General features: G+C 43.3%; 1 protein-coding gene across 1 annotated transcript; it reads left to right on the top strand.

The window, feature by feature from the left end:
- Positions 1-55,371: 55,371 nt before the first annotated feature.
- LOC126278928 (uncharacterized) lies at positions 55,372-123,176 on the top strand. The gene is made up of 2 exons (XM_049979205.1): positions 55,372-55,477; positions 122,782-123,176. Exons 1-2 carry the CDS (start codon positions 55,372-55,374, stop codon positions 123,174-123,176), a joined length of 501 nt encoding a protein of 166 aa, XP_049835162.1.
- The last annotated feature ends 21,003 nt before the right edge of the window (positions 123,177-144,179 follow it).

Below are 144,179 nucleotides of genomic sequence, written 5' to 3'. Positions count from 1 at the left end.
GACCATTATGATGGTGTAAACAGAACCTGGATTCATCAGAAAAAATGATGTTTTACCATTCGTGTACCCAGGTTTTTCGTTGAGTACACCAGCGCAGGCGCTCCTGTCTGTAATGCAGCGTCAAGGGTAACCGCAGCCATGGTCTCCGAGCTGATAGTCCATGCTGCTGCAAAAGTCTGGCGTAGCTGCCAGAATATAAGGGCGGGCCGGACCAAGGAATGGATTATGTGGACTCCGTACTCAGAGCCGTAATTTGCCTAACAATAGTAGGGGCAGAGGCTTTCTGATTTTCCCTCATATTTAATACAGTACGAAATCCACAATTCAATAAAATACCACTCTCTCACGCATCAACGCTGCCAATATAGACCTTCACTTTATACAACTTGTAACGGCTTCACCGTATTTGAAAATACCCCAGCATATACCAACCGAACTTCATCACGCACACTACCTGCAGCACGGTAATTAACTCTGGCAGCACCTGTCAGTTGCCCACTAATAAATGTGGGTCATTAAAGCAAAGCTTTTGGTACTGCGCACAGTACTGTGGAATGTAAACTCTCCACTATCCCTCGTCACTGGCTGTAGGCTACTGTTTTCTTCTGGACACTAGGAGAAGTTATGTCTGTTCCCCAAGTAGATGATTTCCCCACACAGCTTGATCACTCCCCATGCCGGCCACTGTGACTCTTCCAGCCACCCTTCTTCGTTAGCTTGCCCTCGCCGAACTGCCACTCGCACAGCTGTGGTGACCGGCCCACTCGTGAGTCGCTATCCTGGATGCCCGCACCACCCAAGTGCCCTCTCACGGAGTGCGCAACGACAACCGCAAAAGTCACGGCACTGACAGAGGGAACTACAAATGTGCCGCATCGCTTGGTACACTGCAGAATGTTACCTAGCATCATGTTTCGTGTAAACAGTAAAATACTGCGTATATGATGGTGGTGTGTGAGTGTTCCCGTGCTAAGGGTGTGGTCTCCTTTTAACAATTAACAACGTGCAATATTCTTGACGATATGAACAAATTTTACAGTACTGTGTAATTGAGGGCTGTAGAGTAACAGTTGGGAGATGATGGTTGTACCAGCATGACAATGCACCCTGCCATTAAGCAGCATCTGTGAGGAAATTGTTTTTGTACAGTAACAGACCTGAAATGGCCGGGGCTGACCAGAGTACTTTCTGAACCCAATGGAACACCAATTGGATGAGTTAGAACATCGACTTCGCTCCAAACCTAGCGGGCAGCACCACTATCTATTCTCTTTTCGGCTCTTGACAGAGAATGGACTGCCATTCATCGACATTCACACACATCATAAAATGCTCCACCAGAACTCAAGCCATTATAAAGGCGTAGGGTGGACATACCCCATATTAATGTCTACTAATAGGTGTCCTAATGCTTTTTAACAGGTATAGTAGCTGATCTCATGTGCGAATCACAACGGAGAGTAAGCTTTACTTTCATTCAACGCTGCCTAAAACCAAATGCTTAAATGGTAGCCATTTTAGTAAGAGTAGTTTTACAAACAATCAACCATTGTTTCTCTGTATAGCTAACGTCTTTTCGACAACGAGGTCATTAGAGGGGGAGCGGATGCTGTGAGGAAGAACATCGGCTGTGCTATTCAAAGGGGACATTCGAGCATTCAGTTCCAGGGAGTTATGAAAACACGGAATACCTGAATCTGAATGACCAGATGGAGATATCATGATATCAGCCACTACATCCAAATTCGAGTCCAGTGTCTTAACGCTACACAATATCGCTACGTAAATGATGGATATGCTTACCAGGCAAGAAATTAGTCAGCCCTAGAGTAAGAAAAATAAATAAAATAAAAATAAAAAATCTTCGGAGTTCCGTTTGTCAGCCCACCTGATGATGGCGATATGTCTGATCGCCGAAATGTTGTGCTCAGATAAGAAATAAGTGATTGCACCACTGTTTTACAGAGAGAATCAACCAAATATGTTACATTCCGAGGAAAAAGTTACAACAAGAGAAGTACTTTATAATTTTTGTAATGTAACAGGTAGCTAATTTGTGTGTACAGTGCAGAGTACCTAGTTCCACAGGCGGACGGCAACAAAGAAAGATAGTTTGCGTGTGTTTTATGGATCGACAAAGCTGAAGTATTTTCTGAGACATAAAAAAGACGCTCCGCACCCCACACCATCGCTTTTGTCTGTACGGCCAGATGGTGGGCGATAATCAGTGTGGTACCACATCGCCGTCCGGGGAGTTTTCAGACACGTCCTCGTTGCTCATCGGGGCTTCATTCGAAACGGGACTCATTGCTGAAGGTAATTCTACTGCAGTCAGTGAGATTCCAGGCAAAGAATTTCCTGAAGATCCTAGGGTAGCGGTGAAATACAACCTGTCTGCCGCCTTCCATACAGCCCAACAACCAGGAACGATGGTCTCGGGTGCCACTCCATTTCAATCCGTGTCATCCATTGTCATCCGTGATACCCTTATTGTACAGCGGAACGTCGCCGATATTATAGGCCCATGGTCTTTGCTCTTCATGGAAAGCCATCCTGGGCTTACGCTTCAGGAGGTAATGAACGCCCGCACAGGGCGCGAATTTCTTCTCCTCGACTTCGTGCCTGCCAAACTCTACCTTGTCCAGAAAAGTCACCGGATCTCACACCAACCGAGAGCATTTGGAGGATCGTGGCCAGGGTCATCGAACCTGCTGGTGATTCTGCTGATGTAATGTGCCTATTGAGGAGACTATGGCATGATATCCCTCCGGAGGATTTTGGGCATCTCCGTCAGTCAGTGACAAGCCGAATAATGGCTCAATTTGTGAATCTCTTTCTTTTGAATTAATAAACCAGTTTTTCTGAAATGGTAGTCGCTTGTTTGTGTGTGAATGCACAATACATCTATCCACTTGCGTCCCATATGAATATTTCCTTCGTTATTCCTTTTATTTTGAAAGCAGACATAATGTCTGATAGGGTAGCCGCATTCAGTGCTTTTAGAATGTAACTTTTATTCGTATGACCAGTTTCGGCTCCTTTAGAGCCATCTGTAGATCCGATATTTCGGTTACAGGAATAACGTGGCGCAGCATGTGAAAGTTACTTTAATTGGACGGGTTGGTTACTCTTGTAACCGAAATATCAGATCTGAAGATGGTTCTAAAGGAATCGAACCCGGTCATATGAATAAACATTTTGCAATCAAGGTGGATTAAAGTTACATTGCATTTTCTTTTATTTTTTCCCCTTACAAGTTTGACATATAAGATATTTTGTCTAGATTAAATTGTTATTGCAGCTACCATATCTACGATGCGAGTTACCAGAGTTCTTGTATAGTGATGAACTGATGAAAAATAGCTTTCACGTTACTTGTCCTGCCTCATCTACCCGGACTGGACTAAGAAGCGCTGACGTGTCGAGAGGGCGCAGGGATACTGCAGGCGCACAACGACAATCACTCTTGTTTAGTTCTAAAAAACCACCTCTTTTGTATTCTTCATGACATGGGTTAACCGGTGGTATTTAACGTTTCTCAAAAAGAGGGACTACTTTAGTGTTTCTTTCACATCCCGTCGAAAGATGCTACGAAACCTCAGGAAGACTTACATGTAAGCGGAAGTTTTCCTGAACGTGGCACCAATATTTTCTGCCCAGCTGGATAATTATTCACTGTTTCCTAGTATATGGTAGAAATATCGTGAAGAAGAAAACATGGGAATTATTGGAGGATAACATCAATGATCCACATATAATGATATACTAATGTTAATTCTGCATTCTTCAAATTTAGTTTAAATCCCAGGTATTGCACCTATCAAGAAACAGTCTAGACAGTCATGTATATTAACAATCTTCTCGTCAGGCATCCACGTATATCAGGAACTATGGAGTTCGGAAGCATGGAAAAGATATTTTCGTGAGCAAAGAAAAGACGATGTGCCGCAAAAGATAGAAAATAGAGTTAAAACTCAAGTGAGTTGTAGGCTTGGAAATTCTCGTTACCAGAGAGGCGGACGTGACCGTACGTAGCTTGTGTGTAGTGTTGACTCTGCTAACAAGAGTGGACTATGCCGCGTCACGAGGCTCGAGAGGCGCGCAAGAAGCAACGCTTGGACAGCGGCGAACGGCCTGATCGTCACGCAGGCCTCACGTGCTACGGCGTGGCACACAAGCAATCCTCAAGAGTACTCGAAACTTCTAGAACAAGTGGTGCCGGGTGCACTACCGCTATAAAAAGGCTAGCCGCCATATTGTTGGGACTGTGATGGGAGTGATGGCAGTGATGGAGCAGCACGTCAGTCGGTCATATATGGCTTACCTGGAGTTCTGATGCCGTGAGATCGCAGTGCGGTGCTGCGTAACTACGAGGAGACTTAGACGTTTTTCCATGTTGTCAACAGTAAGTCCGGCGCCTCCGCCTCTGCTATATTGGGACGTAAACTCTGGAAACTATGAGAAGTTACACCACGAAGAGGGCAGTTACTAGTACATAGAATTGTGTATAAAACGGATGTGTCAGATGTACTCCCAGTGTATATATCCTCATGGATTGATTTATGATTGCATCCAGTGTACCCTCAGATCCCAGTATTCTGACTCACCCTACAGCCCTCTTTTCAGTGCAGCAGGTGCACAGAAGGCATCCCGCGACTACGAGACCTCCTGTCAAAAAAGTTCTTTGACGCGCGTTCTTGAAGTCCTTCTACTCCCTCTCAGGACTCGTCAGTGGGACACGACAGATGTATCACTTGCTAAATCAACAGTAGGACCCAGACAGACACCTACGGCACTCCCGAGAGAAGAGGACGATTACTAATGGTTTCTGAGATCGCATAGTAATCTGTTTCTAGAGTGATTTTCTAACCAGCTTATTACATGAAGAATTTAGCTGTTGAATTTTTGTGAACAGTGTGATGATGATGATGATGATGATGTTTGGTTTGTGTCGATGAGCAGTGTGCAATAACTGTCGGTGTTTACCGAAGCATAGTAATGCCAATGGTGTGAACTCTATTGTCTCTTGCACTTTTAAGCCATCTGTTACTGTAAATATTGTATTGTTCCTGCAATGGTATTTCCGGGAAACGAACCGATATTTCTCTCAACAGCAGAATGGAAATAATCGTACCACTTGATTACAAAGAATACTCCCAGGACTTCGGATACAAAGGGAAAATGATATCTCGCTGGTAAATACATGGTGATTATGTGCCTTACCTATAAGAATTTTAAGAGAGATATTGGATTATACTGTTTCCTTTGAGTGGGATGTATCCTATTTATGTGGGACGTATTAAATGTGTCCGTCAGTACTAACACTGAGAAACTTAAAACATTATGGCCATGGTGTCATAGCCTATAGCCTCTGAATCGATTACTGTATTGATTTTTCATATTGTGTTTGCTATAGTAAATTTTAGTTGGAATGTGTCTGTGTTAGACTTGCGAGCTGACGACTCTAGAGGAGGAAGAATCTTTAGAAATTCAGTTACGTTTATTCATTGAATGATTATGTTGACTGACTGTAGGAGCCGCCAGCTTCTCTTGTGACTATTGTAGTGGGCCTTGAAACTGTAAGCTAACCGCCTTGGTGCCGTCAGTTAAAGAGACGAGTCGGAAGGCGATGGGTTTAGTGCACGATAGAGCGTACAGAACAAGCAAAGTGCTACAAAAGATGGACGAGAGTAGTTCGGCTATTGGGCAGAAGGATCATATGACAATGGAGCCTTACTCACGGCGAACAACTCCACACACGTTGGTTTCCTGATGACAACTTCCTTTAAGCGAAGAATAATAGCAACCTACTGATTTAGCCCATGCTTTGAATGAATACCACCACTAGGCGCTCTAAACTATTTCTTTTTTAATATTTATTTGTCCATTGACTAAAGTTCTTCATCTTCGTATTTTTGCTATTCTCACGCAGTTCATTTTTTGAACCAGGTCCCACCATTCGGTGGGATCGTTGCGCTGTTAAAATTGTTTGAATTATAAATATTCGCCCGTTTACGCACATAAATGAAAGATCGTGGTGTTATTTTGTTAATTACACGTTGTCTACTATCCGAAGATGCGCTTTCATTGTAAAGCGATCAATTGTATAACAACATGAAACAGCAGCACTTAGATGCATTTTGTTTTAAAGGTGTTGAAACTCTCAACGTAAGGCTTATACTTACAAGTTAGGAGACTTAGCAACTCTTCCCAACATGTTAGTGAACTTGATTTAGCAATCAGTTGTCGAAAGACACTTTACGTATCTACGGACACTGTAATTATCATAGTTTACATTACAGCTGAAGGGCATTAACAATCTTAAAGAAATGGGATGAATATACTGCTGCGAACGAATGCAATAAGGATCGGAGTTTACGTATACAATTACAGCTCCATACTTACATCTTTACGTCTTCGGAAGTTACACAGCTGGTAAGTAACAAAATAACACTGCAATATTTTATTTATGTACATACAAAAATAAAACGAAAAAGTAATTAGTGTTGGTTTTTGTGTGTGTGTGTGTGTGTGTGTGTGTGTGTGTGTGTATGTGTGATTTTAATACTAGTACTTAAACTACGAGTACTGCTGAACCTATGTTAGCACAATCAGGATGACTGTCGGAGAATTGCTCCTCATCAGTACTGGTTGTAAGTTTATTTCTTATATATTTTGATTGAACGGTCTTTTTCCAGCATGAAACATTTGCGACTAAATATAGAGAGACTACAACCGAGGCATTTCAGGGACGGAACAGCTGCATTTCGTGATCATGTTGGTATCTGACCTCTTTTCTCAAACATAATAACTTTCCAGCGTAAGTTTTCCGGTATTCTAACGTTTTATGAGGGAACATTTTTATATTGCAAATCGCTTTTGGTGTGCGCAGAGGGTATTTTGTTTTGATTACCACTCTCACTTTCTCCCTTTTCCGCTCCAGTCGCGAAAGGTTCGCTTAACAAGGATTGTTGGTAATCCTCCGTGTGAGAACTAATGTCTTTATTTTCCCTTCAGTGTCTTAGTGTCTTTTCGCGAGACGAGGCATATACACTCCTGGAAATGGAAAAAAGAACACATTGACACCGGTGTGTCAGACCCACCATACTTGCTCCGGACACTGCGAGAGGGCTGTACAAGCAATGATCACACGCACGGCACAGCGGACACACCAGGAACCGCGGTGTTGGCCGTCGAATGGCGCTAGCTGCGCAGCATTTGTGCACCGTCGCCGTCAGTGTCAGCCAGTTTGCGCGTGGCATACGGAGCTCCATCGCAGTCTTTAACACTGGTAGCATGCCGCGACAGCGTGGACGTGAACCGTATGTGCAGTTGACGGACTTTGAGCGAGGGCGTATAGTGGGCATGCGGGAGGCCGGGTGGACGTACCGCCGAATTGCTCAACACGTGGGGCGTGAGGTCTGAACAGTACATCGATGTTGTCGCCAGTGGTCGGCGGAAGGTGCACGTGCCCGTCGACCTGAGACCGGACCGCAGCGACGCACGGATGCACCCCAATACCGTAGGATCCTACGCAGTGCCGTAGGGGACCGATCCGCCACTTCTAAGCAAATTAGGGACACTGTTGCTCTTGGGGTATCGGCGAGGACCATTCGCAACCGTCTCCATGAAGCTGGGCTACGGTCCCGCACACCGTTAGGCCGTCTTCCGCTCACGCCCTGACGTCGTGCAGCCCGCCTCCAGTGGTGTAGCGACAGGCGTGAATGGAGGGACGAATGGAGACGTGTCGTCTTCAGCGATGAGAGTCGCTTCTGCCTTTGTGCCAATGATGGTCGTATGCGTGTTTGGCGCCGTGCAGGTGAGCGCCACAATCAGGACTGCATACGACCGAGGCACACAGGGCCAACATCCGGCATCATGGTGTGGGGAGCGATCTCCTACATTGGCCGTACAACTCTGGTGATCGTCGAGGGGACACTGAATAGTGCACGGTACATCGTAACCGTCATCGAACCCATCGTTCTACCATTCCTAGACCGGCAAGGGAACTTGCTTTTCGAACAGGACAATGTACGTCCGCATGTATCCCGTGCCACTCAAAGTGCTCTAGAAGGTGTAAGTCAACTACCCTGGCCAGCAAGATCTCCGGATCTGTCCCCCATTGAGCATGATTGGGACTGGATGAAGCGTCGTCTCACGCGGTCTGCACGTCCAGCACGAACGCTGATCCAACTGAGGCGCCAGGTGCAAATGGCATGGCAAGGCGTTCCACAGGACTACATCCAGCATCTCTACGATCGTCTCCATGGGAGAATAGCAGCCTGCATTGCTGCGAAAGGTGGATATAAACTGTACTAGTGCCGACATTGCGCATGCTCTGTTGCCTGTGTCTATGTGCCTGTGGTTCTGTCAGTGTGATCATGTGATGTATCTGACCCCAGGAATGTGTCAATAAAGTTTCCTCTTCCTGGGACAATGAATTCACGGTGTTCTTATTTCAATTTCCAGGAGTGTATTTGTTGTCTCCTCTGTAAGAGGCAGTCAAAAGGAATCCGAACATCCGCCACAACGGAGCAGCGGAATGGTAGCATTCAAGAGTAATCACGACTCATCTTAAGACGTTTATCGTACTTGTCGACGAGACGATCAATTTCTGCTCCGTTGAACGCAGTCGGCCACTGATTGATCCACACATGCACCCGCTGTTACACTTTCTCGTCGGACGTGAACCAATGTCCATTTATATCTTTCTTTTAGCTCGCTAAAGATGTGAAAATCACAATTTGAAAGATCCGGACTGTCCGGAGGATGTTGCATTCTTTCGAAACCAAATCATTCAACCGTAGTCTTCGTCCGATTATGAGTGTGGGTGCGGGCGTTATTGTGCTAAGGATTTCCGTGATTATCTTCTTCTCGAATGTGAGTTGTGATATGTAATAGAGACAAGAGGCAGTAGTACAGAAGGGATCAAAATGAGACAAAAAGTCCATTGACAGAGAAAGGGTGAGATATGGCACGGTAAGTGTAGCAGGTGAGATGAGAAAGAGGAAACTGGAAACTAGGGGATAGGAGAAAAATATGTAATTTAGTATGTGACCGAGGTACTGCCTCCCTGTTGCACAGAAAGAAAACAACTGTTTTATGCTAAGAATAAAGCTAATGACAAAAGAGAAAGATTTAATCCGCTCTTAAATGAAGAGTCGTTTGGGATAGGACACAGTTTGCACGATAATTTGTTCCACACTCTGGTGGGTGGACAGGAGAAAAAAATTTGTGTTATGTAAACGTACAGCTAAAATTCTGGAAATATCAGATATGGTATAGCTGTTACGTAACGATTATAGATATTTGATGCATTAGGAGAGGTACTGAGAAAGCAGTGACAATATGATCAACCCAGAAGACAAGAGAGAGTAATCTTCCGCCCCTCAGCGCTTTCGCTTAACACTGATAAGACGAGGTAAAATAAGTAACAGAGTCGCACACTAACCCAAATCCCATAGTTTCTTTTAAACTGAGACCTCAGGCTACTCGTGTGAGATATATTATACTCTTGCGAACTAACTGACAGGTTACTGGGATCAGTGCATTAATGTAGGGCCAAATTACAACTTATCTCTAAGTTTGCCTCTGAGTCAGTGATAAGGTGGCTTGGTCTTGTAACAAAAATTTTTTTTGTTCTTCGACCTTTCGGTATTTTGAACAATGGTCAGTGTTTCACATTTTGCTTTAACATCTTTCATTCTTCTTCAAGTCTGCCATTGGTTAATTTACGTAGTAAATTGATAGTAAAATGCTCCCACTACAGTAAAGTGGGGCTACTTTGGGACGTGCTTTAGTATTTTCCTGAATTTCTGGAAAGCTTTAGCTTATTATATGACTACATGTAAGCTAGTTTGATATATTGAACCTTCCTATTTTGAATATGAAACGCATTTTGTTCTGAAACCATTACTTGTCAAGTGAGAGCCCTCAGGCTTTTCCCAGTTACCCCAAGGATTAGGATAACATTATGACAAGTCATTTTTCAGGATGAAACCAATAAAGAGAAAGAAGTTCCCAAATTTTAGACTACTAACCCTTTATTGGGACCGGTATTGGCCCCACCACAATGACATTAAAGTAACAGTAACATAGATATTCCGAAAAAACGACTAAAAACATTAAAGAATTTGAGAAATAAAAGAGTAACTGGGAGGAATACATAATCATGATAAATGCGAATCGACAAAAACTGAAGAAAGCATTTTCTAAAATTCAGTCCAGCGTATACAGTTCCAACTCCTCTACATAAAAAATACCTCGACAACCAACTTCATCCGACAGGCTGACGATTTGGAAGTATTCTGTAGCGGAGTCCAATTAACCCTTCGTTGTTCTTGTTGTGACTTGTCCTGGATACCGTTTACCTTTATATGCGACAAGTACATGCATCCAGTTACACACATTCTGTATTTGATTCCCATGGGACATAACCAAGCGTGTTGGTGAAGATTCATCAATGTCTTCGGGTCCATCTTCTCCGTCCTCAGCATTCAGTGCTACACGTTAATCAGACTGTGCATAAAATACAGAAAACGAATTCTCCTCAGTGCCGCTGTCTGTGTCGTCGTTGTTTAACTTCGTCTTTGCCAGATAAGAAGCTCTCTGTTCAGTTTTAGCTCTTTGAATTGAAGTGACAGCTCGTTAATCCTGCCACCAAGAACGTTTTCTGCAGAAATGCTTTTTCCTGGAGCAACATTCACCCTTTTACGCGTCCGCAGCTCTTGGTCGTGCGATAGCGTTCTCGCTTCCCACGCCCGGGTTCCCGGGTTCGATTCCCGGCGGGGTCAGGGATTTTCTCTGCCTCGTGATGACTGGGTGTTGTGTGATGTTCTTAGGTTAGTTAGGTTTAAGTAGTTCTAAGTTCTAGGGGACTGATGACCATAGATGTTAAGTCCCATAGTGCTCAGAGCCATTTGAACCATTTGAAGCCCTTTTACGCCTCACATTTTGAAGCTTCTTAGTTGCTTAATTTCTTTTCTGAACCAGTGGATCCATGTAGGTGTCACATATAATTGCATTGAGGTTTGTTTCCTGGGCCATCTTGAATGACGGAAGTATTTCCAGCACAATTTAGCGATCAAAGGGGTAGATGCCAGTCTTCCGGACGCCTGCTTTCAAGTTTTGTACCCTTGAGCTCACTCATTCCCACAGTTTCTTGTGCAAAAGGGGAAGTTGCTTCTTGGACAAATAGCTGCAGCTGTTGCCCACTACCATTTTGTTTTCAGTCCACAAGGATTTCCCGCCACTGTACTTCGAAAAATTCGAAGTACGCAACATCAAGCGGATGCAGAGGATGGGTAGCATTTGATGACAGTGTAATGGATATTCTTCACACAGCCGGAGCAGTTAAAGATTGATGTGCACGCTCAGGTTATTGTCTGTAATAACCTTAACACCGTCTTGTCGTCATAAGACAGGCGTGAGTAACTGGATACGTCAGGCTTCAAAGCTGGTATTGTCACACCACTCCCTCTTGTTTCTGTTATACCAAGTTCCCGTTGGCCCGTTTTCCGTCCGTGGGTCCCACAATATACCGGCTTTGTAGCTTAAGAAAAGGGAGCAAGTGTTCCCACTGCATTACCACACACCATTTAGGAGGATCATCCTTTTGACGAGTTTCGTGTTTTTTCAAGATACTGTATTCCCCTTTTAGTAATTATTTTCCACCCGCTCGGATCATCACCTGAATTGTTTTCATAGTAATTCCACACATTCTCATGTGGAAAACCTTGCATTTCGAAATTGTCATGATTTCTCCGCTGTTTGCTGCATGCGTGATGTTTTTAGCCGCCCTGTGTGTCAGAACAGCGCTGTGCCTTGCATAAATTGTCTTGCTCAGTCTATCCCAGTGAAGTTGTTTTTAAATCTGGCTTCCTTCCTGCCACATCTGTCAAGGTACGCCTTTATCATACATCAGAGGTCGAATGTTAGCATTGGGGGTCCGAAACTTGATAAAGCCAATGCACGCGATACAAGCCATTCCTTTTCCGACTCTTGTAAGTACACAATGCCTGGCAATTGTTCCCCATGCCTTTGTTTAGCTTTTAGTAGAAATGTCTTCATTGGGATTCCATACATCTGAGGCGATTCCGGTACACCAAGGTTTTCATTTTAATTGCATTAATAGCCTGCTTGAGATTTGTCTTGGTATTATTCCTGTAGTCCCCCGACCCCAGGGCCCATTTATATTTCCATAAAACACTTTGACGGTTTCTAAAACAAAAGAGATAATCAAAATTAGTTATAAAGTATCTGTGGGGTAATTTTTGGATATCCCAAACTTTCCCCATGAAAATCTCATTACTGACAAAAGTAGTCAAACTAGTTGCTAATTTTAGGATATTTTACTCCATATTCACAGATATGTTAGCTAAGGCATTTATGATTTGTTATAATTAGCTCTCTATCCTGGTCCAAATGTAATTCTCGTCCGTAAGTGAAAGTTTGCAGCACTGCCACGAATTAGAAAACTGGCTGCACAGGTGGTGAGCGGAAATTTAGCAGATGACCAGTAGATGGCAGTAACATCAGAGCTTGTAAACACCTCAGAATCAATATGGTATCTGACAAATTGCAGCCGTGGGAGATTTAAAATAGCACCGAAGTGTAGCTGTCGTAATGCTACCCCACTAGTCCGAAAGTAGCCCCACTTTACGATACTAATTTGTTAATTTCGCCAAGGATGACCATTTGTGTGTGTGTGTGTGTGTGTGTGTGTGTGTGTGTGTGTAGCAGGTATAATCAGGCAGGGCGGACGTTACGCAGCGCTCATGAATCAGGAATTAGTCCCGGGCGCTCTCTGGCCTAATGCGCCCCCTACGGCACGATATGTGGGCCACCGCTCCACACCGCACAGTGGGCCGCTCGCCGGGTTGCCGGCCATTAGGGGCTGTGTGTCGGCACCTGCGGCCTCTCCGCGCCGCTTACGAGTGGTGGCCAGGCATGCTATAGGCTGCTCCGGTTCTTCCCATCACCGCCCCTTCTCCCTCTCCCTTCCCTCTCACCACTCCGCTACCTGGGGGGAACCTCAGGCAGACGCGCTAATGGACAGCAGGGACGGCGGCGTCTCCAGGGGAGACCAGTGGACGGGATTTGTCTGCCGCTAAACACTGTTCGAAAGCGGCTATTACAAGTCATTTATACTTTATCCAATCCACTGCTACTAATGTGGAAACTGAGATGGGATTCTAGTGTTCACTTCAACACGACTGAAGTAGGTCATTCAACTGTGGTCGAGGAATTAAGTGGTTCTTCACGGTACCAACAATCAAAATCTAACCGAAAATGTAACAGAGACTTACTAACTGCTCCCTGCGGATAAGAGATGACAGCAACCACGAAAATTAGTTTCTTAAACATGTTACTAGCAATACTGACAAAAACCCCATTTCGTCAGCATACACTGCACAAGACGGCATCACAGATGAAATTATAAAGGTAATTACTGATTTACTTCTGTCCACAAAAGCAGATATCGTAAACCGCTCATCGAGCATAAGATTTATTCCCTGAAGCCTGGAAACTGGGACTTACAAGATATTATTTGAAAAAGATGTCGCTGCAGCATCCTGCACTGTCCATGGCCTTACAATATGTAATCCATCACCAGCTAACCAACTGCTTGTTTATAAACCAACAGGCTTGAGGAATACGAATCAGGCTCTTGCGCGTCAGATTGTCGCATTTAAGCCACAATACGACCCACTTTTATGCCTACTTTACATTATAGGCTGCGCTGTGTCTAGCGAGGCTGCGTAAGTAGCCGGTAGGAGACTCCACACCACGCGACACCAGGTGATCACCTAGTGTGGGAACACGGAACGTTCGGGAGGCTTCCTACGCAGGAGGTGTGGGGAATAACCATTCGGATAGGGAGCCAAGTCGCATATCGCTCACAATTTGCCTTTTCACATTACTATTAAATCTTAATTTCCACAGGGTGTTGTGTGATGTCCTTAGGTTAGTTAGGTTTAAGTAGTTCTACGTTCTAGGGGACTGATGACAATAGATGTTAAGTCACATAGTGCTCAGAGCCATTTGAACCATTTTTTCTTGATTTACAACCATAAAGGTGGTCTTAGTTGTAACGAGAACAGTCATTTAATAATTTTAAAGACTTTTATTATTTTTATGAGGAAATGTTTTAATTAATGTGAACTTTTATTTCATATTAAGATGGACCAATCAGAAGCGAGCAGGAGGAGACAGGCGTGGAACGGTGGTTAAGCGTCTGTAAGAGTAGCGATCGGGACTGAAAAGTGTAAAGAAATGCGTTGTAAGTGACAGGACGTTGACTGACAATAAAATGTTTCGTGTGATATTAACAGAAGAAATAAAAAATAAATGTTAAAGCATACTGCGTACAGTTACACTGTTATTCACGGTGCTCAGGAAATATTTCATATTCCAAAATTTAGGTTTGCTGGCTCTGTGCGTCTGCAGGTTGTTCACGGCAAAGTTTGATTAAATCTGGAGAGGCGTTTGTGGCATCCTAAGTCAGTATCCGCAGTCCGGAATTTTATTTTGCACCTCTGTTCGTTCTTGCACCTATCAGTATTGGAGCAACGAACTCGCGACCTGCTGAGAAGAAGAATCCATAGGGGACATCAGTATCTAGAAACCGCATCCGCGACATATCTATAGAAGACGCCTGTTGAGCTAAAATGCCTCCACGTAATCGGTGGAGATACAGGAAGAAAATGCAACACACTGTTAGAAACTTTAATTTCATAGAGTCCATGTTACCATCGTGTAACCCAAACTGTGAAGTCCTGTGCCACCTGCTTTGATAATAGGCAATGGGAAATTGCCTTGAAGACCATACTCAAGTGCTTAGTAATATACAGTGCCCATCACTGAACACTGTTTATTTTCACTCCACTATTTTTAATCGTATTTGTGTTATAATATTATATAATTAAAGAAGTAATCGGCAGACAACACCCTCCAGTCATATACTTCTCAGGTTTTAGGAAGGCATTTGGTACTGTTGACTTCGATATTTTACTTGCCAACATAGTGTTCAAAGTTCCTCTACAAGTGCAGTGGAAAGGTTTCGCTCTTATCTGACACCTGATAATGCGTGGTGTCCGGCAGTGATAAGCAGCAATGGAGACAGGTGGTATGTGGCGTCCCCCAGGGTTTAGTATTAAGTTCTATACTCTTCTCACAGTACGTCAATGACGTCTGCTCGGTTCTGTCGTGCGAATATCAGATAGTGATAATGAGCTCCAGCAAACCAACGTGAAAAAAGACACCGAAAAATTCAATGCAGACATGTGACATTATCAAAATGGGCACGGAATATAGGGATAAAGATGAAACCATACAAAACTTTCGCGGTACTACCTGATCATTGTACGCTCATTAGCCCGAAATGTCTGAAATCTCTAGAACATTTGATCATACTTGGGACAAATATATCTTTCCCACAGCAAAGAGGCTAAGGGTAATAACAAATGAAAACTTAAACTAGGCAGAGATCATGGCTGCAGTAGGCAAGAAAGTAACAGCATCTACCCCGGACTCACAAAAATATAAAAACTCCTTTCTTTTGACCTGCAATATAAACATGTGCAAACGTTTGCACTTCCAATATTGTTGATCATCGACACGTTGCCATGGAATGTCGTTTTCAGGAAAACTGTTAGAGCTTTGAACCGGCAATGACTATATGTTTGCGACGTATCGGTGACGTTCACATTTTTGACCTATTTTGCCACCTTATACAGCTGTCTCCTTTACCATCTTATTAATGTATACAGTCTCTCACGTTGTTGTCGACCTTAAATTTCTGAACAGTACAGCATGAAAACACCATCACTCAACCCCTCTCTCAATGTCTTTTTCAATACCAGGAACCCAACTCTATAATGAATTATGTTATTTTATCATGAAAAAATTTAAAGCTTCAAAAGGCAGTTCGTGATGTACCCACTAAAACTGCTTGAAATATGTGCCCTTCTTTCAATCCCGACATTTATCCTTTTTTGAAGTCTGTAGCTATCGATGTGTACCTAAATTTTTCTCCATCGGAAATTGTTATTTCAGGAAACATTACTTTTGCACAAATATAAATACGTTTTCTATCTGCTACTATCATTGCCATTATTGTCATTGTTAAGTGCAGCAGAAGTAGTCGTTGTCTGCTAATATTAACGTTATTAATTCCTAGTCAGTACTAGCTAGTTTAATTTTAGTTCTGTTAATAAAGTTCTGTAACATCTTATGATATTAGAATCATTTTCTTAAGTAACTGTAACGTAGAAAGTACTGCACATCTAAGATCCTCGTTTCGTGAAAGTGGGGGCCTGAAGACGGTAACGTAATCAGGTTGTATAGAAACATAAAATAAATAAATGCAAGTCTGTTTGCAGACAGGTTTCGTATTGTGCAAGTAACAAGAAGCATTTAGACCTGAACTCACGGTCATTAATCGCTGTTCTACAACCGCTGCTTAATTTATTTTTCTTTATTAATAGTAAACCTCAGGACTACTACTACGGAAACACATGGTCCATCCGCAGCAACGAGAGAGGTAATTCCTTTCAGCTTCACTTTATTCGTCCTAACAGCAGATCCTATACGAAAGCAACTTTATCAACAGCTTTCTAAAGAGTAGCGTGGGAGCGCCGGCTCCTCCAGTAGCGAAACATTATTGCACACATAAGAATATACACGTATGCATCCATGCTGATCGTGCTCTTTTTCTTATGTCATAAGCACATATTATATTCCGTCGTATTCTCGGTCTTCCCTGTCTTTCGAGGTCATGCAAAGAATTCTTTCATTAAGCACCTACATTTCTGTACCATTACAGTTATAAGTCCTCTCCCATTTCAGTCTCTTCACTATTCCATTTCTTTGTTTCTATACTCTTAGAACAATCTAAATGTGAAAAGTATGATACAATCGAGTAGAAAAGCAACCGTGTAACGTAGAATACAGTTTTAGTTGTGTGCCACTTGACACGCAGGTTTGCTAAGTATCTAGGCGTAAGGCTGCAAAACGATATCAGTCGGAATGAGCATATACGGTCGAGCATAGAGAAGGCGAACTGTCGACTTCGGTTAATTTGGAGACCGTCTAGGAAAGTGTAGTTCATCTGTAAAGGAGACCATATGTAGAACTCTAGTGCGACCCGTACAGGAGTACTGTTTGTGTCTTTTGGATCTCCATTAGGTTGGTTTACAGAAGAATAGAATTAATTCATAGGTGTACTATTAGATATGTTACCGGTGAGTTCGAGCAACAAGCGAATATTATGAGGATGTTTCGTGATACCAAACTGAAAACTTTGGAAGGAAGATCATATTGTTTTGGCAAAACAATCTTTATACTAACTAAATTTAGTGGAAGGGGTTCAAGGCTTTTCTATTTTTAGTTAGCTGGTAAAATGAAGTCGAAAAAGCAGTTACGTTTACCATTGGAAATTTTATTTTACTCACAAAACGTTGTTTATAAATTGCACTATTGATAAAAGGAAGTGTTTTAATACACAATGGTAAAAACCAACTGCGTTCAACAAAAATGTAAATGAATATTCCCTGAATGGGTATCCAAGTACTACAATGGATAGAAGGATGACCTATGCCATATCACATCTATAATCTAAGTTTAAATTAAGTTTCACAAAAGGGAAAACTATCAAAATGGTCTACACTGACCCTCAATTATCTTTAATTACTTATCTAACTTGTCGTAAATTACTGTGGCTGATGTGGCTTCTCAATAACTATATAACAGAAAAATCCTCGCGTTTCAGATTTGTACTTCAAGTGGCAAATGTGAACACCATGAACTTTAATTGACGATCGACGCTATTATTACGCAAAAAGGGGGTGTAGCAGATGAGACTTCTGCAGTTCTGAGTGAAGCTTTATGCGCTGTTATGCGGCATCGCGTGCGTTCATTACCATGTTGGTGTCCGTCAGGGGGCGACGGCCGGCGCTGCAGCCATCCAGTTCGCCGTCTCGGAACTAACTAACCTCTCCTAACTTCTCCTTACTACCATTTACTGAAGTTGGTTTTAAAAAAAACTATCTGGCTGTGTTTTCATCTAACCAGTCCGGGTCACAAGGTTAACCATAAGCTATGCCTGCAAAAATTCTGTCTATCCAGTGAGAAACGTTATACTTTTCGTGGTGGGGCAATGTTTTTAAAGTTTGCAACGTAACAGAGAAGCGAAAAAGGCTCACGCTAAAACGTGTGGGTTGTGTGGCCCTAATGGTTAGCTGGCGACGTGGGTGTCCAGTCCGTCCCTTATCGTAGGGCCTTCTAGCTTAACACGGTTCTGCTCTCGGCTTCTGTTCCCCTGGGAACTGCGTCTGTCTCATGGTGGGAAGGTATGACATGCATTTAGGCATTCTTGTGTTAGTCTGTGGCATTCCATTTGCTCACTCGTTACTCGTATTACTTTGGTTAATTTAATGTCACGATTTATTCGGAGCTGTGTGACATACTACTGGATTTGCTTATCATGTCAGGGTTTTCATGGAAGGTGTTGGATTTGCCTGACACCTTACACCTTGTATGGATTTCTTTTCAAATTTGACAGAAGCCTAGCACAGAAACCAATGTTTAGTTTACCAAGCCACTCAAGATCAGATGCTTTCTATTGATTACCTTCAGGTAGTCGTCTTCAGCTGCCCTAAATAAAATCCTGTAAACAGATCATAAACTAGAACAGTAAATATTACTCGGTGTTTTTTTGTACCTTTCTTAGCGGTAGTGAGTTGATTTTGCTGCTGCTTATATCTTTCTACCTTCATTTCTTCTCTAGTACTCAAATTTATTTGCACCCAAGGTAGAAACCGCAGCATAATCTCAACTAACATGGTAAAGGTAAGTTGCATTGACGATGGAAACACTGTTCACTCTCCCAGTTTCAGAGTTCAGATGGCACGCTATAGGGTTGTTCAAATAGTTAAGGCTTTCATTAATATGGAATCGATATCGATCTACTTCTGTTTACGATTTGCTGTCTGACACATCTGACACCGTCTTTATGGTGTCTAATGAGAGCTGCAGCATTGATACATTTATCCTTCACTGTACTAACATGAGATAAATCAGTGCCTTTTTTTTTCCTTTCAAGAACTGGCAGTATGGATTTAGCTGAAAGCGGGTCAAGTACTTTATTAAAATTTTTCACGCCAGATAATATGGCAGTTAACACTCATTGCTACGTTATGCAATATAAGGAGCGATCACAAAGTTTCGGTTGAAGGTCGTTGCTGCAGCGTGTATGGAACTCTGTCCGATTCCGATGTGGGTTGATGAGAACCGACATATAGGCGAGGGATTAGTGTGGTGTTCAAACGGGAATTTTTGATCGCGCCTTGAATCTTTCATATCTTCAAATTGCTTGTTGTACTGTTTCTGTTTCTACAATCAGTTTCATCTTTTATGTGACTAATATATAATGTTTTCTGTGTGCTTTGTGCTAACTTTAGTGAATGTATTTTACATCATAGTACAGAGGCTTTTTGATCCATAGTTTCTCGTGGCTCGTCTGCCTTCTTACCTGTGAAGTATAATAATTTATGCATTTTTCCTATTTTGGAGAGGTGTTTCCAGCTGCACTGTTTTGCACGTTCTTACTGTAAAACTTTTCCTCTAGCTTTATCCATCACTAAATTATGATGCAACAGCATAATATCGCAAAGCTTTTCGTTTCTTGATGTCTCATGTTGAACGTTTGGTTTGGCATTGCTTCAGCAATAATATTATTTCATTTATTGAATACCCATTCTTCTGATTCCTGTGTTGTCAGCCTGCTATACAAAACATTAAGGAAATCTTGAGACATTTGTACAATTTCGTTTCCCCTCCTAGATACCTTTCAATGTGCAATCTTAGCTGGTTAAGTGTCACGTCTGTCAAACGTGAGTTTCTATTTTTCTTTTTTTTATCCCTTTATGAAAGCTTGACAGAGAGTCAATCTGCGAAAACTTAAGTTTTAGCGAGGCACATATTACAGTCCACCATCTTCTTTGTTCCATGATTATACAGAGTTCCCATCGGTTCCAGGAAACATTCGGAAGATTTACAGAAGAATTTCAGGTGACGATAAATGTCCTTGTTTCACTTGTCACTTCTGTAGTGTGTTCTTTGTACTTTCTCACAATATATCGAAGACATTTATGAATAGTTTAGTGATAAATGAAGTCCTCATTTTTTAAAGATCAATTAAATAATTGTAACTGAGCTTGAACGTTGTTTGAGAGCACAGAAAAAGCTAAGAGAAGCAGCGATTTTCATTCTATTACTAGAATTATCTACTTTCCAATATATTAGTTTTTCTACTATACCATTTTCATTGAATGAGGGTTAAATATTTGTAAAATTCGATTTACTTTTCGAGAGATACTAAAAACATCGTAGCTATCGATTTCAAATAAGTCAAAGAAATGAGCTTCTGAGAGAGTGCGTAATGGTAATCACTGTCCACCAATTACGTCACAGAGTCGACATATACGTACACTATGTTGGCGTGTACATGGTTGTAAATGTGCACATCAACCAAGTGTACCCAAAGGTAGAGTTTATTTCTTATTTGACAGTAATAACTTATACGTTGCAATCCTTAAACAGAAATTTTGTTTCGTGTGTTGCATGTCGTAAATGGTGAATACAGGATGGGCAGTCAATGGCGTGAACTGACAAAACTACACCAAGACTATTGCTATCCTCTGCACCTAGCGCACTGCAGATGTGGCTAACCAGCGTGCTTTGTCGTATTCAAGTTAAACAGGTGCACATGAAGTGAATAAATTCGTATATAGATCCACTTACTTAACAAATTACATGGCAATCGTTTGAGAACATCCAACGTGAGAAGTCGTCGCTCATCTGCTACACGTATGTGACTCCGAACTGCCACTTCTAACTTCTTTCAGGTTCTGCTTGTTTTTACTCAGGGCTGGTTCTCTCTATATAACACAACGTCAGACGAAAATATTTTTAGAAACTCACGAATGAAATGACAACTGACACCTCTTAGGAGGGACATTTGGCATACAGGGGGTTTAACAATGATGTGTTCTATGTTATTACAGTGGAAAAAATGCTGAGAATGTATATAATTGGATGAGACTGTACTGATGTAAACTAGAAAAATGCCCTCTCAAAGTATGCCTGGAAACAAAAACTAATTGACATATGGCACATTCTGTCCATAGATAGGTATTTTTCTGCCTACTTTACAAGATAAGCTTAATGTGGCTACTACTCTTCATAATATTCCGCCATCCTTCCTTTACAAAAAATTAGGAGCTCGTGTCTTCTTATTTCGTGACTTACATAGGACACGCGCTCTTGCAACGTCTGTACGTTGTTGATGGGTGTAGAACACAGTTCCCAGCAAGATAGTTAATGGTACATTGTTGGGTGAGTAAGGAGGCCTTATTAAAGGACGTGTTCGACAAAGGCACAGCTCATTAACTGAGGTAGGTATTATCTTACGAGTCGTGGAAAATAAGGTGGTATTCCACTACAAATAAACCACGTCCGTTGTTCTATTCGGCGGCTAATTTGACGGACAAAACTCCATGATTAACAGCATCTGTTAGTCCGTTAGATGTATTTTCGGTCTACTAGTCCGTCTCCGATAATCCCTACAACCACGTTCATACTGAAGAGAACTTTTTACCTCGCTTCCATGATCGATCGAGAATATGCATCAGTCCACACATAGTTATTATGGGAATTTATTATCCCTATGTGTGAAATCCTCTTCATCCATTAACTAAAACTAAGTAGCGAACTATTGATCTTCAGTTCTCCTTCATAAAAACTGTTGAGTGGACTGTAGTCTGGCATCGATATCATCGGAGCTGGAAGTTTTCACAAGCTGTAAATTACTAGGGCTGTTCGGAAAGTAAGGTCCGAGCTTTCACGAAATGGAAATCGCAGTGGAAATCAAAAATTTCTTATTCGTAACAGTTAGCCACACCTTCCAGCTATCTCTCTGAATAGTCGCCGCTCCAACTTAAACATTTGTCGTGGCGTTGTACCAACTTTCCAGTACTCTCGTCACAGAAAGCAGCCGCCTGTGCTTTCCGCCGATTCTCAACGCTGGTCTGTCTTTCGTTGTTTATGCCAAAATGTTGTCTTCGTAGCCAGCGGCATATGTGAGCAGAGATAAATAAAGGAGGGGACCATTTGTGGGCTGTATTGTGGCTGATCAAACACTTCTCATCGAAAACGCTGCAGGAGCGTCTTCATTGCTTTGCAGAATGCGGCAGAGAATTGTCTTTAAGAAAGAAACGCATGACATTTATGTTATGTGGGCTGCATATCTTCAGGCGAAATCTCTCACCAGATCCACATACTTGGCGGGAACCACTGTTGTTTTAGGCATTTCTAGCTCACCGACAGGCACACTAAAGACACTACGCAACACATATGTGCAAAGTTCCATGATAGTTTCACAGTGGTGTCCATTTAGCGCCAGATAGGACCTTACTTTCCGAATATGCCTAGTATACGGATTTAGAGACTTCTCATTGAAATTTTGCCTTGGAGGAGTGTTGTTTACTTTTGTAGCGGCTCATATTCTTTGGACCATTCTTCTGTATGCGACTTGCGCAATATGCAAGGCTATTGTTCTCTCTCGTACATGTTGCAAATGGTCCCGTGTCTCTACATTGTCTGAACAACCTGCTGAATTTTCCCCTTGAATGGAATGTGGTGTTCAGAATGCCGTTCGGCGTATCTATTCGAAGTACCTGTCGAGTCACATTGTTCGCTCAGTCTTCGCAAAAACCACACCTGTCATTTCTCGCGTGCTACAATATCTTGTCACCGTTTGTATTGTTCACACTCTGTGGAATCACTAACCTTACTCTTGCACGAGCTAATGAAGAAACGTACATAATAGTAGGTTTTGAAAGTAGTTAAAAGTGCAATTCTGGATAAAGCATCACATTCAGGTGAAAAAGAATACAGAAAACTGAAAGGATAATAACTGCGCAGTGGTTGTCAATGGGTGAGCAACCCACGCTACTTGCCAGCCTATTCAGCTCATATCTGGCAGGTCGCTTCGTAACAACATAACATGAAAGTCTTTAAGGTACTTCGAATGAACCACTCCGTCCCCCCACCCTTTATTTCATGGCGCACTATCGACTCGAAATTAAAGGGATCGATACGTAATTGAAAAGGGAGCGTTTTTAGCTATCTTACATAGGCTCCACAAACGCATATTTTCCTAGACATCGAAGAAAGGAGATGTTACGACTGGCGCTTATGTACCCGTAATGTACACGTTGACCAACGAATACACCGCTGTCGTAACGACCAAGGCATTATTTGGTGAGAGCAAAACCAAGGTTCGATTACTAATAGTATTTTGCATTTTTCTTTACTCTTTTTCCATATCGAAATTGGTAAGAGTACGGAGGTTTAAGCAAAGTAAATCACTAAGGGATAAAAACAGCGTAGACAAATAAAATCCTCTAGCGGCTTCAAACTAAAATTTTAAGCGTTATTGTTTGAAGATAATTTCGAGCAGTAATACTCTGAATTCGTCAAAATGGACTGCAGACAACTGATCGCTCGATGATCATTTACAGACAGGTGGGGGATTTAACGTTATTTCGAGGCTTCAAAATCGAAACATGCTTCTGGAAACACGGCGGGAATTGTCCAGTCAAGAGGATATTGTAGCGTTTCATAGCATAGTTCGTTATCAAGTGTCAGCACTGATTATCGTATTCGTGGTACGCAATAAATTTAATTTACGATAAAGAAATGTTTTGAATGCAAACCAAGTCTTTCGCCGCCGAGATGTCAGGAGAAAGAATGCAGTTGCGTGAAGCTTTTATTTGTTAAATGTTACTTATGCCGTGGGTGTATTTGGTCTGAGTGTATGTGACAAGTACCACCCATGTATCTGTTCGAAGGAGGGTGACTGAAATAGCCATTGTAAGGCGACCATGAATAAAAATTTTAATTCTTTTGTAGTTTGTTGGTGGCTCTTGTGAAATGGTGATGGAGTACTTTAACTGAATATTTAATTATTTTAATTTGGTACTGAAAACCTCACGTAAAAAATCATTCCCCACCAAGACAAGGATAAAGGAATTCATGTGAATACGAAACAAAATAAAAATCTCGGTTAACTCAGAATATTACCCATAATAAAAAAAATCGGAAAAGGATCTGGAATGTGATTCAAATGCAGGCGTGAATATGGATAAAACATTTACATTCGCAGAAATCGTGTCGTTATTCAGATATGGTTCAAATGGCTCTGAGCACTATGTGACTTAACATCTGAGGTCATCAGTTCCCTAGAACGTAGAACTACTGAAACCTAACTAACCTAAGGACATCACACACATCCATGACCGAGGCAGGACTCGAACCTGCGACCGTAGCGGTCGCTCGGTTTCAGACTGAGGCGCCTAGAACAGCTAGAATAAGCATTTACGGATTCCATACATGATAACAAAAAATGCTGAATTTCAATTAAGTATGGATCTTGTCAATTTGGAGTCGACCGTTCTCCTAAACTTTAGGGGTGGTTTACCCAGAAGGGGTCGGAGGTCCAGTCGAAGTATCGTAAAGTCTCTCAGTCTGCCAAATATGTGCCGAATCAGTCGACCGTGTATGAGGCCTTCCCTTGTGAGTACTGAATGTTCTCGAGACAAGTAAAATGGGTCATTTATCCATAAGCATTTGTGTCCGGTCATAAGCTTAGAGGACATTCCTTTGTAGTTCATACCAGCACTGCCTGCTTTAATAGAGAGGAACACTTTAACACTACGGCTATCGCCAGTAAACTCTGTGCATTAACCGCTACCCGGATGTTGTCTCCTGCAGTAGCGAATTCTATAACATTACACACTGTAATAGATCCAGGAACGCAGAAACTGTTGAATGAATCACATCGTGACACATTGCCCGGACGAAGCGAAATGAAATATAACAATCTCCCACTATTTATGTTCTTAAACGAGCCCGGAATTTTACTAACTCACAATACTGTACGAGCTTACCTGTGCCATAGCAATCTCCTGTCTGACGTTCCACCTCTTGGGTGGTAGGAAGACGGAGAGATGTTATTGAATACACAAGCGTTAGATCGCAGCGCTCAGTGGTCAGCGGCAATGGTAAACGACGCCCCTCGCGGACAGTGATGGATGCCAGGCGGCGCCGGCACTCAATCAGCTGCCGCTGCGACGTTGATGATGCTCCGTGGACCAGGGAAGGCGTTCACGCTGCCGTGGCGACGCTGCTCTGGCTGGTTATGAATGCGACGCCCGGCGTCACAGACAGGGCCACGCATTACGCGGTATGCTCTGTCACCCTCTCCGCTTTCTTGTTTCCATGCAAATGTCTGTGAAGCGAAGAGAGAAGCGGAGACAGAGGACAGAAGGAATATGTGGAGGCTAAGAAGTCATACATCAATCTACGAGACAGTATGTGCTGAGTATTACTAGCCACGTGTCAGGTGAGATAGCTTACGCATCTCTTACTAAAAGTATTCTTCTGAGAAGGACCTAATTTTACTGGCGTCCCCCAGGGTTCAATTTTGGGGCCCTTTCTGTTCTTACTACATGTATAAACAGGCAGCGTTATTACCCTGATACAGCAGAAATAGAAATGTTTGCTGATGATGCAAGCATGGTAGTGAAGCACGACAGAGCTGAAATAATAGAATTGGCAACAAATGAAATTTTCGAGAATGTTATTAATAGTTGTTCTATTTATGATCTGGAAGAAATACAGTTCGTTCAACTACTTACATGGCATGATACACTGTCATCAGTACCAGTATAGCACAGCAGAAAGGAAAAATGTGAGGCTGTATGTTCAAAATTCCTGGGTATGCATGCTGACGACAACTGGAAATACAAATCAGATATAGCAGACTTCACCATCACATTTTCTCTGCGTCTAATTGCTTCTTTTGTTTATAGAAGCATTAAAAAATTTGCGTATGTTATATTTTCCCATTTACTGATGTCAAAGGCATCAATTGTCTTGCATAATATCGTCCTTAGACGCAAATATATCACTGCATGGGAACATGTCGTTCAAATAATATTTATTTTTTATTTATATATTTATTTATTGTTCCGTGGGACTACATTAAGGAGAAGTCTCCATGGTCATGGAACGAGTCAACACATCAAATTATAACACGATTGTAGAAACAGATAAAATGAAATATAAGAAACACTTTCAGTTGTAGATTGTACAAACAGATAAAATGAAAGATAAGAAACATATTCAGGCGACAAGTCGTTAGTTTAAATAAAGAAAACCAAGAATGTAACACTGGAATTTGCTTAATTTTTTAGCACTTCCAGGAGCTCCTCGACAGAATAAAAGGAGTGAGCCAAGAGGAAACTCTTTAGTTTGGACTTAAAAGTGTTCGGGCTACTGCTAAGATTTTTGAGTTCTTGTGGTAGCATATTGAAAATGGATGCAGCAGAATACTGCACTCCTTTCTGCACAAGAGTCAAGGAAGTGCATTCCACATGCAGATTTGATTTCTGCCTAGTATTAACTGAGTGAAAGCTGCTAGCTCTTGGGAATAAGATAATATTGCTAACAACAAACGACATTAAAGAAAATATATACTGTGAGGGCAATGTCAAAATTTCCAGACTATTGAATAGGGGTCGACATGAGGTTTTCGAACTTACACCACATATAGCTCGAACAGCCCGTTTTTGAGCCAAAAATACCCTTTTTGAATCAGAAGAATTACCCCAAAAAATGATACCATATGACATAAGCGTATGCAAATATGCGAAGTAGGCTACTTTTCGTATTGAAATGTCACTTATTTCAGATATTGTTCTAATGGTAAATAAAGCGGCATTTAGTTTCTGAACGAGATCCTGAACATGGGCTTTCCACAACAGCTTACTATCTATCCGAACGCCTAGGAACTTGAACTGTTCTGTCTCGTTTATAATATGCCCATTCTGTCTGATTAAAATATCAGTTCTTGTTGAATTGTGAGTTAGAAACTGTAAAAACTGAGTCTTACTGTGATTTAGCATCAAATTAGTTTCCACAAGCCACGAACTTATTTCATGAACTACATTATTTGATAATGTTTCAATATTACACACAAGATCCTTCACTACCAAGCTGGTGTCATCAGCAAACAGAAATATTTTTGAATCACCTGTAATACTGGAAGGCATATCATTTATATAAATAAGAGACAGCAGTGGCCCCAGCACCGACCCTTGGGGAACGAACGACTTAACAGTGCCCGATTGGGACTGAACATCATTACCACTCTAAATATTGCGGAGATTTACCTCCTGCTTTCTGTTCTTAAAGTAAGAGGCGAACCAATTGTAAGCTACTCCCCTTACTCCATAATGGTCCAACTTCTGCAGTAATATTTTGTGGTCAACACAGTCAAAAGCCTTCGTTAGATCAAAGAAAACACCTAACGTTCGCAACCTTTTATATAATCCGTCCAAAATCTCACAGAGAATAGAGAATATAGCATTTTCAGTTGTTAAGCCATTTCTAAAACCAAACTGTACATTTGACAGCAAATTATGTGAATTTAAATGTTCCAGTAGCCTTGCATATACAACCTTCTCGATAACTTTAGCAAACACCGATGGCATAGAAATAGGTCTATAATTGTCAATATTATGACTGTCTCCCTTTTCATAAAGTGGCTTCTCTACCAAGTACTTTAATCGGTCAGGAAACCGACCACTCCTGAAGGAAAAGTTACAGATATGGCTATGTACTGGGCTAACATACATGGAACAATACTTCAGTATTCTGCTAGATACCCCGTCATATCCATGAGAGTTCTTGGTCTTTAGTAATTTAACTATTAACTCAATCTCCCTCTTGTCAGTATCCTGGAGGAGCATTTCAGGTAACAGCCTCGGAACACTTTTTTTCTACGAGCGCTCTATGATTCCCTGTTGGGACTAGGTTTCTATTTAGTTCACCTGCTATATTCAGAAAGTGATTATTAAATACTGTACATAAATGCGATTTATTAGTAACACGGACATTCCCACTACGCACTGATTCTATATCCTCTACCTGTCTCTGCAGACCAGCCACTTCCTTTACGACTGACCATATGGTTTTAATTTTATCCTGAGACTTAGCTATTCTATCTGCATACCACATACTTTTTGCCTTCCTAATAACTTTTTTAAGCACCTTACAATACTGTTTGTAATGGGCTGTTGCATATAGACTGTGACTGTTTCTAACGTTTTGATATAATTGCCACTTTGTTCTACAAGGTATTCTTATCCCTCTAGTCAGCCACCCAGGCTGTCTGTTTGTGCTAGTACCCTGTTTCGAACGTTCTAACGGAAAGCAACTTTCAAAGAGCATGAGAAAAAAACTTGAGAAAAGCATTATATCTGATGTACATCGCCAAATTTTCCATAAGAACCTGTTCACAGAGCCATACATACTAACAGCAGTAACGTTATTCGAGAAGCTCACTTGTGAATTACAGATGCTCGCAGATAAAGATAATTCTAAAAACAAGTTGAAATCATTTCTGATTGACACCTCTTTCTCTTCTGTAGATGATATTTCCCAGCAGGTAGTATGTATGTAGTTGGGCTACATTTATCAAACGTTTGTTGTAAACAAAGGTAAAAAAAATTACTCAAGTTACCCAAACTGGCAGGATGTTGCACTGTTTTCTTGGAGAAAATATTTCTTATTTGTAAACTTACTGTGACATTTCCAATTACGCGCGACTTCTTGCTATTATGATCCCTCTAAACCACATAGAAACTAAATTAAGCTAAGTAAAATGAGCACGTGCAAGAATATACAATACCCAGCGTTTGTTTCACTTAAAGAAAAAAATGAACATCAAAAAGTGTCTCAAGCAGCTGATGCTCCGCCCTAGATATCCAGGGCCGTGATGATGGTAGCTTTCTTCAGGATGTTCGACTATTGTAGGTATAAACGAAGGGGGCGAGTAGTGGACAGCGAAACAAGCAAATAATCCTAGTGAACACAGGTCAAGAAACAAATGATTTCACGTGTAAGAAAAATTCACAGGTGTAGTCATGACAATGTTAAACATCGTGCATGTTTAAGGTTACGGTTATTTCGAAACGCAGCAAGTGAGGTGTAAATTACGAAATAATAAACTGCCCTAATTTCATTTCATCATCATTCTGGATAAATAAGTACTGACACATGGTTTATCGACAGTAAGTGTATGGGCTGTGGCTCACCAATGCTATGGACCGTTACGTCCCGAGACTTGAATCCCATGGACTTTTTGTGTGAAAATACGTAAAAGCTTTCTTGTATTCAAGTCCTGTTGATCGTGTCGAGGGGCTCTGGGCATGGATTCTGGATGGCTGTCGATTTATTCAGAACACACCTGGGATTTTCGACCACGTACGACTGTCGACGAGGAGACATTCTGAAGCCTGACTTCACTTAAACTGTGACCGTCTGGAACAAATGTTGTCATGTCCCTCTACTCAAGTGTAAATTTGCTATCTGGATCCTCCTGCACTCTGTTATGTGGTGTTGCTGTTCTCAAGCGTAAAGCCTCGTTCAGGGGAAACTCTTGCTTTCCGGACATAGGTCATTTGGGCTTTTTGTTTACTTCTGTTCGCTCCTGTTGTTTCTAACCATAGTAGTTAAACACATTGTATTTACTATGATGGCACATATCAATAGTAATTGCTGAAAATAAAGTATTTAGCATACACTCTCGCTTTCATATTACGAGTAAGTGGCGACTAGTTTCAAATTACTAGGATCCAGTATCAGTTTTCCTGGAGTTAGCTCAAATATTAAGGTTACCGACATCACAGTTTTAATTCTACAAGCAAACTATTTGTATGACCGAGCTGGTAAATAATGGTTGTAAACGCAAATGAAACCACTATTTCGCCACAGATATTTTACGAAAAGGTTATAGATCTTTTACGGAAAATCTACACCAGAGTTCACCAAATCCATTTCACAGCGTGCCGGATAACTGGAAAAATTACGAGTGCGAGGCGCATCAGAATTCTGTTGCAACATTACAAGCCAAAACGAAAGCTCTGGGGTAAACGACGAAAAACGAAGTTCAGCATTCCCTGTTAATCATGAGTGAGAGGCATGCAATACACAAAAAACAAGGGCAAGCCACATATTTCTTCAGGAAAAAACACTATCCAAGTATCCAACGTTGGCAAAAGCATAGTTACATCACACCTAATGTGTACATATCTGAGTCTCACAAATTAAGCAATAAAAAATGTCAGATTTCTGAAACTGGCTTGTGAGTTTCAAGAGATCATCAACGTTTCCTTTAGTGTTGCCGGAGCCCATAAAGAAGAAAACCATATCAAATATTAATCTGTTAGTCTCATTTTATGTACTCGCCTCATATACTTCATTTTTGAAAATGTTTGGTCACAGATACAAGCTGTTCCAAAACAGTAATGCTATACCAGAACAAATATTTTCAGTTTCGGAAACTCGGTATCAGATAAACAGCCGTAAAATTCAAAGTTATACATTTGTCCGCTCTTTTCTGAACAATCCATTTACTTTAGAATCAATGAGCTCCAGCTCTAGTTCAGGTTGAGCATCATCAATGTCTATGCAACTTCCTTCATACACTCTTTGGTGAACTTGCCTTCTATAAAAGATTTTCCTCTATCTGTCATAATGTACACTTTTTTCTAACTTGTACGAATTACAAATTCATTTACAGTAAACTTTTACGTCAAGAGATTTCTTTGAATGTATTAATTACTCTTCATGGACTCATATATCTCAGAGTGTAACTTCCCACATACCTATTAATATGTGATAAGATGTTTTACTTCGTAGTGACGCAGATTAAGTTGTTCTCCGGTCCTTTGTTTCCACGAAGAAGTACTTCACTCCCAGTTTTTCACTGAGAACTATACACCTGGAGTCCATTGTCCTTTTCTTAGTAGCCATAATAAAGGAAGAAGTAAACAGGGTACGAAAATGAAAAAAGACATTAAATCATAAACCTAAATAAAATCTTGAGATGACACGAAACAAGTAAACAAACAATAAACAACATAAATGAGTTGAATAATTTAAAATTGAACATAGTAAATTTGGGGCACATTGCAGACAGGATTGCTGCATAACTTTAAAGAACTCTATGTATTCTGAACATAATATTTAAATTTAAATTACATCACAGGGTCTAGTGCGCAAAATGATTTATCAGGAAAACTGAAGTACCGTCAGAAAGCCTGATGATGCGGCACCGCGGGAAGGATCCAGCTAACGGACGTAGTTAGTGGACTCCTGGACTATACTATAGATTTTAATAAAAAAATACGACGGTCACTCCAAAAGAAATGCACACTATTTTTTTAAATGCATCTTTCATTCTACATGTTTGAAAGTTTTGCAGTGTGTACATACATCCTTTACGAACAATATTTTCATTTCTCCACATAATTTCCATCCCTCTCAACTGCCTTAAGCCATCTTAGAGCCAGCGCCTGTATACCCACACGGTAAAATTCTGGACCAACTTGTTGTAGACACTGTTTGGCAGCGTGCACAAGGGAATCATCATATTCAAACCTTGTTCCACGAAGAGAGTCTTTCAGTTTCCCAAAGAGATGATAGTCACACGGAGCCAGGTCAGGACTGTAAGGCGGGTGTTTCAGTGTTGTCCATCCGAGTTTTGTGATCACTTCCATGGTATTTTGACTGACATGTGGCGGTGCATTGTCGTGTAACAGCAAAACATCCTGCTTTTGACGATGAGGTCGAACACGACTCTGTCGAGCTTGAAGTTTCTTCAGTGTCGTCACATATGCATAAGAATTTATGGTGGTTCCACTTGGCATGATGTCCACAAGCAACAGTCCTTCGGAATCGAAAAACACCATAGCCGTAACTTTTCCAGCTGAAAGTGTGGTTTTGAATTTTTATTTCTTTGTGATTTTGCATGAAGCCACTCCATTGGTCTCCTCTTCATCTCTGGTGGAAGATGATGGAGCCATGTTTCATCACCTGTCACAATTCTTCCAAGAAATTCATCTCCAGCATTCTCGTACTGTTCCAAAAGTTAACTGCATAGCGTTTTTCTTGTTTCTTTGTGAGCCACTGTCAACATCCTTGAAACCCACTTGGTACAAACCTTTCGTTATTCTGCAAACACTTCCTTCCACTATCCCAACGTAGCGTGACAATTCGTTCACTGCGATGCGTCTGTCAGCAGTCAATAATTAGTTAACTCTCTGCAAATTGTCTGTAATGTGTGCAGTACGAGGCCTGCCCCTGCGAGCACAATCCTCAATATTGCCGTGCCCGCTTTCATCACGTAAGGTGCTTGCCCACCGACTAAGTGTACTGCGATCGACAGCAGGATCTCCATACACCTTTTTCAACCTCTTCTGGATGTTTCCCAGTGTCTCGTTTTCACAGCACATGAATTCTATGACAGCAAGTAGCTTCTGACGAACGTAAAGTGTAGCAGCCACCTTGAAGACATGCTGTGATGGGAACAGGTTGACCTAAGTTTGAAAACAAGCGGGAAGGATGTATGTACACACTGTAAAACTTTCACACATGGAGAATGAAAACTGTATTTTTACAAAAATAGTGTTCATTTTTTTTTGGAGTGACCCTCGTAAAATTACATTTTTCTTCTCTTGAATAAATTTTGTGTTGTTATATGTTCTTCAAGTTTAAGCTATGAACTGCAAATAAAACCTCTGTGAACCTTTTGTATACACTCTGTGATAAAGTGGTGGTTTGATTATTATTTGCAAGGACATCTTCAGCTTAATTATGTGAGTAGAGGTTATAAAGAACAGACTTTTTGTCCTTTAGCTCGAAACTTGATAGTCCATTCTTGCCGTACGAAACTTGTCACCAATAAATTCTATTGTGCAAGTGAGACTGTTCACCACATATTTCGGTACCTCTAAAAGAACGCACAAACGCTTTTCCAGCACACGACGCACGTAAGTGCTACTATGTTCAGAATCTCTAACTTAAACAAGATATGAACTTAAACAAGATATGAGAGAGACAACAGAAGACAGAACCTCCTCATTTAATGGAAGTATGGGTAAATCAAAGTACGATTCCATAACACCTCACAGAAGTGTGAGAATAAACAAGACGTCATGAGTGAAGGTGAATAATCGAAAATAACAACCAAGTGGCAAATACAAATACAATATACAGTACAGTAAACAATAAATTCAATGAGACAAACAGGTTAATTTATTGTAGCGAAGTGAGATGCGGCTTTGTCATCGGTTACTCGGAGTCTCTTCACGGAGGTGACAAAAGTAATTTTTTTTTTTTGCCCGGCCTGGTGCAAAAGATCGACATGCCTTGGACTTCAAAAGTCTTTGAACGCCCATGCAGATATACTGAGCCGTGTTACCTCTATAGCCATCCATAAATGCAAAATTGTTGCCGGTGCAGGATTTTGTGCACAAACTAATCTCACGGTTTCACCAGCTGCGACATAGTCGCGTATATGAAAAGTGATCCAATACTTTCAAATGCTTTTTATTCCAGTCTTTGATCACAATATCAATTCTTTTGACGATGACCGGTTTCTGTCAGTAATGACCATCCTCACATCTTTTCTACACCATTTCCTAAAGGTACAAGTCCATAATGGCATCGTCAAAACATATAAATATACTCAAAACAGCATTGTCACAGAGATCTAAAATAAGGGGTAGAATAGGCCACATCGTCCACACAGTCCTTTTTGCAACTGACTACTCACCAGTAGCTGGTGAGCTAAATGTAGTCAGAGCGCTTAAAAAACGTCGGCGGCGATAACGCATGCATGTACAGCAGAGCGCGATCTGTGGGTAAACCGGTTCGAATCCTGGTGATTGGAAAATTTTCACTCCCAGTATTTGGCCGGCAAGGCGGAGAGAGGTGGTGCCGTAATGTTTCTGAACATCAGACTTCACGCCATTTTCTAGTTTAAATACCAAAGTTCTTCGCAGTGTCGCATGAAGTGAGGGCATGTGACGCCGTTGATGTTGATCCATCGGACTGGGACTTTTAAGCTTGGCTACCCCCTTGGTGGAATTCGCGGAGGAATAGACTATGTGCCGGCATGGGGTTTACCCAATCACTTCTCTCATCAAGAAATACACACACACACACACACACACACACACACACACACACACACACACACACACACACACACACACACAATGTTTATACAATTTCCTTATAGGTTAAGTAGATCTAATGAATGTAGGAGGTTCGATCTGTATGCCATAAATCTTGTTAAGTACGACAGAGATCCGAATTAAATATTTGTACATCTGAATTCTTCTATGACTCTTGTCGAACTATATCAGCTTACGCAACAACTGTATCAACATCCACCCAAAAACTGTATCATTTTGTCCTACAAAGATAACAACTTGTCCTGCTACTATTTTAGAATCATTAAATAGACAGAGGAATTAGAACTAAGCAGTGTTGAATTAAATATAGGAATTTGATTCAGTAGCAAAGCAAAGATGACTTAGTTATAATTAGTCTTTATTAAGGTTGTTGCTGTTTGATTATTAGACTTGAGTTTGACTAACTGTGTTAAATGTTTCAGCTATTATCTTACGTATTTTCTCTCGACGAAAGGTGGATTCCGTCCCAAACTGTAACAATATCTCATAGTCAAGGTCACTTCCTTAGCTAACTACAAGTACTCTTGGAAGCTCTTTACGAGTTTATGTACGGAAAGAAGTTCACATGTTGTGCACCAGTGGCACTCTCAGTGGGTAGTAGATCTCAAAACATGGCTCTGAGCACTATGGGACTTAACTTCTGACGTCATCAGGCCCCTAGAACATCGAACTACTTAAACGTAACTAACCTAAGGACATCACACACATCCATGCCCGAGGCATGATTCGAACCTGCGACCTTAGCTGTCGTGCGGTTCTGGACTGTAGCGCCCAGAACCGCTCGGCCACTCCGGCAGGCAGTAGATCTCAGCTGTCGTACTATTGTTGTTGCAAAAATTCAATGCTAAGGTATTTAAATGTTGTTGTGTGGTCTTCAGTCCAGAGAATGGTTTGATGCAGCTCTCCATGCTACTCTATCCTGTGCAAGCTCCTTCGTCCCCCAGTACCTACTTCAACCTACATCATTCTGAAACTGCTTAATGTATTCATCTCTTGGTCTCCCTCTACGATTTTTACCCTCCACGCTGCCCTATAAAACTAAATTGGTGATCCTTTGATGCCTCAGTACATGTCCTACCAACCGATCCCTTTTTCTAGTCAAGATGGGCCACAAATTTCTCTTCTTCCCAATTCTATTCTTCCTCATTAGTTACGTGATCTACCTATCTAATCTTCAGCATTCTGCTGTAGCACCACATTTCGAAAGCTTCTATTCTCTTCTTGTCTAAATGTTTATTGTCCGTGTTTCACTTGCATACATGGCTACGCTCCATACAAATACGTTCCGAAAAGACTTCCTGACACTTAAATCTATACTCGTTGTTAACAAATTTCTCTTATTCAGAAATGCTTTCCTTGCAATTGCCAGTCTACGTTTTATATCCTTGCTACTTCGACCATCATCAATTATTTTGCTCCCCAGATAGCAAAATTCATTTACTGTGTTAACTGTCTCATCGCCTAATCTAATTCCCTCAGCATTACCCGATTTAATTCGACTACATTCCATTATCCTCATTTTGCTTTTGTTGATGTTCATCTGATATCATCCTTTCAAGACACCGTCCATTTCGTTCAACTGCTCTTCCAAGTCCTTTCCTGTCTCTGACAGGATTACAATGTCATCGGTAAAGCTCAAAGTTTTCATTTCTTCTCTATGCATTTAACTGTTACTCCTAATTTTTCTTTTGTTTCCTTTACTGCTTGCTCAAAATGTCGTTCTATATGGTAAAGTTAATCTGAAAATATCCCCAAACAGGACTATTCCAAAGTGCAGGTTCATTCCTCGTGTCCATTTTCCACTAATGACAATACAAGTGAATACAGAATCATGACTATTGAAGAGTAATATGCCGAAATTGTTTTTAACATATATGAGATTTATTCTCACTATACCTACTATTGATTTTAACATTAATACTCAATCCTGTCGACACTTCGGACAACAGGTTCACTGTTACAAAATGTCTCTAATGGTGTCCCTTAATAGTACAAAAATATCTGATCGGACCTCTCTCGAAGCAGAATCTCTAAGCAGCATCCTTAATTTCCATTAACGTTTCATAAGCAAAGCCTCCACGCAATCAGCACAACATCTGTCAAATAGTTTCTCGCTGCCAGCAGCCATTAAATAATACCTCACGAATGCAGACTGCGTGCACTAATAAATTATTCAATCCGAACATTGTGTTAACAAGCTGTCGTACACTGTTTTTCCTATAAACTGTAACCGTATACTGCAGTACTGGCCGTTTGTTCCACTCAAGTACATTTGTAGTGTTTGTAAGCCAAGTTGTTACACATTCAGTGGCAGCTGGTTACAGTTGTGGGAGCATTTGTTACAATTTCAGGGCAGGTTCTGACAGTAGTGGCGTAAGTTTTTAGAGTTTCTGGGGTCATGTCATAACAATTGTTGAGCAAGTCATTACACAATCAGGGGTCAAGGTGATACAGTTTCAGGGTCAGCTAACACAATTTTAGAGATCAAATTGGTACAGTCATGGGAAAGTTGTCACAGTTTCAGAGGTCAAGCTGTTACATATGTGAATAAGTTCTTTATGTTGTGGGGCAATGTGTTATAGTTATAGAGTATATCTGTACTGATATAAGGCAAGTCGTTATAGGTAATCTTTTGGGATGCAAGTTGATACATTTGTGGGGCTAGTTGTTAGAGCTGCAATTTGTTATAGCTGCAGGGCAAAATTGTACAATTTTGGGACATGGTGTAATATCATTATAAGGCTTTAATGTGGCTACAGCAGCATAGTAAGCGATACAGTTTTCCGCATTATCCGAGCACTGACTTGATAATTATTCCCTTTTGCTTGTCAGCAATGGTTATGAACATATTTAGTTGATGTTATAATTATACTTGCTGATGTCTGTGCATGTGTATTGGTGCAATCTCCAAACATGTCATAATTTACTAATATAGAGCAATAATTACCAGTAAAATGATGACCTACGGACCATTTTATATAGCTTGTTGTTTGTGGCATACGAACATAGTTTGCCCTGTGAAGGCAACAGGAGAAATTTAAAAACCAAGCCAGTGGCCCAACTCCAGAAGAAACATACAGCGAAGTGCTAAAATAGGTAACACCTGGTTATTAACTGAGGAAGACCGTTAGTAAATACGTAATAAATTTAACGAGACTATATCCATTCTGTCGAAAAGCGAAAACTGATTCCACTGGTAATAATATTTAAAATTACCTGTAATTATACTGTTTTACTAGTTGAAACTAATTTATATAAAGTTATTGGAAGAATATTTTAAGTCAGATTAGTTCTAAAATTTATTGCTTTGTAACAAAAGGCACAGAGTGAATTAAGTGCGTAAAACAAATTTAAATACAACGTTTACACAGTCTCTTAAACTCCTCCCGAACAGGTCATGAAGGCCCAACGGTACCGACCTGCCGCCGTGTCATCCTCACCCACAAGCGTCACTGGATGCGGATATGGAGGGGCATGTGGTCAGCACACCGCACTCCGAGCCGTAAGTCAGTTTCCGAGACTGGAGCTAATTCTCAGTCAAGTAGCTCATGAGTTTGCCGCACAAGGGCTGGGTGCACCGCGCTTGCCAACAGCTCTCGGCAGACAGGGTGGTCACCAATCCAAGTGCTAGCCCAGTCCGACAGCGCTTAACTTCGGTGATCTGACGGGGACCGGTGTTACCACTGCGGCAGAGCCGTTGGCCTGTACAGTCTCTTCCCATCACTTAATATAGACGTAATTTTATTGCCAATTTCAGATCCTAATCCAACCGAGGCTTTTCTTGGATGAAAAAATCTGGCCACATTTCGTCAAAACTTGGACAAAATATCTGCAATAAACTGCCGTTGTTCCAAAAAAAGGCAAATTCTTTGAAAAAGTATTTAAACTTCCTTAGAGATGTATATATTTTAGTGGTGTCATCCGACGGAAAACACACTGCACGTGATAACGTGGCCGGTGCAAACATTTACATGACATAGAGAGTGCCGGAAGAAGGGGAAGTGATGGGCTGGAATTCATGTCATCCAGCAGTACAGGACATTGGATCAAAGCAATGGTGAAAGGCGGAAATGTGTGCCAGGCCAGGACTCGAACCTGGATTTACCGTTTCTGACGAGCAGTTGTCTTAATCACTTTAGCCATCCGGTCTTGCTCCCGGACCAAAGAAAAAATTTTCAACTTATGACACATTGCAGTTCAGCGTCGCTCATCTATTAATCCCCTACTGGCAAGTTATTGGTTTCCGCAGGAGTTCGTACGAAACCAGTGCATCTGCGATGAATGAAACGTCAAGGCGGTCTACATAAATATATATCTGAGTGATCAGCACGTCCGAGAGAACAGCTCCCACTCTTGCAGATGCGGCTGCTGTGTACATTTGTAGGGAATGGGGAAAGAAAGGGAAGGGGTGTGTGGGATTTCATGGCTTCCAGCAGCACAGGACATTGTAGTGATGCAATGGCGAAAACTGAAAATTTGTGCCACAACGGGAATCAAACTCGAATTTACCGCTTCTCATGAGTGGTTGCCTTAATCGATTCGGCCATCTGGATGTCGTCCCTCACCAACTCGAGTTTCCAATTTATCACATGTTGCAGTGCAGCATCCTTCAACCACTAACCTCCAAGCGCAAATTATTGATCGAACGTTGAGATGTTGCGCTCTTACGGAGCTGGCTCATTGACGTTTCTTTCAGTTCGGATGCATTAATATTGTCGGAACCCTACGGGAATCAATAATCTGCCATGAGGGGGAAGGACACTGCATTGCAGAATGCGATAAGATGGAGGGGAGAGTCGATCATCTGCCGTGTTGGGATGGCCACAGCAGTTCAGGCACCGCAATAATGACCGTGCAACTTACCTTAGAAGATAGTGTAATGGAAGGGAAACCTACATTCAAACATTTGTAGACTTAAAAGAATGCTTCTGTCAACGGTGACTGTAATACTATCTTCGAGGGTGGCAGGGTTAAAATACGTGGACCCAAAGGTACACACTGAGTTGACAACAGTCATGGGGTAGCGGTAGTAGAAGGTATAAAAGGGGCAGTACTTTGGTGGAGCTTCATCTGTACTCAGATGGTACACGTGAGAAGGTGTTGAGGCGTCGCAGCTAGGGCGCTATCGCCAATTTGTCTATTAAGGCTTTCTTGTATGAATGTACGTGGGCTCCAGTGTAAGCAGTCAGAATTGTATACGATCTGCAATGGGCGAACTGTATCCTGCAGACGTCCGTCGTGGCCATATGGCTTGACTGCAGCGTGTGAAAGTAGCGGAGAGGAGCTTACAGAGTAGTTACATTCTCTGGAATTATAAAAATTAATAACGTATCTAGAAATAGCCTAAAGAACTTCATATTAGGTACATAACCTTCTGCTGTGTAAAGGCACAATCTGTCTTTATCTGAAGTCAATGACTGTCATAATTTGGAAGTTACAAAAAAAAAAGTCAGTAAAAAACTTAATTATCCGACACTGAAAAAACTAAATCAATATATATATATATATATTAATAGTTCACCAACTGTGACTATTAGAAAAGATATGATAAGACCTGCAGTGATTAGATTCATATTTGGAAAGTTCTAATTTTAGAAAACCTTTAGTAATTTTGCTGTAGTAATAAATTTAAGAATTTCAATTAGATATTTTGTGTTAGGGTGAGTGTGAAAGAGAGCACTTGTGTGAGTGTATGTGGGACATTGGCCAATATTAAATTTTCTGTTTGTAATTTCTATAGGAACTTACCAGTGTTCCAGCTTTGCGTCGTGGGAACGAGTCCACCAATGGTTCGCCTACTAGTGGATGACGGATGTCCAAGCATGTTTGAATATGTAAGAGACAGCCAGAACGTTCGCGACTGTAGAGTTCAATTCCAGACGTAAAGTACAGCTTAAAGTTTATTTAATTTTATTTGTTTAACAACAGAGTTTTGAATTGCTTATTTTAATGACGTAAATAAGCTGAGAGCAGTGGTTGGTTCTTGCTGGATTTTGGTGCGAGCCGCGCCCTGAACGTCAGTTCTGATTGGCCGTAATTCTGTACAGCCAATAAGAAGTGAGACGGTTTGCCACCTAACGCATGAGGTAGAGGTACTTGTAGAGCCTGAGAGAAGAAGTAGTGGACTAGCTTTCGAAGGAGCCGGTCATGCTGAAAAGTGTCCGAACAGATTATGTGTAAAATGAAATGATTTTGTGACTTCCGCGTTTCGGTACAGTGATAAAGGTAGCCGGTGTTTACCATTAACTATTTGTGAAATTTTGAGAGAAGAGAGATATTTTGTTCTGGAGAAAATCACGTGTGTAAACTTTGAACTAAAAGCGTTGCGGTACTATGTAATTTTTTTACTGAGTATTTATGGCGAGCATAATCTTTATTTAAAAACAATCACTGAATACCGAGTGCAAAAGTAAATAGCAGTTTATTGCCTGTGTTACTCTTGTAAATGATTTCGGAGTTGCATAGGAAAAGTTCTGGCTGTTTGAGTGTGACGAGCACTGTGAACAGGAACTTTAATGATTTGAACACATGTGGGCTGATGATCTTGCTTAATAAAACAAAATCCTAATGCAAGCTTAAAAGGACCTTTGAACATTGAAATTTGAACAGCAACCCATTTCTGATTTATTCTTTAGAGTTCACAAGACTATTTTCAGCTTTTTGTACTTATAGCGGCCTCCGTCGTGTAGTTATGAAATCTCAGTTTCTTTAACACTGCTTTACCGAAATCTCTTAAGTAGCTGCAGTCAGGAGTTACGTGTGCAGACCTGCAGCAGTATCGAGGTAGGTGGACAATTTATGTTGCAGAACTGCCGTCGATGTGCGAAAGAGCGCGTTACGTCACTTTGTCCGACGTGATTACTGTCCCACGACAGGAATTAACAGACATTCAACGCGAAATGATAGTAGGAGCCAGACGCATGGATCATTCCATTTAGGAAATCATTGGGAACTCAATATACCGAGATCCTTGGAGACAAGAGTGTGCCGAGCACACCAGATTTCGGTCGCTAACTCTCACTACAAGCAAATTATGTCCTGCTCCAAATCGTAATTACAGAGAATCTCTTCCTAGGCCAGTAGAATCGTGTGACGGGAAAACATCGTAGGTCACTCCCGTTAACAAAAAGTATAAAAGAACGAGTACGTAGAACTGCAGACTAATATCGTTGACCGTCTCTTGTTGTAATATCATATTCCAAGAACAAACACTGTGGCGCTCATGGAGGAAAGCAAACTTCTCTGAAACATCCAGCACGAATTCAGAAAAAGCGATTCGTGTAAAATGCAGATTTCTTTATTATTACACCATCCCTTTCAAACAGTAAAAGCAGGTTACCAGGAAGATTACGCCTTTTTAGAATAGCGAAAGCCGTTCGACACGGTACCTTTGGTCTACTGCTAACCATGATGTGATCATACAAACATATTTAGGCAGAACGAAGCGTAAAAAGGTATCCAACATACACAGTAGACACAAAAGATATATAAGACAGAATCAGCAACACTTTCAGACTTTTCAGTAAAGGAACATTGATCTACAGACAAGCATCTTTGTTCGACGATCAGAAACAGGCGAGGAAACACTTGGACGAGGTAGACTGGAAACAGCAAGAACAACCTTTCTGAAAAAGAGAAATTAGTTGACGTCAAACTAAATAGAAATTTACATCGGAATCCACATCATGCTCTGCAGGCCACAGTATGGTGAGTGGCAGAGGATACCCTACCACTACCAGTTATCTTCTTTTCAGTTCCACCCGCTAATAGGTGCGCCTAATCTCTCTAATATAACCTCCGTGGTCTTAACGACAAATGTGCGGTGGCGACAGTAGAATCGTTCTGCAGCCAGCTGCAGATGGCGGTTTTCTAAACTTTTTCAGTAGTGCTCGCAGAAAACAACGTCTCCTTCCCTACAATGATTCCCATTTGATTTCCCGAAAATCTCCGTAACACTTCAAACACGAATAGTTGGTGGTGACTTCAGTATACCCTCGATATTCTGGGAAAATTATACGTTTAAAGCCGGTGGCAGGCACAAAACGTCATCTGAAGTTGTACTGAATGCTTTCTCAGAAAGTTATTATGAAAAACTGTTTATTAAAGCTGACAAAAATGCTCTTTACGCCTTTTTAAGAGACAGTCTCCTCTAATCCGATCTGATCATGTACTTGTAGAAAAGATGTAGAATGATTTCAAAGAGATAGTATCGACAGCAATTGAGAGATACATACCACATTAATTAATAAGTGAATGGTACTGACCTCTCATGGTACGCAAAACGGCTCAGATCACTGTTGGTGAAGCAACGAAAAAAGCATGCCAAATATTACAACAACAAAAAACGCAAAATCCCCAAGACTGGAAATGTTTGGCAGAAGTTCGAAATATAGAGCATGCTTCAATGAGAGATGCTTTTAATAATTTCCACAATGAAATTCTGTCTCTGAATCTGGCAGAAAACCCTAAGAGATTTTGGTCATACATAAAGCACATCAGTGGCAAGACGTAATCAATATCTTCACTGCGCGATAACAACGATGAACTCACTGATGACAGTGCTACTAAAGCAGAGTTATTAAACATGATTTACCGGAACTCCTTCACCAAAGGAACTCCTTCACCACTGGATTCCAGTCAAGAACAACTGCCAAGATGAGAAAATGGTTCAAATGGTTCTGAGCACTGTGGGACTTAGCATTTGAGGTCACCAGTCCCCTAGACTTAGAACTACTTAAACCTATCTAACCTAAGGACATCACATACATCCATGCCCGATGCAGGATTCGAACCTGCTACCGTAGAAGCAGCGTGGTTCCGGACTAACGTGCCTTGAACCGCTCGGCCACAGCGGCCGGCCCTAGGATAGGAAACATAGAAGTAGATAACCTCGGTTTAGCAAAGCAGCTTAAAACACTTAATAAATACAAGGCATCCCGTCTTGATTGTATACCACTCAGGTTCTTTTCAGAGTATACAGATAAAATAGCTCCATATTCAGCATTTATATACAACCGGTCGCTCATATAAAGATCCGTAATTAAAGACGGGAGAATTGGTCAAGTCGCACCAATACCTAAGAAGGGAAATAGGAGTAATCCGCTGAATTACAGGCCCATATCAATAACACCGATTTGAGGTACTGTGTTGGAATATAGACTCTGTTCGAACTCTATGAATTACCTCGGAGGAAATGATTTATTGACACATAGTCAGCTCGGATTCAGAAAACGTCGTTCTTGTGAAACAAAACTAGCTCTTTATACTCATGAAGTAATGAGTGCTATCGACAGGGGATGTCAAATTAACTCCATGGTTTTAGATATTCAGAAGGTTTTCGACAATGTTTCTCGCAGGCGTCTTTTAACCAGACTGCGTGCCTATGGAATATTGCTTCAGTTGTGCGACTGAATTCGTGATCTCCCGTGATTAAGGTCACAGTTAGTAGTAATAGACGGAATGTCATCGAGTAAAACAGAAGTAATACCCGGTGGTTCGCAAGCAAGTAGTATAGCCCCTCTACTGTCCCTGATCTATATTAACGACATAAGAGATGATCTGAGTAGCCGTCTTAGATTGTTTGCAGATGATGATATCTTCTAACCTTCTGTAAAGTCATCAGATAACCAAAAGGAACTGCCAAATCATTTAGGCAAAATATCTGTATGGTGCGAAATGTGGCAGTTGACCCTGAATAAAGCAGTAGCCGGTCGTGACACAAGCAGCAACAGGGAAGTAACCGCCTTTGTCAGTTTTATGAGTTCCTAATCAGGAGCGAATTTTATAATACCAGCTGTGTGCTTTAATAATTTAGTCACTTGTGTTTCTGCGAATATTTAATAGACACAGTTCCTACTTTTTCATTTGCGTTGGAAAGTAAATCTATTTTTAGATATACTACAAGTTCCTTACCAGGGGCGAATTATTTATTTTCACGTGAGTGCTTAGGTGGTTAGGTTTTTTAATCTCTGCATGTTAATCTAATTTATTAGACACAGTTGCTGCATTTTCTTCATGGTTTACACTAGAGTTGCGCAGCACGTGCCGATAGTCCGTTTTTTGCGTAGATTAGTTTTCGACGGTCTTTAGTACGGACAGGGTCTGCGATTTTTGTGTGCTGATGTGAGCCGAATTGGTGACACATCGCTCTCAGCTTTAGGCTGTGATGGCTTCGGTTACACAGGTTGAGGCTGCAGTGGATGGGCACTACTCTTGTGGGCCGGCTGTGGGGAACCAGCGGACGTCCTGCAAGTCAGAGTCCTGCGATCGGTCCTCACCGGTGGCCTGCCCAGTTACTGCTCGCACTGAGGTTGACCCTTCACCTGTGGTCGAGTGGGAGGTCACCCCGGGGCGAAGCAGGCGGCGAAAGGCTCCCCAGGCGGCCGCACGTAAGGCCTCCCCCGTTTGCCTGACAATCAGGTCCCAGGCGCTGTCTGTGATTCACGCTGTCGCTGAGCCAGATGCCATAGCCTGTCCAGTTTTAGAGGAGACCTCTCAGCCCGCAAGATCCGGACCATCACAGAGGGTGGGATTTTTGATAGTTGGGATCTCCAACGTTAGGAGCGCTATGGGACACGTTAGGGACCTGGCTGCCGAGAAGGGAAAGAAAACCAATAGGCTAAACACGATTGAGGTGGCGTGTTTGTTGGTGTTAGAAGTAGGTATTTCCTGTGAGTTAGAATTGGCCATTGTTTGCCACCGGAATAAAATAATAATTGGATCCTTTTACCTAGATCCCAGTTCATATGATACAGCCGGCCGCGGTGGTCTAGCGGTTCAGGCGCTCAGTCCGGAACCGCGGGACTGCTACGGTCGCAGGTTCGAATCCTGCCTCGGGCATGGATGTGTGTGATGTCATTATGTTAGTTAGGTTTAAGTAGTTCTAAGTTCTAGGGGACTGATGAACCACAGATGTTAAGTCCCATAGTGCTCAGAGCCATTTGAACCATCATATGATACAGTTGCTGAAAGGTTCATAGAAAATCGACTTTGATTTCAAACACGAACCCGACTCATACCTTAGATATGTTGGCGAAAATGTATGTTTATTTTCGAACATAACCATAAATCATCATTCGAAATTGTGCTAAGCGCATTCTCTGAAAATTATTTCGACCAGTTAGTTCATGAGCCCACGCGAATAGTAAACGGTTATGAAAACACACTTCATCTCTTAGCGACAAATAATGCTGAGTTAATAACGAGCATCAAAACGGATACAGGGATTAGCGAACGCAGCGTTGTCGTAGCGAGACTGAATACTGTATTCCTCAAATCCTCCAAAAATAAAAGAAAAATATACCTATTCAAAACAAAAAACAGATAAAAATCCACTGGACGCTTTCCTGAAAGACAATCTCCACTCTTTCCAAATTAATAAGTGTAGACCAGATGTGGCTTGAATTCAAAGAAATAGTATCGGCAGCAGCTGAGAGATTTATACCAAATGAATTAACAAATGATGGAGCTGATCCTCCTTGGTACACAAAAATTGTGAGAACTGGGTTCCAGAAAGAACGAAACAAACATACCAAATTTAAACAGACGCAAAATCCCCAAGACTGACGATCTTTTACAGAAGTTCGAAATTTAGCGCGGACTTCAATGCGAGACACTTATAACAGTATCCAGAACGAAGCTCTGTCTCGAAACCATGCAGAAAACCGGCGAGCTGCTTTGGCCGTGCGGTTCTAGGTTCTTCAGTCTGGTCGCAGGTTCTAACGCTGCCTCAGGCATTGATGTGTGTGATAAGCTTAGGTTACTTAGGTTTAAGTAGTTCTAAGTTCTAGGGGACTGATGACCTCAGATATTTAGTCCCATAGTGCTAGAGCCATTTAAATCATTTGGCAGAAAATCAAAAGGGATTCTGTTCGTATGTGAAGTATGTTAACGGCAAGAAACAATCAATGCGTCCTCTGCGCGATAGCAATGGAGATACTATCGAAGAAAGAGCTGAAAAGCAATGTTACTAAACACAGCATTCCGAAATCCCTTCACAAAAGAGGACGAAGTAAATATTTCAGAACTCGAATCAAGAACAGCTGCCAACATGAGTAACGTAGAAGTAAATACCATCGAAGTAGTGAAGCAACTTCAATCACTTAATAAAAGCAAGTCTTCTGCTCCAGACTATATACCAGTTAGGTTCCTTTCGTAGTATTCTGATGCATTAGGCACATACTTAACAATAATATACAACCGTTTGGTCGACGAAACATTTGTACCCAAAGACTGGGAAGTTGCAAATGTCACACCAAGATTCAAGAAAGATAGCAGGATTAGTCCACTAAATTACTGACCCATATCATTAAAGTCAATATGAAGCAAGATTCTGGAACATATATTATGTTCGAACATTACAAATTACCTCGAAGGAAACGGTGTATTGACACACAGTCAACATGGGTTTAGAAAACTTCGTTCTTGTGAAACACAACTAGCATGAAGTATTCAGTTGTATTGATAAGGGATTTCAGATCGATTTCGTATTTCTGGATTTCCAGAAGGCTTTTGACACTGTACCACACAAGTGGCTTATAGCGAAATTGGGTGCTTGTGGAATACGTCTCAGTTATGTGACTGGATTTGTCACTTCCTTTCAGAGAGGCTACAGTTCGTAGTAGTCTTCGAGTTAAACAGAAGTGATTTCTGGCGTTCCCCAAGGTAGTTTTACAGGCCCTTTGCTGTTTCCTATCTATATAAACGGTTTGGGAGACAATCTGAGCAACCGCCTTAGATTGTTTCCAGATGACGCTGTCGTTTACCGACTAATAAAGCCATTTGCATATCGACGGATATTGCAAAACGATTTAGCAAACATATCTGAATGGTGCGAAAACTGCCGGCAGTTGACCCTAAGTAACGAAAAGTGTGAGATCATCCATATGAGTGCTAAAAGGAATTCGTTAAACTTCCGTTACACGATATATCAGTCAAATATAAAGGCCACAAATTCAACTAAATACCTAGGAAGTACATTTACGAACAACTTAAGTAGGAAGGAACACATAGAAAATATTTTGTGGAAGGCTAACCAAAATCTGCGTTTTATTGGCAGGACACATAGAAAATGTAACAGATCTACTAAGGAGACTGCCTCCGCTACGCTTGTCCGTCTTGTTTTAGAATACTGCTGCTGGGTGTGGGATTTTTACCAGATAGGACTGACGGAGAAAATCGAAAAAGTTTAAAGAAGGGGAACATGTTTTGTATTATCGCGAAATATGGGAGAGAGTTTCACTTAAATGTTACAGGATTTGCGCTGGACATCATTAAAAGAAAGGCGATTTTCATTGCGGCGGAACCTTCTCACGAAATTCCAACCACCAACTTTCTCCTCCGAATGCAAAAAATATTTTGTTGACACAGACCTACATAGGGAGAAACTATCACCACGGTAAAATAAGGGAAATCAGTGCTCGTGCGGAAAGATATACGTGTTCGTTCCTTCCGCGTGCTATACGAGATTGGAAAAATAAAGAATTGTGAAGGTGGTTCGATGAACCCTCTGCCAGGCACTTAAATGCAATTTTCAGGGTATCCATGTAGATGTAAAGAAAAGTGTGAAGTTATTCACATGAGTACTAAAAGAAATCCGCTACATTTCGGTTACGCGATAATTCACACAAATATGAAGGTCGTAAATTCAATTAAATACTTGGGTTTACAATTACAAATAACCTAAATTGGAATGATCACATAGAAATGTTGTGGGTAGAGCAAATCAAAGACTGTGATTCATTGGCAGGACACTTAGAAGGTGCAACAGCTCTACTAAAGAGACTGCTTACACCACGCTTGTTCGCCCTATCCTGGAGTACTGCAGTTCGGAGAGAGAAGGGCAGCTCGTTTTGTATTATCGCGAAATGGGGGAGGTAGCACCAGAGACACGATGCGTCAATTGGAGTGGCAATCATTAAAACTAAATTGTCTCTTGTTGTGACGAGAACTTCTCATGAAATTTCAATCACCAGTTTTCCCCTCCCATTGCGAAGACATTCTTTTGTCATCCACTTACATAGGGAGAAATGATCACTGCGATAAAATAAGAGAAATTAAGACTCGCACAGAAAGATTTAAGCTCTCGTTTTTCCCGCGCACATTTCGAAACTGGAACGGTAGAGAGACAGTCTGAAGGTGGTTCATTAATCCTTCTGCCAGGCACTTTATTGTGAATAGAAGAATAATCATGTAGATGTAGATGAACATACCGGTATCAAATCTAGGAGTCAGTCTCTGTATTGCCTCGATGTCTTCCTTTAATCCGACCTGGAGCGGATCCCTAACATTCGAACAGTACTTAACATTCCGTTGCACTAATGTCATATATGTGGTCTCCTTTACAGACGAACCAGAATTTCATAAAATTCTCCCAAAACCCGTAGTCAGCAGTCGCCTTCCCTACTACAGTCCTTACATATTCACTGCACCTCATACCGCTTAGATATTTAATCGATGTGACCCTGTCAAGCAGCACACAATTATTGCTGTATTTGAACATTTGTTTCTCCTACTCATCTGCAACGATAAGAAGTTCTTTCTGAAGAAAATGAAACATGAGATAACTATCAGTGTACAAGAGAGTACAGAGGTTTTTGAAACATACACGGTGTTACAAAAATGTACGGCCAAACTTTCAGAAAACATTCCTCACGAACAAATAAAGAAAAGATATTGCGCGGACATGTGTTCGGAACCGCTTAATTTCCATGTTAGAGCTCATTTTAGTTTCGTCAGTATGTACTGTACTTCCTCGATTCACCGCCAGTTGACCCAATTCAAGGAAGGTAATAATGACTTCGGTGTTTGTGTTGACATGCGACTCATTGCTCTACAGTACTAGCATCAAGCACATCAGTACGTAGCATCAACAGGTTAGTGTTCATCACGTTTGGTTTTGCAGTCAGTGCAATGTTTACAAATGTGGAGTTGGCAGATGCCCATTTGATGTATGGATTAGCACGGGGAAATAGCCGTGGCGCAGTACGTTTGAATCGAGACAGATTTCCAGAATGAAGGTGTCCCGACAGGAAGACGTTCGAAACAAATGATCGGCGTCTTAGGGAGCACGGAACATTCTAGCCTATGAGTCGCGACTGGGGAAGACCTACAACGACGAGGACACCTGCAATGGACGAGGCAATTCTTCGTGCAGTTGACGATAACCCAAATGTCAGCGTCAGAGAAGTTGCTGCTGTACAAGGTAACGTTGACCACGTCGCTGTATGGAGAGTGCTACGGGAGAACCAGTTGTTTCCGTAGCATGTACAGCGTGTGCAGGCACTATCAGCAGCTGATTGGCCTCCACGGATACACTTCTGCGAATGGTTCATCCAAAAATGTGTTAATCCACATTTCAGTGCAAATGTTCTCTTTACGGATGAGGCTTCATTCCAACGTGATCAAATTGTAAATTTTCACAATCAACATGTGTGGGCTGACGAGAATCCGCACGCAATTGTGCAATCACGTCATCAACACAGATTTTCTGTGAACGTTTGGGCGGGCACTGTTGGTGATGTCTTGATTGGGCCCCTTGTTCTTCCACCTAGGCTCAATGGAGCACGTTATCATCATTTCATACGGGATACTCTACCTGTGCTGCAAGAACATTTGCCTTTACAAGTACGACACAACGTGTGGTTCATGCACGATGGAGCTCCTGCACATTTCAGTCGAAGTGTTTCTACGCTTCTTAACAACAGATTCGGTGACCGATGTATTGGTAGAGGCGGACCAATTCTATGGCCTCCACGCTCTCCTGACCTCAACCCTCTTGACTTTCATTTATGGGGGCATTTGAAAGCTCTTGTCTACGCAACCCCGGTACCAAATGTAAAGACTTTTCGTGCTCGTATTGTGCACGGCTGTGACACAATACGCCATTCTCCAGAGCTGCATCAGCGCATCAGGGATTCCATGCCACGGAGGGTGTGGATGCATGTACCCTCGCTAACGGAGGACATTTTGAACATTTCCCGTAACAAAGTGTTTGAAGTCACGCTGGTACGTTCTGTTGCTGTGTGTTTCCATTCCATGATTAATGTGATTTGAGGAGAAGGAATAAAATGAGCTCTAACATGGAAAGTAAGCGTTTCCGGACACATGTCCACATAAGATATTTTCTTTCTTTGTGTCTGAGGAATGTTTCCTGAAAGTTTGGCCGTACCTTTTTGTAACTCACTGTATTGCTGCAGAAGGACGATGAAGACTAGATGAACTAATGGGAGACATAGTGAGGCAATACTGAAGCGAAGAGGATGAGAAAATTCACATTTGATACAACTTCACTAGAAGAATGGTTCGGTTGATGGGACACATCCTCACGATTGAAGAAATCGTAAATTCAGTAATGGAGGTAAGTGTAAGGTGCAAAAATTGTAGAGTGACACCAAGGCTTGACTATGGTATTAATTTATTTAACCTGACATGATGAGGGTCGCCAGGCAATCTGTTTCATCGGACCAGGGTTTCACACGTACAGAAGCATCTTAACTTCATACTTACCTAAGAAACAGTATTAATGTGATTTGACTATGTAAAGTGACAATGAGAGAAAATAATACTGGCAATGAATTGACGAGGTTAATGCCTGCAGTACTTCTCCTACTGCTGCTGCTGCCACTACTATTGATAATAATAATAATAATCATAATAATAACGACAGTGAAAGCAACAACAATGGTGTCGGATATAGAAATAATTTGTAGGTGTACATGGTTTCTCAAATGGTAAGTTCTGGGAAAAGGAAATTTAAGGGGACTGCATCGGCTAAGAATACTGGGAAACGAGGAATATTAGATTGGAAAGAAGCACATGCAATGGTGACGAATGCGTGCCGGTGCAATGGTAATCCTTATTGTTGCTTTAGTAGATAGATCATTAACTATTTTCTGAAACTGGAGAAATTTGCCCTACCACTTAGAAGGACTTGAGAAACTGGCTGGACGATGTAGTGCCACAGTGAAGATTTAGCTCTGATCGGAAGGGGTGTTTCAGCCATTTTGTTCGGACAACAGTATTATGATCGAGCAGAGAGATGACGGACACCAAAGAAGACAGAGGGCTTGGAAATCTCTACCCTTGTCTGCACGCGGCCAGGATAGCTAAGCATATGAAGATGAAAATTGTCAGCGTCGAATATTAAGGATAAAACGAACGCCGACATTCATAACCACTTACAGACGCAGTCAGTTTTCCTGAGAAAGACACTGCGCGATAACATCGCTCTAATCAATAACTGGAAGTTTAGGTAGTGCTACGAATTTTTTTCTGATCATGAGCGAAGAGATTTTATATTTTTTTGGAATGGACAGATGCTCAACTCAGTTTAGATTTTCATTCATTGTTACACCTAGACTCTTTGCCAGGGTGAGAGAAGTCGATGTTTGGCCCTTTTTAGGGTTAAAGATTGTAGGGGTTCCCGACATTTTCGTGTAATGAGTGTAGAATGCTCAGCCAGTACCTCTTGGTTTCTGGACGAGCTGAGCTTTTACCACATAAGAGGGCTATTCGGAAAGTAAGGATCGATAGTTCGCGAAATGGAAACCAAGGTGAAAATCAAAACTGTTTTATTTGCAACAGTTAGCTACAACTTCCAGCCACTTATCTCCATAGTCCCCGATCCGACTAACATGTTTGTCGTAGCGTTGTACCGCCTTTCCAGTACCCTCGTTATAGAAAGCAGCCGCCAGAGCTTTCCACTCATTCTCTATTCTGGCCTATAGATCGTTGTGTGTGCCAAAATTTTATCTTCATAGCCAGCGGTTCATGTGAGCAGAGATAAAACTCAGAGGCTGTATTGTGGGTAGTCAAACATTTCCAACTGAAAACGGTGCAGGGCATAATCACTGCCCCTGCAGAATGCGGCTAAGAAAACGTACGACAGTTATGTAATATTGGCTGCATAGCTTCAGGCGAAATTTCTCACCAGGCCCACCGCACTTGGCGGGAGGCACTACTTTTCAAGGTGTCTTTATGTGCTCCTTGTGTGCTCAGAACGCAAAATAACGACGTAATGCGATCGACGGGCATACTAGAGACACTGCCCAACACACCTGTGCAAAACATCACCGGATTTTCACAGTCGTTTCCTTTTCGTAACCGATCGTTCCTTACTTTCCGAATAACCCACGTATCTGCGCCCATTTTGATAGTACACAGAGGTCGGTGCTTACATCCGTGATGGCTATCTTCCGTTTTATTTATTTTGCACTTACAATGGAGATCACCAGCGTACTTGTAGTATTGGCGGTAGGACGAAACTGATGACACATAACTGAGTGAGATGTGTATAGGACCTAATACTGATCTATGCCTGCTCATTGAAATGGCTGCAGATTGCAATAGCTATGCAGAGAATGCAGGGAGGTGCAATAAACAAGGCCAATGACTGAAGGATATAAGCTCCTCGTCGTTTTTTAATAGATCCCCCCCTCTTGTCTTCAGTTTGCTTCTGAATCAACGGCCTTTGAAAGGCTTCGGAGTGATGTTTGGGCCGTTCCAGCGGCTGGTTTCAGTTAATTACGTTTCATTAAAATTCATTATGTCACCAAATGGAAATCAAGACTACTAGCTAAATCTCACCCACTGCGTAGGCACGATGGGATCACTCGACACCCCACGCCGCTAATTGACGCTGCCTTTTCATTACACCTCCCCGTCAAGCGTGCTTCCCATCCTCCCCCCCCCCCCCCCCCCGCCCCCTCTTTTTGCGTCGAGAAGGATTTGGCCACAGGCACTCGCTGCTTCGCTCTCCACGTGACGGCCGGTACTGGAGCTGTGTGCGTGTCTGTGTGTGCGCGCGCGCGGCCCGCGCTGGAACACTCGCCGCGGCCGGCTGGAGAGCCTGGAGCTAATTGCGCGCCCCTATCGATTGCCCGACGTATTGATATAATTTCCTCGAGTCCTCTTGACGCGCTGCGAATTAAAAAAGCCCCGCCAGCGGGCGCCTCCGTCAATATGTGCTGCACGAAATTGAAATTGATGACTGGCTTAATTCTGTAACCACCTTCCTCATTTTGGGTCGATTTATCTCCATCAGTTGGCTCGCAACGAAACTCCTGAGAGGGGAATTTCCTTCGTACACAGCAGCCGAACCTAATCAAAAGTTCAGTGACGCTTTTAATTTTGCAGGATAGAGTAGTAATTCGATGCGTAAATGAAGCGTATCAGAGGGAACGTCAGTTATTGAGGAGAGTTGGGAGCCCTTCAAATTACTATCAGCCAAGAGAGAACCTCGCGTAAAGAGTTAAACAAGAATAATATTCGCGATTCTGTGTTGTTTTGTTGAAAATATGGCAACGTTCATCACTTCTGTAGGTGTACTGAATAAAAAAAACGCATTTTACTGCACAGCAGCATTTCTGGCTTGAACACTTTGCATAAATTATTTCTTGTATTGTTAGTGAGAAAATCAGAAATGTCAGACATTAAAACTAGGAAAACAACTACAAATTATTTCAGTTAACACCACACGCCCTTCGATTTTCATTCTAATCGATTTTTTACGCTAACCGTACGTTAGGAAACGATTTGCCTCATATGATCCCCGATTTCTTCGTGTGATCGGACGCGACATTACCGAGTGCTGCATTTGGCTTAAAAGTGCTAGTTACAGGGTGTTCCCTAACCATAACTAATTCCTAGCAGAAATTCTTCCTTCATCTTTACGTGCCTCGCCTTACTGAACATGGTTCAAACGGCTCTGAACACTATGGGACTTAACATCTGAGGTCATGAGTCCCCTAGACTTAGAACTACTTAAACCTAACTAACCTAAGGACACGACACACTTCCATGCGCGAGGCAGGATTCGAACCTGCGACCGTAGCAGTCGCGCGGTTCTGGACTGAAGCGCCTAGAACCGCTTGGCCACAGTGATCGGCAGAAAGATTGGTGCAGGAACCGAATATCTTGACACGCTGCGTGAAGAAGTTCTACGAGGGTTGGAACTTTAATAGGGGCAACTAGTTATTTACAGCTCGTACAAAATAAATACGTATTTCAAAGTTTTACTAAAGCTTCAAAGTAGTCACCAGAATTGTGTATAATCCGTTGCCAGCGATGTGGATGTCATACGATACTCTTAGCAGTGCCCCCTTCCTGCTGTTTCTGCTTCTCTGTTCACAACATAATACACTCTGTCCCCTTTTATACTGACAGGTCCACTTCTCATAGTATCTAGCGTTCAATTCTGTATTACATAAAGGTGTCCAGATGTGCTTGCTTGGATAATGTTTGCACAAAACGATTGAGAACGTTTGCTAAAGGCGGTATTATGTGATGAAAAGATTGGTTCAAATGGTTCAAATGGCTCTGAGCACTATGGGACTTAAGATCTGAGGTCATCAGTCCCCTAGAACTTAGAACTACTTAAACTAACCTAAGGACATCACACACATCCATGCCTGATGCAGGATCGAACCTGCGACCGTACCAGCAGCGCGGTTCCGGACTGAAGCGCCTAGAATCGCTCGGCCACTGTGGCAGTCCTCGGCATACTACAACTTGCGGTCCGAGGCGCTGCAGCCATGGACTGTGCGGCTGGTCCCGGCGGAGGTTCGAGTCCTTCCTCGGACATGAGTGTGTGTTTGTGTGTGTGTGTGTGTGTGTCTTTGTCCTTGGTATAATTTAGGTAAAGTTGTGTGTAAGCTTAGGGTCTGATGAACTTAGCAGTTAAGTCCCATAAGATATCACACACATTTGAACTACAACCTGCATCAGCTTGCAGTTTTTCCGTGTGGTGTCAGAGTGTTCTTGACGTCCTTGAATTGCCAACATACAATCACCTCCGCAGAATTGTTTCAGATGTTGCCGAATACCAGAGTAACGTCAGCAGATTCCCAGTTTCTCTTACACCTCTTGCCAGGCCTGGGATCTTCGACCACAGTCCAGCCAGTCAGTCTATTCTTAATCTTAGTGCCGCTAACTTCATTTCACAACTACTGTAAAGACGCGATTCCGAAACGTTTGTAGATGGCAGGCTACAACAACCGGTAGCAGACGGCACCCCTGGTTCCCAGTGTTTGCAAAGTGAGGCGTCACCTGCCGTCGTATACCTGCTTACCGTTGCGTTCACAGCCGTGTACGCCTTGTGCCACGTCGCCATGCGACTGTGATTGCGCCAGATGCAAGTAGGGCTATGAGAGTAGGCGCATGTCATCTGTTCAACATGTGCTGGCGAGTGATTCCATTCGCGAATATGTTCACACTGGGCGCCTCTAGTTCCGAGTTGGGCAAGCCACAGCAGCACGGCGACCAGCAGCAAACAGCACCGAGGGACCAACTGCAGCTTAGCTCAGGAACCAGTAGTGCCGCTGCCGCCTAAGTGCACACCAACCGGAGACTGTTTTTACTGGACGGACATACAGAATTAATCAGTGGATGTGAGTTTTTCAGGCTCCCACGAAGTAACGTGAATAAACAGCGTTGTAAGATATTCTGTAGACGTGTAGAATACAGAAATGTTTTAATGAAAGATAACGTCTAGCGACCACATAAGTTAAACAAAATAAATTTGAAAGCTGTTGTTTATTACCGAACTCTTCCGTATGTACATCGTTTATGACAATTATTACACGAGTATGTTAATAAAGCAAAAGTACACGGGGTCCCGAAAATCCCATTACATGCTTCTAGGACTTATAGACGATACAGAGTAGATTATATTTTGAGTAGGGACCCATATTTGGAAACGTCACCCGATGGGGCTACAGAGCGTCGAAGTCATTGGCAGCGGTCCATGTAAATGTACGTATATGCAGGGTGAGTCCGTGATAATGTTACAAATTTTCAACGATGATGGAGAAGTGAGGGTTCCTGGTTCGGAAACGAACGAGTCGGAATTTACAAGCGAAAATAACTCTGATACTTATAAGAGTGGACTACTGTTGTTACTAAGATTGTAGATTCGCTACTATCAGAGGTGATGGTATGGACAAAAGCAAGGGAAATGTCTAGCAATCGTAGGTTCTAAAATGTATACCTGGGGTGCTATGAGCACTTGTTCACCTTCGCTGGTGTGAAACACATCTCGTTTGTTGGACAAGTGCTCATAGCTCTTAAGGTATGCACTTTAGAGACCATGTTTATTACACACTTCCTGTTGTTTTGCCCCATACTACCACCTCTGAAGGTTATCTACCCTACAACGTTAGCAACAACAGTACCGGTGAATGTATTCCACTTTCAGACGTATCAGAAGAGACTGGCTTATACCTTTCGACCCATTCGTTTCCGGTACAGGGACGCTTCCCTCAGATTGACACCTTATAACGGAGTCACTCTGTATATACATACATTTACATGGACCGCCTCCTATAGCTTTGACGCTCTGTAGCGTCGTTGGATGACGTTTCCGGATATGGGATACTGTTCAAAATATTATATACATACCATCCTCTACAGATCGTAGAAGTGTGTAACAGTAATTTCCGAACAACAATTACATGCCTCGTCTTACACAAACCATTGTTTACAATCAGTTGGTAACGCATGCCTCTTGTCACGCCGCAGAACCATATTCAATGTAGAAGAAATCTTAAAAATTTCCCGTCATTTCAAATCCATTTCAGCTTAGAAATCCTTCAAAACGAGAAGAGCTAAGCATGTTCATACTTCCTTAATACTTATAAAATGGAGTACTTTTCTCTTCAAGGTAATCATCGTGTTACAGATTCTAAATCAACAGGCAGACAATTTCAGGTTATCAGCCACGTCAGCTGCCTGAGCAATACGACTAAAAAAGGCTTAACATATCCCTTTATATACTAAAGGAGTTTACTGTCACTCGAAGACTACGGCGTAAGTACACTCCTGGAAATGGAAAAAAGGAACACATTGACACCGGTGTGTCAGACCCACCATACTTGCTCCGGACACTGCGAGAGGGCTTTACAAGCAATGATCACACGCACGGCACAGCGGACACACCAGGAACCGCGGTGTTGGCCGTCGAATGGCGCTAGCTGCGCAGCATTTGTCCACCGCCGCCGTCAGTGTCAGCCAGTTTGCCGTAGCATAGGGAGCTCCATCGCAGTCTTTAACACTGGTAGCATCCCGCGACAGCGTGGACGTGAACCGTATGTGCAGTTGACGGACTTTGAGCGAGGGCGTATAGTGGGCATGCGGGAGGCCGGGTGGACGTACCGCCGAATAGCTCAACACGTGGGGCGTGAGGTCTCCACAGTACATCGATGTTGTCGCCAGAGGTCGGCGGAAGGTGCACGTGCCCGTCGACCTGGGACCGGACCGCAGCGACGCACGGATGCACGCCAAGACCGTAGGATCCTACGCAGTGCCGTAGGGGACCGCACCGCCACTTCCCAGCAAATTAGGGACACTGGGGTATCGGCGAGGACCATTCGCAACCGTCTCCATGAAGCTGGGCTACGGTCCCGCACACCGTTAGGCCGTATTCCGCTCACGCCCCAACATCGTGCAGCCCGCCTCCTGTGGTGTCGCGACTGGCGTGAATGGAGGGACGAATGGAGACGTGTCGTCTTCAGCGATGAGAGTCGCTTCTGCCTTGGTGCCAATGATGGTCGTATGCGTGTTTGGCGGCGTGCAGATGAGCGCCACAATCAGGACTGCATACGAACGAGGCACACAGGGCCAACACCCGGTATCATGGTGTGGGAAGCGATCTCCTACACTGGCCGTACACCTCTGGTGATCGTCGAGGGGATACTGAATAGTGCACGGTACATCCAAACCGTCATCGAACCCATCGTTCTACCATTCGTAGACCGGCAAGGGAACTTGCGGTTCCAACAGTACAATGCACGTCCGCATGTATCCCGTGCCACCCAACGTGCTCTAGAAGGTGTAAGTCAACTACCCTGGCCAGCAAGATCTCCGGATCTGTCCCCCATTGAGCATGTTTGGGACTGGATGAAGCGTCGTCTCACGCGGTCTGCACGTCTAGCACGAACGCTGGTCCAACTGAGGCGCCAGGTGGAAATGGCATGGCAAGGCGTTCCACAGGACTACATCCAGCATCTCTACGATCGTCTCCATGGGAGAATTGCAGCCTGCATTGCTGCGAAAGGTGGATATACACTGTACTAGTGCCGACATTGTGCATGCTCTGTGCCTGTGTCTATGTGCCTGTGGTTCTGTCAGTGTGATCGTCTGATGTATCTGACCCCAGGAATGTGTCAATAAAGTTTCCCCTTCCTGGGACAATGAATTCACGGTGTTCTTATTTCAATTTGCAGGAGTGTATAATAATAAATTTGTCTATCTAGTTCACCTCGAATCAGCTTTCGTCGTACAGTCACTGAAAGCAAATAGTTCGTCTCCAATCAGGAAATGGGGTAACATTATACAGTGAAGACTCAAAGAAACTGGTACACGTACCTAATATAGTGTACGGCCCCGCGAGAAAGCAGAAGTGATGCAACACGACGTGGCATGGCCTCCACAAATTTCTGAAATAGCGCTGGAGGAAACTGACACCATGAATCCTGCAGTGCTGTACATAAATCGGTAAGACTGCAATGGGGTAGAAGTCTCTTCTGAACATCACGTTGCATGGCATCCCACATCTGCTCAATAATATTCATGTCTGGGAGTTTGGTGGCCATATGCTCAATAATGTTCATGTCTGGGAGTTTGGTGGCCATCGAAAGTGTCTAAACTCAGAAGAGTGTTCCTAGAGCCGGTCGGTAGCAGTTATGGACGTGTGGGGTGTCGTATTGTCTTGCTGGATTTGCTCAAGCACAATGGACATGACTGGATGCCGGTTATCAGACAGGATGCTTACGTGCGTGTCACCTGTTCCAGTCGCATTTAAAGGCATCAGGGTCCCATATCTCTCCTTCTGCACATGCCTCACACCATTAGAGAGCCTCCACCACAGTGAACAGTCCCCTGCTGACACGTAAGGTCGATGAATTCATGAGGTTGTCTCCATACGCGTACACGTCCTTCCGCTCGATACAATTTGAAACGATATTCTTTCGAGCAGGCAACATGTATCCGGTCATCAACAGTCAGATGTCGGTAAGACGGCCCCAGGCAAGATGTAAAGCTTTATGTCGTCAGTTATCAAGGGTACACAAATGGTCCTTCGGGTCCGAAAGCCAATATCGATGATATTTCGTTGACTGGTTCGAACGCAGAAATTTGTTGATGAACGGGCATTGAATTGTTCAGCAGTTTGCGGAGAGTTGCACTTCTGTCACGTCGACCGATTCTCTTCAGTCGTCATTTGTTCCGTTCTTGCAGGAACTTTTTCCAGCCGGAGCGATGCAGGAGATATAGATGTTTACCGCATTCCTGATACTCACGGTAAGCTCGTAAAATGGTCGTACTGGAAAATCCCCACTTCATCGCTACCTCGGAGATGGTGTGTTCCGGAGCTCGTGCGCCGACTGTAACACCACGTTCACAATCATTTGGTAACCTGCCGTTGTGGCAGCAGTAACCGATCAAACAACTGCGCCTCACTCTTGTTATGTTATATAGGCGTTGCCGACCGCAGCGCCGTATTCTGCCTGGTTACATATCCCTGTATTTTAGTATGCATACCTATACCAGTTTCATTAGCGCTTCAGTGTAATTGTTTAGGGAAATACTTTTGTGGAGGGATATTTAACCTGTGTACTGCTATTTTCTCGACAAAAGCCTATTTTTTTTAAATATCTCGTTATAAGATTATTTTCAGTAAGGGCCGACATCAGTGACAATGAATTTACAATATGCATCCACAATATCCAACAAAACAATTAAAAGGACAGCTCTTTAATAAAAAAATAGCGACCCACTCTACTCTGGTGCTCTAATTTGAACATGTTTCCCGTATTTGCAGATAACCAATTAGATATATCCGATTAATGTCGAAATTCTTCTTCAGAACTTGTGAAATCTGACTAACTGAAATGTAGCGTTAATATAGGCAGCCGTCTTGTTCCTACAATCATGAGTACATGTTTCACAATTCTTGATATCTAGATTGGTGATATACGATTTGTAAATGATAAAGACCTATAGCTTTCGTCCGTAGCCAAGAATCGAAAACAAGTAAGTAATGTAGTTTCTATTTCCAGATGATGACTGTAAGAGCAAATGCCAGGATTTAATAGACGATTGTCAAAATTAGAGGGAAAATACCTGAGTTAACACACGATGATCGTCGTGTACTAGTACAGGAAAGAAAATGCAATAAATCTGGAGGTAATGTTGATACGATATGGATAATGTAGAAAGAGACAAACGAAAGAAACAAGGAAAAAGCAAGGAAAAAGTACTTATGGGGAACAATGATGATGATACTGATCTATGTTTCCATCATATGAACGAAGTCGTAAGGAGTTGGCTCCAGTCTATAGGCCACGTAAGCGTACTGTCATACCGCTGGATTAGTTGTGGAATTTCTTTACGGGAAGCCGCGTCTGCCAAGTCGAGCGATGGACATGTAACTGCTATGTTGTGTTGTGGGTAGCTTTGCATGTGAGAGGCATTGTTATTATGGAAGTTAAAGAATTGCTGCAAGTGCTATTGCAGTAAAGTGATGAAATACGGAAGTGATTCAGAGGGAAGGTGCGTAATGATGTAATTAAAAATGAGCAGATCTGCCAATAACGTATTTGAGTATCCTCTCGTTGCGAGTCGCACCGCACATCAGTCATCCGAGCTCTGTTCGGTCTCTCAGAATGAACTAATGTGAATCGGTAAAAATTAGTTACCATAAAAGAGTGCAATCAAGTGTCAGTGTCTCTTAGCGAGCGTGAGAACGTGCGTTCGATCATCGCGTTTCCGCATTATCAACAATCAGCCGCGTCGCGGCGGTTACGCGCACGCTCCTACAAGAGGGGCCTGAGAACTGAAAAATTAACTTTATCAACACTGTTACATAACTACTAGTGTCAACAAGGGCTGGTACCAAAAAAAAAAAAAATCTGTGCATGCGTGAGGAGCGTAAGAACTTTCGTTCTATTATTCGGCTTTCCCATCATCAAAAACCATCCGCGCCGTGTTAGGTTACGTGTACGCTCGTCAGAGTGAAATTGTGGACAGATAATCATCTAGAAGTTGCCATCAAAACTTGACTTAGAATGTAAGCAGTGCAACCTGTGATTTCTTATCGTCTCAGAATATAGATGTTTGTACCAGACGTAGGATAGTGTTGTGCTTAACGTTGAGTGGCTCCCCTAAACCCGCTTCCACATTTCGATACATAATTTCACGCAGGCCAGCACCACTGTGGAGCAGAACAGTACGAGCGCCGCGGGATCATCAGATACGTGGTGTGGACAGGGCGTACGGTCCGAAGTGAGAAACCATTTGCACTCCCGGGCGTGTTACAGCCAAAGCAAGGAAAAAAATTAGGAATTTTTTTTTGCGACAAGTAGATTATATCTACACAGTGCAAAAAAACAGCAGTCATAAATAAAGTGATATTAGCAGTGCTTCAACCTCCGCACCTCTGGCGCCAATTCGTGGAAGTGTAGCGTAACGCAATAGTGTATGAAATTTTGTACAGTTATGTGACTCCGTGTCAAAAATAAATTTCGTTCTTCACTTACTGCATTTTTAGACACTGTGGTTTTATTTCATCTTTAGTAAAACAGCGCACCAAATTAAAGTCTTTTATTCAAACGACAATAGCTCCTGAATAATTTTTCATCACCTAAGAAACGTTTTTAATCAACACCGTGTAACTTCCTTCTGCTAATCCACTTTTACATAAACGCATTGCCGGCTTTCGTCTCTTCTGTTGGGTAACAATGAAACATCGTCTTCCTCTTCTCGCAACAGCGCCATAGTAGCGCAAGACCACGCAATCGCTGCCTTCCACAACACACCGAGGCCAAGCGACTGCGCTGCTGCCCGCCGTCTGCAGTTGTGGTCGGACGCTGTTAGCAGCGTTCGGAATGGAATCGCACTTTGTCTCTGCTTTTGCTACCCTCAGATAAGTTTTTATATTTAAAGTCAACCATCCCTTTTCGACAATCGTGCAGTGATAAGCGCAACAACTAAGGGGTCATAGCTTAGTCACTTATGTTTTGGTTTGATTGGCATTCATCTCTTGTCACGTTATTTGTAGGTGTTCGTTCCATCTTTTTCCGTTTTTTTTTCAGTTTCAATTGTGTACTGGCTACGTGAAATTACGGTGCTCTGACATTTTCTTTTCCCTGTGAACCCACTTCTAGTGACCATGAACTGAATTAAAGGATAGTAACTTCATCGGTTTTTCATTACCTTTTTTTTAGTCAGCCATCAAGGGCAAGTAACCTGCCAGTTCTGGAACATAAAACTACCGAAAGTAAACACTATTTGTGATGTACGAGGTCAAATGGCTAGATCCCTTTATATTTTATCACATTATTATCACAACTGGAAAGAGCAAAATTTTATAAAGTATTAATTCATCGCCAATGCGATAGTACTGGTGAGTGACTTCGATACTGATGATATATATAAGATGTAAAACATCTACTGTTTAGATAAAGCAGATTTATTAGATATTACAACGAGTAAGTCTTACTTCAAAACTACTTTTTGGAAGAGGACAATATGAGAGATCTACCATTATTGACTGACGCATAGTTATTTCTTACTGAAAGTATGTTTACTCTTACACACATTTAATTATTTTTTCGTTTATAGAGTTGCTTAATTACATCGGACTTACACAGATAAGCCAACTCGTCATGACCTGTGCCCACCGCGACCTTGGATGCTGCCTGGTGGCGTTGCGAGCAGATGACGTGGTAGAAAAAGTTTGTAAGCAGAGCAGGATCATCCCAGCGAAAATATGGGCTGCAAACGGGCAAATCCCGTGAGAGAAGAGACTTTGACTAAGACACAGAGCCTGTCAGCGGGATCTCAATACAGGTGAAATTCATTGAATATCCGCGTGCTACTGTCGTGAAACTACCTCTATGCGCTAAATGGTTGAACATCGACGACTCTTCACAGAACGTGGGGTTCGGAGGATTGTCTGCTCTGTACAGTAGGATAGATGGTGATCTGTGGAATTTCTGCCGAAAGAGCACAATACTCGTAGGTGTTACGGAACACGCTGTTCATTGCACATTTTTCAACATGGAGCTCCGCAACAGATCTTCCCTACGTATTCACGTGTCGACCCCGCGGGATCGTCAATTAAGATGCCAAAGGGAGAGGGATTTGACCGTCGATCAATGGAAAGGTGTCGGATCTTCGAGTGAATTACAGTTTTACTACACTATATCGATGGTCCTCTCTAAAATCTCCGTCATCTCGAAACGTGCACCGCAGCACGGACGCAGAGCGGTGGAAGCAGCGTTATGCTGTGCGAGGCATTCTACTGTTGTGAAACATGCAAGTATTGCAGTAGCGCAGTAAAAAAATGTCGACTTTAGTTTCACACTCAGTCTACTTCCATTTCCAGCAATTGTGTGGCCAGCTTTGATAATTTAAGGGGCGTTCAAATGAAAACATATGTAAGAAAGGAGTTAAAGTGTTCATTATTTCCAAAGTAATTGCCGTAAGTGGCGCAGAATTAAATCTCACTTAAGGACCCCACTACTGGAAAGAAAATTTTTGAATCTGTGAAAATGGTAAACGATTGTTTTGTAATGGACTGGAGGTTATAACACTAGCCGTACTTCATTATATGTCACTAACTTCCCTGTAGTGACAAAAAACTAGTGTTACCCTCTGGGAGAAATTTTAGTTTTGACCGTGTGTTTGTCAAATGGATAGAAAAGGTATCGGACAGTAATTTTTTATATATTGCGATTAATAGAAAACTACACAGGATTTACTTTGGGATTAATGAAAGTATAAAAGTTAAAGCAAATGGAACAATAAACGGTCGCCAGCCAAATTAGCTATATTAATTTGATACACTATGTTTAAGAAAATTGAATCTGAGTTGTTGAAGTGACTTTAATTAAGATTCCCTTTGAATAGCACATTGGGTACACACGACTACAGGGCGATCTAAGTTGTGGGTAGCAGTACTTACCATTAACCCACCAAACAGTAATCGTAGAAAGCAAGACAGTGCCCCACTGTTATAATAACAGTTGCAGTCACTGTCATCACATTATTCAGTACTCAGATGTTACTGAAGGAGGCACTGAACTTAAGTTGGGCATGAAAAGATTTCTGACTTAAGTGACATACAAATAACACGAATAAAATTAAATTATACTGCATATACACGATTTATACTCCCGTATATAGAAAAGTGTCAGATTTCTTTAGTACGGATTGTATTCTAATATCCTTCTAATATGAAAAGAATATGGTGGGGTCCCATAAACTTATGCTGTTTCAATACGCAACTCTATGATTGTTTCAAAAGAAAAGTTCAACCAAAATTAATGCTTAGCCCCACTTGAAATAATTTATGTTTTCATTCTTTAAGGAAATTTACTCACTGAGCTCAGTTTAACCTCAAAAATGTAATCGTTCATGATAGCAAGGCTAAATTACATATCAAACAATGTTCAAATGTGTGTGAAATCTTATGAGACTTAACTGCTAAGGTCATCAGCCCCTAAGCTTACACACTGCTTAACTTAAATTATCCTAAGAACAAACACACACCCATGCCCGAGAGAGGACTCTAACCTCCGACGGAATCAGCCTTACAATCCATGCCTGCGGCTATAGACCACTCGGCTAATCCCGCGCGGCTAAATCATATATCAAATTGGTTTATGAGCCCTTTTCATCACCTGTGAAGCAGGTATTTTAGACATTAACATTAAAAATTTTTCCCGAGGGCATGCAGCTTAACTGCATGAAGCTTTACTGTATGTAAATGACGATTGGTGACGTCTTGGGTAAAATATTCCGGAGGTAAAATAGTCCCCCATTCGGATCTCTGGGCGGTAACTACTCAAGACGACGTCGGTATCAGGAGAAAGAATACTGGCGTTCTACGGATCGGAGCGTAGGATGTCAGATCCCTTAATCGAGCTGGTAGTTTAGAAAATTTAAAAGGGGAAATGGATCGGTTAAAGTTGGATATGGTGGGAATTAGCGAAATTCGGTGGCAGGAGGAGCAAGACTTTTGGTCAGGTGAATACAGGGTTACAAATACAAAATCAAATAGGGGCAATGCAGGAGTAGGTTTAATGATGAATAAAAAAATAGGAGTGCGGTTAAGCTACCACAAACAGCATAGTGAACGCTTTATTGTGGCCAAGATAGACACGACGCCGACGCCTACTACAGTAGCAGAAGTTTATATGCCAACTATCTCTGTAGATGAAGAAATTGAATAAAGGTATGATGAAATAAAAGACATTATTCATATAGTGGAGGGAGACGAAAATTTAATGGTCTTGTGTGACTGGAATTCGACACTAGGAAAAGGAAGAGAAGGAAACGTAGTAGGTGAATATGGATTGGGGGTAAGAAATGAAAGATGAAGCCACCTGGTAGAATTTTGCTAAGAGCATAACTTCATCATAGCTAACACTTGGTTCAAGAATCATTAATAATAATATTGTGTACATGGAAGAAGCCTGGAGATACTGACAGGTTTCAGATAGATTATATAATGGTAAGACAGAGATTCAGGAACCAGGTTTTAAACTGTAAGACATTTCCAGGGGCAGATGTGCACTCTGACCACAACCTATTGGTTATGAACTGTAGATTAAAACTGAAGAAGATTCAAAAAGGTGGGAATTTAAGGAGATGAGACCTGGATAAACTGACTACACCAGAGGCTGTACAGAGTTTCAGGGAGAGCATAAGGGAACGATTGACAGGAATGGGGGAAAGAAATACAGTAGAAAAAGAATGAGTAGCTTTGAGGGATGAAATAGTGAAGGCAGCCGAGGTTCAAGTAGGTAAAAAGACGATGGCTAGTAGAAATCCTTGGGTAACAAAGATATATTGAAATTACTTGATGAAAGAAGAAAATACAAAAATGCAGTAAATAAATCAGGTAAAAAGGAATACAAACGTCTCAAAAATGAGATGGACAGGAAGTGCAAAATGGCTAAGCAGGGATGCTAGAGGACAAATGTAAGGATGGTAGAGGCTTATTTCACTAGTGCTAAGATAGATACTGCCTACAGGAAAATTAAAGAGACCTCTGGAGAAAAGAGAACGACTTGTATGAATATCAAGAGCTCAGATGGAAACCCAGTTCTAAGCAAAGAAGGGAAACCAGAAAGTCGGAATGGCGATGACCTTGAGGGCAGTAGCCTATTATGGAAATGGAAGAGCATGTAGATGAAGATGAAATGGGAGATATGATACTGAGTGAAAAGTATGACAGACCACTGAAAGACCTTAGTTGAAACATGGCACAGGGAGTAGACAACATTCCATTAGAACTACTGACAGCCTTGGGAGAGCCTGGTGAGCAAGATGTATGAGACATGCGAGATACCCTCAGACCTCAAGAAAAATATTATGGTTCCAATCCCAAAGAAAGCAGGTGTTGACAGATGTGAAAATTACCGAAATATTAGTTTAATAAGTCACGGCTGCAAAATACTAACGTGAATTATTTACAGACGAATGGAAAAACTGGTAGAAGCCGACCTCGTGAAAGATCAGTTTGGATTCCGTAGAAATATTGGAACACGTGAGGCAATACTGATCCTACGGCTGGTCTTAGAAGCACGATGAAGAAAAGGCAAACCTACGTTTCTAGCATTTGTAGGCTCAGAGAAAGCTTTTGACAACAATGACTGGAATACACTCTTTCAGATTCTGAAGGTGGCAGGGGTAAAACACTGGGAGCGAAAGGCTTTTGACAATTTGTACAGAAACCAGATGGAAGTTATAAGAGTCGAGGGACATGAAAGGGAAACAGTGGTTGGGAAAGGAGTGAGGCAGGGTTGTAGCCTCTCCCCGATTTTATTTAATCTGTATAGTGAGCAAGCAGTAAAGGAAACAAAAGAAAAATTCGGAGTAGGGATTAAAATCCATGGAGTAGAAATAAAAACTTTAAAATTCGCCTATGGCATTGTAATTCTATCAGAGACAGCAAAGGACGTGGAAGAACAGTTCACTGTCTTGAAAGGAGGATATAAGATGAACATCAACAAAATCGAAACAAGGATAATGGCATGTAGTCGAGTTACCTCGGGTGATGCTGATGGAATTAAATTAGGAAATGAGACATTTAAAGTAGTAAAGGAGTTTTGCTATTTGGGAAGCAAAATAACTGATGATGGTCGAAGTAGAGAGGATATAAAATGTAGACTGGCACTGCCAAGGAAAGAGTTTCTGAAGAAGAGAAATTTGTTAACATCGAGTGTAGATTTAAGTGTCAGGAAGCCGTTTCTGAAAGTATTTGTATGGAGTGTAGCCATGAATGGAAGTGAAACATGGACGATAACTAGTTCGGACAAGAAGAGAATAGAAGCTTTCGAAATGTGGTACTACAGAAGAATGCTGAAGATTTGAGGGGTAGATCACGTAAGTATTGAGGAGGCATTGAATAAAATTGGGCAGAAGAGTAATTTGTGGCGCAACTTCACTAGAATAAGGGATCGGTTAGTAGGAGGTGTTCTGAGCCATCAAGGGATCAACAATTTATTATTGGACTGCAGCGTGAAGGGTAAAAGTCTTAGAGGGAAACCAAGAGATGAATACACTAAACAGATTTAGATGGATGTAGGCTGCAGTACGTACTGGGAGATGAAGCAGGTTGCACAGGATAGTGTAGCACGGAGAGCTGCATCAAACCAGTCTCATGACTGAAGACCACACAACAACATTTAAATACCTTAGCATTGAATTTTTGTACATTTAATACACAGAAACAAATCACTAGTTTCTTAGAAACAGGACACTCAGTTTCGTGCACCCTTAGGAGGGGATCAACCAATATTTCAGCAGCAGGGTTCTAAACACAGGTTTATAGCAATCAGGTTATATGGAACAGTGGCGAAATAGTTGTGGGAAGCGATGTGGCCACTAACGGTATTCACGACTATTGATGCAGAATGCTCTTTACAACTTCTTCTCGGCAGCAGATGTTTATCACATTACAGCTGTTCCTTATTGCCAAGAGCTCACTGCAACAGCTGAATCCACATCCGAGGCAAATTTCCACACAAAACGGCTTACAAATGCCTTCCTTGGCACCATAGATGTGTACTTTGCAATGGCTAGCCACTGACTGTGTGCCGTTCCCTCCAAGGAGCCGGCCAGATCGAAAACCAAAACCACCTTTTAACTTGTGCCAAGCCTTCCGTTGCCGAGGTGCTGCCCTACACCTTTTTCATTTCACAACACAAGTTTCCTAAGCATGAACCAGCTTACAACATAATTTTTTATGAATATGCACATATGATAAAACTTCATTATTTTAAACGTCATTTACATTTTACCATACATTCATTGCAAACTTTAAATTTCTTGTCACAAGTGATTGTCCTTAATTAACAAACACTTCATAATCACAGACACATAGTTACATTGTATAAACCTAGTCCTAATCGATATTGGTGTTACAAGGTGTCTGGTCAGTAGATCAACAGACATCGGACCGACAATACGAGGAAGAGCAGAGTGGTGTTACTGGCTTGATGAGAATCTGAAATCTTTAGCTATCTCATGGATAGCTGCACTTCATTGATACATCATAAAACTCTATGTGCTAAGTCAGTTAAAGTATATGATATAGGTTGTTGATCATTCATTGAACTATGTTCCTTGATATGAACCGACACTTCGTAGGTATGAGAAATTTTTGGCTCATATCCAAGCTGAATAGATCATTGTTCCACATCTTAAAGACGTTCCTCAGTTTGCAAGATTTCGCAACATTGCTAGAGACGAGTGGAAAAGAGTTGAAGCCCTTCAGTGAACCACGTTGGATGGCTGACCCCAATTTTATGGTCGAAATCACCAATTTTAATGCATTCCTTCAACGCAAGCGAGTCGTCATTTAGTAATGGATAAGGAGGACAGGACTGATGCTTTCATTGAAAAATTAAGCCAATGAATAATCAGACTCAGGTTTGTGAAATGGAGAGTCTCCCAGAGCTCAAGGCAGTCAATTGTGGACCAGACAGTAACTGAGATTCGTCATCATCTCAAACAGATCACAAGACGTAGCACAACTGGAGACTCATTTGTCATATAGTTATCGCTTTTTTTCTCTTTGAAAAAAGATGCTACTTGCAAGGTCATTTTGCCTATAAAAGTTTTTAAACAACTACCTTGCAGATGTTTGTGGAGCAGGCAGACGTGCGTACAAAATGGCGTAGTAGAAAGGCAGTCCACTTAATAGTCTCGTAAATTTTTGCGACTAGGCGGATTATGTGGAAGAACAAAAGAGAAGTGCGTCGTCTGGGGTATTTGTGAAGGAGCTCTTATAAATGGCACTGCAGACTCAATCTCTATCAGTCGTTCACAGCCTTACGTTTTCTCAGCCCGTAACGACCTTACAGACGGCGGCAGTGTCGGTAGCAGCCTCGGCCACACACCGAGGTGATGGGCAGCACGGAGCACGGCCGGGCCCGAACGGCGCGCAACAGATGCCCGTAATATCGGCCGGTGGGTCGCGTCGCACCGTTAGAATAAATCGCAATAAGCGCCCCCCGCTGGCGGTACCGATTTAATCAATATTCAGCGCTGGCGGGCGCCCTCACTGTGCTATGCTGCGCTATGCTATGCTCCGCTATGCTGCAGGGCGGGCCACGGCACGTCCCCACCCACCCCACGTGGTCGCCACGCTCTCCGGCCCACCGCCGCACTGCTGTACCTGAGTGGCCGACCGCTTTAATCGTCGTTTGCGGTAATCTGCGGTTTTATCGCCGCCGCTGGGAGGGGCGCCACCCGCTGAAAAGGTCGGTTCGCCTCCAGTGTTAACCAAATTTGGTTTTGTTCAAAAGCATCACCATCGCCACAGGACGTCGGCAGTACATTGGGTGTTAGGGTTCAGGTGTATCGTAGGGATTTGGTAAAAATGCACCCTCTGACCTGGCAGTGTAGCCTCTGACTTATCTTCTGTCCTTGTAGAGCTACCGTAGGCTACCGTAGACAGTGGTACGTAAGCACAGACTACGGTAGTTTTTCTAGTAGCTATGGTCGGTACCCGTATAACAGATTGTTATGCGTGCTGCGAACTTATTGGGCGTTACCTCATAACAATCGCTTTCCTTGCATATGCGATCAGTGTCTTACTGATTCCTCTAGAAACCGAAAGAGGTCAACTGTCTAGAAACTCAGGGAGGGCATATAAATGGCTGGATAGCCTACGAAACATTTTTGTTTAACATAGTTATTCTCCTGCCTGTTACTTAAAAGTGAACAACATTTATAGAAAAATTGAAACAGTCAATATTTAGTTCTGGTTTTATTCGAAAACAGATGGATGTTTCAGGATAAATAAAGAAAACAATACAGCTTCCCAATATATCGCTACAAATCGCAAATTCCTCAACTAAAAGCTAAAATAAAAAAGCCATAAACCAAAAATATATCAAATATCGCTTCAATATATGTCTCTGTTCTTCATAAATAAATTTCGTACTTATCTGTAACAACACGAAACTATTGCGATTTGATCATGATGAGGAACGTTCTATTGAGTATAAAATAATGTAAATAATGATACGTATCTTTTGTTTGTGCATGTAAACTGTACTTGATCAAAAGTAATTGCTTTGGTTACATAAAAGCGCAGAAGTTACGCAATCAATAAATTTTTTTAAAATACTATTTATGTTTTGTAAGGTCATAAAATACACAGCGGACTGACACCGAACGATGTTGAGCTCTAGTTATGTGCCAGGCAAATAACCAAGAAAAAAAGGGAGCAAGAGAGAGAGAGAGATAGAATGGGTGTATGTATGTATGTGTGTGTGTGTGTGTGTGTGTGTGTGTGTATGAGAGAGAGAGACAGAGAAAAATGAAATGTCGTCTGACGAGGGCCTCCCGTCGGGTAGACCGTTCGCCTGGTGCAAGTCTTTCGATTTTACGCCACTTCGGCGACTTGCTCGTTGATGGGGAAGAAATGATGATGATTAGGACAACACAACACCCAGTCCCTGCGCGAAGAAAATCTCCGTTCCAGCCGGGAATCGAACCCGGGCCCTTTGGAGTGATAGACTGTCGCGCTGACCACTCAGCTACCAGGGGCGGGCAGAGAGAGAGAGAGAGAGAGAGAGAGAGAGAGAGAGAGAGAGAGAGAGAGAGAAAAAAAATTCTTCGGTTCCCAGTTTCTCACTTACACAGTCAGTTCACTTCCTTCCTTTACTAATAGCACGAGTAATACTACCTTTTACTACCGAACCGTAGTTTTGTAGATCTCAACTGAAATTAAGCTACATGTGTAGCAAAGTGCCGAACAGTGATTTCGGTGGAGCGCAACTGTACGCGAGCCCCATTCTAAAAAGGGAAGTGGAATGAAAAATTCTTGTCAGGACTGTAGGACACTCAGGCATTAGAATTTTTTCCTATTGGCAGGGTGAAATTATGCCCAATCTATCTGCTACTTCACATTTAACACTATTAGAAATGCATACTAAAAAAATACATACTACAATACAGAACAGAATGGGTGCTTTATAAACACAACTCACAGAATACTTGTACTTAGCTTACGCTGATATAAAGCAAACCTGATATAGTGTGATATTGAAATGTACTGAAGCCTCCATAGCTGAGATCGCTAAAGTACATCTGCGCGGAGGCACTCACCTTAGAAGTGTGCAGATTCGAATCATGATGGTGCTAAACATTCACTGCAAGTATTTATCTGGCAACGGGAGAAGAGGGTTTGACGTAGAGCTTCTGATCACTAGTCTTTGTGCCAATGTCCTGGATTAAATTCCAGATACCTCTGTAGTGACTCATAAAGTCGAAACATAGTGATCGTCCCCTGATTGGGTACGTTAAGCTCCCCGGCTGCCTTGATGCTAGTCGAGAAGAGGAAAGTATGTGTCGGAAGCTGGTTTCACCCGCCTCATTCCCATCATCTAAGTACAAACCCAACATTACACCGTACAAGCGCACATTACAGTAATCCACATGACACAAGTACACTATTACTACTTCTTAACATATCGGCGGAAGGCAACGGCGATACTCCACCATTAGGACCTTGCCTAGAACGAGGACGGAGGATTGTAGCACCCTACCATCATTGCATCTACGTCTACCTGATTACTCCGCTATTCACAAGTAAGTGCCTGGCAGAGGGTTCAATGAGCCACCTTCAAGCTATATCTCTACCGTTCCACTCTCGAACAGCGCGCGGGAAAAACGAGCACTTAAATTTTTCTGTGCGAACCCTGATTTCTCTTATTTTATCGTGATGATCATTTCTCCCTACGTAGGTAGGTGCCAACAGAATGTTTTCGCTATCGGAGGAGATGATTGAGATTTCATGAGAAGATCCCGCCGCAACGAGAAATGCCATTGTTTTAACGATTGCCACTCCAATTCACGTATCATGTATGTGTCACTATCTCCCCTATTTCGAGATAATACAAAATGAGCCGTCCTTCTTTGAACTTTTTCGATGTCTTTCGTCAGTTCCACCTGATACGGATCCCACACCGCACAGCAATACTCCAAAATATGGCGGACAAGTGTAGTGTAAGCAGTCTCTTTAGCAAATTTGTTTCATTTTCTAAGTGTTAGTTACGTGTTCCATTGATCAATAGCACGGAACAACCGTTATGATGGGGAACGTGTCGAATGTACAAGAAATGCGCACACGAAACAAGATTTTTTCTTTTTTTGTTTACATTATAGTGTTATGTCTAAATATTTCTATTATCTATCCCATTTCCTTAAATGGCACAAAATGCAGATGTTCCATCTCCAGACTTATTTACCCAAATTCAAGAATTCATCTATGTTATAGAAGGAGTTGCCAAGGATGTATGATTTCAATATAGATCAGGAACAATAGAAGGCCTATAACACTTCTTTGGGGAACGCTGGTAATTACTTCTTCTTTACTCGATGACTTTCCGTCTGTTACTACGAACTGTGACCTTTCTGACCGGAAATCACGAATCCAGTCACGCAACTGAGGCGATATTCCATTTGCACTCAGTATGGTTAGAAGACGCTTGAGAGGAATGGTGTCGAAAGCCTTCTGAAAAACTAAAAATATGGAGTTAATTTGACATACGCTGTCGATAGCACGCATTACTTCATGAGTATAAAGAGCTAGTTGTATTTCACAAGAACGAAATTTTCTGAATCACTGCTGATTGTGTCAGTAAATCGTTTTCTTCGAGGTACTAGATAAAGTTCGAATATAGTATATGTTCCAAAACCCTACTACAAATCGACGTTATTGTTATGGGGCTGTCATTCAGCGGATTACTCCTATTTCCCTTTTTGGGTATTGGTGTGACTTGCAATCTTTAGGTACGGAACATTCTGTGAGCGAGGGGTTGTATATAATTGTTAAATATGGCGCTATTGCATCTGCATACTCTGAAAGGAACTTGACAGGTATACCAACTGGACCGGAAGCCTTGCCTTTATTAAGTGGTTTAAGCTGCTTTGCTACACCGAGGATATCTACTTCCATGTATCTCATCTTCGCACGTGTTTTAGATTGGAATCGGGAATATTTAGTTTGCGTTCTTTGGTGAAGGAGTTTAGGAAAACCGTGTTTAATAACTCTGCTTTGGTTGCACTGTCATCAGTGACTCCTCCGTTGTCATCGCACAGTGAAAGTATTGACTGCGTCTTGCCACTGGTGTGCGTTATTTATGACCAGAATCTCTTTGAGTTTTCTGCCAAATTCCGTGACAGAGTTTCGTTGTGGAAATGATTAAAAGCATCTCGCGCTGAAGCACGGGCAATACTTCGAACTTCTGCGAAACTTCGTCAATCCTCGGGATTTTGCGTTCTTTTAAATTTCGGATGCTCTTTTCGTTGCTTCTGCTACAGCGGTCTGGCCCTCTTTTGTGTACCATGGGGGATCAGTAGAATCACTTATTAATTTATGTGGTATATATCTCTCAATTCCCGTCGATAGTATGTCTTTGAAGTCATTCTACAACTTTTCTACCCTTACATGATCAGATCGGATGAGTCGAGACTGTCTCTTAAAAAGGCGTTAAGAATATTTGTACCAGCTTTTTTCCAAATAGATGTACTTTGCGTTCCTTTTTTTTTATTCTGGGTGTTACGGTATTCAGCCTATCAACAACTGCCATTGACTATAATTGTATGAGGGGCTACCTATTTGAAATGAGGCTCAAGTTTTCTTTGAACTTTTCAGCAACTAGATCTTCTGAGTCGGGCTGTCGGTAAAATGATCCAATTAATAGTTTATTCCGATTGTCAAGTATATCCTCTACCCATACTATTTCGCACCTACTATCTACTTCAATTTCACTACAAGGCAAACTACTTCTGACAGTAATAAATACTCCACCACCAACTATATTTAATCTATCCTTTAGTTCGTTTGAAAAATTTCGGCTTTAGCCAGCTTTCTGTACCTATAACTATTTGAGCTTCAGTGCTTTCTGTTAGGGGTAGGAGCTCTGGTTCTTTCCCAACATCGATACAACTACAATACCGATGGTTTCTACAACTACCTTACTGTGTTTTACCTGTCCCCTTTTAGACGGACGCCCCTTCTGTGTTTCCTTGATATCCTGTTACCTAAAAAACTGCCTAGTCCCTTCCACACAGCCCACGCTACCACTGTAGCCGCCTCGTGTGTGTAGTGGACTCGTGACCTATTAAGCGGAACCCGGAAACCCACCACCCGGTCACAGAACCGCCTGAGCCTCTTATTGAGACACCCCCCACCCCCACTCGGCTCTGCACCAAAGGACCTCAGTCTGTTCTCTCAACGATGCTGCAGATGGTGAGCTCCGTCTTAATCTCGGAAGAAAGACTGGCTGTCTTTACCATTCCCGCTAGTGGCCCGAAACTAGAGCACCCTTTAGACATCCGGAATGACTCCCCCCGGTATGCACACGGAGAGGGATCAGTTTCTACTGAAACATATGGACTGTAAGAGAACTCAAAATCAATAGTAATACCACTGAGAAGTTGGGAAAAAACGTACAAAGCGTCACATATACACGAAAGAACAATTCTGGCAGACATTTCACTCACAATAATTCACTGGTATCAAGAAGATTTCATAATCTTGCAAAGGAGGAAGATAGGCCAATGAGTCATAATTAAGCAAGCGTAGATTACTAATGACTTTTTGATAGCTGTATGATAAAACCGCCTGTCCCTGTGACGCTTCAGTTCAAAATGGGTACTTGAACCAAAGTCGCAGTGCAGGTTGGCTCTCTCTGCGTTTCGAACGTAAAGACTCCCATCGAGAGATATACATACATCTAACCACAGTGCGCTTTCTTGTGGTTAGCCGAAATGTCTCTTTATGCAGGAAATTCGGAAGGTACCTATCTGTGACGTTAAGCTGCTTAGCTAGACTATCTTAAATGCCGCCAATTTCACTTAGGCACTATCTTAGAAACTGTTTTTTTCTTTTTTTCGACGGAAATGCTACTAATTGGCAACTTTTTACTGCCATTGCTTACTAATGTACACAATCTTGGAAAAATTACCACTATCCATGAGAACCATCTGTCGATCGCCTGGACAACATACATAATATTAAAGTGCTGCACAGCTAATGATATCAATCCTTAGCATCACTTCAACGCTGGCTCTTACTTGACTTTTTGGAGACAATCATTAGATCTCCACCCCCCACCTCCCCTAGAGTGTAACATCAGAAATTACTGATATACAAGAGACAAAATCCAACTCACTAGTCATATTAATATGAGCCCTCGTGCTTTTATGTCATACAAACTTTCCCAACTGCTGCACTGAGTTACCAGATAGGGCAACAATGGATTCAACGCTAGGGCTCCAGCTGAACCTGTCCCCATGCGCGTGTTGTTGCGACATATTAAGATCATTGTGGCAGCTAATGCCACAATGTTTTATTGTTTTCAGCAATGACCGACGCAATTTACAACTTATTAGAGCGAAACTGGCATATGTATTCCCCTGCTGAGCTCTAGGGTGCTTCCTTATTAACAGAGGCCTTGGTACCTACCATTAGGGAAACGTATATAAAATACAGTACCAAAAATGAATTTTGAGAGAACGGAGACTTGAAGTACGTAGTTAAACTAAAACTAATTGTAACGAAGCAAGGATCTTTGATATACAGGCAGACACTTACAAGACCAGTTACAACACAACACGGCATTAGAAAGGGTGCATTACATGCAGAAACTGGGTTGGAATCTTGAAACTGCTAAGACGTTTATAAATTTGGCTTTAAAATATGTTTACTTGATGAAATAGGAAACAATATGTAACTACCAATACAAGGTCCGTCCAAATAGAAACCACCAGTGCTCAACACTGATGCTTGAATCAAGCGTTAGGTGGAAAGTGTGTTGCTGGGCTAGTGCAAATTAGCCATCCTACTTTGCTCTCAAGGGTTTCATGTTAATTGATATCTAGGCAGTGTGTACCAATGTGTGCTGCAATCCAGTTTCAGAAAATACCAAGCAATTTCAGAGTGTAAACCACTGTTTAATTCTTGAGAAGGTGTAATCTACGTTACGCCATGTTGTGCGATAATGTGACATATATATTATTTGTTTGCTAATTTTTGCAGCATTGCTACGGATGGTTTCCAGCTACACGCGATTACTTGCGTTGATGTCAGTGTCTATCGTGATGCTTAATTCCATCGAACAATCCTGCAAATGTTGTAGAGTGTATGTGTGCGTCTACACTACTGGCCATTAATATTGGTGCACCAAGAAGAAATGCATACGATAAACGCGTATTCATTGGACAAATATATTTTACAAAACTGACTTGTGATTACATTTTCATGCAATTTGGGTGCATAGATCCTGAGAAATCAGTACCCAGAACAGCGACCTCTGGCCGTAATAACTGCCTTGACACGCCTGGTCATTGAGTCAAACAGAGTTTGGATGGCGTATACAGGTACAGCTGTCCATGCACCTTCAAAACGATAACCACAGTTCATCAAGAGTCGTGACTGGCTTATTGTGACGAGCCAGTTGCTCCTCCACCATTGACCAGAGGTTTTCAATTGATGAGAGGTCTGGAGAATGTGCAGGCCAGGGCAGCATTCTAACGTTTTCTGTATCCGGAAAGGCCCGTACAGGACGTACAACTTGCGGTCGTGCATTATTCTGCTGAAATGTAGGGTTTCGCAGGGATCCAATGAAGAGTAGAACCACGGGTCATAACACATATGAAGTGTAACGTCCACTGTTCAAAGTGCCGTCAATGCGAACAAGAGGTGACCGAGACGTGTAACCAATGGCGCCCCATACCATCACACCGGGTGATACGCAGTATGATGGTGACGAATACACGCTTCCAATGTGCGTTCACCGCGATGTCACCAAACACGGATGCGACCATCACTATGCTGTAAACAGAACCTGGATCCATCCGAAAAATTACGTTTTCCCATTCGTGCACCCAGGTTTGTCGTTGAGTACACCATCGCACGCGCTCCTGTCTGTGATGCAGCGTCAAGGGCAACCGCAGCCATGGTCTCCGAGCTAATAGTCCATGCTGCTGCAAACATTGTCTAACTGTTCGTGAAGATGGTTGTTGTCTTGCAAACGTCCCCATATGTTGACTCAGGGATCGAGACGTGGCTGCACGATCCGTTACAGCCATGTGGATAAGATGCCTGTCATCTCGACTGCTAGTGACTCGAGGCTGTTGGAATCCACCACGGCGTTCCATATTACCCTCCTGAACCCACCGATTCCATATACTGCTGACAGTATTGGATCTCAACCAACGCGAGCAGCAATGCCTTGATACGGTAAACCGCATTCGCGATAGGCTACAATCCGACCTTTATCAAAGTCGGAAAGGTTATGGTACGCATTTCTCCTCCTTACTCGGGGCATCACAACAACGTCTCACCAGGCAACGCCGGTCAACTGCTGTTTGTGTATGAGAAATCAATTGGAATCATTGCTCATGTCAGCTCGTTGTAGGTGTCGCCACCGGTACCAGCCTTGTGTGAAAGCTCTGAAAAGCTAATCATTTGCATATCACTACATCTTCTTCCTGTTGTAGGAAAGCAGCCTACTCACGCCGTATAAAATTGACATCTGTCTTTCCATTGTGTGCCAGCCAGTCCACTGTAACTAGCTCTAACGTCATAAATGTTGCGCAATACTTTGAAAATCAAGTAAATAACCGGAATCGTTTCTCGCATGTCAGGAGTAATACTAAATCAATATGTGTTGAATATCAGTTCAATAACTTTAACCATTTTCGAAATTTGGACATTTTCTGTAAAAATCATTGGCGCAACAGAAAAGAGCTAGAAACTTAAAAAATTATATTTTGATTCCTTTTGCATAATAATTTAGCATAAACAGTATTCTGGACCTCATAAATTAAAATTTTAGGTCAAATTCATGATTTTCTGGTTTTTGTCTTAAAAATTAAGGAAGCAAGATAGATGACGTAGGTGAATAAACAAAGCTAGCATGTTTAAACTTAAGTAGAATGGAGATCCGCTATAATCATAAAGATGTGAGAAGTTTCAACTGAATAAATATAAAACTATAGAGATAGCATATCTCCAAAGGGCAAGTTCAGAGCTCGTCTACTGTGTATAATGTAATTAAATTAATTCTCTCGCCCAAAATATTTGACATAGCCACGTCAGACTTTTATTATGATTACTTACTTGTGTGCTGATTGCACAATTAAATTGAAAGCTTCATCGGCCATCAGCAAAGGAAACAATGATTTATTCGATAACTTAAAGTGGTGCATTACTAGCCCAGCTGCTAGTTGGGACAGCGGATTTAATCAGGCGTTCCCTTAGCCGTCCGCACCGCGGTTTTATATATAAGAACGCTGCGCGAGAAAGAAAGTCCCCAGTTCTCTCCTGACGCTGATTAGCGCAAAATCTGTGACGGGAGTCGCTTCGCTTCGGTATTATTGCTATAAACAGCCTCGGCTGCCGTAATAGGTTACTCGGGATAGGCGTAACCATGAAATCTTTTTCGAGTGAAGTGTTGATTCTGGGATGACTTTTAATGATCTATCTTCTGTTTTCGTATGTCATATTTTCACGTGCCGCCGCGGGACAGACATTCTACTATTATTTAGCATGGCGTTTGACGAACATTATCATCAAATGATGCGAGCATTCACTTAAACTTTCAATTTGAACAATTATAGTTGCATCAGCGCATTAGACTCTGAACTGCTCTGGTAGTTGGATTGTGTGGATTCTTTTTGGTCGTTTTTGATTATGAATCGCAGACAATCTCCTAATTCCTCAGAGATATAAGCTGTAGCTATAAGTGTGTTTCTCAGATGAAGTGGGCACTAGGAATTCTAATTACAGGCTTCACGTTTTCTAATCACTTTCTGGTTGCCAAAATTGCAGTTAGAGAGCCAGTGTTGAGAACGGCAAACAACAGCATTAAATAAATCATAGGAACATCATTAATAACAATATTTCCACCCGCCACCCCACATATGGTGCATCTGCCGGGAAAGATATTCCACATTCATTAATACAATACTTCCACCCGCCGCCCCACACTGTCGCAGAAATTTCCCGTCTGTAGCACATTATATTCGTGGTGTAGCAATTTTAATGGCCAGTAGTTTTTTTAATATCGAAAAAAGTTAAACGTGGGTTCTACTAACGCAAAGTAAGAAATGCACAGTATCTTCGCTGTTGTTCTTGTGCTCTTTAGTTTTAAGACTAACGAGAAGCAGCTCTCCACACTACGCTATCCAGCGCAAGTCGCTTCTTCTCTGCATAGCTAGTGCAACCTACATCCATTTGAACTTGCTTACTGCGTTCAAACCTTTGTCTCTCTTCCCGCTACACACTTCCTTCGTTACGAAATTAGCGATTCCTTTATGTCTTCGTGCGTATTCAGTAAAACTGTGACGTTATTTTTTTCTATTTTGTGACTCCTTAACTTCTTATCATTTACCCGATATGTGCACGCAATCTTCAGCATTCTACTGTGGCACTACTTTTCAAAACTTATATCCTCTCTTGTCTGACATCTCACTTTCGTATACGGCTTCACTTCCTAAAAGTATCTTCAGAAAAGATATTCTAACATTGAAATTTATCCGTCTAGAAATATCTAAATGTAACAGTGAGAGCTAAACGCAAGAACTGTTAGTCATGTGTGGCCCCGCAGCAAGGATAAAGCACTGTTTTTCAAGCAATTTCGCACTGTTTGCTCCATATTGTCATAAAATTCCGTCAGTCAAGAAATTAATTACAGCAATGTCAGCTTGAGAAAGTACGAAGATGAGTAGCATTCATCAAATATAGTGATGAAACGTACGCTTCGCCTGGTACGGTGACCGCACCTGATTTCCTCGATAGGTACCTGAATCATTTCGGAACTAAAGAATAGGAAAGAGAACGTTGCGCTCCATTGTCAACAAAAAAGTAACAAATAGCTTCTACACGAGCGCTCTACAACGCGGTACGAGTGCCACAGGTATCTGTTCTGAGTACTTCGCTTCTTGTACTGCTGTTGCTGCCGACCGAACGGAGTGCAGTACGGAAGTTCACTTTACTCTGCACCCTCACCGTCAGGGTTGATGTAGAAATCACTTAGTGCTTCCTTCTGCAGAACTAGTGAATCATGGATTAAACTTCCAGAATAATGGAATGGACACACAGGCTTAATAATAGGAGAAGTAACGGAACCGAACAGAAACGATTTGTAATACGAAGATTTGTCGGATCTACCGGCTATCAAGAATGTTTAGCTGTAAAAGTTTGCTTCTCCACAACATCGATGTTTGAGGTTTAAAGCGTCTACAGACTACAGAAGCACAAGTCGCTACAGAAACATTATCCTGCTCTTAAAATAGTGATTTTATATCGTTGTGGCATAATTACGCTGGTGGAAAAAATGCACCAGCTCCAAGGACTTTGTTAACTAACACCAGCACGTAATATGTGCAAGTGATTCATTTCTCAGAGTCATCGGCGAACACACGACACACCTAAATTTTGGCTCTGGAGACAGTAGGTGTGCTGAGTTTAGCGGTGAACACAGTGTATGCAACATTTGCTCTAGGGTCAGTCACAACCTTTCGACGAGTATATAATCCAGCCATTTCAACGGGGTTGTACTATGGACGTGCAAGAATCGGGATGGAAGTATTGATGAACTATTGCACATGTTACGCACAATGCATCGGTAGTGTGTCGCCGTTTTTAGCAGGGGTCTATGGAACATGTCACATCCATGGACCAAGATCTGGATGTCCAGGTAATATACACACACACACTTCGAGATCGAAGCAATGTGAGAGCAGAAGTGTCCGAAATAACCCCATCCACGGAGGATATCTGGGTACACGTTGCAACCGATGTGTCATCGGGGGCTAGAGGAAACCGTTTGGTCATGGCAGGACCGAGTTCCTCCGGCTGGTGACTACTGACACCATTACACCACCAAGGACGGCCGATCTGGTGTGAAAGAGTGGACTGGAGCGTTGAACAGCACTCTTTTGACTACAGTGACGAGAGTATATTCTGTCTGCATGTGAGTGATGGACTTAAACGGCGTAAATCGGGTGAGCGACCTATTGCGAGGCGTATTCGCCCATGTCACACAGGTCACACCCCAAGCTTCATGGTGTGGGAAGCCATAACCTACAATTTCCGTCACTTTTGTTGTTTCTTCATGGTAATGTAACCAATAACTGCTACGCACTTAGCACATGTTATTAGTCTCATGCTACTACCATTTCTTCGGCAGGAAGAGGACGTGCTTATTCAGCAGGACAATGCACGTCCACGTTTGGCTCCTACACAAGTGTGCTCTTCACATTGCACAAAAACTGCTCTTAGCAGCACGATCACCAGCTCTCTAATTAAAAGCGTATATGGCATGATGTATCAGGAAACTGCTTATCTCCACAGTCCTCTTGAACAGTTACCCAATTACAACAAAAGGTGCAAGGAGCTTGGGAAATTCTATGGCAGTATGCCATTCGGCACCTTTATGATGCACCTTTATAGTACACTGTGCACTGATGCTACTGTGTGAACAGCCTTTACTGTGGCACGTGTGTCCTACAATCAATATCTGTCACAACACTTATATATAAAATGGCCTTGTTCTTGAGGTCACTGAATTCCCACGGATCTCTGTCTACAATATATGTCAGCATCAATGAAAACGTGTTGGTGATTTAGCTTAGATGACGAGAGCTCTCTCCTGCTGCGGCAGCATTCATTCTCACGCGTCGGTGGCTCCTTATACCAATGTCCGCTCTCAGATATGAACTTGTCCTGAACCGAGCAGTATGCGCCGCTTTCGTGCGGCAACGAACGGACAGCTGTTTCTGTAGAACCGTCATACTAACGTTCTTGAAGAAATCTTTCGGCAATTGCACTGAAAGCGTCATCCTACGGGCTCTGATAAAATAAACGTTAAATGACATAGAAACAAATCGATCTCTGTGGTGGAGCCGTCACGGTATCTACGGCAATTCATCAAATTCCGGACCGTCACATATCGGTCTGCCCCTCTGAGTTCTCACTGTCGGAATGGTGTAGTAGTCCATGATTACGCACTATGTAATTCGCATGGTTTTTACAAGGCTATTATTACTATTATTATTATCATTATTATTTAGCGTGTGGAAACTACCGGTAAATTTTACAGTCATAGAACAAAAAACCACAAATGAACGTACAAAACATTAAACGTGTCTGAAATTATAGCAAAGGAAGTTTATGGCACGTATGGCACCAACATCGTTCGCAGATGGGACTCTCTACATCTACATCCATACTCCGCAAACCACCTGACGGGGTGTGGCGGAGGGTACCTTGAGTAGATCTATCGGTTCTCCCTTCTATTCCAGTCTCGTATTGTTCGTGGAAAGAAGGATTGTCGGTATGCCTCTGTGTGGGCTCTAATCTCTCTGACTTTATCCTTATGGTCTCGTCGCGAGATATACGTAGGAGGGAGCAATATACCGCTTGACTCCTCGGTGATGGTATGTTCTCGAAACTTCAACAAAAGCCCGTACTTAGCTACTGAGCGTCTCTCCTGCAGAGTCTTCCACAGGAGTTTATCTATCAGCTCCGTAACTCTTTCGCGATTAATAAATGATCCTGTAACGAAGCGCGTTGCTCTCCGTCGGATTTTCTCTATCTCTCCTATCAACCCTATCTGGTACGGATCCCACACTGCTGAACAGTATTCAAGCAGTGGGCGAACAAGCGTACTGTAACCTACTTCCCTTGTTTTCGGATTGCATTTCCTTAGGATTGGTCCAATGAATCTCAGTCCGGCATCTGCTTTACCGACCATCAGCTTTATATGATCATTCCATTTTAAATCACTCCTAATGCGTACTTGTAGATAATTTATGGAATTAACTGCTTTCAGTTGCTGACCTATATTGTAGCTAAATGATAAGGCATCTTTCTTTCTATGTATTCGCAACACATTGCACTTGTCTACATAGAGATTCAATTGCCATTCCCTGCACCATGCGTCAATTCACTGCAGATCCACCTGCTTTTCAGTACAATTTTCCGTTATTACAACCTCTCGATATACCACAGCATCATCCGCAAAAAGCCTCAGTGAACCTCCGATGTCATCCACAAGGTCATTTATGTATATTGTGAATAGTAACGGTCCTACGACAATCCCCTGCGGCACACCTGAAATCACTTTTATTTCGGAAGACTTCTCTCCATTGAGACTGACATGCTGCGTTCTGTTATCTCTCTTCGCTCCAGTCACACAATTAGTCTGATAGTCCATATGAAGTCGTTCTTGTCCTCGTAAAAAGTTCTTGCCAGATATTCACGATTAATGTGAGTTATTGTTGGCTACACTTCTTTAGGGTGATATTCTGCAGTGTGAACTTATTTATGAACAGTTCAGGTACCCATGGTCCTGGGATAGCGTTTCTGATTCATAATCGAAACGTCTTGAGTCCCTGGTTGGAATTCGCTGTTGCTTAAATTTTGATTACTACTCAGCACTGGAGGCCAGAGACTTCCGGCATAAGAAGTCACCCCTCATTCTGCCATCGGCCTTGTCAAACAGGGCGGAAGTGCGGACAGAAGGTTCAGGGCACTCTTTTGTCCTACCGGAGGGAAACTGTCCCTGAAGGCGGAGGAATCAGCAATGATCAGCGACACGAGGATGCAGAAGGCAATGGAAACCACTGCATTAAAGACACGTAACGTTTATCCACAGGACATGTGACCTGTATTTGAAGAAGTGTTATGATGATCTCTCATTTAGCAGAAGATTCCATAATAATCCTCCATTTAGATCTTCGGGTGAGGGCTGCCAAGGGGGAGATAACCATGACAAAATGATTGAATAATCAACGATAGGATAACTTACTACGAATCGGGGCGTGAAAAGTCACAAGCTTGAAAGTGGTAGGAAAACTAGAAAATCTGAAAAGGGAAATACAAAGGCTAAATCTAGATATAGCAGGGGTCAGTGAAGTGAAGTGGAAACAAGACAAGGATTTTTGGTCACATGAGTATACGGCAATTTCAACAACAGCAGAAAATGTTATAACGGGATTGGATTCGTTATGAATAGGAAGGTAGGGCAGAGAGTGTGTTACTGTGAACAGTTCAGTGGTAAGGTTATTCTTATCGACAGGAAACCAACACCGACAACGATAGTTCAGGTATACATGCCGACGTCGCAAGCTGACGATGAAGAGATAGAGAAAGTGTATGAGGATATTGAAATGGTAATTCAGTTTGTAATGAGGGAGAAAAGTCTAATAGACTGGAATGTAATTGTAGGGGAAGGAGTAGAAGAAAAGGTTACGGGAGAATATGGTCTTGGGACAAGAAATAAGAGAGCAGAAGGATTAATTGAGCTCTGTAATAAACCTCAGCTAGTAATAGCGAATACTCAGTTCAGGAATCACAAGAGGAGGAGGTATACTTGGAAAAGACCGGGTGATGCCGGAAGATTTCAGTTAGACTGCATCATGGTCAGGCAGAGATTCCGCAATCAGATACTGGATTGTGAGGCGTTCCTAGAGCAGATATAGACGCAGATCACAACATAGTAGTGATTAAGAGTAGGCTGAAGTTTAAGACATTAGCCCAGAAGAATCAATACCGAAAGAAGTGGGATACGGAAGTACTAAGGAATGACGAGATAAGCTCGAAGCTCTCTAAGGCTATAGATACGGCAATAAGGGATAGCTCAGTAGTCAGTGCAGTTGAAGAATAACAGAAGATGGAAATGAAAACATAGGTACAATGATGGTAACTGCGAAGAAACTATGGGTAACAGAAGAAATACTTCAATAGATCTATGAAAGGAGAAAGTAAAAAAAATGTTTCGGGACACTCAGGAATACAGAAATATAAGTCGTTGCGGAATGAAATAAATAAGAAGTGCAGGGAAGCTAAGACGAAATGACTGCATGCAAAATGTGAAGAAATCGAAAAAGAAATGTTTGTCGGAAGGAGTAACTCAGCATACAGGAAAGTCGAAAAACCTTCGGTAACATTAGAAGCTAGTGAGATAACATTAAGAGTGCAACGAGAATTCCACTGTTAAATGCAGACGAGACAGAGAGCTGATGCGTGGAAAGAATACATTGAAAGCCTCTATGAGGAGGAAGATTTGTTTGATGTGGTAGAAGAAGAAACAGGAGTCGATTAGAAGAGAAGGGGACCCAGGATTAGAATCAGAATTTAAAAGACCTTCTGAGAACTTAAGGTCAAATAAGGCAGAAGGGATAGTTAACATTCCTCCACAATTTCCTAAAATCGTTGGGGGCAGTGGCAACAACACGGCTATTCACGTTGGTGTGTAGTGTGTAACATGTATGAGTTGGCGACATACCATCTGACTTTCGGAAAACTGTCATCCACACAGTTCCGAAGACGGCAAGAGCTGACAAGTGCAAGAATTATGGCACAATCAGCTTCACAGGTCATACATCCAAGTTGCTGACAAGAGTAATATACAGAAGATTAAAAAAAATGTTTCTGATGTGTTAGATGACGATCACTTTGGCTTTAGGAAAGGTAAAGATACGAGAGAGGCAATTCCGACGTTGCCGTTAATAATGGAAGCAAGACTAAAGAGAAATCAAGACACGTTCATAGGATCTGTCGACCTAGAATTACCGTTCGACAATGTAGAATGCTGCAAGATGTTCGAAATTCTGAGAAAAATAGGAGTAAACTTTAGGGAGAGACGGATCGTACACCATATGTGCAAGAGCCAAGAGGGAATAAAAAGAGTAGACGACCAAGAACTAAGTGCTCATATTAAAAAGGGGCCGGCCGCGGTGGTCTCGCGGTTCTAGGCGCGCAGTCCGGAACCGTGCGACTGCTACGGTCGCAGGTTCGAATCCTGCCTCGGGCATGGATGTGTGTGATGTCCTTAGGTTAGTTAGGTTTAAGTAGTTCTAAGTTCTAGGGGACTAATGACCGCAGCAGTTGAGTCCCATAGTGCTCAGAGCCATTTGAACCATTAAAAAGGGTGTAAGACAAGGATGTATTCCTTCGCCCCCTAGTGTTCAATCTGTATATCGAGGAAGCAATGATGGAAATAAAAGAAAGGTTTAGGAGTGGAATTAAAATTCAAGGTGAAAGGATATCAGTTATACGATCCGTTGATGACAATGCTGTCCTGAGTAAAAGTGAAGAAGAAATATATGATCTACTGAATGGTATGATCAGTCTAATGGGCACAGATTAGGTATTGGAAGTAAATCGAAGAAATATGAAAGTAATGAGAAGTAGTAGAAATGAGAACAGCGAGAATCTTAATATCAGGATCGATGGTCACGAAGCAGATGAAGTAAAGGAATTGTGATACCTAGGCAGTAAAATAACGAGTGACTGACGAAGCAAAGAAGACATCAAAAGCAGACTAGCAATGTCAAAAATGGCATTTGTGTGTATTAATATCAAATATCGGCCTTAATTTGAGAAAGAAATCTCTGAGAATGTAGTCTCAAGTACAGCACTGTATGGTAGTGAAACATGGACTGTGTGATGATCAGAACAGAAGAGAATCGAAGCATTTGAGATATGATGCTACAGAGTAATGTTGAAAGTTAGGTAGACTGATAAAGTAAGGAATGAGGAAAGGATATGTGGAAAAAACTGATACAAAGAAAGGACAAGTTATAGGACATCTGTTAAGACATGAGGGAATGACTTCCATTGTACCAGAGGGAGCTGTAGAAGGTAAAAACTGTGGAGGAAGACAGAGATTGGATTACATCCAGCAAATAACAGAGGACGTAGGTTGCAAGCGCTACTCTGAGATGAAGAGGTTAGCACAGGACTGGAATTTGCGGTGGGCCGCGTCAAACCAATCAGAAGACTGACGGAAAAAAAATGAAAATAAAAAGTAAAAAAAATGCTTTGCACCTCCCATGCCTAGACACTAATGTGGGTGCAACCGTTATATTTTCCTCCCATGTACACACGTTTATGTCGTATGGTTGCGTCAATTTGATCCCCCATACTTTGCCTCACACAAAGTGTGACAGTAGACCTTCAACTCTCTGGGAAATTAAAAGGAGTATGTTGATTTAGAGTTTTTATATCACACAGGGGCACCTTAGATGGAAATCTGGTTTACAAAAGGCGCGAAAATTCCACGTTGACTTGAAAGTTCGTAGAATCTGATCCGTTGCTTCTATTACTCCACTGTCAGTCAGCTGCGTATTGTCGTCTGAGACATGTTGGAGCTAAATTAGGCAAGATATGATACCAGAAAACTGTTGCTGACTGTATCATGCCATTGACAATTCACATAGTGTCGGTAAGTTGAACATCAGTCTCACACATGACAGCAGTATTCGGCAAATGGATAAAAACTCGATTGTGCTGCTATACACAAAAATTCTGCCTTTCAGGGTACATTCATATTTCTTATTTTTTCTTTTATGTTTTGGTTTTGTTGTCTGGGTACTTTAAAATGTTTCTTAAATTATGGAGAGTGACAGAGCATAACATCCTGATTCTTACACTGTAATTTGTCGTTTGTCTATACTTCATATATGAGGATCTTAAGATACGTGTTGGCTTGTTTGTTACTCTCGTGGGATTCGCGCACCTCTGGTTTACGATGATAGTGACTGTCTTCTCTACTCACACTACTTACCGCAGCTAGATCTCCTTGACGGATTTCTGTTATTTCCTTGAAAGAAATTGTATTTGTTCTTCGGAGATTATCATCTCCATGACAGAAAAAGTGTGGTCAGTTTACAGTGGTATGCATGAACATCTCAGTTAGATAACGATATGCTTATACGGATATTTTTTTTTCATGTGTGCATACGTACGTGTGTGTGTGGGCGTAACAAAGTGTGTGCGTGTGATGCAGATGTATTGTCCTATCCTATGTGGAAACAGGAGGAAATTACTTGCTGGGAATTTTCCTGGAGTACCTGCGATACAGCTACGTTTCCCACCTGCCGCTTGAGTGCCCTGGAAATCATCCGCTGCCTTGCTGGGAGCGCCGACAGCTAACACGCCAGATGGGTTGCATCACTCCAGCCGTTAGCCTCTAAATGTTACTGTCGTTTCGTTCCACAGTGCCGCCGCCGCTACGCCGTCTCGCAGACATCCCAGAGTGCTTCTTGTGCGAGAAAAACTGAAATTGTTGCAGCGAGACTACCTCGCTCAGTCTATGGCGGTCCCCAGGCATACTACTGGCAGAGCACGGCAATATCCCGTCACTTTTTTCCCTTAATGCAGGGGCACATCACAAGTATATATTCATCTAGGAAATTCGTACGAATACTGGAAAGCTATGCGCCACTCAACCTAGTTCTTAAGAGTGTAAGTGTTTTACCAGGTATGTAAACTAATAGATTGTGAGAAAACAATTGACATAAGAAGCTCTTAAGTTATCGTACACTGTGCAATAATAGTTTTATTTAGTGTTCGATATCAGAGGGTTGTCCAGAAAGTAAGTTCCAATAGGTCGCGAAATGGAAACCACAGTGAAAACCAGAAACGTTTTATTTGAAATAGTTAGGTACATCTTCCACCTACTTCTCTACATAGTCGCCGCTCCAACATCGAGTTTTGTCGTAGTGTTGCATCAACTTTCCAGTATCCTCGTCTTAACAAGCAGCCGCCTGTGATTTCGGCCAGTTATCTGCTCTGGTCTGCAGCTCGTTGTCCGTGGAAAAATTTTTTCTTCATACCCAGCGGTTCTTGTTATCAGAGATAAGACTCAGAGGGAGCTAATTACGGACTATACTGTGGGTGATTGCCTCCGCAGTGTGCGGCCGAGTATTGGCATGAAGAAGGAACTGCTCGACAATTGTGTTATGTGGGCTGCATGACACAGGCGAAATCTCTAAAAAAAATGGTTCAAATGGCTCTGAGCACTATGGGACTCAACTGCAGTGGTCATTAGTCCCCTAGAACTTAGAACTACTTAAACCTAACTAACCTAAGGACATCACACACATCCATGCCCGAGGCAGGTTTCGAACCTGCGACCGTAGCAGTCGCATGGTTCCAGACTGCGCGCTTAGAAGCGAAATCTCTAACCAGGCACTCATACTTCGCGGGAGACTCTCTTCCCTACGCATCATTTTGGGCTCACTGTTCACTCAAAACTGAAAAGAGCGACGCGACACGATCGACGGGCGTACTAGAGACACTGCCCAATACATCTGCGCAAAGCTTTATCGGATTTTCCCAGTGGTTTCCATTTCGCGACCGATCGGAACTTACTTTCTGGACAATCCTCGTATAAAACGATAACTTTCAGTTAAATTCATTTTTAATTTATTTTTAGTATCTGTTGCAGTTTATGTGAAAGAGTGGTATTAGGAACCAATTTTTAATTTTCAAATTATCTACAGTCACTACTTGAGACTGGCCAGGTTAGCCGACGAATTACCTACATGGGCTGGTGTGCTGGCCAGCCTGGATTTGGCTTTCAGGCGGTTTTCCACATTCCACTAGGTGACTACCGTGCTGGTCCTCACATCCCCCCTCAGTTATACGAGTCGCAGACATTTGCAACAAGTTCGCATTATTTCACGGTTGCAATAGACGCAGACAACTGGGTATACTGATTGCGTCCTGGGGGCTATGGGGTCGCTGAAGGAAGGACATCCGGCCACCCCTTTTCATTAACCATGACAATTCCTCTTGTAACAACTCTGACCGTGCACAGCCTACGGGACTAAGGCACGAGCGAAGGAAAGACAGTCACTACTTGTACACAAATTCTTCATATTCTATGTGTTTAGGTACTACGTTTCTTTAAATACTGTAGCCTAGGATGTAGGAGGAGTGGAGTTTTAACATATCAATAATACAATTGTAGAGGAACACAGCTTATTCCGTATCCACTTAGAGTTTTCGAAAACGGGACAATACAAATAAAATGCCTTCAATACAGTGAACAGCATTAAAATCTATCTTCTACTCCAACACACAGAGTTCGGAAACTGCAGTAAAGTTATCAGTTTATGGCCCCCGTCCTGAGTCAGGAAATACAGTAGATAAATCTCCTGCAGTTAACCATGGGATACTAAAACAACTTTTAGACCTAATTCATCTGCATAGCTCGTAACCTAGTACGGGTGTACTACTGCTATCATCTTCAACCAGCTGCTACAAGAGGCTACCAGCAACACTCTAAAAAGCTACTTGTGCATATATCTGTAACCCTGGTTCATTATAAACTACAAACTGATCATTTTCACAGCGGAAATAACAACGAGAATTTCTTTCAACAAATCATTCTGATATACGGCGTAGTACATACATGGTCACTTAACGTATGACGCAAATTAATTACGCTTACGGCGTGTAGTGTAGTAAAATAAAAACTGCACGCTTAGTGTATCCGCAAACAACAACCACAACTCTCCTCACGATGACGGCTGACTTCCGTGCACAATATTGCCTGTTAACCAGTACATAAAATGCGATTAATACAATAAACAGCACTGAAATCCAGCCTTTACCCCAACACACAGAATTCGGATACAACAGTTACATTTAAAGTGTACAGCCCCCGGCATGTGTCAGGAAATATAACCGATATATCTCCTTCTTGTACTCAGCCCTGCACACTGTGTTTAATCACTCGAGCGGTAGGATGGAACCGTTACTGAATTAAGCACACAGGCAGTGCTCCCCTTCACCTGAAGAGACCATTTTCTCCACCTCCATTTGAATGACCGTTCTACCGGTCGGGGAAAAGACACCAATTGCTCCACCATATTGTTGTGTGCACAGAGCTTCCACACCACGTGCTGACGTCTCGTCGACAGTTCTGCAGCGTTGTACCCTCCCCGTACTTCGCCCTACAGATACTCCTTTGTTCCTGGTCGCCCAGCAAGCGATCAGACTGCTTCCGTAACTACTCCTTGAGGCTAGTGTGCTGGGCAGCCCCAGACACCCTCTCCGCTGCACGCGTGCAAACACAGCCCGAGCCGCAAACACCGGTCGCCACCCTCAACTATCCGTATCCCGTGCTGCTTGTTGAAGACAGGCCACAGGCTATCCGACAACGTTCACAACGCTGGTTTGCTGGAAATGTTCAACGCTCGGAGAGGAGCTGGTGACTGCCACTCACTCGTGTCGCACTCTTCCACCAAGACTCGGAGCGTCGCCAGTAGAGCTGCAAGCGCCGCTGACCGCGCACCCTGTCCAAGCGCTACCGCCCTAGACGAGCTAACGTGGCCGACCAGATGGGGTAGTAACTGTTGGACTGGTGCATAATTTCTTAGTATTTTTCCATAAGTTTAATAAATACAGCAGATGCACTTAACAGAGACTTTAGCCATCAAGACTATGGTCTCCTTCAGTGTTTATACAACAGTCTGCCGACGCTGGGGTAAGTTTTCGATTCTGCCATTATAGCAACCACGTGCTTTTAGTCCAGCCATGTTCGGAGTGCATTCCTATCCTGAAAGGAAAAGCGGAAAAGGGTTAATATCTAAGGGCCCAATATCCAGTGAATAATGTGGATGTGGAATGATTTCCCAATTGAACTCCTGCATAATATTTTTTTTCAGTCAAACAGAATGTGGGTGGGTGTTATCTTCGAGGGGGTAGCTCCAGTGTACGCAGTCTCCCTGGTCGTTGTTCTTAGATTGCAACTGCGTCTCAGTTATTGGCAATCAATGTTACTAGCGATGGTTACACATCGGAAAAGCAATTCCCAGTGCACCAAGCCGTCACTGATTCATAACACTATCTTTTGTGGATGAGATGATCTCGCGAAGAGGCCATGAGGATAAAATCAGAGAGATTAGAGCCCACACAAAAGCATACCGACAATCCTTCTTTCCACGTAGAATATGAGACTGGAATAGATGGGAGAACCGATAGAGGTACTCAGGGTACCCTTCGCCACACACCGTCAGATGGCTTGCGGGGTATGGATGTAGATGTAGATGTAGATGTAGATGAGCGACGCCTTTGTAGAGGGAGTAGCTGCTTTGTTTGGGCTCAACAAATCCATTCTATTCGTTATATCAGCACAAAAACACAATTTCTCGTCACCAGCAATGGTACAATGTATGAATGGCCAGTGTTGTTCATGGGCCAGTACATGACGAGCAAGCAGAGATGCTGATATTGCCGCGCAAGTGATTTTAGTGATTGTGGATTAGAGCATTCGGTAACCGTACACACAAAGTAAGATCATATGGACTATCAGACCTACTGCGTGATTGGATTGAAGAGGTCCTAGATAACAGAACGCAGCATTTCATTCTCAATGGAGAGAAGCCTTCCGAAGTAGGAGTGATTTCAGGTGTGCCGCAGGGGGATGTCGTACGACCGTTGCTATTCACAATATATATAAATCACCTTGTGGATAACATTTGTGGATGATGCTGTAGTATACCAAGAGTTTGTAACGATGAAAAATTGTACTGAAATGCTTGAGGATCTGCAACGAATTGACGCATGGTGCAGGGAATGGCAACTGAATCTCAATGTAGACAAGTGTAATGTGCTGCGAAAACATGGAAAAAAAGATCCTTTATCATTTAGTTACAATATAGCAGGTCAACAAATGGAAGCAGTTACTTCATAAATTACCTGAGAGTTGGCATTAGGAGTGATTTAAAATGGAATGACCATATAAAATTAATCGTCGGTAAAGCAGATGCTAGACAGATTCATTGGAAGGATCCTAAGGAAATGCAGTCCGAAAACAAAGGAAGTAGGTTACGGTACACTTGTTCGACCACTGCTTGAATACTGCTCATCGGTGTGGGATCCGTACCAGATAGGGTTGCTAGAAGAGATAGAGAAGATCCAACGGAGAGCAGCGCGCTTCGTTAGATCATCATTTATTACTCGTGAGAGCGTTACGGAGATGATAGATAAACTCCAGTGGAAGATTCTGCAAGAGAGGCGCTCAGTAGCTCGGTACGGGCTTTTGTTGAAGTTTCGAGAACATACCTTCACCGAGGAGTGAAGCAGTATAATGCTCCCTCCAACGTATATCTCGCGAAGAGATCATGGGAATGAAGTCAGAGAGATTAGAGCCCACACAGAGGTATTCCGACAATCTTTCTTTCCACGAACAATACGAGACTGAAATAGAAGGGAGAACAGATAGAGATACTCAAAGTACCCTTCGCTAAACACTGTCAGGCGGCTTGCGGAGTATGGATGTAGTTGTAGATATATATTTTTTATCCTCTCCATTGCATGAAAATGTCTACGGTGGTGTAAATGTCACAGTTGTTCACATTTGCCACTTCCTGACTATACTGACGTGGATCATTGGATTACTGCGTTTAGACGATCTTCATTAGAGCCCGAAGGTCTTCCTGAACGTGGAGAGTCGCTGAAGTGAAAACGATTCTCCTTAAAACGAGAAATCCATTTTCTTGCCGTTCTGCGCGCAGTGGGATTATCCCCAAATACGGCGCAAATGTTTCTCACTGCCAACGCCACTCTCACCCATGTATTGAACTCCAACAGGAGAGTATGTCGGAAATGTTACGAGTTCTCCACTTGACACTCAATTTTATAGCGTACACAGCTCTACTCACTTACAAAATGACAGTACATAAACTCAGTTAGCAACTGTGAACAGAAACAAAAGGCGACAGTCGATAAATAAACCCATATTAACCTTATTACTAACATGCTACAAAAACGCTGCGAACTGAAGCACCAGTCCAGCAGAAATGCCGTGGATTACAAATTCACAGCACAATAGTATGTTGAAATGAAATTATCCCACGGCATTGATGGACGGTAGTCCCCACTTCGGAAATCTCTGGCCCTGAATACCATTTAAGTTGAACCCACATTGGGCAACTCACGCATCGTTGATGATGAAACGGTGTTGAGAAGAACACGACATCCAGTTCCCAAGCGGAGATAATCTCCGACTCTGCCGGAAATCGAACCCGCGCCCGCTGCATGGCCGTCAGGCGCACTGACCATTCAGCTAAGGGAGGGGGACAAAATAGTATGCTATTTATTTGTATTTCTGTTTCAGATTTTAGCTGTAATCAGGGATTGAATGATTCCCGTCTGCAACAGTAATAGACGTCGGCAAATGTACTCCTGTACTGTACATTTAACACTAGCGAAATTGCTGTTTTGAGACAGAAACGTGAAGTAAATTTCATGCTCACAAATAATTTATGGCTATCTGAATAAGTTAAGATGTTCTGAGTCCAAAGCTAACTGTGAGAATGATCCACTTTCACTGAGGATACCAATGTCATCAGTTAATTATAGCATTTATATACATTCAGCCTGAATTTTAATCACATTCATGAACCAATGCACATCCTCGTCATTGCTTTATTCATACATATTTTGCTTCCAGTGTAACATAATTCCTTCACTACGCCAACAGCATAGTCCCTGATTTTGATATCAAGTTTATGGCTGATCTAGATACTAAACACCAATCCCTTTTTTCATTCATTTATGTTCTGCACTAATCAGACAGTTCTTGCCATTGTACAGGCCTGTCTGGTGACGGGTGCAGATTTGAAGAGAAACAGGGGATCTGGTGTTAGAGTCTGGCTTCGACAAATCTTTGGAAAACAAACGAGGCGGAAGGATCGCTATAGCATTTTGCTACAGCGGTGAGCTAAAGAATAATAGCAAACACACGGTTTAAGAATCACAACAAGAGAAGATACACTTGGAATGGGTCTAGAGTTATGGGAAGACACAGTCTGGATTCCATCATGGTGAGACAGAGATTATCAAGTCAAATTATGAATTGTAAGCTGTATCCTCGACCAAATAGACTTAGATCACAATTTAGTACTGATGTAAATTTGGTTGAATACATTACTAAAAAGGACCTTTACTGAAGCTGAAAGACATACAAAGGACAAGAAAGGTGGCTGCAAAGTATGTTCTTATTTAAAAGGAGATGAAAATCTAATAATCCCGTAGGACTGTAACAGCATAGTAGAGCATACAACAGAATGTAATTTTAGGGGAAACTATGCACTCGGAAAAGGTTATGCAAGAGGAGAAACGTGACTTGTCCTCTGCAGAAAATATCTATTAATAATAAAACATTAAGAATAACTATCCGGAGTGACCTTAAGTGGAATGACCACATAAAACAAATAGTGGGAAAAGTGGATTCCTGACTCAGATTCAGTGGAAGAATCTTGAGGAAATGTAAATCATCCACGAAGAAAGTGGCTTATCAGGCGCTTGTTCGCTCGATTCTTGAGTATTGTTCATCAACGTCGGATCCCTCATAAAAGACATAGGGGAAGATCCAATGAAGAGCAACACGTTCGGTTACAGGATCGTTTAGTCGGCACGAGAGCAGCACGGAAATGCCCAACAAATTTCATAGACATTACAAAAGACAAGAGAGGCGTTGTGCATCACGGAAAGATTTACTACTGCAATTTCGACAGAGCACTTTCGGGGAAGATTTGGAGAACATATTACTCTCCCCCCCCCCCATATGTGTATGACATGAATAGGAAATTCAAGAAATTAGAGTATATACAGAGGCTTACCGACAATCATTCTGCCCACGCGCTAATCTCGAATGCAATAGGGTTCCAGTGCTCAATTAGTGGTGCAAAAAGTACTCTCCGCCACACCTTACGGGCTATGATGTAGCTGTAGATTCAAATCAGTGTGTATAATCTATAGGACCCTAGGCATACTAACAGCCCTCCGAAATAACACTATCATCACAATTCCGAAGATTGCAATGGCAATTCACAGTTTGTAGCGGTGAGATCTTAATAGACATCATTTACGAGTAAGAAAGAAAAATTTACAGAAATTTGTTTGCTTCTTTCTCGTTTAGCACGGTTATTGCTAGAAAGGTGCTTCCTTTGTTACACAGTAATTTTCCAAGTTTCTCCTCTATCTTTAATTACAGCGTGGAGAGGTTATCTTCCAATTTGGATAACCCTTTTGTATTTCACTATTTAAGTTGGTTGGTATGGGTGTATTACGTAACTGATGGAAATTCCCAATCTGTGTCTGCAACAGTCTCGAGAACATGTGACAAGATTATCTGGCAAAATAGGCTCTTAGTACGTACCCTAAGTAACGTGCGGGGCACTAAATACTCTCTCTCTAGTTGGAAATCACGTTGGTACGGCGAGAGCCTGGGAAGACTGTTTCGATGGGAACGCTATTGTCAGCACAGGAACAGCCACCGTCTCAAAAGAAAAGGGTTACTTTTCCCAATCACAGTTTTTTTTGTCTAAGACAATAAGAAATCGAAATCTGGCCTCCAGGAGCCTGGAGAATAGAGGAATTAAAATTTCGACATAGGTGGAGCCTTCAAATGTGCTGAGACAGCCTGACTTTTTTTTGGTTCTCGGGAAAACGCTGGTCTGCAGGTTTATTTGACTACTATTTTACGCAGCAATAAATCATTCCTTTCAGTTTTGTCGCATATACCGTGGAATGTTTATATTAACAATGAAACCGATAGGAAAATATTTCCGCAAGTAAACAGACAGCCTTTCTTACAATATCTTTTCAGTTATCTTTAACATATTTTCACAGTGTGTAGATTTAAAAGGAAGGGTAGTGACATACCTACCAGCCGTTAGGGTATCAACAGTACCTACCTACTTTTTCTTCTGCTTCTTCTTCTTTTTCGACTGCTCTGTTGTCAACTTTGGTGCGAGTAGGAGATGAAACACCTGCTATCCAGTCTATTTTATAGTTAGTCAATTAGATGCGAGATGTTTTGCTTCTCTAAAGTGCGTTCTTGTTCTGTGGAATCTACCAAAAGTTTTTAGCTGTTTTTCTCTTTGATTTTATAATTGCTTTCATCACATCGGCGAAGTGTAATATTATTTAACGTTATTAGTATTATCTATTGCATTACGTGCCCTAACTATAATTCAGCATCACTCAACGGTCTGAAATGATGTAAATGGTGTCTTATGGCGCAATCGGCCAGTGGGATGAAAACAACCCTTCCGACGTCGCTAAGTGGCCACAAGCGCTAATTCAAAGCCTGAGATGCTGCATGATGGCCACTCCTTGGAGTCTGTTACCTCTAGTCACGTGTTATAACACCCTACACATCTCTACTATATCCATAATCATTGCGTACATATAGCGTCTTTTGTTACGAATGACTGGTCGTGTCTGCTAACTCCGTCACCTTGCTGTAACCTTGAGTGGCTTCCGTACTGTCCAGCTGCGGGTACGCCAAGAAAAAGAAAATTTAAACTCTGAGAATTTTTTTGGCTTGAACTGAACTCTCTTCAAAATGGGTTTAAATATATTCGAGAATTATTTAGGTTATTTTACTTGTTCCAGAGCTTTTAGTGGAAAATAAAGGGGTCGTTCTATACAGTAAGTAAGTTAAATACTTCACTTCACTTATTACCGCTAATTATCGGTTAGATAATTAATATTTCCCACTAAAACACAGGGTCAGTAATTACCACCGGGTCACGAATCAATACTAACTCATCATGAGAACTCTCCACCTGAAAATAAATAATTCTACGTTCTAATACAGGGCTCCTGTCCTGATGGGACGAATTTTGAATATAACTGTGTTCATCAAAAATAAAAAAGTCGATCAATTTATCGTCGAATAAATGTAATTTTAGCTTTTAGTACCCGAATTACACTTACAAGACGTTTATCGACTTCCTTCTCAACAATCACTACACGAAAAATTTCATATAAATATGAAAGTATAAATTATTTCAAGACTTAATCTATTTTAGTCTCGAGAAAGTAGGTGAACTACTTTAATCAGCCAAACTAAGTATAGAGTACTTCCCTTTCAGATTAAATTATACTGAAATAATCGAAGAAAATACAGTCAGCCTGGCTTCCCTGTTGCATATATAATTACGAAATACGTTGTCAGTAGCTTGGCTTGTCGGAGGCAGTAGAGGTGATGCCTCTACAGTATCTTCAAGTCTCATACTGTTTAGAATTTTAGATAGAACAAGCACACAGTTTTGTCTACCTTTTCGAACCATTCTTGAAGTAAGATGAAGCAATTATTGCAGTACCATAATTCTGCTTAGAAATATCTTGCATCTATGGCAACAGTTTGTATGGTACGACGTACTACTGTAAAAGCAGTATTATAGTCCTCCTTCATAAACTGCCTCAATGTTAGCACAAAATATTAAAATTTTGATGACGCGCGATTGCGTTATCTTCCTCAAAAACTGCTTGCTGACTGCTCCTTCCATTTCAGTTTGACACCTCGTTCCAACCACAAAGTGTTCCGAAAAAGGAAAACGAACTGGCCACGTGCTGATCCTTTATCGGTGCTGTCCACTGAGTCAAGCTACTGCAAGTATCCCAAAGGTAAGGCATCTCAGAAACGGAAACGACCTGGGAAGAATCTCACCAGCTCAAAGGCCTAATGGTTTCACGATTTCGTTAACCGAGTACCTCTATTTTCGTTACAGTAAATTATTTCTTCCTGAGAAAGAGACCTAACTTCACAGATATGACTGTTTTCAACACATAAGTACACTCCTGGAAATTGAAATAAGAACACCGTTAATTCATTGTCCCACTAAGGGGAAACTTTATTGACACATTCCTGGGGTCAGATACATCACATGATCACACTGACAGAACCACAGGCACATAGACACAGGCAACAGAGCATGCACAATGTCGGCCCTAGTACAGTGTATATCCACCTTTCGCAGCAATGCAGGCTGCTATTCTCCCATGGAGACGATCGTAGAGATGCTGGATGTAGTCCTGTGGAACGGCTTGCCATGCCATTTCCCCCTGGCGCCTCAGTTGGACCAGCGTTCGTGCTGGACGTGCAGACCGTGTGAGACGACGCTTCATCCAGTCCCAAACATGCTCAATGGGGGACAGATCCGGAGATTTTGCTGGCCAGGGTAGTTGACTTACACCTTCTAGAGCACGTTGGGTGGCACGGGATACATGCGGACGTGCATTGTCCTGTTGGAACAGCAAGTTTCCTTGCCGGTTTAGGAATGGTAGAACGATGGGTTCGAAACGGTTTGGATGTACCGTGCACTACTCAGTGTCCCCTCGACGATCACCAGAGGTGTACGGCCAGTGTAGGACATCGCTCCCCGCAGCATGATGCCGGGTGTTGGCCCTGTGTGCCTCGGTCGTATGCAGTCCTGATTGTGGCGCTCACCTGCACGGCGCCAAACACGCATACGACCATCATTAGCACCAAGGCAGGGAGCGACTCTCACCGCTGAAGACGACATGTCTCCATTCGCCCCTCCATTCACGCCTGTCGCGACACCACTGGAGGCGGGCTGCACGATGTTGGGGCGTGAGCGGAAGACGGCCTAACGGTGTGCGGGACCATAGCCCAGCTTCATGGAGACGGTTGTGAATGGTCCTCGCTGATACCCCAGGAGCAACAGTGTCCCTAATTTGCTGGGAAGTGGCGGTGCGGTCCCCTACGGCACTGCGTAGGATCCTACGGTCTTGGCGTGCATCCGTGCGTCGCTGCGGTCCGGTCCCAGGTCGACGGGCACGTGCACCTTCCGCCGACCAGTGGCGACAACATCGATGTGACCTCACGCCCCACGTGTTGAGCAATTCGGCGGTACGTCCACCCGGCCTCCCGCATGCCCTCTATACGCCCTCGCTCAAAGTCCGTCAACTGCACATACGGTTCACGTCCACGCTGTCGCGGCATGCTACCAGTGTTGAAGACTGCGATGGAGCTCCGTATGCCACGGCAAACTGGCAGACACTGACGGCGGCGGTGCACAAATGCTGCGCAGCTAGCGCCATTCGACGGCCAACACCGCGGTTCCTGGTGTGTCCGCTGGGCCGTGCGTGTGATCATTGCTTGTACAGCCCTCTCGCAGTGTCCGGAGCAAGTATGGTGGGTCTGACACACCGGTGTCAATGTGTTCTTTTTTCCATTTCCAGAAGTGTATATAACAATGAACTAAAGTATTCCATTACTAATTATTATATACTTAGACAATCATCTTATAAGGTCCCGATAACCACACTGAAATAATGATTCATAAGTTACCTGACTTGCTGACAACACACAACGGATGTGGAAATGTAATGCTCTTCTGTTACACACTGGCCTGCGCTTTAAACACAAACTTCACTTCTGGTTTATAGTTCTGGCTTTATTCCTTTTCGTGCACTCTTTCACAGGGACAGTTTTGCCCTGTTAGGGAGGTTTCCGTTGTTGTCTTCTACCGTCTTTATCTTCGGCCAATAAACCACCAATATGGCGATTCTATGCGTCGAGTTTTACAAAACTTCGGCCAGGTGTCATAAACCGGAAAATGTTGGAGGGATAGAAGAAAGACGAACGTTACTGGAAATCTTGAGCTTCCAGCTGCGGATGGTGGCCAGGTGCGTTGTGCTGTTTCTCCAGTCGAAACTACGACTGCGCAACACCATACACAGAGGGCGTTGTGGACATTAACTGTTTGCCGTCAACTAGAACTGTGTGCCATTAGGAATAACCGATGTGGTGGCATTAACTGCTTGTCGTTGCTGTCGTAATTTCATGCTGGGCAGGTAACGTAGTACAGTTCTACTGCTCAGCAGGTCTCACAGTTTCTTTTTCAGGGGCAGGTGGACATTTTGGAGCAGAGCTTATGGAGAGGCAGCAACAGTGGAGTGGGCATTACTGTGGTCAACAGTAATGACGCAGGTGAAGAGACAGTTTCGATCCAATACAGAACAAAGACGAATGAGGGTAAGGAAACAAACTAATTTCAGTCCCTCTATAAGGAACCACTGGAGACCATGCATAGAACATTATATAATATCCGCAATATTGACGGTGTAGGTCAGGTTCAAGATGAATGCTATGCCTACGTTGTTAGCTACAATACAGACAGCAGTAACAATCTTCGAAGGAAACTATTAAATTTGATTCTAGAGCGAGCAATGAAGGAAATCAAGGGAGAGAAATAAAAAATGTACGCCTTACTGATGATACAGTATCCATTCACTGACTGCCAAATATCTGGGAGGTTAGTTCAATGGAATGTACGCTATCATAAATGAAAAGTAAAAGATACAACTCGAGAAAATTAGAACACAGTCAGTGAGTACAGTGTAGGCAAAGAGAACTCGTATTAGACTGTGAATGGCGTGCTGAAAGAGGTAGGAAAGGGTTACTACTAGGCAGCAGAATAACTGACTTGCCGGAACTAAAATGGATGTCAAACGTAGACTAGAAACAGAAAGCAAACTTATTTCCTAAGTAGAACAGTGACGAAATCGAATGTCAGTTTACGTGTTTCGAATTTATTTACTGAAAGTACGAGCTCCTAATTTACTCTGAGGTGACAAAAGTCTTGGGCATAGCGATATACACTTATGAAGATTGCGGTAATACGGTGTACGCAAGATATAAAATGGTATTGTATTGGTGGAGCTGTCATCTATATCCAAGTGATTCATGTGATCCGGTCGGGGTGGCCGAGCGGTTCTAGGCGCTACAGTCTGGAACCGCGCGACCGCTACAGTCGCAGGCTCGAATCCTGCCTTGGGCATGGATGTGTGTGATGTCCTTAGGTTGGTTATGTTTAAGTAGTTTTAAGTTCTAGGGGACTAATGACCTCAGAAGTTAAGTCCCATAGAACTCAGAGCCATTTGATTGATGTGAAAAGGCTTCCGACGTGATTAGGGCCTCACGACGGGAATTATCAGACGTTGGACGGAGAACCGTAGTTGGAGCTAGATGCATGGGACATTCCATTTCGAAAATCGTTAGGGAATTCCTTATTCCGAAATCCACAATTTCAGGAGTGTCGAGAATATCTAATTTCAGGCACTGCCTCTCACCACGGATAACTCAATGGCGTACGGCCTTCACTTTACGGGCGAGAGGAGCGGCATTCTCTTAGCGTTGTCAGTGCTGACAGACAAGCGGCACTGAGTGATATAACCGTAGAAATCGAAGCCGTACGTACGTCGGACATATCCGTTAAGACATTACAGCAAGGTTTAGCGTTAATGGGTTACGGCAGCAGCCGACCGGCGCGAATACCTTTGCTAAGAGCACGACATCGGCAGCAGGGCCTCTCTTGGCTCGTGTCCATACTGGTTGGAACCGAGACGATTGGAAAACAATGCCCTGGTTAGGTGAGTCCCAGTTTCAGGTGGTAAGAGCTGATGGCAAGGTTCGAGTGTGGTGCAGACATATGGAGCCATGGACCCAAGTTGTCAACAAGGCACTGTGCAAGCTGGTGGTGATTCCATAGTGGTGTGGACTTTGTTTACATGGAATGGACTGGTCCTCTGGTCCAACTGATGCTATCATTAACTGGAAATGGTTATGCTCGGCTACTTGGAGACCATTTGCAACCTCTTTCAAGGACTTCATGTTCCAGACAATGATATCATGTCACTGGTTGACAGTTGTCCACGATTGGTTTGAAGAACAGTCGGAGATATTAAAGTGAACACTTATCGCCAGGCATGAATCCAATCAAACATTTATGCGACCAAACAGAGAGGTCAGTTCATTTACAAAATCCTACAGAGACAACACAATTGTGGACGGCTGTAGAGGCAGCAGGGCTCAATATCTCTATAGGGGACTTTCAACGACGTTTTGAGCTCGTGCCACGTCGGGTTTTCGCACTTCGTCGGCAAAAGGAGGACAGACACGATTTTAGGAGGTGTCCCACGCCGTTTGTCATGCCTGCGTACATGTGGTGGATCGTGGCTATAAACTGTAGAGACAAGAAAAGCACAGAAACCAGTGAAATGTAGTATTATTGACAACTAAATATTAAGTGATTAAATTGCGTGTATAATCAACAAGTATTGTATCGAATCGGAGAAAAATGAGCCTTAAGGCACAATGTAAGTGAGAGGAGGCAGGCGTTCTTAGTAATCAAAAATGGTTCAAATGGCTCTGCGACCTATGGGACTTAACTCGTAAGGTCATCAGTCCCCTAGAACTTAGGACTGCTTAACCTAACTAACCTAAGGACATCACACACATCCATGCCCGAAGCAGGATTCGAACCTGGAATCGTAGCGGTCGCGCGGTTCCAGAATGTAGCGCCTAGAACCGCTCGGCCACCCCAGCCGGCTTGTATTAATCGCTTCGATGTACCAAGTATTGGTTATTTTTGGTAATAGAGGTAATTGTGTGTACGTGTATGTGTGTGTGTGTGTGTGTGTGTGTGTGTGTGTGTGTGTGAGTGTGTGTATTTGGGAGGGGGGCGGGGAATTAACAGTATTTATTCGGAGTTAGAGACTTGGGACAGAACTACAAAAGAAGGGGCGTTTCATGCCACAGCTGGAATACTTTTCATCGTATAGGGTCATTACGAGCAATGATGTTCTTCCTTCATTTACAGAAATCGCTGTAATAACCTCTCACGTTCCAGGAAAAATGTTCTCATTTTGAACTGAAAATTGTTGATAGTTTAAAGTTATAAAGCAGTACGGCACTTTAAAATTGCCCCCCTACTGTGTCCATAGCAAAGCTATTAAATGGTAACTGTTAAGTGACTCGCCGTATCGATGCCTCATTCACTGGCAGCTCCCCTGTCCCCGGTCGCAAGCAGCTGTCGGCACACATCATAGACGGCGGTGCTCCCCAGGGTCGATCCCGCAGCTCCTGGCACCACAGCGGGGACGTCATTAGCCCCGTATCAATTCCCAGCACAATCACTTAGCGCGGCCGAGCGAGCTGCCGGCACACACACGCTTCTCTGTTGCTGACTGCTACGAGCGGAGCTGATAGGCCAGCGTATGCGTCCGGCAATCTGGAATGGGCTGTGGAGACAGGTTCCTGGAAATGGGCTGAACAGCCTGCGTGCAAATTGCGCGCCCACCGGGTGTTTTAAAGTTGGTATTAACGACCTGCAACTCGCCGCAACGTTGTCACTAATTGGTGGGTGACAGTGGAAAACAGTGAAATGGCTAAGGTAACGTTACAAAACATTGCCTTATTTGTAAGCACATCGGCAGCTACTCCGTGCAGAAAGGATTTTTTTTTTTGAAGAACGTAGTTATTGTACATTATGAAAGCATTATGAGTATAGAGGATGTACCAAACCCCTGGACTAAAGGTTTAAAAAAATTATAGATATAGCAGAGTATCCTGTACAAAGTATTTTGAGACATGGAGCTAAAGTTCGTAAATTACTAACTAGTTTTTGATTCTGATAAAAAAATGTACCTCTTACAGAAGCAGATCACTATTGACTCTCAACATTTCGCCCCATTAAAGCTATCATCCCTATTGTTTGTTGTACACAGGGAGACATCAGCAAAAAGTTTAATTTTTATCCTTTTGTCTCTTAAACCACTCAGTTATCACCACCGTCGATGCGCTAAGCAGTTATTTTGTGTGATGGATACTCAGATTACAAGCAAAACATGGTAAGACCTGTGACCTTAACATTTTATTATTAACACCTTATTTCGAAATATCCAGTTCAATATCTACTATGGGTTGAACAATCTTTGCCGTAATGTGTTGGGAGATTCCATACGTCACTATTTACGATTTACCTTTTTTGTCTTCATATTTTTACACCAATCAGTAATCACCATTGTCAGTGCTATACGCAGTTTTTTGGTATCATAGATAATCAGTTTATAAACACAACCCCATAACTCCTGATGTGTTAAATTTGGTTATTGCTGCCTTATCTCGAAAAAGGAGAGAAGGAAACATAGTAGGTGAATATGGATTGGGGGAAAGAAATGGAAGAGGAAGCCGTCTGGTAGAATATTGCACAGAGCATAACTTAATCATAGCTAACACTTGGTTCAAGAATCATAATAGAAGGTTGTACATATGGAAGAATCCTGGAAATAGTACAACGTATCAGATGGATTATATAATGGTAAGACAGAGATGTATGAATCAGGTATTAAATTGTAAGACATTTCCAGGGGGAGATGTGGACTCTGACCACAATCTATTGGTTATGAGCTGTAGATTAAAACAGAAGAAACTGCAAAAAGGTGGAAATTTAAGGACATGGGATCTGGACTAACTGAAGTTGTACAGAGTTCCAGGGAGAGCATAAGGGAACAATTGTCACAAATGGGGGTTCGGAAATTCATTAGAAGAAGAATGGGTAGCTCTGAGGGATGAATTAATGAAGGCAGCAGAGGATCAAGTAGGTAAAAAGACGAGGGCTAGTAGAAATCCTTCGGTTACAGAAGAAATATTGAATTTAGTTGATGGAAGGAGAAAATTTAAATTGCAGTAAATGAAGCAGGAAAAAGGAATACAAACGTCTCAAAAATGAGATCGACAGGAAGCGCAAAACTGCTAAGCAGAGGTGACTAGAGGACAAATGTAAGGATGAAGAGGCTTATCGCACTAGAGGTAAGATACATATTGCCTACAGGAAAACTAAAGCGACCTTTGGAGAAAAGAGAACCACTTGTATGAATATCAAGAGCTCAGGTGGAAACCCAGTTCTAAGCAAAGAAATGAAAGCAGAAAGTTGGAAGGAGTATATAGAGGATCTATACAAGGGCAATGTACTTGAGGACAATAGTATGGAAATGGAAGAGCATGTAGATGCAGATGAAATGGGAGATACAATACTGTGTGAAGAGTTGGACAGAGCACTAAAAGATCTGAGTCGTAACAAGGCGCCGGGAGTAGACAACGTTCCAGTAGAACTACTGACGGCCTTGGGAGGGCCAGTCCTGACGAAACTCTACCATCTGGTGAGCAAGATGTATGAATCAGACTTCAAGAAGAATATAATAATTCCAATCCCAAAGAAAGCAGGTGTCGACAGATGTGAATATTACCGAACAACCCGTTTAATAAGCCACAGCTGCAAAATACTAACGCGAATTCTTTACTGACGAATGGAAAAACTAGTAGAAGCCAATCTTGGGGAATATCAGTTTGGATTCCGTAGAAATGTAGGAACACGTGAGGCAATACTGACCTTACGACTTACCTTAGGAGAAAGATCAAGGAAAGGCAAACCTACGTTTCTAGCAATTCTAGACTTAGAGAAAGCTTTTGACAATGTTGACTGGAATACTCTCTTTCAAATTCTAAAGGTGGTAGGGGTAAAATACAGGGAGCGAAAGGCTATTTACAATTTGTACAGAAACCAGATGGCACTTACAAGAGTCGAGGGACATGAAAGGGAAGCAGTGTGATAGGATTGTAGCCTCTCCCCGATCTTATTCAATCTGTATATTGAGCAAGCAGTAAAGGAAACAAAAGAAAAATTGGGAGTAGGTATTATAATCCATGGAAAAGAAATAAAAACTTTGAGGTTCACCAATGACATTGGAATTCTGTCAGAGACAGCAAAGGACTTGGAAGAGCAGTTGAATGGAATGGACAGTGTCTTGAAAGGAGGATGTAAGATAAACATTAAGAAAAGCAAAACGAGGATAAGGGAATGTAGTCGAATTAAGTTGGGTGATGCTGAGGGAATTAGATTAGGAAATGAGACACTTACAGTAGTAAAGGAGTTTTGCTATTTGGGGAGCAAAATAACTGATTATGGTCGAGGTAGAGAGGATATAAAATGTAGACTGGCAATGGCAGGAAAAGCGTTTCTGAAGAAGAGAGAAACGTCAAAATCGTAAGGGCGATTATCTAGAAAAGTGGCTGGCTTTGATCAATATGGCACGTAACATCTGAGGTCATCAGTCCCCTAGAACCTAGTGCTACTTAAACCTAACTAACCTAAGGACATCACACACATCCATGCCCGAGGCAGGATTCGAACCTGCGACCGTAGCAGTCGCGCGGTTCCGGACTGAAGCGCCTAGAACTGCTCGGCCACCACGGCCGGCTTCTACAGAAATATCTGAAAGATGTAGCTAAATTTTGCATATGAAACGATTTTACAGACAACCTTGTAAATTGGGCAACCACAGCTATGACATTATTTTGTGTAATAATAAACAGCTTCAGCTGTATTTACGCCTTTATTTTTAGATCACTACCAGTTTCATGGCACTAAGAGCTACATCTTCAAATCTGTAGTTTAAAGCTAGGAAACTACAAAATACCGACCTTTCAAGCTCTAATTTCTTAGTTACATGTTCACCTGAAGAAGCAGCTGTTAGTGCCATGAAACCCGCAGAGATTAATAATAAAGGACTTCATACAGCTAAAGCGGTTTATTAATATCGAAGATGAAAACGGTTTTGATTCTCACTGTTGGTTGAGAAAGAAGTAATACTCTAAAACAGTAAATCAAATTTGAAATAGGAACAACAAAGTAAGGGATGATGTGTAAACAAAAGGGGACATAATATACATCTTGGTAACAGCAAGAACATCTCTTCTGAAAAAGAGAGGTTCGCTAGTATAGAATATAAATGGAAGTCCGTTATGATAACATTTGACTGGAGTGCATCACTGAAAGGAAGGAATTCCTGAACGATGACCAGAACAAACGAGAAAAGCATAAATCTTTAAAAATTTGTTGTTACGGTAGAATGGTGAGTAATAATAGACGGGCTAAGCAATGAAAAAGTATTGCATCCAGACTAGTCAAGAAGTGATTTATTGCACAAAGAGGTAGGTTGATGGAATATATCCTTACGCATCAATAAATAGCTAATACAGTAACCGAGGTAAGTGGGTGGGTAAACTCTTAGAGCGTGATCAAGACATGAATGCAATAAGCAACTTCAGACGGGTTTATGGTTCAACAGTCATGCTGAGATGAAAAGATTTGCACAAGGTAGACGAATAAAAAGAGATGCATGAAATTAGTGTTAGTGCTGAATACCATACGTGTGAGATATAATTTTACCTTTCCTTTCGACACTCACAACAGGGCTTGTGTAAGGATCATATTTTCTGTTTGGTTATTTGAAGGTTGGTGAAAATTCAATTATGGTTAATTAACCGAGAACATATTAGACTTTTTTCATTGGTCAGCGGGTTGACGACGACGGTGCTCGGTGGTCACTCAAAAGCTCGTTTCTCTGAATAAAAAACAGCTACTTGAAGTGTTTAATTGTACTTATTTCATCATTGAAGTAGGACGCTTCTTGTACGACTCTGCAGGTTTCAGTGGTCGTCGTCACTGATGATAAAATCTTCTGACATTCTGGTGCGTCATGCTTCTCTTCAGATATCTTCAACGATCGACTATTCAACCCATATGCCTGAATCTTCAGCATTTCACTGGTGTACCTGGATGGCTGCACAGTGGAAAGACACAACCGCGTTCACTTGCAGCATGCTATTTTACCACACATTTTCAAAGAAGAGGGCTTTGGAGCTGTCCCCACTTGGTCATTCAATACTGACAGGCCGCCGTGTCACCCTCTGCCAATGGCGACATTCGGATGCTGTATAGAGGGACATGGGGTCAGCACACACGCTCTCCCGGCCGTTTTCAGCTTCCCAGAGCTTGGAGCAGCTGCCTCCCACATAGGCAGCTTCTCAGTCAGTATCGGGAGGCTGAGTCCACCGCCTTCCAGTCATCCCACCAAGGAAAACTCCCTGGCAGTACCGAGGATAGCATCTGGGCCAACCGCGAAGGAGTCAGCCACTCTGACCACTGAGACAGGAATGCCGACGTGAGGTGGAATTACTGTGTAAAGGTCTTCAAGATGCTGTTCGCGGGCCGTTGTCATTTGGTAAATACTGAAAGCGGACACTGAAAGACAGGGGAATTCTAAATATTAGCCTATCGTTATTGTGCCGCCTCGGGTATCAGCTGCTAGCTATTTTAGTTCCTCGGTAGCTGTAGATGGGTGTTTACCTCCGTGACAACAGGTAGCCATTAAGGCGGAAGCCATTAGCCGACATCTGTATTGCAGTTGTACTCAGTTTTCGATATTTCAATTGATTCACGGACGTCCCCTTCTACACTATTACTTTCTCTAGTTATCACGTGTACGCGATCGAAATACGTAAGCTGAACACTTTCTTCCCGGTGCTGTGCTACAGCTAATTTTACGTTTCGCCTTTAACATACGTGGCGTCCGTGCTTTTTCATGCGTTCTTCTGTTGTCCTTTCCCTTTCTCTAATACATATTTTGTTAAGTGACATATTGCTTCACACACTCCGGCAGCGGTGACGTGCTTATGGGCGTAATTTATTTGTCGGAAAAGTCTTATTTCGGTTGAAACAAAAATGCAGTCCTTATGCCATATTTCCAAAAGGTTCTGCTTATACGGTGTGTTACTCCAGTCGAAAATGGTAATCTTACTAAATGTAGAGAAGGTTCTTTCTTCTTTCTGTTTGTATTATTATTATTACTATTCTGATCTGTAGCCTGTGTTGTCATGCTGGTTTTGTGGGTTTCTTCTGTGTCTTGGTTGGTTCTGGTCTCTGCCTAGTGTGTATATTTAGAATAGTGAGTGCTCCTATATAAATCAGTAGTGTATAGTGTATAGTGTATTTTAATTTTTTTGTGTATGAGTGTGTTGATAGTTGTTGTTGTTTCGACTTGTGGGTTATTTGGTGCTCTATGCAAGAATGGTCTAATGCCTGTATTTGTGTCTTTGTACTCTATATATGTCAGCTGTAATTTTTCTTCTATATCTAACATGTGTGTCACTTCGTGTTATATTTGTGCTTGTTCTGGTGGCTGTCTTAAGAATTTGTTTTCCTCTGATTGTTTAATTGATGCGTGTTGTTCTTTGTTTGTTTGCTCTGGGATGTTTGAGTCCACTACTGTATTTTCTTCTTCATCTGATTGCACATTATTTTGTTCTATTATTTGTTGTACTTACTGTTGGATGTTTTGTAATTCTGTCTGGGGTATCCTGTTATTTTTGATTATTACACGGATCTAATCAGCTAGTCGTTGTTCTGTTAAAAATTTTAATTCTGGGTATCTGGTAATAAATGTTGTGTATACTTGTGATCTGTATCCAGTTGTGTTGGTTCCTAAGTTTGTTGCTTGGTAATAACAGAACATGAGGTGTCGGTTAACTTCATCTGACCATTTCATCCTCTGTCTTTGTTTTCCTTCTAGAGTGTTTGCAGGAAGCATATTCTGCAAAACACCTCTATTTGGATTTAAATCGTTTTCCGTGTGGCTTAGAGTGTCGTTACCATTGTGGACGGGCATAGGGTTCAAGCGTCGTCCCCGACCACGACAGCACTTGTCCGAGGCTTCATTAGTTCTGTCCTGAACCAACTAATTACACCAAAAGGGGGTTAGCCCTACTAGTGGTTTGTTCTTTTCGTCACCTTTTACGAATGGCAGAACATACCGGAGACCTATTCTTTTCCCGGGCCTCCACTGGTATTATTACTATTATTATTATTATTATTATTATTATTATTATTACCGCTGCGGTTGAAGGCCATATTCATGGTTAGGTCATTACTGCTGTTGGCCATTAATATTACCCTATGGAAATGGATCTCTGATTGGATCTCTTACTGTCATAGATGCGGAATGCACGCGAAAACATTGGGTTCATCGCGGTTTGCTTCTGCGCTGGGTGGTGGTGCAAAGCGACGTCTACATACGTGTTTGTATTGGTAGGTTTCCTATAAACTCTGTCTTCTGCAGATCAGCACATCTAAAAAAGGGAGGTTGACCTCACTCTCCATCTACATGTTGATTTTTCCGATGAATGCTCTTCAGAAAACTATGGAATAGGTATATAGCTGCATGGCGACTTTATGCCGAATCAGCGACGACCAGTGGAAATGTGAGTCGGACCGGGACTCCAACCTAGTATTTTCTGCTGACGAAGCAGTTGGGTTAATCACTGCGCCACCAGGATAAAGTGTTTATCTCGGCACCGTTCTCGGCCGCCTCACATTCCCATATAATGTAGCACCACGTATCGGCATTCCCTGCACATTTCCTCCACTCTTGCTAATTTTAGATCCAAGGGCATGTCCGAAAGAAAAACACATGCCATGCGTATAGTCGATCCGCTTAGACGGGCAGTGAATCGGCACTCTAACAGTGCGGTTGTGACACTGTGCCCGAGTGCAGCAGTTGGATACCACGAATTTATAAAAATAAAGAACTTAACACTGCCTACTTGTCCATGAGTGTCAAGCTGTGTACATTATTATACTCAGTTTCAAGCCGAAGGAGAAAACTGGGCAACGCAAAGTTAATAAGTGAACTCTAGAGCGACCAATTAGTGTTTGCTCAAGATACTCTCGATTCTCTCTCACAAAATACTTCAGGAAAGAACTTACGGCACGAGTGAAGGGGTGATGGTACGGATGCTGTGGCGAAGTTTAACGAACTAAGCAGTGGCATGACGAATATCTACATTACTGGCCATTAAAATTCCTATACCACGAAGATGACGTGTAACACAAGCGAAATTTAACAGACGGGAAGAAGATGCTGCGATATGCAAATGATTAGCTTTTCAGAGTATTCGTACAAGGTTGGCGCCGGTGGCGACACCTGCAACGTGCTGACATGAGGAAAGTTTCCAACCGATTTCTCATACAGAAACAGCAGTTGACCGGTGATGCGTGGTGAAACGTTGTTGCGATGCCTCGTGTAAGGAGGAGAAATGCGTACCATCACGTTTCCGACTTTGTTAAGGTCGGATTGTACCCTATCGCGATTCCGATTTATCGTATCGCGACATTGCTGATCGCTTTGGTCGAGATCCAGTGACTGTTCGCAGAAGATGGAATCGGTGGGTTCAGGAGGGTAATACGGAACGCCCTGCTGGATCCCAACGGCCTCGTATCACCAGCAGTCGAGATGACAGGCATCTTATCCACATGGCTGTAACGGATCGTGCAGCCACGTCTCGATCCCTCAGTCATCAGAGGGAGACTTTTGCAAGACAACAACCATCTGCACGAACAGTCCGACGACGTTTCCAACAGCTCGGAGACCATGGCTGAGGTTACCCTTGACGCTGCATCACAGACAGGAGCACCTGCGATGGTGTACTCAACGACGAACCTGGGTGCACGAATGGCAAAACGTCATTGTTTCGGATGAATCCAGGTTCTATTAACAGCATCATGATGGTCGCATACGTGTTTGGCGACATCGCGGTGAACGCATATTGTAAGCGTGTATTCCTCATCGCCATACTGACGTATCACCCGGCGTGATGGTATGGGGTGACATTGGTTACACGTCTCGGTAACCTCTTGTTCGCACTGAAGGCACTTTGAGCAGTCCACGTTACATTTCAGATGTGTTACGACCCGTGTCTCTACCTTTCATTCAATCCCTGCGAAACCCAACATTTCAGAAGGACAATCATGTTGCAGGTCGTGTACGGGCCTTTCTGGATACAGAAAATGTTCGACTGCTGCCCTGGCCAGACATTCTCTAGATCTCTCACCAACTGAAAACGTCTGGTCAATGGTGGCCGAGCAACTGGCTCGTCACAATACGCCAGTCACTACTCTTGATGAACTGTGGTATCGTGTTGAAGCTGCATGGGCAGCTGTACCGGTACACTCCATGCAAGCTCTGTTTGTCTCAATGGCCAGGCGAATCAAGGCCGTTATTACGGCCAGAGGTGTTTGGTGTGGGTACTGATTTCTCAGGATCTATGCATCCAAATGGCTTGAAAATGTAATCACATGTCAGTTACAGTGCAATATATTTGTCCAATGAATACCCCTGTATGATCTGCATTTCTTCTTGGTGTAGCAGTTTTAATGGCCAGTCGCGTATTATACTGACAGAGTGTACTTCTGAAATTGCATTTACATGGAACGACCATACTATTGCTCCTCACAAGCAAACAATGATGAGGTACTGATGATCATCTGTTAGCCAGGCTTGAATAGATTAAGCGACCCAACATGGACGTGAAATTGATCACACATGACGATCCAAGCTCACAGGGTAATCAAAAGCAAAATTCACCACTTTCCATCAACAACTGAATCGTAAAAGCCGTCTCGTGCCTCGCAGCAGAAATAGTCACGAAAGTTAAGTGGGCACATGTTGCAAAAAGTGAATCATAACCAAAAAGGATCAAGCTATATTCCTTCTTAATCTACATAAAATTGGACAAAATCATTAGTCACGATACACCTGTACTAGTCTTAATGACTAAATTTAATAGTTATAAAGGTTTCTATAGCTCCTTAGAACTAATTCTCACCTAAAAATTACTGTTCACGTGTGCACTGAAGCAACAGTCCGATCGCTACGACGAGACGGTTGCTTGCCCACATAGCTCAAGTTCAATAAGCAGACTGCCTCTTCTCTGTGTTCAGAAAGCGAACAGATTTGAGGGGAATGTACAGAGGAATCAGCAACACGAATTTGTCAGGGTTCCATGAGTTTCTTCTATCAGAAGACAGGAGAGGAAGCACCTGGTTCCTCTGTCCTAATTCTTTCAGCCCAATTTAACTCCTTAAAGTTTGAATTTGCAAGGAACAACCGCGTGACCTCGCTTTTAGAGACGCGCCATCAAGTGTGGCAGAAGTGTGACAAGACGCGACGAAGTTATCCATTTCCTTACCTTTCTAATTACACCCACGTTCGTTCATAACGAGCGGTCATCCATATTTAGGACAGGTGGTTGTGGCTACATCTTATGTTTACTATCAATTTTAATAAATATTAAACACACCCAATTTATGTTCCCAGGGTTACCTTCCTCTCTGGCATGGAATACGGGAGAAAAGCAGGCGGAGAAGGGATATTCTGCCGGACTTGATACAGCAAAACCATTCAGTCATATGGCAGGCGAATTAACTGGCGCATTTGCAAATTTTACTGAACTCCATCAACCTTGGTGCGAGTGCCTGTACCTTCGACAGATTCCTGTCCCTCCATCGCTTCGATCCCACACTGCCTGTATGGGAGACTGGGTACGTAATCCTGACAGATCGAAGCAACAGTGCCACATCACTCAATGACTAACCATAGAACCTGCCGTTTATGTAGATATAGTTCATATACTTACTGTTATGGCAGTCATATCAAGTCCATAAAATGTAGACCTTCAGCTCCAATACTGCACTAAAGAGATTCCAGACATATACTACTGCAGGCTGAATTTCATTCTGGACTCACACACAAGCCCGTGTTGCGCTGGCGTGCTGAAAAGTAATGCCTCTGAATTGTTTTTTCGATTCTCAGTTTCGATTGAGGTATCACATGTCATGCATATTACTCGGTCTACGTTCCCACCTCGCTGACACAGGTGGCCAGCCTCTTCCTCTAGAAGGCTTCTAAATAGAGCATGTAACGTGGCTACGTCGGTGCGTAAGAAACCGCGTGTTATAATGAAGTTTCTAAACACTGAACTTTTCCTACACACACACACAAGGGCTGTTACGTCCGCAACTATCCGACGCATTGGGTTCACTGCCATTGATCATCCCCGTCTTGATCCCATTAGATTTTTATCTGCTTCCAGAAGTTAAAGAACACCTTGATGGCCAACCGGTGTGGGCCAGCAGTACTAGGCGCTTCGGTCGGGAACCGAGCTGCCGCTACGGTCGAAGGTCTAAACATTAATGGTGGTGTCTGTTTGTACTATATCGTGTCTCCCTACCACTTTCGCGCAACGACGCTCTGATAATGTTTTTTAGGGAATTAACTACACTCTTGGAAATTGAAATAAGAACACCGTGAATTCATTGTCCCTGGAAGGGGAAACTTTATTGACACATTCCTGGGGTCAGATACATCACATGATCACACTGACAGAACCACAGGCACATAGACACAGGCAACAGAGCATGCACAATATCGGCACTAGTACAGTGTATATCCACCTGTCGCAGCAATGTAGGATGCTATTCTCCCATGGAGACGATCGTAGAGATGCTGGATGTAGTCCTGTGGAACGGCTTGCCATGCCATTTCCACCTGGCGCCTCAGTTGGACCAGCGTTCGTCGCTGGACTTGCAGACCGCGTGAGACGACGCTTCATCCAGTCCCAAACATGTCAATGGGGGACAGATCCGGAGATCTTGCTGGCCAGGGTAGTTGACTTACACCTTCTAGAGAACGTTGGATGGCACGGGATACATGCGGACGTGCATTGTCCTGTTGGAACAGCAAGTTCCCTTGCCGGTCTAGGAATGGTAGAACGATGGGTTCGATGACGGTTTGGATGTACCGTGCACTATTCAGTGTCCCCGCGACGATCACCAGAGGTGTACGGCCAGTGTAGGAGATCGCTCCCCACACCATGATGCCGGGTGTTGGCCCTGTGTGCCTTGGTCGTATGCAGTCCTAATTGTGGCGCTCACCTGCACGGCGCCAAACACGCATACGACCATCATTCGCACCATGGCACAAGCGACTCTCATCGCTGAAGACGACACGTCTCCATTCGTCCCTCCATTCACGCCTGTCGCGACACCACTGGAGGCGGGCTGCACGATGTTGGGGCGTGAGCGGAAGACGGCCTAACGGTGTGTGGGACCGTAGCCCAGCTTCATGGAGACGGTTGCGAATGGTCGTCGCCGATACCCCAGGGGCACCAGTGTCCCTAATTTGCTGGGAAGTGGCGGTGCGGTCCCCTACGGCACTGCGTAGGATCCTACGGTCTTGGCATGCATCCGTGCGTCGCTGCGGTCCGGTCCTAGGTCGACGGACACGTGCACCTTCCGCCGACCACTGGCGACAACATCGATGTACTGTGGAGACCTCACGCCCCACGTGTTGAGCAATTCGGCGGTACGTCCACCCGGCCTCCCGCATGCCCACTATACGCCCTCGCTCAAAGTCCGTCAACTGCACATACGGTTCACGTCCACGCTGTCGCGGCATGCTACCAGTGTTAAAGACTGCTATGGAGCTCCGTATGCCTCGGCAAACTGGCTGACACTGACGGCGGCGGTGCACAAATGCTGCGCAGCTAGCGCCATTCGACGGCCAACACCGCGGTTCCTGGTGTGTCCGCTGTGCCGTGCGTGTGATCATTGCTTGTACAGCCCTCGCGCAGTGTCCGGAGCAAGTATGGTGGGTCTGACACACCGGTGTCAATGTGTTCTTTTTTCCATTTCCAGGAGTGTAGTTTGAACCTGGGACCTGTTGCTGGTAAGGAGACGCCAGACCACACATGACATGTAGAATTCAGAAGAGTTCAGTGAGACTAGCGATGATATAATCAAATACTAAATGATCTCAGCGTCAGCTCCACTGCACTCCCTGTAAAAGAATCTTAATACTAACTAAATTTAGTGGAAAGGGTTCAAGGCTTTCCTATTTTTAGTTAGCTGGTAAAATAACGTCGAAAAAGCAGTTACGTTTACCATTGATAACATCGTTTATAAATTGCTTATTGATAAAAGGAAAATTTTTCAATACAGGATGGTAAAAACCAACTGCGTTCAACAAAAATGTGAACGAATATTCCCTGAGTGGTTTTCCAAGTTCTACAATTGATCGAAGGATGAACTATGCCTTATCACATCTACAATCTATGTTTAAATTAAGTTTCACAAAAGAGAAAACTATCAAAATGGTCTACAGTGACCCTCAATTATCTTTAATTACTTATCTAACTTGTCGTAAATTACAGTGGCTTATGTAGCTTCTCAATAACTATATAAAAGAAAAATCATCGCGTTTCAGATCTGTTCTTCAAGTGGCAAATGTACACTAGTATTACGCAAAAAGAGGGTGTAACAGATGAGACTTCTGCAGCTCTGAGTGAAGCCTTATGCACTCAAAAATGCGGCATCGCGTGCGTTCATTACCTTGTCGGTGTTTAAGCAGCGTCAAGGCGGCAGCGGCCGGCGCAGCAGCCATCCAGCTCGCCGTCTCGGAACCAACTCTCCTCTAACTTCTCCTTACTACAATTTACCGAAGTTAGTTAAAAAAAACCATTTGGCTATGTTTTCATCTGACCAATCAGGGTCTCAATGTTAAGCTTAAGCTCCGCCTACAAAAATTCTGTCTATCCAATGAGAAACGTTATACTTTTCGTGGTGGGGCAATGTTTTTAAAGTTTGCAACGTAACAGAGACGCTAAAAAGTCTCACGCTAAAACGTGCGGGTTGTATACTCGTACAGGTAGGCTCGCGGCGTGGGTGCCCAGCCCCTCCCTTATCTAGCTTAACACGGTTCTGCTCTCAGCTTCTGTCCTCGTTTCTCCCCTCGGAACTGCGTCTGCCTCACGGTGGGAAGGTACGACATGCATTTAGGCATTCTTGTGTTAGTCTGTGGCATTCCATTTGCTCACTCGTTACTTGTATTACTTTGGTTAATTTAATGTCACGATTTATTCAGAGCTATGTGACATACTAGTAGATTTGCTTATTATGTCAGGGTTTTCATGTAAGGTGTTGGATTTGCCTGACACCTTACAAAGATACGAATCCTGCTACGGGCACGGATGTGTGTGATGTCCTTAGGTTAGTTAGAATTGTTGCTGTTGTTGTTGTGGTAATCAGTCCTGAGACTGGTTTGATGCAGCTCTCCATGCTACTCTATCCTGTGCAAGCTGCTTCATCTCCCAGTACCTACTGCAAGCTACATTCTTCTGAATATGCTTAGTGTATTCATCTCTTGGTCTCCCTCTACGATTATTACCCTCCACGCTGCCCTCCAACACTAAATTCGTGATCCCTCGATGTCTCAGAACATGTCCTACCAACCGATCCCTTCTTCTAGTCAAGTTGTGCCACAAGCTCCTCTTCTTCCCAATTCTGTTCAATACCTCCTCATTACTTATGCGATCTACTCATCTAATCTTCAGCATTCTTCTGTAGCACCACATTTCGAAAGCTTATATTCTCTTCTTGTCTAAGCTATTTATCGTACACGTTTCACTACCATACATGGCTACACCCCATACAAATACTTTGAGAGGCGATTTCTTGACACTTAAATGAATACTCGATGTTAACAAATTTCTCTTCTTAAGAAACGCTTTCCTCGCCATTGCCAGTCTACTTTTTATATCCTCTCTACTTCGACCATCATCCTTTATTTTGCTTCCCAAATAGCAAATCTCCTTTACTACTTTAAGTGTGTCATTTCCTAATCGAATTCCCTCAGCATCACCCGACTTATTCGACTACTCGTTTTGCTTTTGTTGATGTTCATCTTATACCCTCCTTTCAAGACACTGTCCATTCCGTTCAACTGCTTTTCCAAGTAGTTAGAATTAAGTAGTTCTAAGTCCCATAGTGCCTAGAGTCATTTGAACCACCTCGATGACTTCACTTCGACAGTGATGAAGCGATGCAAGCAGAGGTGAGGTTGTGACTTCATCAACAAAGTGAAACTTTCTACAGCCACGCTGTCAACAATCTGGTCTCTTATATGGAAATAGGTATCAGTTGCCAAGGTGACTACATTGTGAAATAAATATGTATACATGAAGTAAAAAGAATTATAAGGGCAATAATGGTTGTTTTATTTAAAAACTCTAATAGTTTTCAAGTAAAAATTTCGGACACATTGCTTTTCAGCACGCACTCGCACAAGTCATTTCCATGGATGCTATTGCCATGAAACTGTGGCGGCAGCGAAATGAGGAAAGGACGAAAGACCCTGAAATGTAGTATTGAAGATCACCGCTGTGCTGATCCCAATCGCAAATTTCAGCTGCCTCATAGTGATACGTGGATCGTTTGCTACCGCAGCTTAGGTGTCTGTACCGTAACAAAATGTCGTCCTTTTATTCCTTGAACGTCAAGTTCAAGGATGGTTTTGATAATATTTCCGTATACAGAGAGTGAGAGCAATATCTTGATACCTTCCAGCATACGACAGCACGGCTGCTTTCAGAGTGTTTCGAGGATGGCCATGAACGAAAACCATAACCTCGTTTTCGACTGACGTACACATTATCGAAGTCCGAAGCGATTCATGTGCAAGTTGCCCATCGCTAACATAGCAGAGCGCAAAGTGATGTGCATCAACATACAAAGGCAGAAACTCGAAAGACAACTGTCTCACGAGTTTCCTTAAATTTCATACAGCAGGGAAGATGTTTGTTCGGTGTCTTTTTTCTGATGGACGAACAGTGGTTTGCGGTGGTTTTATCTTTTTTTTTTTTATCGAGATCGTCAAATACTATGTCGTTCAAGATTTCCTGAAGACTTACAAAAAATATAGTACCATTTAATAAAAAGTTGGTGCCATAATTCTGCAGCTATAAATACGAGGTGTAAGCGAATGGAGGGGGGTGGGATTATAGTTTCCCTCTGCTATGGCTTGTTCCTACCCAATCACCTCGTAAATCCAATCGTCATTCGCTTCTTCCCTTGCAGTCTAGGAGCAGCAGCATGAGCTTTGTTGTAATAAATGATAACTAACAAGGGGAATAAAGGAGTGCAAATTACCGAAATTTAAGTTTCAGCCTAGTATAATCCATTGATGTACTTTTTATAACACTTTCACTACACAGGATTGCAGTGTTACACGCTTCACAAAGTAACAGTTATTCTGACACACTTATACCTACAGTAACACTACTGATCAATACATCATTCCACACTGCAATCCAGATGCGGCGTTCGTGGCAATATAGGTAATCCAAGTTCTATTTATCGGCGCAGATGAGATGCTCGCAGGCATCTAATCATGTTCTCATGGTTGTTCTCGCTGTTTTTGACCCCGCGAACCGCGGGTTACGTCTCGTGAGGTACAAGAATGGTCACACAGCATCAAACACATTTATAGTCACAAGATTTACTTGGTCTCTTAGCCTCATTCCTTAACATCTTCACACCAAGCACACGGTTAAACACTACCACCTGACTCCCTGGCTCGTTCTGGCGCGGAAAAAAGAAGCGATATAGGGTTGTCATCATAATCGTTATCAGTGCTACTCGATATATAGGGTAGGTCAATTATTATCGACAATTTAGTTATATTTCTGTTTATTTTGATAGTGCTGTCGTTTTACGTTGATGACGATGGGTTTGTTTATTTGTTGTTATATCTTTCCAATTTTCAAGCTGGTAGGTTAGTATCGTTTTCGCTGCCGTGCTGTTAATCATGGGTGCTCCGCTGTCTATTTGCACCAAAGAAGAACGCCGTTCAGTGATCCGTTTTTTGTGGTCGGAAGCTGTATCAGGGGCCGAAATTCATCGAAGACTTTCGGTACAGTACGGGAACAGTATTTTGACACAACGGAGTGTCTACGAGTGGGTTTAAAAATTCCGAAATGGTCGCACAAGTGTTGTGCACGATGAAGGAGCATGATGACCATTTACCGCCACAAATGAAGAAACAATCGAGCGTTAACGTAAAATGATTCTCTTAGACAGACGATTAACTATTGATGAAGTGACACATCGTCTGCAAATTAGTCACGGTTCTGCCTACGAAATCATCCACAACAGACTTGGGTTGCATAAAGTTTGTGCAAGATGGATCCCAAAACAACTCACACAGGTACATAAACAAACGCGCTTTGACATCTGTAAAAACATTTGGATCGCTATGGTAGTGAATAGAACAACTTCTTAGACATAATCATTACTGCTGACGAAACATGGCTCCATCATTAGAAGGGGGAGAGTAAACGGCAGAGTATGAAATGGAAACATCCTAATTCTCAGGGCAAGAAAAGGTTCAAAACCCAACCGCCTGCAGGAAAACAGATGCTTACGGGTTTTTGGGACGCACAAGGTTCAGTATTTAAACATTATGGCAAGAAAGGCACAACAATAAGCACTGTACGTTACAGTGAGATGCTTAATGCAAGGTTAAAGCCTGTAATTCAAAGCAGACGCCTAGGATTGCTCTCAAAAGGTGTGTTGTCCGCACATTGCTTCCCAAACTGCTAAAACGCTCCAGAAACTCAAATTTGAAGTACTGGATCGTTCTGAATATAGTCCCGATCTTGCCCCTTCTGACTATCACTTGTTCGGTCCACTCAAACAGGCATTAAGGTGCCGTCGATTTGCCTCGGACGAAGAAGTGAAAGAAGCGGTGCATTCTTGGCTCGCAGCTCAGCCGAGAACCTTGTTTTATGAGGGCACAGGGAAGCTTGTACAATGATGGACCAAGAGCATTGAAACGCAAGGAGACTATGTCGAAAAATTATATTATTGTAAGTTTACTATTGGCATACTATAAAATTTTATAACTACTTTGTGGGTAATAATTGACTTACGCTCGTATGAAAAGCATCCTTTGTACGCCATATCACCACACTACCTGGGATCTCTTTATCATGACCACAAACCAATAGGCGTTCCAGATTTATTCTGAGTAACTTTTCATCGCTAGTCCAAACCGTTACGAGACTGAATAAATAAAAAATGGACCAATTGAAATGGTGGTTTCAATTTTTCGTATTTTCTACATAGTCTCTCTGCGCTTGTGTACAGCGCAGAATGCTTTAATACATGCATTTGAAACTGTCAGACAAATTTTTCTTTTGTGTCTTATTCAACACGTCAGTTTGGCTTGATTGTCGGTTATGTGCTCAAATGTAGTCCTTTCATGCGATTTTATGCACTGTGTCGTTTTGCAGTACTTTCGTGCTGATAAAACTAAGTCTCGTCAATAGCGATGATTTTATTCCAGAAGAGTTTGTCCACGTTTCGCATTCATTCAAGTCACGGTAGCATTTTACGCACCGCTATTTTTGTTCGGGAGCGAAGGAATGCGGGACTCACTTCGCTCTCACTTTTTTGTCTGCATCGAAACATCTTAAAAATTGGGAATGTTTTCAAAATTTATTGAGAGACATACTACGGCGTTGGGCCCATTTTTTTAGCAACCGACTGGCTGAAAGCTAGCCTGTTGATTACAATGTTAGTTCAAGGTGCGACAATAGACGTCTCGATAACTGTCATTTCCTGAAATTTATGAGGTAAATGTGTGTTAATGTGCATCAAATGTTGAACCTGTGGTATACGTAGCATACTAGTAGCTTTTACCAGATTAGTAGTCGTTCTGCTAACTATACAGTGTCAGTGTCAGTAAAACCGACAAAGTGCAGGGACGGGTTCCTGAGTGAAAATGGAGGAAGAGATGGTCCTATGTGCATGTGTTCGCTAATGGATTGTCTCCACAATAGATGGCGCTGACGAACGGCCATGTCTGTAGCCCACAGATGACGGCTATGTCGTAACAAGTTCCGGTGAAGGTTGCTTTGTGGGTAAAGAGGACTGACGACAGAAATCTCATTATTGTAAAGATCTGGTGCCAAAATTATCGACAAAACCCTACTTGTAGAGAGAAATCAGCTCCTGATATTCCTTGCACTCGTTGCAGGTGAAAGGGATAGCAGCGGTTATCATGCAGTCTACACATAGTCGTAGTAACATCTCTGGCGGTAAACCGGAAGGATACCGCCCTTCGATTGGCCTTTCGGTTCTAATCGATGTGATAGTTATACTGCAGCTGCCAGCCACTCTGCAGCGGCCCAGCCAGCAGCCAGCAGCCAGCAGCGTTCCCAGCCAGCGTCCATCAGCGGTCCTAGCCAGCGTTCAGGAGCGGTCCCAGCCAGCGTCCAGCAGCGGTTCCTGCCAGCAGCCAGCAGCCAGCGTCCAGCAGCGGTACCATCCAGCAGCCAGCAGCGGTTCCTGCCAGCGTCCAGCAGCAGTCCCCGCCAGCGTCCAGCAGCCAGCCAGCGTCCAACGTCCAGCGTCCAGCAGCCAGCCAGCGTCCAGCGTCCCACAGCCAGCAGTGTCTGGCAGCAGCAGCAGCAGCGTCCCCACCGGCTGGCCAGCCAAGTCGCCTCCCCCGCCAGCAGCAGCAGCAGCAGAGTGGGGCTTCGGCCCCAGTCTCCTTCATAGTTTCTCCGCCCATTTTACGTTGCGTTTCTCGTCGCCTTGTCCGTCCCTCGTTTGCTTCTTTGTCCTGTCCTGTGCTTTTCCTCTTCGCTCCCATCCCCCACACCTTCTCCACCGCCGTCCAGCGCCCCAGTCGCACCCCTGCCTCCTCTACTCCCAAAAAGACTCCGCCTCGTCCCCCTTCCCCAGCCCATGATGCCATGGATGTCTCCCCGCCTGTCCCTGCCCCCTCCTCCTCCTCCTCCTCCTCCTCCTCCACCCCATCCTCCGACCGCTACCTCCTCTCCCGTCCTGATCCCTCCCTTCTTGAGGCCCGGAATCTCCCCCTCTTCCTTCGCCAGAATTTTCCTGGTGCCCCCATCTCCCTCCTCACTCCTCACCATGATTCGGTGCTCATCTCCTCCCCCAGCCCTACCCTCCACACAGATCTCCTTTCCCGCATCCCTGTCACCCACTTTGGCCCACATGCCTCCCTCATCCCTGCTCCTTCCCTGCCTCCTTCCACCAACCCCAACGTCACACGCCGACCCTCACCGCCGTGATCACTCGGCTTAGTCTGGCGATCACGGAGGAGGAGGTGTTGGCGGAGCTCAAGGCGCATCCCCATGTGGAGGTTTGTGCGGTTCGCCGTGTCCATAACTCAGCTGGCCCCACCCACCTTATGCGGCTCTTTTCTTAACACGCCCCCTCCATCGACCATCTCATGAAGGAGGGTGCCCTTCTCTTTCACCAACGCTTCCAAGTTGACCCTTTCCGTCCCCTCCTCAATCCCTCCGCTGCCAAAGGTGCTTGCAGTATAATGCACACCCGACATCTGAGTGCCGCGATGCCCCAGCCTGCCCGCACTGTAGGCAAGCCCACTTTTTACGGCAGTGCCCCAATCTCCATTCCCCCAGCTCCTGTAATACCTGTAATCTCCCTCATCATACTTATTCCCAGAAGTGTAAGGCCCAACCCCCTCCTACCACTTCAGAACTCACTGTTCCTGTCTGCCTTCTGGACACCCACACCCCTCCCGGCAATTTCCTTCGCCCACCCCCTACCGCTGAGGACATCATCAGATTCCTCACCATCGTCCTACAGAATGTTCATCCTTTTCAGCGCCCCCACACCCTCCAACAGATATCCCTCGCTGCCCATTCCGTTTTCCACCTAAAAATGTACGCCACCTACTCCAACAACCGGCCCATTTCACCTTCTCCCATCTTGACACCCTCATCTAAATCCCTGTCATGGCACGACAGCACCGTCTCCTTTTCAACAACATCTGGTCCCTTCCCACCAAGAAAAACGTCTTCCTGCACACCCTTGCCACCCACCGTGTGGATACCTTCCTCCTCAATGAAACCATCCTCTAACCCCACCACACCGTCCACACTTCGCCCACCTCCTACACCGCACTAATAATCCCCTCCCGATTGCGCATGGTGGAGTTGCCATTGGACACCACCACCAGATCCCCGTTCAGCTCCAACCTCTCCTTCCTGACCCCACCAAACACCTGATCCTTAGTCTCTTCTTCCCCGGCCTTACCGTCACCTGTGCCACCATCTATGTCCGCCTTAACGCCTCTATTCCCTTCGACTTCCTGTCCCACACTGACTGTTCCTCCTACGTGATCGCCGCCGCCCTCAACATCCATAGTCAGTCCACTGCCCAGTTACAGCGTTGCCATCAGTTCCTCTCCTCCCTTCAAGGCGACCTCATCCCCATCCCCCAGCACACCCATCCCGAATCCAACTCCACTCCATATGTTATCCTTACCTCCCCTAACCTCCTTGACCGCATAACGGTGGATGTCCTGGAGCCTATTGGTAGCGACCATCTCCCTGTCCTCCTCACCATTTCAGACGGTCGTCGCCCCCGCCCTGAACCTCTTACTGACCCACCCCCAAAGTATGTCCATGACTATTCCTGTCCCAAATGGAATGCCTTCTGGGATACCCTCTCCACCCCAGTCGATTGCAAACCCTTCACCTACCACTACCCATGGTCGAGGGGTAGCGTCTTGGATTCATAATCAAAACGTCTTCGGTCCCGGGTTCGATCCCCGCCACTGCCTAAATTTTGATAAATAATCAGCATTGGCGGCCGAAGACTTCCGGCATATGAAGTCAGCCTCATTCTGCCAACGGCCTTGTCAAAGAGAGCGGAGCAGCGATAGAGGTTCAGGGCACTCTCTTGTCCTAGGGGTGGGAAATTGCCCCTAAAGGCGGAAGAGTCAGCAATGATCAACGACATGGGGTTGCAGAAGGCAATGGAAACGTAAGACACGTAACGTGTATCCACAGGACATGTGGCCTGTAGTTGAAGAAGTGTCATGATGATATCTCCATTGCCAAAAGATTCCGGAATAGTCCCCCATTCGGGTTTCCGGGAGGGGACTGCCAAAGGGGAGGTTACCATGAGAAAAAGATTGAATAATCAAAGAAAGGATAATGTTCTACGAGTCGGGGCGTGGAATGTCAGAAGTTTGAACGTGGTAGGGAAACTAGAAAATCTGAATAGGGAAATGCAAAGGCTCAATCTAGATATAGTAGGGGCCAGTGAAGTAAAGTGGAAGGAAGACAAGGATTTCTGGTCAGATGAGTATCGGGTAATATCAACAGCAGCAGAAAATGGTACAACAGGTGTAGGATTCGTTATTAATAGGAAGGTAGGGCAGAGAGTGTGTTACTGTGAACAGTTCAGTGACCGGGTTGTTCTAATCAGAATCAACAGCAGACCAACACTGACGACTATAGGTCAGTTATACATGCCGACGTCGCAAGCTGAAGATGAACAGGTAGAGAAAGTGTATGAGCATATTGAGAGGGTAATGCAGTATGTAAAGGGGGACGAAAATCTAATAGTCATGGGCGACTGGAATGCAGTTGTAGGGGAAGGACTAGAAGAAAAGGTTACAGGAGAATATGGGCTTGGGACAAGGAATGAAAGAGGTGAAAGACTAATTGAGTTCTGTAACAAGTTTCAGCTAGTAATAGCGAATACCCTGTTCAAGAATCACAAGAGGAGGAGGTATACTTGGAAAAGGCCGGGAGATACGGGAAGATTTCAATTAGATTACATCATGGTCATACAAAGAGTCCGAAATCAGATACTGGATTGTAAGGCGTACCCAGGAGCAGATATAGACTCAGATCACGATATAGTAGTGATGAAGAGTAGGCTGAAGTTCAAGACATTAGTCAGGAAGAATCAATATGCTAAGAAGTGGGATACGGAAGTTCTAAGGAATGACAAGATACGTTTGAAGTTCTCTAACGCTATAGATACAGCGATAAGGAACAGCGCAGTAGGCAACACAGTTGAAGAGGAATGGACGTCTCTAAAAAGGGTCATCACAGAAGTTGGGAAGGAAAACATATGTACAAAGAAGGAAGCTGTGAAGAAACAATGGGTAACAAAAGAAATACTTCAGTTGATTGATGAAAGGAGGAAGTACAAACATGTTCCGGGAAAATCAGGAATACAGAAATACAAGTCGCTGAGGAATGAAATAAACAGGAAGTGCAGGGAAGCTAAGACGAAATGGCTGCAGGAAAAATGTGAAGACATCGAAAAAGATATGATTGTCGGAAGGACAGACTCGCATACAGGAAAGTCAAAAGAACCTTTGGTGAAATTAAAAGCAACGGTGGTAACATTAAGAGTGCAACGGGAATTCCACTGTTAAACGCAGAGGAGAGAGCAGATAGATGGAAAGAATACACTGAAAGCCTCTATGAGGGTGAAGATTTGTCTGATGTGATAGAAGAAGAAACAGGAGTCGATTTAGAAGAGATAGGGGATCCAGTATTAGAATCGAAATTTAAAAGAGCTTTGGAGGACTTACGGTCAAATAAGGCAGAAGGGATAGATAACATTCCATCAGAATTTCTAAAATCATTAGGGGAAGTGGCAACAAAACGGCTATTCACGTTGGTGTATAGAATATATGAGTCTGGTGACATACCATCTGACTTTCGGAAAAGCATCATCCACCCAATTCCGAAGACGGCAAGAGCTGACAAGTGCGAAAATTATCGCACAATCAGCTTAACAGCTCATGCATCGAAGCTGCTTACAAGAATAATATACAGAAGAATGGAAAAGAATATTGAGAATGCACTAGGTGACGATCAGTTTAGCTTTAGTAAAAGTAAAGGCACGAGAGAGACAATTCTGACGTTACGGCTAATAATGGAAGCAAGGCTAAAGAAAAATCAAGACACGTTCATAGGATTTGTCGACCTGGAAAAAGCGTTCGACAATATAAAATGGTGCAAGCTGTTCAAGATTCTAAAAAAGTTTGGGTAAGCTATAGGGAGAGACGGGTCATACACAATATGTACAACAACCAGGAGGGAATAATAAGAGTGGACGATCAAGAACGAGGTGCTCGTATTAACAAGGGAGTAAGACAAGGCTGTAGCCTTTCTCCCCTACTTTTCAATCTGTACATCGAGGAAGCAATGATGGAAATAAAAGAAAGATTCAGGAGTGGAATTAAAATACAAGGTGAAAGGATATGAATGTTACGATTCGTTGATGACATTGCTATCCTGAGTGAAAGTGAAGAAGAATTAAATGATCTGCTGAACGGAATGAACAGTCTAATGAGTACACAGTATAGTTTGAGAGTAAATTGGAGAAAGACGAAGGTAATGAGAAGTAGTAGAAATGAGAACAGCGAGAAACCTAACATCAGGATTGATGGTCACGAAGTCAATGAAGTTATGGAATTCTGCTACCTAGGCAGTAAAATAACCAATGACGGACGGAGCAAGGAGGACATCAAAAGCAGACTCGCTATGGCAAAAAAGGCATTTCTGGCCAAGAGAAGTCTACTAATATCAAATACCGGCCTTAATTTGAGGAAGAAATTTCTGAGGATGTACGTCTGGAATACATTATTGTATTGTAGTGAAACACGGACTGTGGGAAAACCGGAACAGAAGAGAAGAGAAGCATTTGAGATGTGGTGCTATAGACGAATGTTGAAAATTAGGTGGACTGATAAGGTAAGGAATGAGGAGGTTCTACGTAGAATCGGAGAGGAAAGGAATATGTGGAAAACACTGATAAGGAGAAGGGACAGGATGATACGACATCTGCTAAGACATGAGGGAATTACTCCCATGGTACTAGAGGGAGCTGTAGAGGGCAAAAATTGTAGAGGAAGACAGAGATTGGAATACGTCAAGCAAATAATTGAGGACGTAGGTTGCAAGTGCTACTCTGAGATGAAGAGGTTAGCACAGGGGAGGAATTCGTGGTGGGCCACATCAAACCAGTCAGTAGACTGATGACCAAAAAAAAAAGAACCCTGACGATGTAACCCATACCGCCTCCATTCTCCATCAGACCTTGTCTGAGGCTGCCGAGGCCCACGTCCCTACTGTCGCCACTCACCCCCACCATCCTACCCTACCCCCACAGGCCGTCCTCCTTCTCCGTGAATCCCGTCGTCTCTACTGTGCCTTTCTCCACATGCTTGACCCAGACACACTACGACGCCACCGGCAACTACAGCGACACATTCGTAATTTGCTCGGGGCGAAGAAACACCGGGACTGGCGACAGACATGCATCTGTTTAAATGCTACCCTACCTATAAACTCGTCCAAGTCCGGGTCAGCCTTCCATCGCCTTACCGGAACTAAACCTTCCCCCTACTATCCTCTTCTCCATGACGATCACCCCTTCCCTGACACCCTTAGTAAAGCAAATCACTTTACCTCCTACCTCTCCAATGTCTTTTCCCTCCCCGATGATCCCCAGTTTGATTATTCCCTCTCCCCAGATGTCCGTGATCGAACTGACACCTCTGTCCCTCCCCTCGCACCTGGTTTCCAGTACTTGGACTACATTGCATGCTCGGAACACACTACAAAGGATCTCATACTATACTCCACACAAAACGCAACACCGCTACTGGTCATGATCGTGTCACCAACCGTCACCTTCGTGAAGCTCCTGTCTCTTTCCTCTCCACCCTCGCCAGGCTCTACAATGTAGTCCTGTCCACCGGTTACTACGCCGACCTGTGGAAAAACTCCCATATCCTGATGTTCCTTAAACCTGAAAAGCCGGCTGCGGTGGTCTCGTGGTTCTAGGCGCACAGTCCGGAACCGTGCGACTGCTACGGTCGCAGGTTCGAATCCTGCCTCGGGCATGGATGTGTGTGATGTCCTTAGATTAGATAGGTTTAAGTGGTTCTAAGTTCTAGGGGACTGATGACCACAGCAGTTCAGTCCCATAGTGCTGAACCTGAAAAACCGCCGTCCGCTGTCTCCTCCTACCATCCCATCAGCCTTACCTTGGTCTTCAGCAAGGTCCTGGAATCTATCCTCACCCGCCGCATCCACCAGCATCTCCGCCAGCACCGCCGCCTTCCCATTCCCCAGTGTGGCTTTTGGCTATCCTTCTCTTCTGACAACCTTCTCCTTCACCTCACTGATCTCCTTTCCAATCAGCTTAATTCTCATCGCTCCACAATCTTCCTCTCCCTGGACCTCGAACATGTTTATGACCACGTATGGCATTCTGGTCTCATCTTCAAGCTCCAAACCTTCACCCTTCCCATTAACTACGATCGTCTGACCGGCTTCTTTCTCTCCAACCGTCCTTCGTACGTCAACATCCCTAACACGGATGCCTACACCTTTTTTTCCCTCGCCAGTGTGCCCCAGGGCTCCGTCCTCTGCCCCCTACTGTACATTTTGTATACGGTGAACATGCCACCGCCGTCACCCCCCTCCAACTTCTCCAGTTTGGATGACACCGCCTCCCTTGCCTTTCTCCCACCATGCAGAACTCCCAAGACCTTCTCCAATCCCATCTTGACTGGTTCACCGCTTGGTGCCACCATTGGTTGCCCAAGGTCAATCCCTCCAAAACGAAGGTGATCACTGTAGGCAAAACCACCCCTTCCTTCCGCCTTCTTGATTTCTATCTCACCATCTACGGCCATCCTCTAACCCTCACCCATACCCTCAAGTACCTTGGCGTCACCCTCGAACAACGCCTCTCCTGGACCCCCCATCTCCAGACAATCCAAGTGAAGGCACGCTCCCATCTCTTCAAGCTCCTTTCCGGCCGTACGTGGGGTCTGGACCCTTCCATCATCCTCCACACCTATAAATCCCCCATCCGCCCTATCCTTTGTTATGCCCATCCAGCCAGGACCTCCGCCCCCTCTACCTTTTATAAATCCCTTCAAATCCTTGAACGCCATGCTCTCCGCCTCACCTATGACATCCGTCTCCGCTCCCCCACGTGGATCCTGTACGATCTCATTCCGTTGCCCCACCTCCTCCTTTTCCTTGAAAGGATAGAGATCCCTTACACCTCCCGCAAACTATATCCTCCTCACCCACTTGTCTCACCAATCCTCTCCCACCCCTGCTTGCTGCCGAGCCTGTATTCCCACGTCCCACCCGGTCTCCATCTCTCCACCCTCCTTACCCTCTCCCAAGGTGGCTTCCGCCAGCTCCCCCTCCCTGATAATGTCCTCCTCCCCTCCATCTACCCCTCCTATCAACTTTGATCCCCCCACTTCCTGTGTCATTTCCTTTAGGCACCCTCCCTCCCTTCTCTTTCCTTTTCCCCCATCCCCTTCCTCCACCCATCTTCCTCCAGGCTTCCCCTGGGCTTCCCCTCCCCCTTCCCTCCTTCCTCCTCTCACCCCTGACCGTGGCATATCTGCCCTCCCCTCTCCCTCTCCCACCCCCCCTCCTCCTCCTCTCTTGGCAGGTCCACGAAATCGCACAAGCTCAGTGAACATTCGCGCGCCGGACATCATCACCATCAGTGTCTCGTGTGTGTGCCTTCGTTTGTGTTTAGTGTTCTTTCGCCGTCACGCCACCACTGTTAACGTGTGCCGTCGCCGTCATCCATGCTATGTGCCCCGTGTCAATTAGTTTTAGTGATTTTTTTCGTCCAGCGTGAATGGATCCATGTTTATTGTTCTTCGTGTCAGTTTTTGCCCGCCGTTTTTATTGTATTATCTGTGCCACCTCTATGTAATACTTATTGTACCACTCAAGTCTCAAGAGCGGTGTGATGTGCTGCTGACAGCCCGCCTTTGTATAAGGTGATCAAAATAACAATAAAGAAAAAAAATAGTTGTACCCTCCATACCCTTTCCCAAGGTGGCTGCCGCCAACTCCCTCTCCCAGATGATGTCGTTGACCCGTCCACCTACCTCCCCTACCAGCTCTGACTCTCCCCTGCTGTTCCCGACAGTTCTTTTTTTCCAGAGCTCCCTCTCTCCCTCCTCACCTTCCTTCCCCCCCTCCTCTCTTCCATGTCTCCCACATCCACCCCTCACCCTGGGCTTCCATCACCCCCTCTCTCCTCCCTCCCACTCTCACTTCTTTCTCCCACTGTCTCCACCCTTCCTTCCCGCCCTCCGACCTCTCACTTTCATCTGGAGGCAGCCGCCCCCCCCCCCCCTTTGTCAGTGTGAGAGCTTGGCTAATGATAGTCGCCATTGCTTTCCGTGTGTCAGTGTCTCTCCGTTTGTGTACAGTGTCTTTGTCAGTGTTTTCTACTACATACGTGTCTCCACCTGGACGTCTTCATCTGTTTTCAGTTGGTGCCATCCTTCATTCCAGTGTCTTCCGCCAGACGACTTCTGATTTCATAGTCATCCAAACTGATGTTTCTGGTCCCTGAGCACAGTGTGAAGTCACCATTGGCCACCTTAAGGACATCCCCATCTCGCCACAACGCCTCTTCAATGACCCCAATGAACACTTTATCCTTAATGTCTTCTCCCCCTCCATCACCATCTCTAATCTACCATCTATGTCCACTCCAGTGCTCCTATTGCCTATGACTTAATCTCCCACACTGACTGCAACTTATCCATCTATTTGATAGCCATTGACATCAACATCCATAGTTGCTCCCCTGCTGTCCTTTGGTGGTGGCATCAGTTCCTCCTCATTATCCAAGGTGGTCTTGTTCCCCTTTCTCAGCAGACCCATTCTGAAAGCAACATCACCCGCAATGTTGTTCCTGCCTCTGATAACCTTGGGTGTATTGCCATCGACATCCTTGACCCTACAGGTAGTGATCGCCTCCCTGTCCTTCTCACCATAACATCTGCTCACTGCCCGAATCTGACTCCCCACCTCTAGCTTCCCACCCTGCATCCTCTCCCAAGGTAGTCCATGACTACCATCATGCCAACTGGGATGACTACTGGGAATCCATCACTGCCCACGCCCAAAGCCACCCTCTTATCTGTCACCTTTCTGACCACATTGTCCAAGCCTCCTTCCTTCAGAAGGCCTTTCCTGACACTATAGAGTCCCATGTTCCCACTACATCCTTCAGAAGGCCTTTCCTGACACTGTAGAGGCCCATGTTCCCACTAAAACTATCTCCCTCACCATCCTACTCTCCTTCCATAGGCTGTCTTCCTCCTCCGTGAACTGCGCCACCTATATTGCTCCTTCGTGTGTGCCCGTGATAGGGTTACACTCCAACACCATCAGCAAATACAGCAACATGTACAGAACCTTATTACAGCAAAGAAACGTCGGGACTGGCGCTAGACCTGTACAGGACTCAACGCCACCCTCTCTATAAACTCCTCGAAGTGCTGGTTCGCCTTCCATCGCCTTATTGGTTCCCATTCTGCACCCCATTACCCCCTTTTCCATAACGACCACTCCCTTCTGACGACCTCAGTAAGGCCAACCACTTCACTTCCCACCTTTCTGAGGACTCGTCTGTCTCTGATGATCCCCACTTTCATTATTCTCTTCTCCCCACCATCATGGAATGCATTGATATCTCAGTCACCCGACTTGCTCCCAGTATCCAGTACTTTGGGCAGTAGCCCCCCTCCGACATCAACACTCCACTCACAGCACAAGACATTAAAGTTATCTGCCAGTCAAAACGCAACATGGCCTCTGGTCGTGACTGTGTCACCTACTGCCACCTCCAAGAATGCCATTTTTCCTTCCTCACTGTCCTTGCCAATCTATATAATGTCATCCAACCGGTGTCTGCACCAACCTGTGGAAGACTTGCCACATCCTCTTTATCCTCAAACCCAACAAAACCCCTCCCGTTGTCGCTTTCTGTCGTCCCATCTGCCTCACATCCATCTTTAGTATGGTCTTCCAGTTCACCCTCTCCTATCATATCCATCACCCCCCCCCCCCCCAGTCAACACTACCTCCTCCACCTTACCCAATGTGGCTTCTGACTCTCCTTCTCCACTGAAGACCAACTCTTTGGCAACCTTCTCTCCCTCCAACCTCAATCCCATCGCTCCGCCATTTTTGCTTCTCTCAACTTCCAAAATGCGCCGAGCATCTATGGTATCCAGGTCTCGTCTTTAAGTTCCAAATCTATTCCCTGCCTATCAGTTTTGTCTCTCTGGTCACTTCCTTCCTCTCATGTCATCCTTCTTATGTTATCCCTCCATGACACCAACTCTCGTCTCTTTTATCCCACTGCTGGTGTTCACCAGGGCTCCGTCCTCTCCCCTTTCCTCTATCTAGTGTACACTGCTGATATGCTCAAGCCACCGCTACCTGTCCACCTCCTCCAGTATTCTGATGACCCCGCCTTCCTGACTGTCTATCCTACACAGTGCACCCACCAAACCCACCTTGACCAGTTCACCACTTGGTGTAACCACTCCAAAACCCAGGCAATTATCATAGGCCACACCATCCGCTTCTTCTGTCTCCATGACTTCCACCTCACCATTTATGGTTATCCCATCCAGCACACCCCCATCCTGAGATACCTTGGCCTCACCCTTGACCATCATCTCACCTGGTCCTCCCATCTCCTGACCATCCAGCAGAAAGCCCATTCCCACCTCTGCCTCCTGGAACTTCTGTCTGGCTGGACATGGGGATTGTATCCTTCCACCATCATCCACACCTACAAATCCCTCATCCGTCTGTTACTTGAGTGATGTCTGGACCTCTTCCCTCTCCCCTCAGCTTTTATGAGATCCACTAAATCGTAGAATGCCACATGCTTTCTGTATATGCCTTCCTTCCTCCACATCACTCCTGTATGACCTCATCCCCCTCCTCCACTTCCTCCTTTTCCTCCTACACCTTCACATCCTTTACACTGGCTGCAGGCTTGATCCCCCATCCCATGGTTTCCTCCTTCCTATCCACCTCCCGGCCATTACCGCGCCTCTATCGATATATCCCTCCCTATGTCCACCTTCACACCCTCCTTCTCCTTCATCATAGCAATTTACAGCACCTTCCCCTCCTGGATGTTGAAATCTACCATGACCTTGTTGCCTCTCTCACCAGGGCCCCCTTTTTCGTCTCCCCTCCTTCTTTCAGAGCCACTGTTTTCCTCTCCTATCCTTTCCTTGCCCGGCCCCCTTTGGTGCCCTCCCACCACACCTGCCTTTCTCTCCACTCATTCTCCTTTTCACCTCTTCCTTGTCTCTCATCCCTGGCAGAGCCTCTCAAGCTTTTACTCATTATCTAGTGTGCTGCATTTGTGTTTTGTTCTGTGCCATAATACAGTTTTCATCAATTGATTTGGTTTTAATTGTTTGCTCGACCTGTATATAGTCCATGATTGCTCGTGTGCTTTTTATACTGTGGTCGACTTTTGTATTTGACTCCTGTGATTTTAAAAGCACAGTGAATTGCCAGTTGTGTTCTTTTAACTTTATGTCGACTTTTTAACTGCCCTCTCAGCATGTTCCCGTATTAATGTATATTTTAACTCCCATCATCTCGGTTTATTGCGTTATTTATGTCCCCCTTTTAACCCCCTCTTTTTATAAGCGTTCCCCTTTCATTTATTTTGCAGACAGGTTTGGCTGAAGAGGGATGGTCTGTGCCACTGCATGCCCTCCCCTGCCCTTATGGGGCAGGGAAATGAAATTACAATAAACAAAAAAAATGGTCGTAGTCTGACTTACTCCACCTTGAATCTCATACTAGAATTCATTTTAATATTCTGTAGAAGCTGGCCGTCCAGAACTGGTGTACGCACAGTCCGCCGCCTTCCAGCACGTTCGTCTTTTGGAAAGGACCATGATCACACAAATGCCGAGAAAGAACATAAAGCATCATGTGTTCTGGTTGGTCTCTGTGATGAAACTTGTTTCGATATAGCCGTGTTACGTCTCGACCGTTTCCATCTGCTTGGGCGTTCATAAACACCATCTCATCTTGTTCCAAACACGAATCCGGGAACATTCGGATGCTTACAGTACGCTACGGAAATCACACAGCCTGCAACACGCAAGGAACTTTCATTCGTCCGCACCATTTTCCCTGGCGAGGCATTTCCTGACAAATGTTCATAGGATCTTTTCTCCTCCATTTCCAGTCGTGAATCCGCCCTGCAATTTTTCGGCTTTATAAATGTTCATCTTGTATAATGTGTATTAACAGCCTTTTTGTGGACAGATATGGCATGGAAAGATCACACATCAGCGCATCAGCAAATCAAAAGTCAGTAATGCTAAGGCAACATATCATAGAGCACAGATTTTAATGTGTGCATGGATGCTCCTCATATCCATGAAGATTCTTTGTTTAGATACGACCTAAAAAGCACTCAATATGACTGTATAAATGAATGTATTGTTCGCCTGAGACGTGAAACACGATGCCTGCTGTTCGTAAGGCCACACATAGAGAACCAACCGAAAATCTGAAACCTTACATACTGAGAGTCAACAGCAGCAACTACCTTTCTTTCCAGTACCCTTTATCCAGCCAAAGCCATGTAGAGACTGGTATGGTATTCTTCAAATTTTTTGGAGAACACACCATGCCCATATCCTATAGGCTGTTATTGATGTAGCCGCCCCATCCTATGGCACTTCACAGCTACTACCAGCTCTTTCCATCTCCATGCGATTTGGGAAGCAATCCGTGTATATCTTCTGTCTGCATCTACTGTAATTGCATAGTCAAACGCAGCATCGACTGTCGGAGCGTTTGTGCATCGTTTTTCTGAGTTCGGACATGGGAACTAGCCCCTCAATTTACTTAGTTGAATGTCTAAAACCGCCTAAGAAACCACATCCAGGCTCCCGCCTTTAATCCGAGACACGGATTTGACAGGGGACGGTTGCGCCTCCCCGTATTCGAGAAGATGGTGCTTTAGTGCGATGTAGATGCAGCTTCAGCGCATCAGCAAATCAAAAGTCAGTAAACAGTTGACAAAGAAGAAGCGGTCTCCAGTTGTAAACACTTTAGGACGCCGGATCCTTTCAATGGAAAGCACTGCGGTACATTTACTTACATACATCTGAGCAGCCACCTACTGGCAATATTTCGACGCATTGTATTTTCTGTTTCAGTCGTACCTGAGAGCACACAATACACGTCTCCGCTTCTTTTCTACCTTTTTTGTATGTAAAAAGCTATAGCTGTTCTATCCGCGTCAAATCCGAATTTAAGTTGATAATTTTGGCAACAGCCACCTTTTTCGTTGTCGGAAGTAAATCCAGTCGCGGGTGGTATTGCGTTTGCATCGTGTTTTCCAGTCCTGTTTCTGCATGTCGGATTTACATGTCGGCGTTATAAGAAGATTAACAGTGCTTATTAATCAGCATAAATGCCGCGTTCGCTGTTGGCCGAGGAGAGCGTTTGAAAATTTTCGAAACTTCACAAAAACAGACTTTGTATTTTGGAACTGTTTCTGGATCGTGCTGTTTCACCGGATAGCATTCAGACCGCGTCTTTTATTTGGGATGCGTCCATTCAGCGACGTGCCGTGTTGAAATATGTGCGAGGAAGAGAGGCGAATGGCTGCACTGCTTTCTGAGTAATAAACACTGTAATTCCTGCCAACACTGGCCGAGTTTTAATCCCGTTATCGGATTACGTTCAGGCTGACGTGAAATACACGTGGCTGTGTGTGTGTGGGTCCGTCTGTGGTAGTGGGTGTGCATTACAGCCGTGTTCGAGAGAACTGCTGGTGACTACAGCGGTGTTATGTGTGTGTGTGTGTGTGTGTGTGTGTGGAAATACGCAGGACTGATTGAGCCTTGCCGAGAGCCCTCTGTGTGTGTGTGTGTGTGTGTGTGTGTGTGTGTTTGTGTGTGTGTGATGCTCAGTGCAGTGTGTGGACACCGAACTATTAGAGCGATGCTTCATGCCGTGTGTTATCGCGAGCTTACACGCCATTTCGTATTGGCGCTGTTTAAAGCGAGATCCGTTCACTACGGTGGAACAGTTTTGTGGTGTTGCATCACAGCCTCTTGCTGTTCCAGGATAATATTTTGAAAATATAGACCAAAGACTCCCACAACAATCGTGCGCTCTTTTTTTACAAAATCATATAAACGGCTTAAGTTCTTTAAACGACGTTTCTGATAGGTAACGATACATGAAAGGAAAAATATTTCCTGTTGTGTGGATTAATACTCACGCATTATCGGAATGAAGCGAATGTTGTAATATAAGGTACATGGGACTCAATTTTATTTTTTATACTCATTCCTTCATTCAAGATTGTCCAGTGCTTAAAGCACTACATCGCTCATAGAAAAGAGGAATACATAACAATTTTAATATTTCCAAAGATAAAAACTTTACTGGCGTTACGCAATGAGCAAAATATATTGAGTTCCTGTAGCCCATATTACAGATTATTGTGAATTGACACAAACAGAAACGACTATCAATGATCGTCGATTTGTGTGTCCAGACAATGTCAGATATGCGACAAGGAAGAGTGACAGGACCGCTCGTGTTTTTCATATACAGGGCGTACCATTTATACTGACCACCCTAAATAACTGTTTGTCCAGTTGCAAATTTCAAAATGTTTCAAGCAAATGTTCTTTAGCCGTCAGGGGAACATCACTCCTCATGATTGCCATCGTTATAGCTTTGTTTTTTACAAAGATATGAATAGCGGTATGACTTTTTGAAATGGCATCTTGTATTTTTTATTCCGTGATTCATTTCCTCTCCTAAAGTCCTATTCAGAAATGTATCACAGTGAACCATTCACTGAAACAGAACGTTATTAATTACATAACACAATATTGACGTTGACGCTCCCAGCGCTTAGTGCAGATACTCGGGGTAATGGAACACATCCACCTGCTGACGTTGACACAGGAAAACTGTAATTATAAGTAGAATGCACACCCATCATTCTGTCAACCATCGCCAGTTGAAGAGTTGGGTGAATAGAGTGTACACCAACGAAGAGGAGGTAGTAATGATCCTCATCTACGGGGAATGTAAGTTAGCAGAACAATAATTGCAATACTGTTTTCTTATGTACGGGCACATTTGGTACAGTAGTATAGTCCTTTTAAATACTGTTTTATAGAGTAGGAATACAGTAAAGGCCGTTCTTCCTGCAAACTGCATCGTCATGATGTGTCTTTTACTGTTGTTGCTGTTGTTGTTGTTGGTGGTGGTGGTGAAGGTAGCCGAAATGCTACGCAGGCAGCGGAACTGTACAGACAGTGAAATCCTGACAAGTGACCACCTACTCGACGGGTGTTTTCTCGTCTTGCTGAGACGCTGCAGGAAACGAGAAGTTTCAACCCACGACAACACACTCGAACGGAAAGGTTTAGGTGTTCCTTTTCCCACGTGCCATTCGAGAGTGGAATGGTAGAGAAGTGGTATGAAAATGGTTCGATGAACCCTCTACCAGGCACTTAAGTGTGAATTGCGGAGTAACCATGTAGAGTCGTCGTAGCACTAGACCTACACAAGAAATTGATGGGAATGATTTCCAGAATCATCTACAGTTCTGTCAGTGGGACAGCACCAAATCCTCGCTAACCCGAACTTCTTCTCCAGTGTTACGGGTACCGATGAACAGTCCTTCTCAAACAAAGGGAAGGTAAATACAAGCAACATGCATTATTGGTCCAGGGACAACGCACAATGGCTTAGAGAAGTGAACCATCAGCGTCGATGGAGAGTTAACGTCTGGTTTGGGATGCTTTGTACTACAATTATTGGCCCTTATTTCATCAATGGTAGTCTAAACGACACAGCGTATGCCAACTTCCTCAGACGAATTCTTCCACCTCTTCTGGATGATGTGCCACTATGAACCAGAATGCTTGTGTGGTATCAACACGATGGATGTCGCGCACACAATGTCTTGCGTACACGTCGTGTTCTGAACCGAAGGTATCCTGCAGATGGATTGGCCTCTTTGGTCTCCTGATCTAAATGGCTCAAATGGCTCTGAGCACTATGGGACTTAACTTGTGAGGTCATCAGTCCCCTAGAACTTAAAACTTCTTAAACCTCACTAACCTAAGGACATCACACACATCCATTCCCGAGGCAGCATTCGAACCTGTGACCGTAGCGGTCGCGCGGATCCAGACTGTAGCGCCTAGAACCGCTCGGCCACCCCGGCTGGCCCTGATCTAAATCTTCTGGACTTTTTTCTTTGGAGATGCGTTAAACACGTTGTCTGTCGCGATATTCCAAAAATTCCAGAAGACATACAGGAACGTATAGTGCTTGCTTGCAATTCTCTTCAGGAGGCAACACTGGAAGCAGTTAAAAAATTCTTTCATTCAACGAGTGCACCACTCTGTCGGTGTCCAGGGTCAGCAATTTGAGCACCTTTGAATGTTCTACTCCTGGGCAATGGTACAGGCGAGTCAAAGTCAATTTTGTGTTATGTTTTTACTTAGTTTTCATTTGCTTTTTATCAACTCCAGCAAGTGGACGAGTTTGTGATCCTGGGCTGAAAGTCAATATTGTGCATTCTAATTAATAACGTTGTGTTCCAGTGAATGTTGCACTGTGATACGTTTTTGTATATGTCTTTAGGAGAGTAAATGAATTACCAAATAAAAAGTATGGGATGCCGTTTAAAAATGTCATACCGCTGTTAATATCTTTGTAAAAAACAAAGTTACAACGAAGGCAATCATGGTGAGTGATGTCCCCCTGACGGCTAAAGAACATTTGCTTGAAACATTTTGTAATTTGTATCTGGACAAACAGTTATTTAGTGTGGTCAAGGTAAACGGGACACACTGTATATGAAGATGATACCTCAAACAGATGAAGTAGCAACGTAATATCTTAGCTGATGACGCTATTTTGTAGGGAAAAGTACTCTAGCTGACTGACTGCAGATGGAGTTAAGATGGCTTGGACATAATTTTTCTTTGGCGTGACGAATGGCAATATGATTTAAATGTGGATACATAAAAGTTTGCGTGGGGTAGGTGGGAATTAATTTATCAGGATGTTCGCATAAAGGTATTACTTATATGCTACTGTAGTCACTTACGTGGATTAAACACCTAAGCACAACTTTGGGAAATCGCCCAAAGTTGAAGTAACACTTAAAGTCAGTAGTAGTGACGCGAATAGCTGACCGCTATTCATTCCCGAGTATTACTAGAGGGCATGGGATCAAACCGTGTAGGCTTAAAGGAATTCAGAGCGTGCTGCTAGATTTCTGAAAATTTCCAGCAGTTTGAGAGATGCCAATTAAGCAACAACTCCAGCATCACAGAAAACTGGATGTATTCCTCGGAGAACGAGATACATTACAGACGCGGCAGACTGAGAATGGCAGTGTCAAAAAAATGTGTGCAAAGAAAATTACCAGATAAGGCAAGAAGCTAATTTTTTATTTTTGCTTCATAATAAGTGGACTTAAACCAAGTTCAGATTGCCAGCAACTTTTTTCTTCAGTATTTTGCTCTCTGTCCCACAGCTCTATGTGCTTACAATGGCTGTGGTTCACGAAATAGAATACTGTGTATTTTCTGTGCTACAGGTGGTAACAATTCAGGACAAACAAGCTCTAAATTTGAAAGTTTTAGACTAAGTGTGCTCGTAAAGAATTTGGTATTTTCTTCTAGAATCACAGTTTAATTGTGACTGAGCTTATTTCATTGGCCTATGTTGTTAAGTATGTCGTAGAGAAATTAGCGAAGGAAATAGCCATTTCAACTTGCAAACATATTATTTCTACAAACAGACATAAATCTGCATTAATAGACTTGATACATATTATTTATCCTCAGTCATGCTCATAAATTAAGGATAATTGCAGAATGTGGTGCCACAAGGTACTCCTCCACGATAGTAGCTCGATGGGGCCGTGTGTTATTATCCATCAGGAGGAAGGTGGAACCCACTGCATTCCTGAAAAGACGGAGTGCAACTGATGTGTTCGGATGCAGGCTGAGTTGGCATCCCTTCGTTCCCAGCTTCAGGCAGTGTTGGCTTCCGTCACACAGCCTGAGGCTGTTGCCAATGGGCATCACTGTGGGGTCCGGATGGGGGTTTGTCAGGGACGGCCAGCTCGGCCCACGCATCCCCTGATCGGACTACGAATCTGGCTGCCCGGGATACTGTGATAGAGTTGAAGGTCGTCTCTAGGTGTGGCAGGGGGCGAAAGACATTCCAGAGGGCTGAACGGAAGGCCTCTCCAGTTTGTCTGACGAACCGGTTTCAGGCTCTGTCTCAGGTTGATACTGATCTTCGGCCGGACATGGCTGCTTGTCCTGTTCCAGAGGTTGCCCCTCAGTCTGAAAGATCCGAGCGGTCGCAGAGGGTGGGCTTACTGGTAGCTGGGAGCTCCAACGTCAGGCGCGTAATAGGGCCCCTTAGGGATATGGCAGCAAGAGAGGGGAAGAAAACCAATGTGCACTCCGTGTGCATACCGGGGGGAGTCATTCCATATGTAGAAAGGGTGCTTCTGGATGCCATGAATGGTACAGGGCCGCTCATGTCGGCACCAATGATCTGTGTCGCTATGGATCGGAGGAAATCCTCTCTGGCTTCCGGAGATCTTCCGGGGGCTATCTGATTTGGTGAACACAGCTAGTCTCGCTAGCGGGATGAAAGCAGAGCATCTGCAGCATCGTCGACAGGACTGACTGTGGACCTTTGGTACAGAACAGAGTGGAGGGTCTGAATCAGAGGCTGCGACGGTTCTGCGACCGTGTGGGCTGCAGATTCCTCGACTTGAGCCATAGAGTGGTGGGGTTTCGGGTTCCACTGGATAGGTCAGCAGTCCACTACACGCAGCAAGCGGCTACACGGGTAGCAGGGGTTGTGTGGCGTGGACTGGGTGGTTTTTTAGGTTAGATGGCCTCGGGCAGTACAGAAATGGCAACAGTCTCAAAGAGTGCGGGGAAAAGTCAGGACATGCGGGGACCAACCAGCAATCGGTATTGTAACTGTAAACTGTCAAAGCTGCATTGGTTAAGTACCGGAAATTCAAGCTCTGATAGAAACCACCGCAGCTGAAATCGTTATAGGTACAGAAACCTGGCTGAAGCCAGAGATAAATTCTGGCGAAATTTTTACAAAGGCACAGACGGTGTTTAGAAAGGATAGATTGCATGCAACCGGTGGTGGCGTGTTTGTCGCTGTTAGTAGTAGTTTATCCTGTAGTGAAGTAGAAGTGGATAGTTCCTGTGAATTATTATGGATGGAGGCTACACTCAACAACCGAGCTAGTTTATAATAGGCTCCTTTTACCGACCTCCCGACTCAGCAGCATTAGTGGCAGAACAACTGAGAGAAAATTTGGAATACATTTCACATAAATTTTCTTAGCATGTTATAGTCTTAGGTGGAGATTTCAATTTAGCAGACATAGACTGGGACACTCAGATGTCTAGGACGGGTGGTCGGGACAGAGCATCGAGTGACATTATACTGAGGGCACTATCCTAAAATTACCTCGAGTAATTAAACAGAGAAACGACTCGTGGAGATAACATCTTGGACCTACTGATAACAAACAGACCCGAACTTTCGACTCTGTAAGTGCAGGACAGGGAATCAGTGATCATAACGCCGTTACATCATCCCTGGATATGGAAGTTAATGGGAGTATGAAAAAAGGGAGGAAGGTTTATCTGTTTAGCAAGAGTAATAGTAGGCAGATTTCAGACTACCTAACAGATCAAAACCAAAATTTCTGTTCCGAAACTGACAATGTTGAGTGTTTATGGACCAAGTTCAAGGCAATCGTAAAATGCGTTTTAGACAGGTACGTGCTGAGTAAAACTGTGAGGGACGGGAAAAACCCACCGTGCTTCAACAACCAAGTTAGGAAACTACTGCGAAAGCAAAGAGAGCTTCACTCGAAGTTTAAACGCTGCCAAAACCTCTGAGACAAACAGAAGCTAAACGATGTCAAAGTTAGCGTAAGGAGGGCATGCGTAAAACGTTCAGTGAATTCGAAAGTAAAATTCTATGTACCGACTTGACAGAAAATCCTAGGAAGTACTGGTCTTACGTTAAATCAGTAAGTGGCTCAAAACAGCATATCCAGGCACTCCGGGATGATGATGGCATTGAAACAGAGGATGACACGCCCAAAGCTGAAATACTGAACACCTTTTTCCAAAGCTGTTTCACAGAGGAAGAACGCACTGCAGTTCCTTCTCTAAATCTACACACAAACGAAAAAATGGCTGACATCGAAATAAGTGTCCAAGGAATAGAAAAGCAACTGGAATCACTCAACAGTGGAAAGTCCACTGGACCTGACGGGATACCAATTCGGTTCTACACAGAGTACGCGAAAGAACTTGCCCCCCTTCTAACAGCCGTGTATCGCAAGTCTCTAGAGGAACGGAAGGTTCCAAATGATTGGAAAAGAGCACAGGTATTGCCAGTCTTCAAGAAGGGTCGTCGAGCAGATGCGCAAAACTATAGGCCTACATCTCTGACGTCGATTTGTTGCAGAATTTTAGAACATGTTTTTTGCTCGAGTATCATGTCGTGTATGGAAACCCAGAATCTACTCTGTAGGAATCAACATGGATTCCGGAAACAGCGATCGTATGAGACCCAACACGCTTTATTTGTTCATGAGACCCAGAAAATATTAGATACAGGCTCCCACGTAGATGCTACTTTCCTTGACTTCCGGAAGGCGTTCCATAGAGTTCCGCACTGTCGCCTGATAAACAAAGTAAGAGCCTACGGAATATCAGAACAGCTGTGTGGCTGGATTGAATAGTTTTTAGCAAACAGAACACAGCATGTTGGTATCAATCGAGAGACATATACTGAC

This window comes from Schistocerca gregaria, chromosome 6, assembly GCF_023897955.1.
Source record: "Schistocerca gregaria isolate iqSchGreg1 chromosome 6, iqSchGreg1.2, whole genome shotgun sequence".
NCBI classification, from domain to species: Eukaryota; Metazoa; Arthropoda; class Insecta; order Orthoptera; family Acrididae; genus Schistocerca; species Schistocerca gregaria.
Note: the sequence above shows the minus strand (reverse complement) of the source record. Positions and strands in the feature narration are given on the sequence as shown.

Coding starts and splice junctions, on each gene's coding strand:
- LOC126278928 (XM_049979205.1), top strand. CDS start 55,372: ATGTTCACACTGGGCGCCTCTAGTTCCGAGTTGGGCAAGCCACAGCAG. Junction 55,478..122,781: donor GCAGCTTAGCTCAGGAACCA/GTAGTGCCGCTG, acceptor GTTATACTGCAG/CTGCCAGCCACTCTGCAGCG.